Here is a 118,817-nt window from a genome sequence, read left to right as displayed (position 1 = left end):
GGTCATGGGCACCAACCTTGTGCCCCAGGAGGATTTAAAGCCCTGCCTGTGCCCAGGGAGGCAGCCCCCACGCTGCCCATCCACGCCATGAGGCTGCTGTCCCTGCTCCTGCTCCTGGGGCTCTGCTGCCTCTGGGCCCGGCTGCTCTCCCCAGGTGAGTGTGGGTGGGCACAGGGGGGCACAGGTGGATGTGGGACCCTGTGGAACAGTGCTGCAGGAGGATGTGCAGCCATGGGCACAGAGACCACTGTGACCATGGCTGAGAGTACAGCATCCCACCTGTGCTGTCTCCCCTATATCTTTGCATGCTGCAGAAATTATCACCAAGCCCCCCACAGCTCCCTGGGAGAGCTGTCTGGGGTCTCTGGAGCCCTCACCCCCAGGGTCCCACTGTGGGGCTGTCAGATGTGCTCAGTCATGCTACAGAGGGAGAGCCTGACATGGATTTCTGTCTTTCCCAGAATTCACTTAGCCCCCACCTGGATCTGGACCTGGACCAAGGACCCAGTCTGTGCACACCAGACAGCCAAACAACAGCTGGACAGCTGGACAGCCACGGAGGGCTCCATCAGCTGCTGGATGATCACCCAGCCTCCCAATCCCACCTCAGCACCCTCAGCTCTGTGCTTGCCATAGGGGTCTCTGTGCCCCCCACCCCCAGTAAACCCAGTCTGTGATGAACAATGTCTGGCTCCTGCTGCATCTGTCTCCTGGTGAGCCCCCAGCAGCTCCTGAGAGACCTTCAGTCCCTGTGGGAGGGATGGGGTCCCTGCTCAGGCTTTGGGAGGATGCTTGGGGAGCCTCAGGGAGCCACAGACCCCATGGGGAGGTTTGCTCTGCTCCAGAGATGCTCTGTGGGTCCTGGGTGGGAGAGTGCCTGGGGCTGTCTCTGGGGGTCTCCCACAGGGAAGAGAAGCATTTTGGTGTCTAGAGGGCCCTGCTGAGCCCACCCTGGGCAGGAGCAGCACCAGAGGGTCCCTGGGCAGGGCTGGGGCAGCCACAGTGACCTGGCCGTGCCAGGCACTGACCAAGGACAGCTTGTCACACCCAGCCAGTGGCCACTGTGTGGGGTTTATTAGGAAGGAAAAGGTTCAGCCCGAAACACCACTGGTGCCCAGGACCAGCCCTGGTAGAGTGAGGCAGAGGCCCCTGCACTCTGTGGGCTCTCCTCACCTCACATGTTCCTTGTAACCTTCTGGCATCAGTCAACACGTGTAATCACTGTCACCAGCACCATCACTGTAACCATCATCATCATCATCATCAGTGTTAAAGAAAGTTCTGACACCAGACTCTGAACTCTATCTGATATATTTATTGGCACAGATCAATCATGAAATCTGGTAGCTTGATCTGCAGCCTCAAAAGGAGGACCCCAAACAATGAAATCTCTGGGCAATTATACCCTTAGAGTGTAAACTCCCCATCCCTCACGTGACAGTCCAGATCAAGAGTCTTGTTGGGCTCTGGGGTCTTCTCATTCTTCATTGTTTCACTGTTTGTTACCCAGTGGCCTCCACGGGCTCATTTTCACACCCTCTGAGGTCAGTGTTGGTGGGGATTTCACTCAGATCTCTGGTCCATGTTACAATATGGTGGTTACAGTTCATACACCATGATCTATGAGCTGCCCACTCCAGCTATTCATTTTTAAGTAACATTTAAGCTACAGCTTCGTCTATTCTAGAATTAATGTTGAGATTGTCAGCCCTGGGTTTCACTACTCTCTCTCTTTTACCTACACAACACACCCACTATGGTTCAGATAAAGTTCAACTTGCACCTTACAGGTCCAACTCCTGATATCAAACAAGCACTCGGCTACTTTCAAATAATAGAAAATTTTCAGCAGTCATGACCACCACGGCCATCATTGCCATCATCTGCCTCCCTGTCAGATCCAGGATTCTTTCCCTCCTCAGGCTTCTCTGGCTTCTCCCCCAGCACAGATCTCTCCCACCAGCCCCCAGCTCCTCTCCAGTCTCCAGCTTTGCTACAGCCTTTAGTTTTTCCCTAGCCACAGTCTTCCCTCACATTCTGGGGATTCTTTCCCTTAATTTGGTTTCTTGCCAGGGGAATTACTATAAACAATCAGCAAATGTTTACACTCCAGTGGGAGTTTGTTAAAGGTATATTGTCCCTTCTCAAGGAAATGCCAATTTTTTTCTTCTCTAATAAGGGGGCTACAAAGGACACATATTTCATATCCAGTGCTGCCATCCAGGGGTGTGTGGCTGCAGAAATCCCACTCTGTGCTGCAGCAGGAGCTGGGTATTGTGGAACATTAGTGATTGTCGAATCAGGGAGTGCAGGAGCTGCACAGAGCACAAACTGCAGCCTCCTGAATTCAGGGTAGGGCTGGCATTTGAGCTGCTGGATGATACCCTTCAGGACAGCAGACACCAGGTTTGGCCTTTCAGAACACCAAAACCCAAATGTTTCACTATGATCTCTAAGAGCACAGCAAGTGGCTGACATGCACTTGTGCCAACACGTGCTCTTGCCCAGGGGCTGTGAATTACCCTGGGTGGTTTGGCTTTTGGCACTTGTTCTGCTTACTCCAGCAACTTTAACTCTTTGCTGACCAGGCTGAACACCCAACAACATTCTCTTAAAATTGAATCTCGTGCTCCCATGTCTGTTAAAAATTGCATAAATTTTTGTCCAATAGCATCAGAATGTCTGGACCATTATTGTGTCTGCCTTGATAGGATTTCAATTGCCAGATTTCAGTCTGGCCTGGCTTACAGCCATAGGGCTCTTGCAGATCAGTCATCTAAATCAAATCAAATGGGGCTGGTTTGGAGTATAATTTCCCACTCTATCCTAAGGTGCACTGGTTTCTTCTGTTTCTCTAATGAGTCTGGTTTCATATTCAGGGGGATTTGAAGGAAACAAAGAACAATCTTCTCCAGGTTCACTATGGTCAGGGCTACCCCAAATGTTTCCAATCTCATTCTTCATGGGATAAAAGTTAGTGTTCTAATCTATACAATATGAGAGGACGGGGAGTCCACATAAATATAACCTCAGTCTTTTCTTCTGACTTTTATTTTTTTCCTTTTCTTCCTGTAGCTTTTCTTCCTGTTTATGCAGCTTCTCAATTTTCAAAGACAATAATACAGCTTCTTTGCAACCTTCTATTTCTCTCTCAGATCTTATTTCTCTCTGCTATAGTTTTTCCTGTCCTAACAGGCAGCTTCTGTGCAAGTGTCCAATATCTTACAAAACACTCCTTTGCTCTTTTCATCTTTTATGCAGTCCCTGGCCACCTTTAGCTTTTCTTCCACAGCTTTCCAATCCTGCCAGTTTTCATTATGTGGAGCACAAATTTGAAAGAAAATAATTGAGCACATTGCTCTGCATCTTCCCTCAGCCTTGGCATGTCAGTAGCCCACAGCATTAAATCTCCTGTAATGCAGGGTCAATGGATATAAATTAAAACAATTGTTGGCTGCCCATTGATAACAGGACTCACATCATTTGTCCAGATTGGATTGGGGCAGTTGCAGGTGAAGCAGCAGTGAGCATAGAAAGCAAAGCAACAGGAACAGACAGTGGAAAATCCTTTTCAGTGGGCACACAGAGAGGAGCAGGGTCTGGGCTGGAATTTACCTCAGGATATCATGTACCAACCCCACTCCTGAGCTGCTGCTTTTCCCGAGCTCAATTATCCCATACACATCAATCTGCCCTATGTACCAGTCCTGTAATCTGTGCTGAAGGCAAATCAGAACAGTCTCTTTGAAACCCCCTGTGTGGGGCACACTTCTGCAGGTTTTGTCCCAGCATGTCAAGTAATATATGGCCATTCCTCCTGGCATGAAATCACTGTGAGTTTTAGGGATCATTTAGTAGTGCCAACTGTCTTCTCCCTATTCTGTAGTGCCTCAGCTAAGGGCATCCCCCTCTTTAAGCCAGGTACATAGCTCATCTTTCCCAAAACCCACAAAACTCAAACTTGTAGAAGGCAGGACTTGAACCTCCTTTAGAGATTTGACACTTCCTTACTCCAGAGCTCCTGGGTGAAACCATCCACTGCTGCAAATTTGGATATCTGGTGCTTGGAAGGAAATGGGCAAGTGAACAAGTGCCCCAATTGAGATGCCAAGCTGTTAAAGAAATTTTTGACACTATGCTCTCATATTCACTAGATACATTTATTGGCACAGATCAGGCATGAAATCTGGTAGCCTGAGCTGAACACTAGAAAAGAGGAACCCAAAAATCTCTGATCCCAGGGCAATTACATCCTTACAATCTAATATCTCCAGCCCCCATAATCAGAATCATTTTCATTGCTATTGGAGCGATCATATTCATTGTAATTGGAGTCACCATCTTCACTGCTATTGGAACTGTCACTGTAGATGTCATCATCACCATCTTCATTGCTACTGGAATTTTCATCACTGATGCCATCATCATCTTCTTCATTGCTATTGGAATTTTCATCATTGATGAGATCATCACCATCATCATTGCCATCATCACCAGCACCATGGCCATCATCACTGTCATCATCACTGTCATCATCCTTGCCATCAGAAAGGTCATTTTTAACACCATCATCACCATCTTCATTGCTTTTGGAATTGTCACTGTTGACACCATCAGCACCATCACCACTGTCATTGCCACCATTACCATTGTCACTGTCCTTGCCATGAAAAAGGTCATTTTTATCACCATCATCACCATCTTCTTTGCTATTGGAATTGTCACTGTTGACACCATGATCATGATCATCACCATTATCATCACTGTTGTTGCCAGCATGATCATGATCATTGCAATCACAAAGCTGATTTTTATTGCCATCATCACCAGTTTCACTGCTACTGGACTCACCAGTTTCATGGCTACTGGAGTCACCCATTTCACCTCTATTGGAGCTGTTTTTGCCATTGCCAGGCACCATGCTGAGCTCTCTCCCAGGCTCAAGGCTCAGGGTGCTTCCCAGCTGCCCTGGTGGTGGCCACCCAGCTGGAGCCACTCCATGGAACTCTGTAGGAGAACAGAGAGCAGCAGCATCAGCCCCAGCATGCTGCCCTTCCATCCATGCTCCCACCCAGCAGCCCAGTTAGCCACGATGCTGTGCTGTCTTCTCCTCTGCAGCTTTTCCTGGTGGGTTTCCAGGGCTCTGCCTCATCCCTGCTGCCCTCATGGTGAGGCAACTCCCCATGCTGGTGCCTCCCAGCTCATGGCAGTGTCATGGTGGGGCTAGTGCTCTCCTGGGCACCTCTGCCCTGGTGCCAGCAGCCACCCATGCCTGGGGAATCAGGGAGAGGTGGCACTGTGCCACTGTTCGCTGTGCCACAGCAGTGAGTGCCACATAGCCCGGGCTAATCGCACTCCACTCCCCCCGTGCCTTCCCTTGCCCTCCCAAGGCAGCAACCTGGCACCTGCCAGCACCTGCAAAACACCTGTGATTCTATGAAAATAAGGAAAAAACATTCTTAAATATTCCTCCCAGCCAGCCGTACTTGCCTGCAATGGGTGCTGCCTGCAGCTGTGCCCACAGGGTGAGGAGCCCCAGCAGGAGGATGCTCGGTGCCATGCTGATGAAGGCTGTGCCCAGGGCTCTGCCAACCTGCAATTTAAAGGGGCTCGCAGGCAGCCCGGGTGCAGGAATGGGAGGAGGCAGCCCACAGGTGACTTCAGGGACCTCCCACATCTCCCTCTAATTCTGTTTACCGAGGAGCCACTGCAGCTCCACCCTCAGCCAAGGCAGGAGCAGGATCCAGACTTGGCCGCACTCCAAGGACAGCACAAGGACTGACGGACAGAAGGGGAACCAAGAGTGCACAGAGGCAGATTCTTCACTGCTGCTCTCAACAGGAATCCCCATGGTGACCTTTAGCAACAGCAGTGACCCCAGCACCAGGCTCTGCCCCAGTGCAGGGCTGTGCTGCAGGCAGGAGCCTGTCCTGGCCCTGCCATCCCGGATGGAACAGGATCAGGGCAAGAGCACCTGGCAGCAGCACCAGGAGCTCTCTCCTTCCACATGCAAAATGCCCTCCATTCAAGGCTCCTGTTTCACATGTGGGGATTCTTTGCGGATTTTTGTAGGTCAAATATTCAAGGCTTCATTTGAGCACCTGTCTCTGAACTATCCCATTCCCAAGCAGATTACTCCAGTTCTTTCAGAGTTCCTACTGTTAGTTGCCAGGTTTAGGCACACAAATGAGCTCAAAGTCTCCTGAGCAAGTTAATGCTGTCCCACAGACCCATGGTTCTCCCCAGGACCCCCTTTATCACAGGACAGCCCACGCAGCTCAGCACACTGTGGGCAAAGTCAGAGCTCAGTGTGTGCTGAGTGTGTCTTTCCCCCAGACCAACCAGACCCCATCAACGTGGCCTCCATGCAGCTTTTGGGAACTCCTGAACATGAATTGCAGGATTTAGTGTCCATGCATGAGAGCCCTGTTAATTTACACACAAGCATTCGATAACCACATGAATTTGCAATGGGAGTGCACAGTTACTGCATGCACAAACACCAAATTAGGTACTGTCCAATGAATACCTGCTCCAATGAAACAGTGCTGCATTAAAATAGACCTCTCTGGAGGAAAAGGGGACTTCAAGCACAAGAGCTCACCCGAGCTGAGGAGAGCACAGGAACCTGTCTGCAAACTGCCAGCCACACTGCTGGCTTTCACCAGAGACCCACAGTCAGAGCAAATGAAAATTGGATGCGCTGCCACACTGCCTCCCCTTTCCTCTGCATGGGATCTCAGAGTAAAGACATATGTAATGTGTTTGAGACAGCAGATTAAGCTTAACAAAGATCCAATTCTGTGAGTGCTAACCTATTTAAAGCAAGTTATTCTCCAGTCACCCGGGAGTACGTGTTGGAATCTAATTTTCCAATTTTCTCCTTCTCTATTTAATGATTTCTTTCTGAATTACACACAAAGCAATGTGCAATGAATAGGGTAGGAGAACTTAAGGACTGGTCAGCCCAGGGCACATCAGCACCAAGCACAAATGGGTTGGAGTTTCTGGATAATAGACAAAGTTTAAATTTGCACCTGTGGGGTGAGTGAAATTAATTGGTTTGAGATTGACATTGTTACTAAAACTCTAAGCTGGCACTTGACAGGAGAGCTGCAAAAGCCAAGTCATGCTCAAAGAGCTTTCCACCAACATCATATCAAGACAATGCAGGGCCAGTGCAAGGGAAGGAGCACAGCTCTGCACAAACCTCCACCAATCTGTGTGGGAAGAGGGCTCATGGCAAGAAAAATGCTTTAAGTACAGGTTGATCCTTCTCCTCCTGCTGTGACTCAAGGTGGATGCAATTCCTCCCCGAACCACCCATGCCCATGGAGATGTGGTGCTCCACACCTGCAGCCGCCCGGCGGAACCCGCTGGCCCAGTGCTTATCACGGGTTCCTGTGGCTGCTAATCACCCCTGAGCTGGGCACCCCGGGGCAGGAACTGCTGGCCAGCCCGTGTCAGCAGCTCCAGCTCCCTTCCACGCACCTGCAAAACCATCTGGAACAACCTGAGGGATGGCAGGGCTCCTTCCGACTTCAGGAGTGCCGCGATGGAGAGCTCAGCGCTGCTGCTGTCTCTGTGCTTGCCTGGTGGTGCCTCCTTTTGGGAATAACACCTTAATTCTGGCACATTTCTGCTTTAGCAGACCATAATCCTGGATAACATTTAGGGAGCTAATGGGGGAGAATGTCTGACAAGCAAATTGCTATGATGAAATAAACACTTGAGGATACTGAGGGTTAGGGGACTTGTCCAAAGTCTCCCTGAGAATCAAGCATGAACATGGGTAACCTCAGCTGTGAATCTGGTGTTCATGTCTTGCAGACATGCACCTACCACAGAAATCCATGGAAAAATTACCATTAAAAACCAGGGCCTGGAGGAGACCCAAATAAGGCGCCACATCAGTTAGGTTTAGGTGATCCTTGACAGATGTTGTTCTGACACACTCTTGAAAAGATATCCCTGCAAAAACAGCGACTCTGTCATTGAGAATTTGTTCCAGGATTTAAGTCTTCTTCCAGGCTTCCATGTGAGCCCATGGTGGTCACTGTGGGGCCAACAGCTACAGCAGGAGAGTCACACTGAGGGGACACAGCCACAGGCTGCAGTGGCAGGTGCTGAGAAACACCAGCACAACATCCTCTGGAGGCGCCAACACAGCCCCCAGGCATTGGTCACAGAACCACAAAAGGGTTTAGGTTGGAAAAGACCTCTGAGATCATCGAATCCAACCTTTGACTGATCACCACCCTGTCAATTAGATCATGGCTCCAAGAGCCACGTGCACTCATCCCTTAAACACAAATGAAACAAGACTGAGCATCTGGCAAAGCTGGTGGGAAGGAGGTGCCACTTTCCCCTCAGCTGGGCTCAGGGCTGCCCCACTGGCAGAGAGGACAGGGACAGCCCTTGGAGATGGCTGCTGGAGAACACCCCTGCTCTGCACAGCGAGACCCACCCTGAGCTCTGGCAAATCCCCTGTGCTTGGTTTCTCTCACTGAATCATCTTGGAATGAGGAAGAACGTTACCAGCAAAATAGTAAAGGGTTTATCAATACAAAGTGTTATCCAGCTGATTCAACAGAAAAGCTTCTCTTTGACCACAACATGGGGTGAGATTATTTGGAAAACGACAAAAAAGTTGTTTTGACTATCCTGCACACATTATACAAGATGAGGAAATGCTTTGGGGTGTTTGCTCAGAGAAGCAATGAGAATCCAGAAAGAGGAATTACACCAGCAAACACACAGATCATGAAAGACTGGCGTTCACATTGCAGCTGCTCTCAGAGCCAGGGGCCGCGTGTGTCCAGCTCCACCCGCTGGGACAGCTCCTGCCCTGGGACAGGATGAGTTTAAGGGACTCGGGATGCCGTGCCTCGCCCTCCACTCTGCTCTGGGTGGGACAGGGTGAGTTTAAGGATTCGGGATGCGCTGCCTCTCTCTCCAGCACTGCTCTGGGTGGGACAGGGTGAGTTTCAGGATTCGGATGCCGTGTCACCCTCTGGCACCGCTCAGCCCCGGGGAGGGCGGCGGGGACACCCGGAGGCAGCGCCCAGCGCCCCGGCGGCACCTCCCGGGCGGGCACGCTGTGAGCCCGGGCTCCGAGAGCCCACACCGGGTGTCCCCCCGGCCCTGCCTCTCCCGCCCGGCCCCGGTCCGGCCCCGTAGCCCCGGTTAGCGTCACATCCGTCGGGGCCCGATGATGCAGGCGCGGGATCCCCGCGCATCCGGTGCCCGGCCCCGCAGCCGGCAGCGCGGCCATGGGCGCCGCCCGCGATGCGGAGCAGCAGCCGGGGCCGCCGGGCGAGGAGGGCCCGGGCGATGCCGAGGAGCAGCTGGTCAGCACGGTGAGGAGGGGGCCGGTCTGGGGGCCGGTTTGGGGGGCGGCGGGACCGCGGCTGACCCGCTGCGGTGTGTCCCGCAGAACCCCTGGAACATCATGATCAAGCACCGGCTGGTGCAGCGGCGCGGGCGGCGCTCCCAGATGACCACCAGGTACGGCGGGGCCGGGATGGGCACCGGGGCACGGGGGGATGCAGGGGAAGGGTGGAGCTGCGGGACCGGGATGGGCACCGGGCGCAGGGAGGATCGGGTCAGACCGGGCCGGGCAGGGGGTTCCGCGCCACCTCCTGAGCCCTCCACCCGCAGCTTCACGGACCCGAGCGTGTCCATGGACCTGCTGCGTGCTGTGCTGCAGCCCAGCATCAACGAGGAGATCCAGGGCATCTTCAAAAAGTACATGAAGGTGAGCGCTGGACAGGTGGGCAGCAGCCTGAAGGTGCTGGGGACAGCTCGGCTGGCACCGAGGCCATCGTGCCTGGCTGGGAGCCGAGCTGGCACTGCACAGGCTGTCACCCTCTCCCGCCTTTTCCTGCTCAGTTCTTCCAGACAGCCGCCATCAACGTGCGTGATAACGTTGGCGAGGAGGTGGACCCAGAGCAGCTCATCCAGGAGACCTGTAGGAGCTGCCTGGAGCAGGTGAGTGATGGTGAGGTGTTTCTTGAGTGCCCAGCCAAGCAAAGCAGCCTGGCTAGAATGTGTCCCTCTTAACAGCTTTGCTGTCACTGTGAGGGGACACCCACAGCCCTTGTATGACTGCTGTGTTGGGATTCATTCTCACTGGGAAGCAGGGAGCAGTCAGGGCTGGGCAGCTCATGCTGCTTCTTTTCACTGCTGCTGTAGGAACATGGCACACTGCTGGAGCCACACAAGCTGGCTCCCAGTACCTGTCAGAGGGTCCTGGCAGGGTAGGGCAGGACTTTTCCTTTCACGTCTTGCTTATCTGCCAGTTCTCCAGAATTTATCATGCTCAGATTGTGCTTTTGCATCTGGCTGTCTGTGGAAGCATGGCCTTGGTAGCACTCCAAAAGCAAAGCTGCTGCAGGGCTTTTAGGCAGATATGTAGAGGTGGGGATTGGTTATGGGGCCGTCTCTGATCCCAGAATCAATGGAACCTTCTTTGTCTTCCTGCAGGCCAAGCTGTTGTTCTCCGATGGCAAAAAGGTGGTTCCCAGGTTGCCCCATGAGCAGGCAGTGCCAAAGGTAATTGCTGTGACTGTACACAGAGGTTTGAATGACCTGTGAGAGAGGTTTAAATGACAGGAGAAGAGTTGGGATCACTTTGTTCTCTGGCTCTTCTTGGCCACCAGTGCAGTAGTGCAGAGGCAGAGTGGGGGATGTTTGGCTTGAAGGGAATACAGGGCAAGGAGAATCCCAGGTGTGGGTGCTGCTTGCTGCAGTTCAGGCTGCTCACAGAGGTGGGCTGGGGTCAGTGTTCACCTGGCCAGGATGGGAGAAGAGCCCTGCTCATCCCACTGCCCTTCCTCCTCAGCGTGCCCGACAGATGGATGAGGAGCTGAGCCGCCGAGGGAGCCCCATTCCAAAAAAGGTACAATGGTTTCCCCACAAGAGATTTTATTTTTGGGAAGCCTGGCCCTCATTCCTGGCCATTCCCACAGTGTGAGTGCAGGGAGGTGCACAGGAAGCTTTTTTGACGTGTTGGAGGTGCTCAGTCTGGTCCCAGGCAGTGTTTTTGCCTGTGACAAAAGAAGCAGCTTCCCTGGGAGAGGGAGGTTGCTGAGAGGGTTCACAGGCAGCACAGCTGGGTCTCACAAGGGTTTTTTCCATGCAGAGGAAGGGGCGGCCTCCAGGACAGAGCCTGTCAAATGACCGTGGAGTCTCAGGCATGGCAGCGTGAGTACAAACCCTGAGCCAGAGCCCCTGTTTGGGGAGGGCAGGGGGCATGAGGCTGCCTGTGGGGTGCACAGAAACCCCACAGACTTCTCTCCTGCGCAGGGGTGATGGGAGTTCTGGGTGTGTGCAAAAGCAGGGCTAGGTTGAGGTGTTCCCCTCAGGAGGCAAAGACCTTTAAAGGAGGGATTTTAAACAGGCCCAAAGGGGTGAAAAGGTCCAGATGGACCATCCAGAGTGAGTGGTGAGACACAGGAGATGGCAGGATCTGGGCAACCAGGAGAGGAGGATGTGCAGCAAAACTGAGGGTCCGAAGCTGGGCACTGTGGGGGAATGGAGGGTGTGAAAAACGGTGGATCTGGAAGGGCTTGGGCTCAGTCCCTGCTGCTGGTGGTGACTGAGCTGATCCCCCTGGGACTCATTCTCACTGTATTTTCCTTCCCCTCAGGTGGAAGCTTAAAGTCTCTGAGCCTGTGAAAAGGGATGGACCAAAGGTATTAGCTGTCCGACACTGCTGGGCTCCCTCTCTCCTCCCCTTTGCTCCCTCTGGCAGAGCCCTGCAGCTGCAGGAGCCCAGGACAGCGGGGCTGTGCTGTGCCCTGACGGGGTCCTGGGCAGGGCTGGAGCAAGAATAGGAAGCGAAGTGCCCGGAGGCCCTTGCTGGTCTCCCCAGGCACCATAGCCTGTATCCCTGCGGTGTGGTGCCGCTGGGGCAGCCCTGAGGAGACCGGGAGTAGCCAGGAGAATCCCACAAGTGTTTCCCACGAGGGAAACTGCTTAGATCAGCCCCGATGGAATGTAATGTCCCTCCCCTGCTGAAGGCTGGAGGTCATTGGCCAGCAGCTCCCTCCCTCCCAGCCTGGAGGCAGCTCCAAGGTTCCCTGTCAGAGAGCCGAGGCTTGTGGAGCATGGCCAGCAGCAGCTTCATTTCTAATGTTGCCCCTTTTCCAATTGCTCTGTAGTGGGATCCATCCCGACTGACTGAAACCACAACCTTTGTGCTGGGATCTCGAGCAAACAAGTAAGGAACGGCCCTGTCGATGGAGGGTGGCGTCCCCAGGCAGGAGCCCGTGACACTCCTCCCGTCACTTCGCTTCTCTGCCTCAGTAGGAAGGCCTTGGGGAGGAGAGGGGTGTCCCTGTGCCACCGCAGCTGCCCTGCCCACACCCCTAACACCCCTCGTGTTCCTATTGCAGGGCTCTCGGGATGGGAGGAACAAGAGGGCGACTCTACATCAAGCATCCCCACCTCTTTAAGGTCAGGTGCCACAGCCAGATGGTTTCCCATGGGAATTAGGAGCGTGTGCTTCAGCTCCCTTGTTTGCCTCCTCCCCCATGCCCTTGTTTGTTGTCTTAGAGCGCGTTCCCAAGGTTTGGCCCGCGCACAACACGAGCCAATGGTGTCCTGTGCCTGCCAGGGCGGTGGGATGGGCAGAGCCAGGGCTGAGGCTGGAGCAGGGCAGGAGGAGTGGGGGGCAGAGCAGAGTGGGGAGCACAACAGAGTGGGGGGCAGTGTCCTGCAGGAGGGAGAGCTTTCAGGGCAGGGTCTGTCACTCATTCTTAGCTCGGTCCTTGGTGCTTTATTGCAGTACGCAGCTGACCCGCAGGATAAGCACTGGCTGACAGAGCAGCAGCACATGAGAGCCATTGGGGGCAAGATGGTGAGTGCACCCCGGCGCAGGGCCCGCCACAGGGGTGGGGACACTGCGCTGCCAGGGTCTGTGCCCTGCCCACAGCACTGGGGCATGGCCAGGAGGCACAGCTGGCTCCTACGGGGACAGCGGTGGCTGGGGGCTCGCCCTGCCCTGGCTGCCCCTCGCAGCCACCCTGAGGTGTCCCCTGCCTTGTGTCACAGGCCTACCTCCTCATTGAAGAGGACATTCGGGATTTGGCCGCCAGTGAGGATTACAGGTGAGGAGCAAAGCAGAAACTCTGGGCCTGGGGCTGCATCCCAGGGGAGCCCCACCATAAGCCCCCTCACTGCTACCTTGCAGCAGTGTCCTGTGCTGGAGGGATTGGGTTATGGTTGGGGTTTGGTGCCCAAGAGGCCATGTTGGTGACAAAGGTGTGGACTTGGTGTTGGTTGGGGTCCATGGTAGATTTGGGTGCAGTGCTGAGATCCATGGTGGGTTTGGTGGGTCTGGGCTTGGTACTGATGTGTGCCAGGGCACGTGGTGGGTTTGGGATCATCAGTGGGTGCTGCAGTCCCTCCATCTCGCCCTCCTTCCTCCCCAGGGACTCTGTTGATCTGCGGCTGGAAGAGCTGAAGCCTTTCATCCCACCAGCCTGGATGACTGAGAAGATGCAGAAGCACATGGAGACGCTTCGCCGCGGGGGGGAGGTGCCGCCCCCCGAGGACCCCCCCGAACCCTGATGCCCCCCAATAAAGCCGCTTCGTTCCCACCTCGCCGTTTCCTGGCACCGGGCACCGGGCTCTGCCCGCCGAGGGGCCTGCGGGACGCGCGGTCCCGCCCCCGCGGGGCAGCGGCCAATCACAGCGCGGTGCGTCACCGGGCCGGCTGTCATTCAACAGCCGCTGGCCGTTATCGTGGGAGCTGCATCCTCGGCGGGCGGTGATTGGCCGGCTCGAACGGGGCTGCGCGCTGATTGGTGGAGGGGCGGCACGCGGAAATATTCAAACGGGGCGCGGGAGCGGGCGGGGCGTACCGGAGTGTTCGGAACCGGGGCTGCGATCGAGCCGCTCCTGCACTGACAAAGGGGTCCGGACCGAGCCGCTGCTGAATCGGAGAGCGTCTGCAGTGGGGGTTGGGATCGGGCCGCCGCCGCCGCGCAGGAGAGCCCCAAGCACCGCCGTTCGGTACGGGGCAGCCCCGCCAGGGGAGCCCTGACCGCCGCTCGGCACCGGCAGAGCCGCAGAGGGCCCGAGTCCTGCCCTGAGCGGGACTGCGGGAGGGAAGGAGCCAGCGGAACTCGGTGCGGCGCCGCCAGGGAGCGGGAGCCGCGTCCAGCCCGTGACCCGCCGGCAGCGGCGGCCGGTGCCGGTGTGCTGCTCCGTGCCCCGGGAGCCGCTATGGCCTCACAGAACGCCGACCCCGCCGCCGTGTCCAGCGCGGCCGCCCACAAAGCGGCTGAGACCGGGGCCACGGCGGCCCGCGGCGCGGTGGGCAAGAGGTGAGCGGGGCCGGGACCGGGGCTGAGGGCGGGGGCTGCCCCGGTGAGCCGGCCGGTAACGTGCGCTTTCCCCGCAGGCTGCAGCAAGAACTGATGGCGTTGATGGTGAGTGGGGCCCCGGGACTGAGTCGGGATTTGGGGATCCTGAGGCCAAGCCGGGGGCTGGGGGTCCCCAAAGGCACCTGGGGCTGACCCGGGGTGGGGTGGGGGATGTCCGGGGCCGCCCTAACGCGCTGCCCCCGCAGATGTCCGGTGACAAAGGCATTTCCGCCTTCCCCGAGTCCGACAACCTCTTCAAGTGGATCGGGACCATTGACGGCGCCGCCGGGACGGTGAGAAGCGCGATCCCGGTCTGGGGGGGCCTGACCGTGCCCCACTCTCCTCCCTTCGGCTGAGGGTGGTCCCAGCCCTCCACTGCCCCTGTTCCTCTTCCTCCCCACACCTCTGGGGCTACAGCCCCCCTGACTGCTGTCCCCTCGACTCCCACTCCCAGGCCTACGAGGAGCTGCGGTACAAGCTGTCGCTGGAGTTCCCCAGCGGGTACCCCTACACAGCACCCACCGTGCGGTTCCTGACCCCCTGCTTCCACCCCAACGTCGACACCCAGGGCAACATCTGCCTCGACATCCTCAAGGAGAAGTGGTCAGCGCTGTATGATGTCCGCACCATCCTGCTCTCCATACAGAGCCTGCTGGCAGGTGGGTCTCGTGGACAAGCTGCTATGGAGAGCTGAGGGAAGGGGTGGTGGTGGGACTGTCCAACCCAGATCAGGGCTCAGGGGTGTCCAGGTCACCTCCTACCAGCTGACCCAGCCACTGTTTGCAGAGCCAAACATCGAGAGCCCTCTGAACACACATGCAGCCGAGCTCTGGAAGAACCAAGTCGGTGAGTGCCTGAAGCAGAACCCTTCTGCCCCCTCCCCAGTGGGATGAGCAGCAGCACAGCCCCAGTGCCTGTCTGACCCCACAGCTGCCCTGGCCACTGCCTCAGGTGGTGTCATATTCCCCCTCTCTCCTCAGCCTACAAGAAGTATGTGCGGGAGACGTACAACAAGCAGACCAAGAGCCAGGAGACCTGACCATCACCACGGCCCCTCAGCCCACCCCTTCCCTCCCTCCCGGCCATCCCCGCCTTCTGTATCATAGGCTGTTTTTAAATTAATGTCGCAGTCCGAGCCACGGTTAATGTATAAATAAATGAATAAATGCAGGTTTATAACTTCTGCAGGGGATTCTGTGGCAGCTCTAGCATACTCTGAGTGCCTAGAGGACCCTCTGCAAGTGTGGGCAGGAAGGGTGGAAGGGATAGTGACCCCTGTAGGGTAACAGGAGTTTATCAGTATATATCCCATTTTGTCTACAGGGTGGGAGCAGCTCCCACCATCATCTGTAAGGGCAGGGGTTGAGATCTGTAGGGGTACCTCTGTCCCCTGCTCTGTGACAGGGGTGCCACCTCCCCTGCCCCCCAGGTCAGAGCACCCCACAGCAGTGCCCAGCACAGGCGCCTCCCCAGGCTGCTCTCTCTGCGGTGCCGCTTGTCTCTGCCGGCTGTGTGGTCTCTGTGGCTTCTACTGTCCACGGTGGAATGTTGGCTCCGCTCTCCATCTCTGCCAGCGTGGCCCTCACCTGCTCGATCTCCTCCTCCAAGCTCTGGGTGGTGGGGGGCTGTGTGGGACCCCCTCCTCTCCGGCTGGGCAACCCCCAGCCCCCCAGCCCAGTGCGCAGTGGGGCCACACCACCCCCTTGCACGGAGAAGAGCTGGCAGAGGTGCTGGGCTCTGTACAGGTCCTGCAGGAAGAGCTCCAGGGCGGAGAGGAAGAGCACCCAGAGCCGCTCCAGCTCCTGCCGCTCCCGAGGGCTGGCCGGGCCCTGCCGCAGCCCCGCCAGCAGCGTCCGCCGCAGCCCTGTGGGAGGGCGTGTGAGCCGGGGCCAAGCAGTGTGGGTGCAGAGGCTCCCGTGGCTGCTGCCCGGTGCAGCAGTGCCCTCCTTACCCATGCTGAGCTCACAGGCCTCTGCGCTCCTCCTGCGGCGCTCCTCTCGCAGCCGGGGGCCGTCCCCGCTCCCCCCGAGCTGCAGCACCAGCTGATGGTGTCCGGCCGTGGCCTTGCAGAGGGCAGCCTGGGCTGTGGCACACGTTCCCACTGCCCCCCGCCCGCGGCTCGCATCCCTTCTGCCTGGTGCCATCACACCCCGTGACAACGGGGCAGGGGCAGGATGGCCGCGGTGGCCGCTGGCTCTCCGGGGGCTCGGCTGCTCTATACCACCAGAGCGCTGTGCTGTGACGAGCTCTGAGCTGTGTTTTGGTTCGGTGGTCCCACCCACCCTGGCTGGGGACTGCACTCCGCCTCATCCCCCTGCTGTGCTCCACCCCTGCCGGTCCCCAGGGAGCTGTGGTTTCCAGCAGGCTGGCACAGCCCCTTCAAAGAGAGACACAGATACAAGTGTCACCTTTCCCCTGTAGGGAAGGGGCTCTCCTGCCCTACCACCTTATAGCCAGGTCCTCTGGGTGGGAGATGTGGGTCCCAGCGTGGGGCTCTCACAGGTCCCACAGCCCTGGCGCAGGACCCTCAGGGCCATCCTCCCTCAGCCTCTGGCGTGTGAACGAGCTGCTCTGCACGGAAACTCTGAGCTCAGCACTGGCGCCTGCCCAAGAGGCCGTGGGAACCACAACTCCGGGCTGCCCCTGTAGCACTGCCCTGTGGTGTGAGCCCGCCCACGTTCCCTCCCTGGGGAGCAGAGCAGGGACACACTGCCACAGCCCCCCTCCCCATGCACCCCCAGTGAAATCCTGCACCAGCAGCTCAAGCCTTTCCTCTTTAATTGAGGCTGGAATCAAAGCCACAGGTGACAGATCGGAGGAAAAGCTCAGCCGCCGGTGGTGAGATGTGACCAGGACCCTGGCACAGAGCGAGGTCCCAGCCAGTGCTGAGGGCCAGATGCTGTGGAGCTGCTGCTCCCTGGACAGCAGGGGAACAGGGCTGCGTGCAGCAGCTGGCCTGAGGAATGTCTGGTCCCTTACTGCACACCCTCCATCATCTTCAGGAACTCTGCAAGAGAACAGCAGCCTCAGCCCATGGCCCTGCCTGGGTGCACAACATGGGTGCTTGGCTGGGGCCATTGCTCACCATCAAAGTCGATGCGACCGTCATTGTTCTTGTCTGAATCCTTCATCATGTCCTCTATGTCCTCATCAGTGACAGGCTCCCCAGTGGCCCTCAGGATCTCACCCAGTTCCTCGATGTCAATGAACCCATCCGCATTCCTGCAGGAGGGAGAGGGAGGGATGGGACCTTGCTTGCTCCCACAGACAGGATGGGCCACTTCGCCCCCACACTCACCGGTCAAAGATGCGGAAGCAGTTGGCCAGCTCCTCCTCAGACTTGCCTTTGGCATCCTCTTTCATCTGGCGCACCATCATGACCAAGAACTCCTCGAAGTCGATGGTGCCGCTGCCTGTGGGGAGGAAGCCAAGCGTGGGTCAGGCTGCCTGCCCGGGGTCCAGCTCCCACCCCTGCCACCAGCCACCAAGGGCTGCTCACCGTCCTCGTCCACCTCCTCAATGATGGCATCCAACTCCTCTTTGGTGGGGTTCTGGCCCAGCATTCTCATCACTGTCCCCAGCTCCTTGGTGCTGATGTCTCCACCGCCATCAGCATCGAACATGTCGAAGGCGGCTTTGAACTCTGTGGAGAGACGGGTCAGGTCTCTGAGCAGTGGGGCAGAGCCAGGCCCTGCACCATGGCCATGTCTGGCCCCTGTCCCTGCTGTCCCCACACTCACCCGCAATCATCTCCTCGCTGAGGAAGGCACGGGCTTCTGCCTGCTGGTCCGTCTGCAAGGCAAGGGAGAGGGGTCACCCATATCTAACCAGAGACCACTCATACAGCATGGCCGAACAGTGCTTGGCTGTGGGAAGAGCCTCTGCCCTGCTGCAGGACAATCCTGCGCTGGCATAAGCCACAGGCACCCGCAATCCCTACAGTTCTGATGCCTTCCAGGCCATTCATGAATATGGAGGGCTACAGGGAGCCCCTGCCTGAGTCCCCCATTATCTGGGGGGCTCCATTGTGCTGGGGTCATGGTCCCTGTGCTCAGCCTTGGCATCCTGGGCATGCAGAGCTATTTTTGGGAACTCCTCAGCTCCCCTTGTAGGGATCGTTGGGGCTACAGCCGTGGCACCTGTCAGCCCCGATCGAGTTTCTCCTGGAGGCGCAGGCCGGCCATGGAGCCAGCAGCGAGGCCGTGTCGCATGACCCAGCACTCGGCTTTCAGCCACCCCCTGCTGCCCCTGCCTCTGTGCAGCCCTGAGCTCCCAACAGGGTTGAGATGGTGTCCCCAGGCACCTGCACCCCCTCAGCAGTACACACTCACCCTCAGATCTGTTCTGTGGGGATCCTGCACCACCCCAACGCCTCCCTGTCCTCACTGCCATGGTCAGCCCAGCACTGGGCACCATATCCCTGCTGCCCTCTGCTGCAGAGGCACAGCCCAGAGCCCCCTGGTGCCCCCTGCCCAGTCAGGTCTCTTTCTGGCACACGGCACACAGCACACAGGAACACTCACCATCTTGGGAATTGATGGAGCTTCCCACCCCCAGAGAATCACCAGCTCCTGCAGCAGGAACTCCCAGAAGCTTCGTGGTGCCGCTGGCACCCCAATTTGTAGTGTCTCCTCTGTGGGATGTGCCTTCAGCTACTGCCCCCTGGCCCCCCTCAGCCTATCAGCGCTCTGGCAGCACTCAGCCCCTCTCACTGGCAACTGGCGCCTTTACCTAATTTAGCCAAAGCTTTATTGGTCAAGGGCTGGGATTAACATGGGGATGAGGCTGGGATGGAAATTCAAGCCCTTCAGGAGGGAGATCAAAGCCGTGGCAGGAGCTCAGCTCTGCCCACCCCCAACACCCCCATCCAAGGCAACTCAGCAATGAGGGGGTTAAAAATAGCCCTGGAGCCATTAGCATCACCTGGGTAAGGGGGACGGGGTCCCCCCTGCTCAAGGGGCATGGACTATCACCCACTGGCCCCTGAAAATGCAGCCCTTCCTGGCTCAAGCTCCCAATACCAAGCTGGTTTTCCCCAACACAGCGTCCCCCCCCGTACCCCCATTTTCTGCTCCAGGGGGCCCAGGCAGAGCAGTGCTGCAGCCCCCCACCCCAGAAAAGGAAGGGGTCCCCTGTGGGGCCTGGGGCATGAAGTCCCTGGAGAGATTTGGAGCATGAGCCCCATGGTTTGGGGTCCCCAGTGCTGTTGGCACCTGTTCCGGAAATGGCTCCATTTTTTCGTGCTTCTGAGGAGTGGGAATTATGCCCGGTGCCTCCTCGAAGGCTCAGTCCTCACACTCGCAGCCCGTGCCAGCCACTGCTGCCAGGACCGGCTGGGGCCCGTGGCTCTGGGGACACACTGGCCTAGTGGCCCATACCCTGTGGTGCTCAGAGCCCCAGGGCTGCAGTGGGGACAGGGTGACAAATCTCTGTCCCATAAGGTCCCAGTGCCAGGGGTGCCCAGGGGTTTTCTGGCTCCTGCTTTTGCTGGGACTCCCATTCACCGGGTGGGAACTGGGAACAAGTCCAGCCCCTAGTGCATCCCACCCTGCCCAGGGAAGCTCAGGGGTCCCATCTGAGCTGAGTAGGGTGCAGGGTGCTGGAACAGGGCACACTGAGCAAGCAATGGACAGAGCGATGGCAGCAGCTGGGCTGGTTCCTCGATATTTATAGACATTCCCAAGGAAGCAGTGAGGAGTGAGCAGACAGACACTAAAAAAGGCTGGGCAAGTGCCGGAGGTGCTGGCTGGCCATGGGCCGCGTGGTGAGGCCGACTGAGGCCGGGGTGGCAGTGTGCCAAGGTGCCAAGGTAGCCCGGGGCACATCCCCGAGTCTGGGCTAGCAGGATACAGGGGTGTTGGGGAGTCTGGCTGTCAGAGCACGGCGGTGCCAGGGTATTGGGGTATCAAGACCCTGGGACACCACAGCGCCGAGCACCGATATGTGTGGCTCCTGTGGCCCCAGGGCAGATATCCGGGGCTCGGCCCGACCACGACATCCCGGACAGGGGACAGAGGGGCCGAGACCGAGAAGGGCGGGGTCGATTCCCAGGCAGGGGCTGCGGACAGAGCCAGGATGAGCCCTGAGCCTGATCCGAGAGTCCCGGGCGGTGCTGCAGGGACCGATCCCGATTTCGGCCGTGCCGGGCAGTGCCGGGAGAACCGATCTCGATGGCGCCGGACGGTGCCGCAAGCGCCGATCCCGATCCCGGCCGTGCCGGGCGGTGCCGGCTCCGCCGCCCCGATCCGGGTTCCCGGCGGAGGCGGAGCCGCGCAGGGAGGATCCCGGGACGAGCCGTGGCGGAGCGGCCATCGCTCGGCACCACCCGGCTCGGCTCGGCCCGGCCCGGGGCAGCGCGAACGGCCGGGGCGGGGGCAGCACCGGGAGCGCGTCCCGGGGCCGGGCTGTCCCCGCGGGGGGCCGTGCCGCGGTGGGCAGCCCCGGGCCCCGCCGTGTCGCGGTGCCGGCCCGGACCCCCCGGCAGCGATGGCCGCCCGCATCCTGCACCGGCTGCGGCACGCGCTGGCGGGCGAGGCCGGCCGCGAGGAGCCGGCGGGCGGCGGCGGCGAGGCCGAGGACTGCCCGGAGAGCTCGGAGCTGGAGGACGACACCGAGGGGCTGTCGACGCGCCTTAGCGGCACCCTGAGCTTCACCAGCCACGAGGACGAGGAGGAGGAGGAGGAGGAGGGGGACGGAGCTAGCGAGGAGCTGGAGGAGCCGCCGCAGGCGCCGGGGGCGGCAGCGGGCACGGAGGACGGAGGCAGGTGCTGGGGCGGCGAGCTGGGGGGACTGGGGTGACTCCAGGGACACTCGTGCGATGGTGGCGTCCGACAGCCCGACAGATGTCAGAGCCCTGTCCCCACGGCGGGCACTGACACCCCTCTCCCGGCACAGAGTGGATCTCTGTGGCGGAGCGTCCCGGCGGCAGCCTGCTGACCCGGCAGCTGCAGGAGCTGTGGCGGAGGTCGCGGGGCAGCCTGGCACCGCAGCGCCTGCTCTTCGAGGTCACCAGCGCCAGCGTGGTCAGCGAGCGCTCTTCCAAGTACGTGGTGAGTGAGCCCGGCGCGGCTGGGCGGGCACGGGTTGGGTGCGAGTCTTGCTCTCCCCGGGGCAGGGATGCTTATTTTTTTCCTCTTTCCCCGTGCTGCTTGGATGGTGCCGGCGGCTCAGATGAGCCTCAGGTAACTATGGCTGATGGGTGCTGTGGCTGCAGCAGCCCAAGCCACTCCCTTCTGTTCGGGCAAACTCCCCCAGCCCCTTTGAGGCCGCACACCCCGCTGTGCTTGTGCCGGGAGCAGCGTGCCCACAGCACTGCCTGACACCTGCCTCCCCCACAGCTCTACACCATCTACCTGATCCGCTCTGGCCAGTTTGACAAGGCCCCTGCCACCATTGCCCGGCGCTACTCGGACTTCGAGCAGCTGAACCGCCGCCTGCGCTGCCGCTTCAGCTGCGACATGGCCAGCATTGCCTTCCCCAGGAAGAGACTGCGCCGCAACTTCACCGCTGAGACCATTGCCAAGCGGAGCCGAGCCTTTGAACAGTTCCTGTCCCACCTGCACTCCATCGATGAGATCCGCCGCTCTCCTGAGTTCCTCGAGTTCTTCTTCCTGCCGGACCTGCAGGCCGCGCAGCGCCTGACGTGCACGGGCATGTACCGTGAGGCCCTGGCCACCTGGGCCAACGCCTACCGCCTGCAGGACCGCCTGGGGGTCTGCAGCTCCGGCCGCTTCCTGCTGACACTGGCGGGGCTGGCCGTGTGCCACCAGGAGCTGGACCAGCTCAGTGAGGCCCACGGCTGCTGCGAGCAGGCGCTGCAGCTGCTGGAGGCCCAGGGCAGCCACCCGCTCCTGGGACCCTTCCTGCAGGCCCACGTCCACCTGGCCTGGAAGGTGGGCAAGGACAAGCGGCGCTCGGAGGCCCGGCTGCAGGACCTGCGGGAAGCGGGGCTGGCCCTGCAGCAGCAGCCTTCCCTGAAGGAATGCCTGATCAAGGAACCTCTGGAATGAGCCACCTGTGCTCACATGGGTGGGAGGGGAAGCTCACACACCTGTGGCAGCTGGGAGCAGTGAGGGAAATGCCACGGGTGGCAATGGGGCAGGGAAGCAGCACTGCAGTACCACGGGCAGCACAGTCCATGCCTGGAGCTGCCTCCTGAATGCACTTTCTCTGTGGTTAGTCTGTTTTGCAGGGCTGGGGACTCACGGGGGTCCACTACCCACACTGGTGCTGCCCAAAGCTGCTCCTCCTCTGCAGGGGATCCTGGAGTGGCTGAGACTTTAGCTGGGACATACTGGCACCTTGCAAGGGAACGGGAAAGCTTCTGGCAGGGTCCAGGGCTCTTGCCGGGAACTTCCCATAAAACTTACACAATAGAAAGGACTTTTTTAAATAAAGTCTTGGCAGGAAGAAGAGCAAGGCGCCTGCTGTGTCTCTTTAGCCTTACTACCCCAGGGCATCATCAGTGGGAGGCCTCAAGCCTCCACATAGAGGTGGGAGCTGCCTCATCCCCTTCTTCCAGCTGGGCCCAAGCCCAGTCCTAGGGAGGAGCCCAAGGACAAGCAGAAGCAGCTACTGAGGAGCCAAAGCAGTGCAGAAGTGAGAAGAGGAAACAACGTGAGCCAAAGTAGCACCTTCCTCTCCTGTGACCCCGCCTAGCATGGGGGCAGAGCTGATCCACTGTGCTTCTGGCATTGCCCGCCCTCGTGCAAGCCCAGTCACAGGTCCAAGGGGACAAACTCCAGGGACAGAGTCCAGCTCTTCACCCAACGGCTTTATTTTAAGGTGGGTGAAAGATAGCTGATGGCAGCATGTGCTTACATGCTGTGCAGCTAGCAGCTGGTTGCAACGATGCTCTGTTGGTCACAGTCTGTTGCAGACACCTCTGGCACCAGGACTTCCTGCAGTGCTTGGTCCCACCTGGTCTCCTTCCTGTTCCTGTCCAGGTCCTGCCTTCATCTCAGGGTCCCTCCCTGGGCATGCTTCAGCCCCAGTCTGTAGGGTGTCCTCAGCTAGAGCTTGCTCTGGGTTGGTGTCTGTTCCACTCTGATGACACCTTCCTGTGCGCAGGTGACAGCCAGGACCCCATCCCTGCGCCACAGCCGTCCCTGCACCAAGCCCCGGCACCCACCTGCAGAGAGAGAGAGACTGTCAGACTGCAGCCCACTGCCCCAGGACAGGCAGGGCTGGCCTTGCCCATCAAGGTCTCCCAAAGACACACTAAGGACTTACCAGCCCAGGGGCTCTCACACTCGTACAGCATCCAGTGGTCAGCTCGGAAGGGCGCATGGAACCACATGGAATGGTCGAGGGACACCATGAACTTGACGCGGTACTGCCGGTGCGGGAGCAGGGCCGTGCCCAGGAAGGCGTAGTCAGAGATGTAGGCAGCCACACAGCAGTGCACCTTCATGTCAGTCTCTCCTGCAGAGCAACCAGCACTGCCTATTCCGTGGGGGCCCCTGGGACATGCCTGGTGTGCTCCACTCCCCTGGAGCCAGCTGCCAAGCACAGCTGGAATTCTTCCAGACTTGTTCCCTTTGCCATGCCATGCCCCAGCATCACCTCTGCAGCCACACCTGTATTACAGCCTTGAAGTGCCCAGGCTGGGGCACAGGCAGCCCCCTAATCACAGCCCTCCCAGGCAACTCTGTTGAAACAGTGCTCCCCCTTGGCTTGGGAGGCACCTGGACCCAGCAGGACCCACCTATGTAGCCTCGTGCTCGCACCCAGAAGAGCTGCTTTGGCTCCTGTGGCTCTGAGCTGAATATATCTGGTGGGTTCACGGGTTTAATGTCAATTGGCACATCTTGAGCTTGGATCTTGGTGAGACGCTTCCTGTATCCTTCAGCCACATTAGGATTCCTGCAGCCCAGCACAGAGAAGCAAGGTTAACACCGACAGGCAGGTTGGAACACATCCTACTGGCAGCAGCTCCAGCCCAGGGACCCAGGGGCACACAGAAAGACAAGAGGGGCACAGCTCCTGTTGTGTCCTGCTCCTCTGTTCCCCTCTCAGGCACATTTGAGAATTCCTCAGACAGTACTCTCCCACACCTCCCTATGCCCCAGGCACCAAGGGGCATCCCCGGTGTGTCCCTTCCACCCCACTCACTGCAGAAACTTCTGGATGAGCTCCTCCTGTGTCAGCAGCTCCTCGGGGGGCGGCACGGTCGGCATGGTGAACTGGTGCTGCACTGGGCTCCCCTGCGACAGCTGGAAGGAGGCCTGGCAGGTGAAGATGGGCTTTCCATGCTGGATGGCCTTTACAGAGCGAACAGAGAAACTCTTCCCTGTGCGGGTCCGCTCCACCTCGTACAGCACCGGCACCTTGGGGTCCCCTGGCACGGGAAAGGGACGGGAAAGGGACGTTCTGCGGCCGGGCCACGGCGCACCGCGCACCGACGGAACCCGCCTGCAGGGGCCGGGCCCGGCAGCGCCACTCACACCGTCCCTGTTTGCTGGCAGCGGGATGACGACGCTCCTCACTCCTGAGAACTTCCCCAGCGTCCCAACCCCTGCCGGGCCCCTCCCGAACCCCAGCACCCCGTCCCCGCCGCCGGTTCCCCGGTTCCCCGGGCGCACCTGTCCGCACGAAGTAGCAGTGCAGCGAGTGCACCTGCTCGTCGCGGCTCACGGCGTGGGCCGCCGCCACCAGCGCCTGCCCCACGATCTGCCCGCCGAAGAGGTGCTGCGTGGCGGGCACCCAGTGGTGCTGGCCCCTGCGGAGACAAGGCGGCCGCGGTGAGGGGGGCGGCGGAGGAGGAGGCGGCCCGGTCCCGCTGCCCCGGCGTCCACCCGCACCTGAAAAGGTCGACCTCCAGCCGCTCCAGGTTCAGCACGCTGGTGATCAGCACACTGCGCAGGTCCCCGGGCGGCGGCGGCGGCCCGGATCCCGGCCCCGCTCCAGCCCCGCCGGCGTCGCCTGGGGCCCCCATCACCTCCGTGAACCGGGACCGGCACCGCGACCCGACCAGCACGGCGGACCAGGAAGCACCGCCCATCCGGGGCGCGAGGGCCGCCATGTGATTGGACGGTAGAGCTGCCAGTCACCCTTGTCTTGTCAGGATGCTCTGAGCCGGTTGGTTCGCCTCCTGTCAATCGGGAGAAGCCGGCGCTGATTGGTCAGGATCAGGGTGCGGGCCGTGCCCCGCTGGTTTAACGGGGATGGCGCGGTGGGCTTGGGCGGCTGAGCGGAGCCCGTCCGGGCGTTACGCCGCGTCCACCGCTCGCCATGCGCCCGCTGCCTCACCTGCAAGGGCTGCCCCTACGGGCTGCGGAGCTGCGGCCCGGTGCGCAGCCACAACCGGCAGCACGGCACCGCTGTCCGCCAGGACGCCAGGTAAGGCCCGCCCGCCGCGTCCGGCTGGAGCTCGCAGGAGCCCCTGTGGCTGGGCCGTGCGCCCGCGGTCCCCCTGTGTAGCACCGCCAGGCCCCATGGCGCCGCCGCTTGGGCGCAGCCCAGCGCTGCCCCGGGCACCGCCCCTGTCCCGTACCTGGCTTTGATAACCGGGCTGATCCCGGTAGTGTGATGCCCCGGTACCGGGGTGCTGCCAGCTGTGCCACACACCTGCTGTGTTCGCTGTATAGCTCCTGCCTTTCCCAGCTCAAGGCCCCAAGCATCTCGGCATCTGCAGCATTCCCCAGCTGTCCTTACCTCACTGCAGTGGAAGGTGATATCAGGTTTCCCTCAGGGAGCGCTTCATTCCACGGCCTTCACTTCTCCAAGCAGATGTAGTGACATTGTTTCCTTTCCATCTTAGCTGGTGGATCTGCTTGTGTGCACAAAGGCTACAAGGTCACTCACTAGTTATGCAACTGCTCCCTTTGCCCTTTTAAAATATAACTTGACTTCTTAAAATACAATTTAACCTCGTTCCTTAAAGCTTTTGTTGTCACGTTCTAGCCTGCTCCTCCAGAGCTGCAGAACCGCGTGCTTTAGGGATAAAGACACAAACATGTGGGTATTAGCTTCCACAGCAATGTGATGAAGTAGTGCTTCTTCAAGCAGTTACTGAGAGGAGGACAAGGGAGGACAAGTCCTCCATCCCTTCCTTGTGGGGAGCAAGCAGTGAGGGTGGAAAGCAATGCGCTTGTTGCTGAAGAGAGACAACAGGGAGAGTGCAGTCTCTGAGCCTTTAGCTCCTGCACAGCGGTGCGGAGGGAGGACGGGGAGGCAGCCAGGCAGGAGCCGATGCCCGCACGCCGGCCCAGGGAGCGGCCACAGAGAGCGGCTTTCCCGGTGTTCCCGGTGCGATGCACGGCGGTCACAGCGAGCGGCGTTCCCGGTGCGATGCACGGCGGCCGCGGCGGGCGGCGCCCGAGCGCTCCGGTGCCGCCGCGGCGGGCGGAGCCCAGCGCCGGTGAGGCCGCACCGCGCCGCCACCGGAACGTGGCAGGGACCGGGACACGCCGCGGGCCCGCACGGACAGCCCCAGCCGCGCCTGCCCGGTGCAACTCCCGGGGCTCCCCCTCCGCAAGCGGCTGTGCCCGGAGCACCGAGTGGCCGGCCGTGATCGCCGCCGGGAAAGCCGTGGGTGCAGGCACTGAGAGCCACCGGCAGGAGCTTCTCGTCGTCCTGAGAGCCCTCATCACACCGGACTGGCTGCCTCAGCTCCACCTTCAGCGGCCGCTCGAGGATGGGATCTGGGCAGCTGGGGGGGAGCAGAGGCTTCTTCATGGAGCTGGAGGTTGTCATCCAGGGTTAAGTCAAATTTTCAGTGCTAGGCTCTCTCTGGAGAGCTGCATCACCACCTTGGCCTGGCATTAAGAAGAGTGTGTTTCTAAGGTCCCTCCTGATGCTGTGACGCTCTGGTCCCCATCCTGATCACTGTGCTGCTCAGGCAGTTCCCCAAAGTCTGCCTATTTCAGACTTGCCTCTTGCCTCTCTGGTGTGCCATGGTAACACATCCCAGAGCTCTGGCCAGGCTTCCCCCACTGTGGCAGCAACTCAGCAGAAGCAGCAGCCCATGTCAGCCTCTCTTGTGGCTGTTGAGAATCGTGTGATCATTCTCCAGAGTCCACCAACTCCCTGAAACCTCATGCTCTTCTCCAGAGTGAGCCGGCAAGCTCAGTCTGTGTTAGATCCCGTCTCCTGTGGCAAAACTGGAGGCCACAGAAACCTCAGAGGATGACAGTGAAGATTAGATTACCCAAAGGACTGAAGACAGCATCAGGCAGTATTTGAGTAGCATTTGCACAGAGGCTGCTGCCAGGCTGTGCCTAAGGCAGTCGTTTGGAAGTCCAGGCAGCTGATTTGCACCAGGTAGGACAGGCTCAGTGTACAGATCCAGGAGGATGCCCACCCCGTGGGGAATGCACTAGTGGCAAGTAGCTACACTTGCCACTTCAACCTGGCCTTCCAGCTGCCCTGCTGGCACATCTTGGCTGTGCTGAATTCAAACAAGAAGCTCTTGCAAAGGGAAATACTCAGTAGACCATGGGAGAGGAGATGTGATGCCCATCAGGCTGGGTGAGACAGTGCTGATAGCCTCTTGGAGGTCCTAAAGAGCTCCTGGAACAAGTCTTTGGATAAATCCCTCGTGGTTATCCTTCCTCACAGCAGAGATCAGCCACAGCAATAAGGACTTGGAGCACAGGACTCTGTGGGAGCTGGCTGACAGCTGGATCAGCTCCACTGAGGTGAAGTTCCAGCACTGAGTGGGAGCTGAGCTGGTCACTTCCACTGTGTCCTGTCTTGCACCTTCATTCCCCTCAGCCTGTCATTTCCTCGGCATGGAAGGGGCAGTTTGGGTCCTTGATCTGCTGCGTGAGCGACACTTCTTGCACGGGGCAGCAGAGGAACTGGACTGGGAGCTCCTGATCCTGCAGGAAGGGTCACAGTCACTGACCTGGCTAACAGCTGTGGCCAGGAGCCAGCTCTGGGTGGTGCAGTGTGGGAGGTGCTGCTATCCTAGAATCTGCTGAGTTGGAAGGGACCCATTGGGATTGTGTCCAACTCCCAGTCCTGTGCAGGACACCACAAAAATCCCACCATGTGCCTGAGAGCGTTGTCCAGACACTTCCTGAACTCAGACAGGCTTGAGGCCAAGACTACTGCCCTGGGGAGCCTGTTCCAGTGCTCAGCCACCCTTTAGATGAAAAACCTTTTTCTGATAATCTGCCTCACCTTTATACCGTTTCCTTGAGTTCTGTGCCTGGTCATGACAGTGAAGAGATCAGTGCCTGCCCCTCTGCTTCCTCTCACAAGAATGCTGAAGACCACAATGAGGTCTTCCCTCAGTTTCCTCTTCTCCAGGCTGAGCAGACCAAGCTACCTCAACTGTGTCTCAAAAGCTTCACCTCCAGTCCCATCACCATCCTCGTGGCATCTTTTGAATAATGTTCTCTAATAGTTTAATGTCTTTTTTATATTGCAGTGCCAAAACTGCCCCCAGGACTTGAGGTGAGGCTGCACCAGTGCAGAGCAGGGCAGGACAATCCTCTCCCTTGCTGGCAATGCTGTGTCTGATACCCAGGACAGGACTGACCCTCCTGGCTGCCAGGGCACTGCTGATCATATTCAGCTTGCCATGGACCAGGTCCCTTTCCACAGTGCTGGTCTCCAGCTTCTTTTCCCCCATGGGTATATACCACCAGGATTGCCCTGTACAAGGTGCAGTGTGTCACTTGCTCTTGTTAAACTTCATACTTTTGGTGATGACCCATCTCTCCAATTTGCTGAGGTCTCTCAGCAGGGCCTCTCTGCCCTCAATGGAATTGACAGCTCCTCCTAGTTTAGTGTTCTTAGCACTAAACATTAATATATTACTTCATATTCCTTCAAGTCCTGAGTCCAAGGCGTTAATGAAGATGTTGAAGAGAATTGGGCCAAGGGTGAAGCCCTATGGAACCCTTCTAGTGGCTGGACACCAGCCTGATGTCACCCCATTCTCTCTTTGTGCCCAGCCTGTGAGCCAGTTACTCACCCATTGTGCAACAGGATTATTCAGCTGCAAGCTGGACACTTTGTCCAAAAGAATACTGGGACAGACGGTGTCAAAAGCTTTGCTGAAGCCCAAAAACATTACAGCTACTGGCTTTCCTTGGTCAGTTAGGTGGGTTACCCTGTTGTAGAAGAAAATCATGTTCAACAAGCAGGACTTTGCCCTCATGAAGCCATGCTGGCTGTGACCAATGTTCTCCTACAGGTGTTTTTCAGTACCTGCTAGAATGATCTTTTCCATGATTTTACTGGGCACTGAAGTGAGACTGACAGGCCTGTAGTTTCCAGGGTTATCCTTGCTGCCCTCTGAAACTGGGACATCGTTCCCCAGCTTCCAGTCATGTGGGAACCTCTCCAGATTCTCAAAACCACTCCAAAATCATCGAGAGCCTTTGTGATGACATCAGCCAGTTCTTTGTGGTTTCTCAAATTAATCCCATAAGGGCCCATAGATTTGTAGGGATCTAGGTACAATAACACGTGACAAAACTATTTCATCCGTGGCCAGCACCCGCAGGTCCTTGCAGCATCCAGCTGTGAGGTGTTGTGCAACTGAGCCAATAAATCACCCTGGTGTTGTTTGGGAGCTGAGCCTGTCCCTGTGCCAGCTGCAGCCACCCCTCCCTGCCCAGGGAACAGAGCATGGGGAATCAGCAGGGCTTTGGGCAGTGCTCCTCAGCCGTCCTGTGGTGCCTCAGGTGGCAGGAGGTGGCAGCTCCTGAATCCCTGCAGTCCCACTGCGCTGCAGCCCCTTGCAGAGCAGGGGTGTTGTTTGTCTGGCTGCAGCAGCTGCTCTCAATTCCTCAAGAAACAGGAACCCGCCCTCGTGTGCAGGGGTCACTGCCGGGCAGATAACACTGCACGGAGGTGGGGAGCAAAGGCTTCGTGCAAGGGTGGGGGAGGGAAAACAGCCTGTGTGCAAACTCCCTCCTCTGTGGGAACTGCTCTGGAGTGGGTGAGCTCCTCAGCCCCATCCAGCCCCAGCAGCTCCCAGCCTGTTGTTGGGACATAGCAGGGAATGTCACAGACCTCGCTCCATTGCTGTGGTTTGGTCACTGTCCATGTTTTCACATCGAATTTAGCAATTTCTTCATTAACACTTTGGTGTTGATGGACTTGGCTGTGGTTGAGGGCTGGGGATTTCCTTTGAGCACGAGTTTTGTAACATGATCTGATACTATCGAGTCTCTGACTAAATATAGCATCGTGTTTCTTTAAAACATCTTTTTGTCAGCTCAGAGCTGCTTGTTTCCCCTTCCGTTGTGCTGTGGAAGAGGCCTGGAAGGCTTTGCCAGCCCCTTTGCTATCTTTCTGGAACCCCTCTGATTTTAGGAGACTTCTCCCCTCCAGGCTGTTCCTCTGCACAGCTGCCACCCTGCCTCCCCTCCAGCCTGCCACAGGCACTGCAGGATGCCATCCTCACCTGCCAGGGGCTGAAGGGTGTGGTGGAGGGCACAGAGCTGAGGGCATGGAGCTCCAAGTCAGGATTGCTGTGCCCCACACCAGGTCACTGTGACTGGCTCTGTGGCCACAGACACGTGCCCAAGCAAGGGCTGCTGCCAGCACTGCTATCTGGGTGCTCCAGCATCTGACTCGTCCCCCTCCAAGCTGAACACACAGGAAATAACTCATCATTCTCTGGGTAAACATCTTTCCCAAGAGTGAAACTGCCCAGGATGAGTGTCCGGCTGTAATTTACCTCCACGTGAGCGCTGTGCTGTGCTGTGCCCTCCCACGCTCCACCCGCTCTGATCCACCCTTGACAGTCCCACTATAATTCCAGGGACATGTCCTGAACCCCACAGGACTGTGGCCTGTGCTCCCTTCCTCACTGGTGGAGGAACTGCTCCCACAAGGGGAAAAGCACAGGGGATCCCAGCCCCCCAAGCCTCCTTTGACAGAGTCTTGTCTGGAAGCACTTTATTGCAGTTTCTGACCCACATCAATCCCCCTGCCCGTGCTCTGGGCGTGCCACACCATCAGTGTGGGGAAAATCCCAACCCCACTTTGCTCTGCTCTCATGTCAGCCCTTCAGCAGCACTTGAAGGGAGGGGCAAAGAGCCTGCCAGGCAGCCATCCCTGGGGGCTGTTGATGTGGGGGGGCAGCCCAGCAGCACCCTCAATACCTCACTCATGTTGGCAGGAGCTCTTGAGTAGCGGGGGCAAGTCCAGGCCATCGATGGCCAGGCGGTGCACAATGTGTTTCTGGATAACCAACCGGCACAGCGTCTGCAGGGAAGGAACTGCAAGAGAACAGAGAGTGTACCTGAGCTGGGCAAGTCAGCAGTGAGGCTGAGCACAGGGGGTGGAGGAGCTGGCAGAGCTTCTCAGAGGCATTGTGGTAAAAGGCAGTGGTGGGTGAGTTTGTTCTGTGGCATCCTCCTGCCCTGGGCTCAAACTGGCTGTGCGGGGGCTGGTGCCAGGCTGCTCCAGCAGGGCTGGAAGCTCAAGGGCCCCGGGCAGCAAAGCTCTTCCCGTTATTAGGAGGAAGGCTGAGAGACAGTTATGTGCCCAAGCTGTGTTTGACTGTAGCTGGTTTGCATTTCTTTCTCTGGTGGCTGTCAAGCAACTCCCCAGGGTCTCACACACCCATGCTGTGCTTCTTTTCCATCCCACTCCCTTGGTCTGCCTGCACTGGCCCCAGCAGCAAGCTGCTGAGTGAGTGCAGGCTGGGGCTGCACTGCCTGCAGAGACAGTGCCCACCATACCTTTGGGCCAGACTACCATGAGAACTGTCCCCTTGGGCACCTGCACAGAATCTGCCTGGTTCCTGCTCCTGTGATACGACTTCCCAGAGCCATGGGTGGCTCAGCAGCATGGGTACTGTCTGCTGCAGCCACTACTTTCCTCAGCTGTTACACCAGGGAGAATACCAGGTTCCAGCCTTGGGACAGACAAAGCTGCTCGTGACATCAGCATGTGAAGCAGTGGCTCCCAGTGCTGGGGGCAGGCAGTACTCTGACTCTAGCTCTTCTTCTGGCTCTGTCTCACCTGATCCATCTCCTCATTTTTCCAGCGTGGTGCTAATTAGCACTTATTAGCGTGGTCCCTCCCAGCAAACTAAGGGACACGGGCTAATGCCCAGGCTCCGATGGCATCACAGGGTGCCTGCCCAGGGAACATCATGTCTGGGGCACGCAGCAGGCGCGTGGGCGCCCTTTGCTGAGCCCTGGTGGGTGTAGGTGGATGTTTTGATGCCAGGGCAGGACCTTAGCTGGCTCTGGCTGCCACGTGCTGTAGGCAAGGCTGGGCACAGCAAGGCCTCACAGCTGTGGGACAGCCCCAAACACCCAACCCTGTCACTCTGCTTGGGAAGGGTGGCCAGGGGGGTCTCTCCCTTAGCCCCAGCACAGCGCTCACGGTAGAGCTTTCATCAGACACTGCCCAGCAGTGGTACTGTGGATCTCACCTGTGCTCCACAAGGACCAGAGGCTTTCCTGTGCCTTCTTACCTCCTGTGTCCCTCTGCCCAGTGGCACACGCCAACCTTCCCTCTGTTGGCGACTATGGCATGACCCCACCAGAGCTCCCCCGCTCCTGGCCCACGCAGCAGGGAGGGGCACAGGTACCTACAGCCATAATCCACGGGGATCACCCGGACGCTCTTGGTGGAGGCAAAGACGTCGATGACGGCGTAGAGCGGGCGTGAGGCGGGCAGGCCGCGGGCGCTCGGGCCCATGTCCTCGCCGTTGATGACGATGTGCATGTCGGCGGTGCCGTCGGGCTGCGGGGCGTACAGCACCCCGATGCGGCTGCGCCGGGCGGTGGCGGGCAGCACGTTCGTCTTGAACAGCTCATCCAGGATGTGGCTGTAGCGGCCGGGCCGGCTGCGCCCCACCAGCGTGTCCCGCGGGATCCGCACCCGCTCGATCAGCAGGAAGGGCTCCCAGGGCCGCCCCCGCGGCTGCGCCTGCTCCCCCTCCAGCACCACGCGGTTGTGGTTGCGGGTGATGGCAAACACCCAGGTGTCCCCCAGGCTGACCAGGTCCGGCAGCGAGTACTCAGGCACTACCTCCAGGCTCTGGGGGTCATGAGCTGTCAGTCCCACGCGCAAGTGCCCGCACCAGCCCAGCTCCTTCTCCTCAATCTCCACCAGGAAGATCTGCCCGGGTGCCAGAGGCTCCTGGCTGAAGCAGAGCCCGTTGGCGAAGCTTTCCACCCGCGTGGCTTGTGTGTGCGAGGCGTCCAGGCGGATGTTGGTGCCGTGGATGTGGTGGAAGCGTGCAACAAGCCGGCACCGGGCAGCCATTGCTGCCCGAGCTATTTTTAACTGTCCCTGTCACAGCTGCCGTGAGGTGCTGACAGCCCGGCTGGGAGGGACAACCGGAGGGCTCAAGGGGGGGTCCTGATGCCATGGGGGCGGTTCGGGGGGCCCTGTGGCTGCTGGGCACAACCGGGCCCAAACAAGAGCCACAGACATTCCACCCTGGACTGTCCAGCGCTGCCACCTGGGCCGGGGTGCCTGGCTATGCCCATGCTGTCCAGCAGCAGCTAGCAGTGCCCGGTGGTGCCCAGTGGTACCAGTGATACCCAGCAGCGGCCAGTGGTCATGTCATGGTGATGACTGGCAGTGCCTGGAGATGCCCGGCTTTACCCGGCGGCGCTGGGTGGCACCCAGCAGTGTCCGGTGGTACCCAGCTGTGGCCGGTGGTGCCCGGCACCCCGTTTGGGTATGGGGCCCCATCGGTGCCCCCTCCCCACTGTCCCGGTCCCGGTCTGGGGCCGCTCCCACGTGCGCGGGCGGGGGCGGGGCGGGGCCGGCCGCCCCCGGGGCGCTGATTGGTCACCGTGGGGCCCCGCCCCGCTCACGTGAGGGCCGCAGGTCATATGGGCGCGTGTCATGTGCCCGCCGTGACCGCCGCCTGCGAGCGCCGCGCCGGGAGCGGCCGCGGTCAGCGGGACCGGGGGGCGCCGGGACGGGACCGGGAGGACGGGGTGGAGGGACCGGGACCGGCGCCAGGGGAGCCGGCTGGGCCGGGACGGGGGTCAGCCCCAAGTTGGGGGGACCGGGCCGGGGCAGGCGGGCCGGGGCGCTCGCGGGGCGCTGCCGCGGCCGTTCCTGACCGACAGCAGCCTGAGCGTCCCTTCCGCCCACCGCAGATGGGGCCAGTGTTGCTGTCGTCGCTGCTGCTGCTGGGCTTGGGCTGGGCCGCCCCCCGGGACCATGAGGTGACCTACCTGCCCGGGCTGTCCAAGCAGCCGTCCTTCCGCCACTTCTCGGGCTACCTCTGCGCCGGGCCGGGCAAGTACCTGCACTACTGGTACGTGGAACTGCGCCTGGCGACGGGGGGGCATCCGCTGGCACCGGGCACTCACAGCTACATGTCCACAGGTTCGTGGAGGCCCAGAGTGATCCCCAGAACAGCCCCCTGGTGCTGTGGCTGAACGGCGGCCCTGGCTGCAGCTCCATGGAGGGCTTCCTCAAGGAGCATGGCCCCTTCCTGGTTAGTAGTCACTGCTATCCCGTGGCTCAAGGACTCAGGGGATGACCGGCTGCGTGGCACGAGCCATCCAGCTGTGTCCTGTCCTGCTTTGCCCATCAGTCACCACCTTCTTCCTCAGATCCAGCCTGATGGGGTCACACTGAAGTACAATGAGTACGCATGGAACAAGGTACAGGCATTGCTTTTCTTTGTGGCTTTGAGACGGGGTGGCCGTGAGCCAGTTCCTGCTCTCTCCATGGAGCCGATGACCGCTGCTCCCCTCCCACCCAACACACCCTCCTCTGGAGTGTGCTGTTGAGCAGCGCAGGAATGTGGCCATCCCAGTGCAGCCTGGGGCGGGTCACGCTCCTGTGGGTGCTGCCATGGGCGGGGCTAGCAGTCCTTGGCCCCACTGAGCCAGAGGGTCTCCCCTCATTGCTGGCTCCTCTGCTGTCCTTGCAGATTGCCAATATCCTCTATGTGGAGTCTCCTGCTGGTGTCGGCTTCTCATACTCTGATGACAAGAAGTACGCCACAAATGACACGGAGGCAAGTGACTGGGAGATCCCTGCTCCCCTGCCTGCCCACTCCTGGCTATGGGGTGCAGCCTCACCACCTGACCGTGCCACCTTCTCCCTGCAGGTTGCTCACAACAACTACCTGGCACTCAAGGATTTCTTCCGGCTCTTCCCCGAGTACTCCAAGAACGATCTCTTCCTCACGGGGGAGAGCTATGGAGGGGTCTACATTCCTACACTGGCAGAGTGGGTGATGCAGGACCCCAGCCTCAATCTGAAGGTGGGCAGCTTGGCTCTGCCCAGTCGGGGAGCAGAGGGCTTGGCACAGCCAGGGTGGGACCAGTTAGGATGCAGGGCACGCCTGTCCCTGCAGCCTTTCATCTCTTCCTGGGGTTCTGGCAGCAGCTGCTGGTGGACGTGTCTGTCCCTGCTGCCGGGGGAGTGTCCTCAGGCACCCCCAACCCTCCCTGTTCCCTCCGCAGAGTAAACAGTTCCACATCTGCTTCCTGCCTGTGGCTGCTGTGCTGTGACTGCCCCGTGGGGAGCTGGAACACAACAGGGTTGTTTTCTTCTTGCCTCGCAGGGAATCGCTGTGGGAAACGGCCTCTCATCTTATGAGATCAATGACAACTCCCTGGTTTACTTTGCCTATTACCACGGGCTGCTGGGGACCGAGTAAGAGCAGAGGGAGTGCTGGATGTGCCATCCCTGTGCAAGCAGGATGGCTGCACAGCTGAGGCTGGGGCTGTCTGGGGTGGTGGTGTTGAGACAAGGGCAGCACCTAGCCTGGCCAGCATCTGGGCTGTGGCTCCGTGTCCCAGGGCAGCTCCCATGGGGGGGTTTGTTTGTGGGGTAAAGAGGGCACAGGGCCAAGCTGTGTGCCTTGTGGCCACTGGGCAGAGAGCTGCAGGGCAGCTGTCATGTCAGTGTTGCCACCTGGTCCAAGTGGTCCTGGTCTCTGCCCACAGGCTGTGGAAAGACCTGCAGGCCTATTGCTGCTCCGAGGGGAAGTGCAATTTCCATGACAACTCCAACCTGAATTGCACACTCAAGGTGAGGGGAGCCAGAGCCCCTATACATGTGCCCAGCAGAACGTGCCTGGGTCCACAAGGGTCCTGCTGAGTCCCAAACCCTTTTTGTGATTGCTTGCAGATGGGGGAGATGATTCAGATTGTAGAGGAGTCTGGCCTCAATATCTACAACCTCTATGCCCCATGTGATGGAGGTGTCCCCGGGAGCATGAGGTGAGAGCTTTGGTTGCACTGGCACAGAGGGACGTGGTGGGCTGGGCAGGGGGCCCCTCTGGGATACATGGATGGTGCTGAGGACTCCCCGCAGGAGAGCCCTTAGCCCTTGTTCTCCAGGGTTTTCAGTCTGTGCTCATACTCTCTCTGGCTACAGATATGAGGGTGATTATCTCATCACACATGACCTGGGCAATTCCTTCATCCGGATGCCACTGAGGTTCTCCTGGCGGCAGGTGAGCCGAGGTGCCTGTGCTGCTGGACTGTGAGCAGCCTCTGTTCAGCCAGTTGTGCTGTTGTGGGCAGGAGGGGCAGAAAGCAGCTGCTCTATGGGGCAGGTGCTGCTGTGACAGTGACTCTCTTGACTCTCCCAGAACCTGTTCCGGATGCCAGTGGCCCGAAAGAAGGTCCGGATGGACCCGCCCTGCACCAACTCCACAGCCCCCAGCATGTATCTGAACTCCCCTGAGGTGCGGAAGGCTCTGCACATCTCCCCTGAGGCCCCAGAGTGGCAGGTGTGCAGGTGAGCAAGCTGTGGGCAGGGAGGGACTACTCTGAGAAGGAGCAGACATGCTGCCATTGCTTCCTCCACAGCTTCGAGGTGAACCGCAGCTACAAGCGCCTGTACATGCAGATGAATGAGGTGTACCTCAAGCTGCTGGGAGCCACGGTGTGTGCAAGGGAGCCCACAGACCCTGGAAGTCTCTCTGCCAGCTCAGCCTCCTACCTGGCTGGGGCTGCTGCCCTGCCAACAGCTCACTCTCTCTCTGCTACACAGAAATACCGGATCCTGGTGTACAATGGGGATGTTGACATGGCTTGCAACTTTCTCGGGGATGAGTGGTTTGTGGATTCCCTGTGCCAGAAGGTAAATGGGCAGGGCCCAGGCCAGGCCAGTCACTGGCTCCAGGCTATATGCTGTAGCTGGCTGTGGCAGGAGCGTGGGCAGGGCCAGCCGCAGGTACTGAAGGCACTGCTGCTACTCCCAGGTGCAGGTGGCTCGCCGGCCCTGGCTCTACACGGAAAACGGTGAGAACCAGATCGGTGGCTTTGTGAAGGAATTCACCAACATCGCTTTCCTCACTGTCAAGGTAGGGCTGAGGGCTCTGGGGGCCAGGGATGGGGCTGTGGGTGGCTGCAGTCAGGGTCGGGTGATGGCAGCAGCACCCCACCCACACTGCCAACCACTGTCCCTTTCCTGCAGGGAGCTGGCCACATGGTGCCCACAGACCGGCCGCTTGCTGCCTTCACCATGTTCTGCCGCTTCATTAAGAACCAGCCTTACTAAGAGCTGCAGAAGTAGCGCCCGGTGCTCCAGCTGCTCCCACCACCCCACCCGCCCTCACCACCGGCACCTTGCGCAGCCCGGCCTCGCTGCTGCTCGGCTACACCACGGACCTGTCATGCCTGCAGCCTTCTCCCCCGGCTGGACAGGGTGAGGGGCATGGGCTGGGGTACTCTGTCCTTGTGGGACAGGCGTTGTGCACCTGCTGCAGCCACACCTCCTCCCTTGTGGCTTCCTGTCTTGCCTCCTCCCTGTCTGCGGTGGCAGCTGCGTCCCTCCCAGGCAGGGAGCAATCCCCAGCACTTCCCCTTGGCCCCACATGCACATGGCCTGGGCAGGCTATGAGGAGCAGCAGCAGGGGGCAGCTGGGTCCTACTCACACCTCTACCTTGGCTCCCACCACCTCTGCTCCCACTGAAGGAGGCTTACCACCACTACCACAACAATCCCACTGCCAGGGCCCGCAGTGCTTCAGGAACTCGCAATAAACTCTGACCAAGGCGGTTCTGCTCCTCCTCACGCCTTTGTGCCAGCCCCTGCTTCGCTTTCCTCCACTCTCTGAGGAGCACCAGTGAGTGCCAATGCCCTTTGCCAGGGAGCCCTGGGCTCTGTGAGCTGTGCCCTTTCTGCAGGGGTCCCTGCATCCTGGAAATGAGTGACCTACCTAAGTGGCAGCAGCACAGTCACTCTGAGCCCTCTGGCACTGCGCTGAGCTGCATTTGCTCCCAAGGACCCAAGCTGGGCAGCAGCTGCCTCCTTTCCATCTCCCCACCATGTACCCCAGCATGGACATGTCCTCCAAGCAATGAGGCCATGTGGTTGGAGTCAGGTGGTTTATTAGTGTAATGAGCAGGGCTGCAGCAGGGATTCCCAGAGCACCCTCTCCACCTTGCTGCGCCCCACCAGGGCCTGGACGCCCTGACAATGTGCTGGTGGTACCAGGGAAGCTGCTTCCTACCTACAGTCTACGGGTCCAGCCCGGGATCTGCCCTTGGTCCAGGGAGGAGAGCTAGAGTGAGCTGGGATCCAGGCTGGGCTCTGCAGGCTGGGAGCTGGAGTCGGCAGCGGCAGTTGGCACCGGGCGGTATTTCTCAATCACCTCCCGCAGCCCCTTGGAGAAGTGGAGATCAGCTCCCACTGTGAGGAATCCCTGCAGAGGGAAGAAGGTCAGTGCAAGGCTGGAGGTGACAGTGCCCTTCCCAGCGGGACACAGAGGCACAGGCTGTGCCCATCCCACCACGTACCGCGTGATTGGTGACCACCTCCCTGGTGAAGTCCATGCCTTCGGGCAGTGGGATCTGCACCCCCTTCTTTGTCCTCTCTGCAGAGAGGGAGAGCTGGGATGAGGCTGAGCTCTGCTATGACCCTGCCTACACTCCCAGTTGTGTGGGAGCAGTGATGCCTACCGTTAATGATGGGCATGATGGTCAGCTGCAGCAGGGTCTTCAGAGGGGCCTGCAGTGAGAACAGCTGCGGGAGAAGAGCTGGGGTCAGTGTAGTGGCAGAGCTGCCAGCCAGGGCAGGGAGGGCTGTAAGGGGGGATCCTGAATGGACAGCCTCTTCCCCAGCCCACCCCAACTGTGGCTGGGTGGAGGGTTCCCAGGCCATCACCATTCTCTCACCGCAAGCGACTCCAGCGCCGACTGCTTGGAATAGATGCGAAACCTGCACAGAAGGAGGCAGCTGTGAGTAGGGTGTGGAGGGGACCCTCCCCACGCCCCCATGGCACCCCAGCCATACCGTCGTAGGTCCAGCTGCACACGCAGCGCCTTCCCTTGCAGAAACACCTTGGCACTCAGCTTGGTTTCCTGGGGAGGGAGAGGGCTGAGTCGTGGCAAGCAGAGGACAACCAGGCCAGCTCATGCCACAGGCCCAGTGTCCCTCTGCTTGGTGACACCAGTGCCTTACAATACAGGATGGGGGACACTGCTCCTGTATACAGTGGGGTGGCTGTACAAGGAGCCCCAGCCCCCTCTCACCATGGCCATGCTGGAGAGCTGGACAGGTGGGCGGTCCGGGGGCACCAGTGAGATGTTCAGGAAAGCAGAGACAGAAACTGAGGTCCCTGAGGGTTTGATGGTGCAGCGTGGGGGAGCAGAGACCTGCAGCACCAGCTGCAGCGGAGCATCCACAGAAGGGCTCTGGGGAAGGCAGGTGAGTTGGAGGCTAGACACAAGGCAGGCTCTGTCCTGGGGCTCTGCCATGCCTTCCATCCTGTCTGAGGGCTCCTTACCAGCATGAAGATAGTCCCAAAGAATGTAGCTCTCAGCAAAACCTCCAGGTCCTTGGGCACCTGTGGAGAGCACAAACCACTGCAAGCCACTTCTGCAGGTCCCAGCAAAGCTGCTCCCTGGCTGGCACCTCCTTTGCTCTGTAACACAGCTCACCCCTCTCTCCTGCCTGCACACAGTCTGAGTGTCTGGTGCTCCTTACCTTCTCCCCCTGGAGCTCTATGGTCAGTACTCCTGCCTGGAAGTACGAGTGCATGGCTGAATCGAAGAAGTACTCGGAGAAGGCAACATAAACCATGCGCTCAGTCTCCTTGATCACCGGCTCCACCGCGTGGTTCTCCAGCTCCTGGTCCTCTCTCACCCGGGGGAAGAACATGCCCTGGACCAAGAGCAGGAGAGGTTCCCACAGCCATGGGGCAGCCCTACCTGCTCCATGGAGCCCAACGTGCCTGCTGGCACAGGCTTTTCCACAAGGATGGGGAAGGACCAGCAAGGCAGGACCCAGCGTTCACCTTGAAGTCGAGCTCAAGGGTGTCAGTGGTGATGGAAGGATCCCGTAGGAGGGAGTAGTCAATCCCAATATGCTCATCCACGTAGTTTCTCACTGCCAGGGAAGATGTGCTGGTGAGACTTAGCCTGGAGCTGCCTGGCAGCTTGATGCCCAGCCCTGTCTGCCTGACAGTGAATGGGATCCAGCCCTTTCCCAGGGCAACACACACCAGGCACTGTGTCCAGCAAAGAGTTCAGCAGCACCAGGCTGGCATGCTCCAGGGATGGGCAGATCTGCAAGGCAAGGAGCCAGGCTGAGGGGAATTACTCCCAGAACTGGATGAGGAGCTGCAGAGGCAGGACAAGGCCCAGCAGACGGGTAGGATAGAACTCTGCCCTCTCCCACACACAAAGGGTCGAGCCCTAACATCCCACAGCCCCTCTCTGTGCTCAGCTGTACCTGCTGGCTGAGGAGGAAGCGCATCCCCGTGACAATGAAGGTGCTCAGGAACTCATAGACCTTCCTGGAAAACACAAGAGTGGTTCTGCACTGCCTGTTCTCCCTGTGGCTCTGTGCCCATTCCAGCACACAGCTGGGCTGAGGAAGCACTGAAGGTGTGGGAAGGGGGTCAGGGAGCCAGGCACACACAGAGGGGTCAGGTGTACCTGAGTGTGCCAGAGAAGCCAGCGTGCATTCTTGCTATGGAGGCGCTGCAGGTCATATTGGAGATCTTGAGGCGCCCAGCCTCATCCTTGGCCAGCTGCAGCACTGTGTAGATGTGGACACCATCCGCAGAGGCATTGATGGACCCAATGTCATAGCTAGAAGGCAGGAAAGCAGATGAGAGGAGCACACAGTTCCTGCCAGCTGCAGGACAGCAAGGCACCTGTGGCACCCAGCAAGCACAGCTATGGGGTGGGCTAGCACCCAGAGCAGGAGGAAGGGGACGCAGCTCACAAGAACCAGTAGAGCAGCTGCCTGCGGAAGCGTAGGCTAATGGAAGCATTGCTGATGTTGAAGACAAGGTGCTGCTGGGGCTGGAAGTTCAGGTCTGAAAAGGCCAGCTGCAGGTCTGTCACCTTGACCCTGCAGGGAGGGGACAGGAGTGGTTAGACAGACAGATGGACGTGGGAAGCCGTGGGCAGCAGGCAGCACTCACTGGCTGATGTTGTACTGGAACTGCCCCTCACTCCCATGCAGGTCCGACACGGTGATGTTCTGCAGCTCCTGCTCCACAAAGCGCAGCCCCTCCTGCTTCACTGCAGGGAAAACGAGGCTGGGCTGGGACGTGCAGGGACATGCCGGGCTGGCAGCATCCCCCCTGACAGCTCCCACTGCTCCCAGGCCACCCCATGGTGGAGCAGTGCAGGCAGAACCCCACACAAGCACAGACCCCAGGACGGTGCCCAATGTCCCTCTTTCCCAGACTGAGACATCCTGGCCGGCCCCTTACCCAGGTCCAGCCCCTTGGAAGTAATCCGGATCTTACAGCCAGGAGGGCTGTGTGAAGCTGTGACCAGCGAAGGCAGAAGGAGAAAAAGGAGGCAGCCGCCGGCAGCCATCTCGCACCTGGAGGCAGAGAGCAGGGTCAGCACGGACTGGCTGGGGACATACACAGGTGTCAGCACAGACAGGCCCAGGGGACACACTGGAAGGGAAGCAGCTGCTGTCCAACCTGCCCGGGGCAGGGGATAGTTCCAAGGAGCAGCCCACGGGTCCACTGTTCTCCCTGAAACCCCCCAGTGCTGCCCAGGTCGCCTTTGCCCGAAACCTCTGGCCCATACACGCCTCCCACCCCAGGGCGCTGTGCACAAGCCCCCGCACTGGCGCTGTGGAGCCCGAGGGTCCCACATCGGGGAACACCCACTCCAGCCCTTCCCCGCCCTGAGCACACCCCGCTCCCCAAACCGCAGGAACAGGAGCCAGCTCCGTGCGTGCTGCTGCAGCGGGGAGCCCCAGCAGCTCGCAGAGGAGCGAGCCCTCGCCCGTGAGGCCGTCCCACAACCCTCACAGCCCCCCCGAGATGTGCCGCCTGCCCCTAGGCTGGTTTGAGACGGAGCTGGAGCCCGTCCATCCCGCAGCAACAGGCAGAGCTCCGTGCGAGGCTGTGGGATGGGACGGGGCTCCCCCACAGCGTTTTCCTCCAATTCATGAAGGGAGAGGATGGGGGATCCCCTTCCCCGGGGCCCGGAGCCACCGTCCTGCCCAGCGGCTGGGGGCTCCCCCACACAATGCCGGCTCAGTTCGGATACTTACAGCGAGGCTTGTCCTCGGCTCCCGGCGTGGGGAAGCTGAATCACGCGAAGGCAGGAGGGAGGGAGAACACCACCAGCTCCAAGACTTTCTTTTGAGCTGGCTGAGGTTTCCCTGCCTTTATATAGCCCCCAACTGCCACTCCTTGTGGGCTCACAACTGGGAGGAGACAGCGGGACGGACGGACGGACGGGGAGGATGCAGGTCTGTGTCCCGCCGAGCCCGGCTGGCTGCCAGCACCGGCACAGACAGCGGCTCGCCTGGCCACCTCCAGGCTGGACACGAAGCTTTCCTTCCCCCCGAAAACACCGCTCCCCGCGTCCTGCACACGCAGCCACAGCCACGGATCTCTCCGGCACCCCCCGTGCAAACGGCAATGTCCGGGAGGGCCTGGGCTATTGGGGACTCCCAGTCTGTGTTATGAATCTTCTGCTAGTGCTCAGCTATCCCAGCTTCAGTGCAGACCCGGGGCCGGGGGTGCTGCTGGGGGCTGGTTCATGGCCGTCTGTAACATGAACCTGAGCAGAGAAGCTGCGGAGCCTCAGGAATGCCCGGACCCCAAGGCAGGCAGCACTGGCTCTGCAGGATGTGCCTCTGGATGGCCTTGCTCCGTGTGTTAGCGGCAGCTGGGCTGGCTCCGGGATCGCAGCACCGAGATGGGCACTGCCGGAGTGTCCCCATGGGTGCCCATGGAAAAGACGGGCAGCTCCTCAGCCCGGGGCTCCCTCCCGATAATTCTGCCTGGCTGAGCCATGCCGAGAGTCTGCCCCTGCCCTCACCACCCCCTCGGCCACTTGAGCTCCCTCGCTCCAAGGCTGGAGTTTCACTGTGCCTTCAGAGTCCCCTCTGCCCTCAGGGGTCGGTCTGAGCCGCCCTTTGTGCCCCGGGGGGTTATCGGTGCTCTGGGCAGCGGAGCTAGGCTGCTGGAAGCCCAAAACGGGAGCCTCAGTGCTTACACAGCACTTACCCCCCAGAACTGCAGCGCCAGCGTTAACTCATTAAACTGACCCCGCTGCTCCCGGAGCAGAGGGCAGGACTCCGGGAGATGGGAAACCCCTTGGAAAGCTGGGCAGCAGGGATATCCCAGGAGAAAAGGGCAGGAGAGGCCTCGCAGTTTCCCCATCCCGTCTTCACCGAGGGCCGTGGGCCAGCACCGGCCAGCGGCGGCCCAGGGAGCTGCAGCCGAGGCAGGACGGATGCTCTGCTAGGAGAATGTGGCAGAAGCTCCGCCAGCTGCGAGGGGTCCTGCGGCCCCCAAGGAGCCCCCAGTAACAGCCGTGTCCTCCTTCCACGTCCCGTGCCATCCTCCAGCATATGCTGTGGAGCAGTAGCCGCAGGACAAGGGAGCGACTGCCAGCGCCCGCCGGCTGTCACCGGGACCCGCGGGACGGGGAACGGCCACGGCAATAGTGTGGGGAGGGACGTGTCAGCGCTGCGCCCGAGGGACCGCCGGGACAGGCAGCGGCTGCCAGGGCCGGCCCGGGCTGAAGCGCAGCGGGAGCAACCGCTGTGCCCGGCGGGCGGCGGAAGCCCCGCGCCCCGGCCGCCACCCCGCCCCGGCGCCGCCGCTCTTCAAAGGCCCTTTGGTGGCAACCGCTGCGGCCGCGCCCTGTCAGTGCCGGGAACCGCCCGCGGCGGGCGGGAGGCGGGGCCGGCCCGCACGGAGCGGCTCCACGACAGCGCGGGCAGGACCGGGACCGCTCCGCACACACCGCGGGGCGGCGCCCGCCACAAAGATGGCGCCGGGTGGGCGGGGTGACCGCGCAGCCTTTGCGCATGCTCCATGTAATTCCCCCAAGCGCGGGCTCTGCTTCGCGCATGCGCTCCACACCCGCGGCCCCGGCGCAAGATGGCGGCGGCGGGGCGGGCGAGGCGGAGGTGGGGCGGCGGCGGTGGCGGACGCAGCGGTGCCCGGTGCCTGCAGCCCCTAGCCTCACGCCCAGGTAAGCGGCGCGACCGCGTGGCCGCGGCCCGCCGTGCAGGAGGAGGCGGCGGGGGCCGGCGGCGGCGCGCGGGCGGCGGAGGGGAGGCGGCGCAGGCCCGCGGCCGCCATCTTAGAGCGCTAGAGCGCGGCCGCTACTGCCGCCGCGCTCCCGCCGCCGCGCCCCCGCCGCGCCTGCGCGTCACGCGGCCCCTCCCCGCGGCGCCGTAACGGGCTCCTGTCTCCGCAGCCGCCCCCGCGGGCCAGGCGCGGGACGCCCCGCTATGAGGATGCGGCCCCGGCGCGCCAGCGGCGAGTACGGAGCGACGGCCACGCGTCCCGCCAGGCAGCCCGCCACCGTAAGTACCCGCCCGGCCGGCCGTCGCCCCGCTTAGGCCGCGCCCCCGGACCGCTCCCGGCCAGACTGCAGAGTTGTCGCCGTCGCCGCCTCCTCTCCGCACTCGCTGGGTGCCCGTGGCCGCTCGCCGGCCCCGGCCCGCCGCGCCGAGGAGCTCCGTGCCGTCTTCGCCGCCGGCAGGGCAGCCCCAGGAGGTTCCCGGCCGCTTCCCCGCGCAGACACGGTGCCCCGGTGCCCAGTGCCCGTGGTGCCCCGGGAGCGCTGCGCTGCTCAGCTCCGGGCCCGCCGGCCGGCGCTCGGAAAGGGGATGGGTGCCGATGGAGGAGGCGATGGCCTGGCTCCCAGCCTCCTGGAGCAGCCGTGGTTCTGGGATGGGGGAGAGCCGCGGGGTTGTCCCGGGGGCCTGTCGCTGATCTCCTTTGTCTGCATTTGCTGTTGTCTTGTACAAAATTCTACCTCGGTGAAATGGAAACAAATACCGGTCCTGTTTGCTGTACTTCTTTACTCTGTGTCTCCTTACCCCTCGCTGTGGTCTCTGGTTGTGCTGCTGCTCTAGGTTGTAAGCTCTCTGGGCAGGGACAGCGTTGTACCGTGTTTGTGAAGCACTGTATGCATTGCCATGGTGTATAAAAACATACCGTAATCACCATAAAATGCTTCCTCTGGATCCCTGTCACTGTCTAAGTCCCAGTGTAGTTACATAAAAGTAGAGTGGCTTCTGCCAGGATTCCTGTTAGTTTGGCTGTTTCCTTTTCCCAGACCTTAAGGGTACTTGGATTTAATACTTGTTAACACAGATCAAGTGATAAAACTTCTTGGCTACTTCCACCATTCCAGTTTATCCATAAATGGGAGGAGGCAGAGCCAGCCACCCTATTTGACAGCTCTTTTGAGCGATGCGTGGTGAAAAACACTGGCAGGTCGCTGGAGCTGGCATGTGCCATCCAAGCTGGCCAGGGCTCCGTGCCCAGTGCTGTCTGTGAATCCTGACAATCATGACTTTGGGAGCTCTGGTCCCCCCAGTACACACCAGTTCTTTCCAGGCTGTGCTCTGTGTAACGTGCAGGACACAGCAGCAGCTGCATGTGCAAGTGTAGCTTTAGTTTGAGGAGGAGGGACTAAACCTCCTTCAGAGCTTCCCTGTGCTCCTGCCTCACAGCTCTGCCATCTCCAGGGTCCCTGTACCCACGGGCTGACACGAGCCTGAGCTGCTGCCGCTGGCCCAGCTCACCTTGGCACGTTTGTGTAGTGTCTGTAAGGACACGGTGGGGTTGGAGTTCAGGAGGGAGTGTGAGATTGCACAACGCTCACTGCTGAGGCCATTAAAGTTCCCCCGTTGTGTCCTACACTCTGCCGCAGGCATGAGGCGTTACCTGCTTGCTCTGGGGCAGAGACCCAAACTCCAGGTATCACAGTGTCCCACACCTTCCTTTGTGTACCCTGCCTGGAAGGATGGAAACATCTTCCAAGGTGCTGAAGGAGTCGAGTTCCTCAGTGCTGATCTCAGCCAATGCTGTGGGCAGCTGAGCTACTGGCCACTCGCTCTTGACCACTGTTTGCTCCTGCCATTCTGTTCTGCTGAAATAGCCACTGGCCTTTATGCACAGGAAGGGCAGTGAAGACTTCAAATCCCAGTGACAACCCAAAAAAAAATCAGAGTTTTTATTGGAGAGCTCCTGTACGTGGCTCCTGCTGTCAGGAGTGTGCTGCTCAGGTGAGGAGCACACTATACACAGCACTGTGCTGCTGCTGCCCTGACTGCTGGTGTGTGCTGTGGGGTGTCTCCAAAGCCTGAATAGAGTTAAGTGTCTGAGGTAGCTGGGAATTATGTAAAATGCCTTGTTTCCCCCCAGTTCATTGCCAATGCATTTTGGGCTGCCAGAGAAGAGCAATCTGTGGCGCTGTTTCAGAAACTTCCCCAGGGAAGAGTGGTGACTAAGAGAGGAAAAGCCTGGCTGTTTCTCTCCAGCTGGCAACATTAAATTATGATTAAGAGGAGCTTTATTGTTCCAACAGACCTTCTTTTGCATAACTGTTGTTATGCAGATGAAAAAGCAGCAAGGGCCAAAACAGCTGGCTGAAGCCCTGCTTGTGGGACTAGGACTAGCACTAGGACGTGTCAGCCTGGGACATGCAGAGGGTAATAATCGGGAGCTCCTGACTCCCAGCCTGTGGTTTTCTGAACCACAGAAGTTGTTAGTGAACCTCCAGGGCTATTTTATATAGCAGATTTTTATTTTAATGAAAGCCTTATGTTGAAATGATGTGCAGTTATGTGTGTGTGAGTTGATTCAAACTGTCTCTGAGGATAATATCAGACCTGGCCAGTGGTATTGGTGTGGCAGAAGGTGGCACATAATCACAGAGGAGGTTATGTTATTTTTTACAATCTGATGCTTTGCTCTTTGGAGAGGTCTAGCTGAAAAGGGAATATTTTGAATGCTGGCCTAAAGAACACCCTGGCTAACCCCATTTAACACTGAGCATTCCTCATAGCTCGTTGTATCCAGGATAACAAGGTGTTTTTCAGGGCTGAGGTGCAGTTTGTGTGTACTGGTTCAATCCCTGTTTTATTATCAGAATGAACTTTTATTGCTACACCTGAGTATGCCAAGCAGATCTGGGACCTTTCCTGCTGTAACACTGGATATTACTCTGTTTTTTCCAGTGTGGTTGCTGAGAAATGGCCAATGAGAATCACAGAAGCCCTGCGGAGGAAGCGTCTCTCATGAGTCACTCACCTGGCACCTCCAACCAGAACCAGCCCAGCTCCCCCAAACCCATGCGCCTGGTACAGGACCTGCCAGGTACCCACTCTGCCTTCGGGAGTTCTGCAGGGCCCTGGCAGTTGGGAGAGGGGTGAAACAAGGCTGCCAAGGGAGGCCAGGAGTGATGTGTGTTTCAGAGAGTACTGTGACAGTGCTGGGCACTGCAGGGCAGGTCTGTTGTGCAGGATGCTCCTCTCCTGACTCTCACTGTCCTCTCAGATGAGCTGGTGCAGGCTGGCTGGGAGAAGTGCTGGAGCAAGCGGGAGAACCGCCCGTACTACTTCAACCGCTTCACCAACCAGTCTCTGTGGGAAATGCCTGTGCTGGGACAGCACGATGTCATAGTAAGTGCTCACTCATCTTGGGAGTGCTGTGCCAGGACTGGGGTCTTCAGATTACAGGTGTCTTGTGTGCCTTCAAAACTCCTTGCTCAGTCCATTGTCTGGCATGATTCTGGGGAAGTGTTTCTCTGTCAGGTGTTGCTGTTCCAGGAGTCATGCACCGCTCATCAACGTGGGGGATTTGTGATGAGTTTTTCTCATTAAAATATTTTTAAAAGGCATATAGACATCTAGAAGAGAATCTTTCAGCTTTGTGCAGGTGTGACTAGTGGTGTCCTTATTTCCATCCACGTGGGAGCTGGGAGCAGTGCAATGGGAGGCTGCAGTGGCAGTTGGTGAGCTTGACGTGTGCTGTTGTTGTTTGGACTCTCATAGTCAGACCCTCTGGGACTGAATGCGGCTCCCATGCCACTGGAAGGTGGAGTGGCAGATGCCTCTGTGGAGAGCAAGCAGAGGAAGAGGAGGTTCTCAGAAGAGGTTCCACCAAGTAGCAACAGTGTGAAGAAGCCCAAGGTGGGTTTGGTGCTCTGAAACAAACATGTGCAGCCTGAAACCAAGGGGAGCTGGTGAGCTCATGGGGGTCTCCCACGTGGTGTTCTGGTGTGGGACTGATTCACTGGGCTGCTTCTCCTTGACCTGTCTCTTTGGTGGAGTAATTCATCTTTCACACACACAGGCGGATGTCCCAGGGAACCCAGCTGCTCAGCCAGTCCCCAGCTCTCCCAGTATTCCAGGAACCTCTGTTTTGAAGGCATGGTGTGTTTCACCTGAAGACAAACAGCAGGCAGCTCTTCTACGACCAACTGAGTGAGTTGTGTCCATTTGTCTTCTGTTCCTTTCTCAGTAAAGTGTTTGAGACACACAGGTTGCAAGAAACCTGAGGGATAAATCACTGCCAGGAGTTTTGATAGTTTGGTTTCCTGACTGGTGAAACAGCCCAAGGAAGTATCTTTAAAAGTAATATTTGATAATTAGCCAGTGATCTGGTTATCCTGATGACATTTTCTTCTGCCACAGAGTATACTGGGACCTGGATATTCAGACAAATGCTGTGATTAAGCAGAGGGCACCATCAGAAGTGCTTTCTCCACACCCTGAGGTGGAGCTGCTCCGGTCCCAGCTCATTCTCAAGCTGAGGCAGCATTACCGTGAGCTCTGCCAGCAGCGAGAAGGTGAGTTGGGTTCCTTTGATTTCCTTCTCAGTTCTAATGTTGTGGTAATTTGACTTTTGTTTTATGCCTGTCTAGTCCCTGTGTTCTCTTTTTGTGATGGTTATACTCTGTGGCATTGTTGGTTAAGTGATTAGGCAGAACTTTGTGTGATGATCCTTATCAGAACTACTGGGCATTTCTGTATTGTATTGATTAGACCCTTCTTCTGTGCATCTGCAGGGATTGACCCCCCAAGGGAGTCATTTAACCGCTGGATGTTGGAGAGAAAAGTGGTTGATAAAGGGACAGATCCTCTTCTCCCGAGTGACTGCGAGCCAGTAGTGTCTCCTTCCATGTTCAGAGAGATCATGAATGACATTCCCATCAGGTACTGTTCACAGACAGAGCACTTTGTTGGGATGGTTCTGGGTCAGTCTGGTCTGGTGATTTACCTGCCGCGGTTCCGCTGTGGTGCTCCCTTTGTTTGGATGCTGGTGAAGGAAAGCTGGGGAACTGAACCTGTTTTCCATGCCTTTGTGAGACTCATGCATATGAATTTAACTTACCTCAGGTTATCCAGAATTAAGTTCCGAGAGGAAGCCAAGAGGCTGCTCTTCAAGTATGCTGAGGCTGCGAAACGACTGATTGAATCCAGGTGGGAGCTCTTCTCGCAGTGCTGTCACGTTCAGAAAAGACAAAAGAACTATAGGGACTTCTCATCCTGCCTTATCCAGCACTGGGCATAATGTTATTGAGAAAGAGCAAGGTTGGGAACATACAGAAGAAAAACAGTAGTGCTGGAGCCATCTTTTGATAATTACTGTTACTGTAAAATGTAATACTGGGGAGCTGAGTGTGTGTGGAGACAATGAAGTACTGGGTGTGGAATGTCTTTTGTCATCCCTGAGATAATATCAGGAGTGCTTGAGCACTCACTGCTGTTACAGAGCAACAAGCTTAGAGTGGCATTTTGCATACAAGGTGGAGTTTTTCTGACCAGTTCTGCCACAGCAGGCAAAACTGAGGAAGAGAGTTGGGGAGAGGCTTGTGGGGGAAAGGAAAAGCTTGTAAACAGGGTAGTTTTCTTGAAGTCACAAGCCCCTAGCAGTAATTGAAAATTAGAGGAAGTGTCAAAATGGACCAATGCCATGACAAATAAAGGCTTTTTGGGCCTCTCCTGTTGCAGAGAGGACAGCAGCCAGCTACACCAAATTTTGGAGAGATTATAGCAGTCTGCAATCATGCAAATGTCTGGAAGGCCTTTCCAGAGAATGGAGGGGAGGGACAGGGATGGACAAGTGACAGTATCCACATTCCCCAGTGATAGAAAACTTTGGTGGGGGGTGGAATACCTGGCTGTGCAGCTGTGAGTTAAATTTTGCCTCTGTTTTTGTAGGAGTGCTTCCCCAGACAGCAGGAAGGTGGTGAAGTGGAATGTGGAGGACACCTTCAGCTGGCTGCGACGGGACCATTCCGCCTCCAAGGAGGACTACATGGTCAGTGTACCACTGATGTGTGGCTGGGCACAGGGAGCTGGGGAGGGGACATGTGGGGACAGGTACAGGTCCTTCTGGAGACACTGAAGACCCCTGGAGAGCCAGTGGTGGCCATGTGAGAGACTCTGGTTCTCTGTTTCCACAGGACCGCCTGGAGCACTTACGCAAACAGTGTGGGCCCCACGTGTCTGCTGCAGCCAAGGACTCTGTGGAAGGCATTTGCAGTAAAATTTACTACATATCCCTGGAATACGTCAAGCGCATCCGAGAGAAGCATCTTGCCATACTCAAGGAGAACAATATCTCTGGTATGCAGCCAGCTTTGAGGAGCTGTAGAGCTGCAGCACTGCAGTAAAAGGCCCCATGGTCTTGTCCCTATTCAGAGAGTGTTACCTGTTGGGAGGGCAGCTCTGTCTCCAAATGTTAAAAAGTCTGTGTTTCAAAGTTAGAAACAGCCAGTCCAACATAGGCCTCAGCTTTCAGTCACAATGTGTGTGCAGTGACAGGCTGTCTTCCATCAGGTGCTGTGACCAGCTGTAACATCAGATACTACAAATATGTGATTTGCCAAGATGAAGTAGCTTGTTAGGAGCAGGTCACACTGAGCAGGGCATTCGTTCATTTCACTGGACCGTGCTTTTTTGCTTTGCTGCTTCATGAATTCCTGGGGACAGCTGACACCCCCTTAATAGTGCTGAGTGTTCTCCCTTTATTCTCATTTGCCACGTTTCTCGTGTTTTGAGCACCCCTCTGCCTCCCAGCTTGTCACTGTGCACCCTTTCTTGGCAGAGTTTGTGTTCCTTGATCTTTCCTCTGTTCTTTCTTTCGTTCACGTCTGTATATCTCTCTCTAGTCAGCTTTTTCTTCCTCCATGGGGTCTGCTCCTTTCATTGCCACTGTCTGTAGTCCTTTTCCCTTTTGGGTCCTGGCTCTCCTCAGGCTCCCTTCAGGTCCCAATGCCTGCCTCTTGGCATTGTTTTTGATGCTTATCTTCCAATCCCACTAAGTCAAGAGATTACTTCCAGCTGATTTATGAGCTCTTCCTGAAGCTGAGGCAATGGATAACCACAAGGTGCAGGGAGATTCCTTTGCCTTCTGCATTTGGCCGCCTGTGAACTTCTATTGTGCTCTGGATGAGTTTGGGGCAAACTGAAATAAGAAACAGTAGCTACAAAAAGAGGGTTTTGTTTGTTTGGAACATGCCTCAGGACTCTGGGGTGGCTGTGTGCTGTCTGCATTGAGGAATCAGCTTTGAACCTAGGTAGCTGCCTACAACATCTGTGAGGGACCACCATGGTGGTTTTTTGGGAGGACCACCCTATTCTTCAGCCCTTTTGGATTGCTGTGTCTTTTGAGTTGGACTGAAGATTGGTCCTGAATACCCTTGGCTTCTCACAGGCTGCCTTTCTATTCATTGTCCACAGCTGAGGTGGAAGCTCCTGAGGTCCAGGACAGGCTGGTGTACTGCTACCCCGTGAGACTGGCCATCCCCTCCCCACCACTGCCCAGCGTGGAGATGCACATGGAGAACAACGTGGCCTGTGTGCGCTACAAGGGGGAGATGGTCAAAGTGAGCCGCAACTACTTCAGCAAGCTGGTAAGGGCTGGGCACTGCTCTGCTGCCCCTGGGGCAGAGTCATCTCCTGGGCAGGGCTGGGCAGAGGCTGGCCAGTTGACCCTGCAGAGCTGTCACACACTGCCATGGCCATGAGGACAGCTACTCTCACCTTAGCTGGGGTCAGGCTCTGCTGGGAGTATTTCCCAGGTGTTGGGTGTGTGCTCTGAATAAATGTTGTGTTGCCAGAACATTGTACTCAAACCAAGGCAGCCCTTGCTGAGAGACACGTGCTGCTGTGGTAGTTCATTCATTTTGTGTTAGTGACAAGCTGGTGGCTCATGCAGTGACAGCAGATGTGCTGACAACTCCCTGCAGAGCCCACCTGCTCCTCAGCCTCCCTCTCCCTGTCACAATGTGCATGTATCACCATAGCTTGGCTGTTCCTGATGTCTTCAATGGCTGGGCTTTCTCTTCCAGTGGCTTCTTTATCGGTACAGCTGCATCGACGACTCAGGCTTTGAAAAGTTCCTGCCCAGGGTTTGGTGCCTTCTCCGTCGATATCAGGTACGATCTCACCACAGCTGTACATCAGATAGCCTTGGCAGCACTGGGAACTCGTCTTTGCTCTGGGAAGGGGTCACAACTTTGGGAGCCTGGAGCAACATGGGGTTTAAACTGGGTCTGTAGTCTCCTCATGCTATGCTGAGGTAGGACTGTATACTTGGGAGCAGTTGTGGTCTTGACACAAGACCTCAGTGTGGGTAAAGATCTTTGTGAAGGAAACCTGCAGTAGCTCTTGACTCTGAGGGCAGCTGAAGGGTCACTTGGTACAAGAGAAAACTGATGGTTTTGTGGGGTCAGAGTTGGATAAAATCTCTAAAGAGCATTCTTGGGTACATGCAGGGACCTACACAAATTTGAGAAAGGACGAGGGGGCCCTGCATACCTAGAGGAGTGGGTGCATGGACATGTGGCCCTGGGTCCATGGTCAGTGAAGGGAACAGCAGGAACAGTGAGTGCTGGCACGGCTCACCAGGGTTTGCTCTCTTCAGATGATGTTTGGTGTGGGGCTGTATGAAGGGACTGGTCTGCAAGGGGCACTTCCCGTGCACATCTTTGAAGCCCTCCACAAGCTCTTTGGAGTGAGTTTTGAATGCTTTGCCTCGCCCCTGAATTGCTATTTTAAACAGTACTGTTCAGCCTTCTTGGACACAGACGGGTATTTTGGATCCAGGGGGTGAGTATTGCGTTCCCTTGCTCTGCGTGGGTGTGGGTGCATGCCCGTGAGATGACTCAGGATGAGCTGATGGGGATCTTTGCTTCTTTCTCCAGCCCGTGCCTGGATTTCTTCCCTATAAGTGGTTCTTTTGAGGCAAATCCTCCATTCTGTGAGGAGCTGATGGATGCCATGGTCTCTCACTTTGAGGTATGTCTGCTCACAGTGAGGTTGTTTGGGAGGGAGCTGTGCTGTCCATCCTCTGCTCCCCACCACTCCTGCGCCCTGAGGGCACGGACAGAGGACAGTGTCAGCTGGGCACTGCTCTTAAATCAGAAGCATTTCCTTTCTGTAGGACTGATTAAACACGTCATTGCTCAGTCAGTGCTGAGATTGTTCCTTTTCTTGTTGCACTAGAAACTGCTGGAGAGCTCCAGCGAGCCGCTCTCCTTCATTGTCTTCATCCCTGAGTGGCGGGACCCCCCCACGCCAGCCCTGACGCGCATGGAGCAGAGCAAGTTCAAGCGACACCAGCTCATCCTGCCGGCCTTCGATCACGAGTACCGCAGCGGGTCCCAGCACGTCTGCAAAAAGTAGGCTTTGTTCTCAGATCCTTTGGGAACACAGCTCTGAAGCTGTGTGACAGAAATATCCTCTCCCAGGCTGAAATCAGTGGGAAGCAGGGAGCAGACAAGGACAAGCGCAGCGCATCATCACTTTGGGTGTTTAGGATGGGCAGATAGCATGGTGAATTCAACGTCTGTTTAATGACTGCTAAGTTTAGCTTGTGAGAGGTGTGTGCCTCGGGCACGAGTCCAGCTAGAACAGGTCACACCTGTGGCTCTGATCTGTGCTTCTGCCAGCCCTCAGGCCTGGTAGCTGCTTGTGCTGCAGCAGCTGGATGTCACTGGGAGAGCAGAGGCAAGGGCCAGTCAGTGGGGGTTTGGTCTCCAGTGGGGCAGGCTGGTCTCTGCTGCTGAGGCAACAAGTGTGAGCAGCAGCTTGTTTAAGCAACAGGTGCCAGAACACTGAATTTCTTACCTGCTTAGGACTGATGCCTCACTGTGCTGATTCCCCTCTGCAGGGACAGAAAGGTTCCAGCACATGCGTGTGCTGGTAGGCAGCAGTCGGACTCTGCACCATCAGTGTTTCTTCCCTCTGGAAGCTTAGGAGCCTCTACTGTACTCAGAACTGCCCAAGGCTGCACTGTGCCTCCCTTCTGGTCAGAATAATAAGAGAAAGGATGGGACAAATACTTGTCCTAGTGAAGGCACGAAGAGGAGGAGCAGGTGTTGAGGGTTTTGGGCGGGGCCAGGGGAGGTGCTGATGCCTGTGCTCTTCCCTTGCAGGGAGGAGATGTACTACAAGGCTGTGCACAACACAGCCGTCCTCTTCCTGCAGAACAGCGCCGGCTTTGCCAAGTGGGAGCCCACGCCGGAGCGGCTGCAGGAGCTCGTTGCAGCCTACAAGCATTCGGGCCGAACCCTCAGCTCCTCGTCTTCCTCCTCCTCGTCCTCATCCTCCTCCTCCTCCTCCACAGCGGACAAAGAGCGGGAGCTGGGCCGAGAGCAGAGCAGCAGCCGAGAGACTAATCCCAACTAAGGCAGAGGTGCGAGGCAGCAGGAGAGGTGCCGGTGGCCCCGGGGGAGGCTGGCTGGGGCAGCAGAGACTGCTGGCTGCGCAGCACGGCCCGGGACTCCTGCGCAGCAGCTCCACGGCACCCGCTCTCCTCTGCGAACTGCACGCCAGCCCCCAGGAGCCGGGAGCGTCCGGCGGCCGGTGGAAGAGGAGGCTCAGCCACGGCCCTCAGCAGGGCGAGGGAGCCCAGCGTGGCGCGGCAGGAGGAGCCGGCAGCTCCGCGACGCCGGAGCGCCGAGGGAAGGGACGGCCAGAGCTGGGACGCGCGCGTGGGCAGGCAGAAGGACGGTGGAACAGATGGAGGGACGGATGGCAAGCGCGAGTGCTGGGCGCTGAGCGCCGCGGCCGGAGGGGCCCCGGCAGGAGAGGGACGGGCAGAGCCCGGGGGCTCCTGCGGCCGGACTGGCCCCAGCACAGCTCCGTGTCCATAGTGTAAATAGTTCTGTCTGTGGCACCCACGCTCCTCGTGGGGCTGCTCCCATCGCATCTGTGTTTCTTTCTCATGTGTGAGTCCTGTGTTCGCTGACATTGTGTCCTGGAGAGGGGAGGAGCAGAGGAGAAGAGTTTATTTGGTGTGTAAAGATGTCTTTGCAGCTGTTTTTGTAGTCATTGTGGTTTTTATGCGGAGCCTCCGGGCTTTATTTAACCTCCTTGGGTTTTGTTTTGTAAGGATTAATTTAACACCGCTAACCATTTTATTACTTTTATCAAGAAGAGCAAAATCTATTTTTGATTTCTGTTTCCTAGTTCTTAGGAACATTAAAACCAGCATACAGCTCTGCTTGTGTCCATGACTTGCCTTCTTTGGTGTATGGGGTCTGTGCTCACCCCTGTCTGGTCTCTGCCTGGGTGGAAGGTAGAAAAATGTTGGGGTTTGGTTTTTCAGAACTGTCTGGCATTGCCCTTTTCCAGGCCTCCTGGTGAGGGAGGAGTTTTTTACTTATTACCAGTGTGAGCCCCTGAAGCAGCCTGACCACCCCACTGCTCCAGTGAGGTTTTGGTGCCTTCCTTCCCATTGGAGAAGTGCAGAGAAATGCACTCAGACTCCAAGTGCCTTTGGACTCACTGGGGCAGGTGCACAGCCAGCCTCTCCTGGTGGGTGCCACAACACTGCTGGTGCTGGACCAGTGTCAGTGCCACGGCAGTGACAGTGCCACCCTGAAGTGGGCAGGAATTGCCCAGCGCCTGATGCTGCCCACTCCCAGAGGCTTCAAAGCTCTCCAGAGATGCTTTTGATGGTGGCAAGATCATTGATGTCCTTCAAGTCAGGGCGGTTGGGAATGTCAGCTGTGAATGTGGCAGTTTGTAAAGGCTTTTTTTCCCCTTTAATCATTGTTTTTGACTCAAGACCACCTGTTCCTGAGGCACAGGTGAGTAGAGATGTGCTGCTGCTGGGAGTGTCCCCAACCCACCCCTTGGCCAGTCAGTGCACACTGAGCCCTTTGCCTGCTCCCTCAGGTGAGGGAAGTTACCTGGTTGAATACCCAGTGGCTGTGGTCTCGCAGGCATGTGTAGGTGACATCAGTGGCCAGAAGCCTGGTGGTGTGGGCTGCTTCTCGAGTCTCCTTTATCCTGACAGAGCAAGAGATGGTCGATGGAGCGCATCAGGTTGGCACTGGGGCCATTTCAAGGGCTGATAACCAGGACTAGGTCAATCTGTGAGGGGCTGTGGTGTGAGGGGCAGCTGTGGAAGGGTTGGGAGCAGTGGGTGGTACGGGCAGGACTGGGGGGAATGAAGCACACCAGGAGCTGAAGTCCCTGCATAAAAGCTCTGTCAGGCTGTACTAAACCTGGACGATTTAGACAAAAAGGTCCTCACTCCCATTGTCCCCGTGGTGGGCAGTGCTGCCACTCCTCTCAGGAAGGAAGGAGGGGATCCCTGAGTGCTTTTGCCCCCCAGGGCTCCTGGAAACGCCCTGTAAGGGCAGCAGCTGGGGGAGGATTTGACTGGGCTTGGGAAGCACAGCCTGCAGTGTAGGACCTGCAGGGGGCTTGGCTGTGCCCAGCCTGAACCTGTCGAGTGCCGTGTCCCCCGAGTGCCCCCGGCTCGATTCCCCGGGCATGCTGAACCCCAAGCGCCGCTACCGCAGGCCCCACGCCGGGAAGGAGCATCCCAGGGCTGACCGTGAGCGGGGACCCCCGGAGTACCGGGAGCCGCACCGATCCCGCACCAAACCCCGCACCGCCCCCTGCGCCTGCCCCTCAGCAGCCGGCGGGGCCCGGTTCTGCACGAGGGGGCTCCGCAGGGCCCCGGCACGGCCCGTCCGAGCTCCCCCTCCGTTCCCCGCTCCCCGTTACCGGGCCAACGCCGCGGCGCTGCCGGCGGCCCCTGCGCCGTGCTCGCCCCCGCAGCGCGGCGGGCAGCGCCCCGCGCCTCCCCCCATGGGGCTGCCGGGCCCGAGCCCGCCGCCGCCGAGCCCACCGGAGCCGCCGAGCCCGCCGGCGGCGGGGACCGAGCCGCCGCTGTGTCCCCGCCGGGAGCCGCAGGTACGGGAGAGGATGCGGTGCGGGCCGGGAGCGGGGGCGGGCAGTACGGACCGAGAGCGGCTCGCCCGGGGAGCGGGTGCGGGGTGCGGGGTCCCCGCCGCCGGCACAGCCGCTGTTCGGAGCCATCCCGGGCCCCCAGCGAACCCACACGCACCGTGAGGGCCAGAGATGTGTCCGGGGGCTGCCCTTCCGCTGGCGCCGGCCCCTGGGAGCGATTTTTTCCCCGCAAGGCAGGGGCGGGCGGGATGACGGCGAGTCCCAGCGCTGGTGGCACCGGGCGGGGGTTGCAGTCGGGGTCGGGGACGGGGCTGTCGTTCTGCTCTCGCTGCCCCGCTGTCCCACCGAGCCCCGGCTCTGACCGCACAATGGCCATGGCATGTGGCGGAGCTGGGACCCCACGCGTGGGAGGCAGCGGGCCCGGGGCCTGCCCTCAGCCCTGGCTGACAGCGGTGCCCCCTCCCTGCAGCTCGGACAGCCCCCCGCAGCCCCCCAGGAGCATGGCCCAGCCAGAGAGCAAGCTGGTGTCCCCGCCGGTGGCACCCTCGTCCCCCGAGCTGGAGTGCCACATCTGCTACAGCCGCTTCGACGCCCGAGCCCGCAGGCCCAAGCTGCTCCGCTGTGGCCATCGCCTCTGTGCCCGCTGCCTGCGCAGGATTGTTCCCGCGGGGGACGCTTCGACCCCCCAGCTCCGCTGCCCCTTCTGCCGCCAGCACAGCCCGGTGCCGGGCGGGGACGTGCAGCAGCTGCAGGATGATAGGGAGGCACTGGCACTGCTGACAGGCCGTGAACGGGCCAAGAAACGGGGGCCACCCCTATCTCCTGAGGTACTCCTTTGCCCCAGCGTGCTGGAGCCCACATCCAGCCCCGACTGCCTGGTTGTCACCATCCTGGAGGTGCCGGAGGACGTAACCCCACCAGAGAGCCTGGGCAGGCTGGAGGTGGTGCGGCTGTACCGCCCCACGAGCCTGGGTGCCCTGCCCTGCCACGGCCCTGGGCAGAAGTGGCACTCCTGGGGGTGGCAAGCCGTGCCCCGCTTCATTCTGGGCGTCCTCTGCCTCCTCTATTTCAGCTCCCTGCCCTTCGGCATCTACCTCCTGCTCATCGAGCACCACAGCCTGGGCATCATCCTGGTCAGTCTTGTGCCCTCCACCCTCCTTCTCTGCATTGTCTACAGCCTCTGCCAGTGCCTGTGCCTGGAGGTCTTTGGGTTCCCCCACTCCTGACCCTGCGCAGCCAACCCCTGTGCCTGAGCCAGGCAGGATTTGGGTTCCTTGGGGCATTGTCCCTTGAGGTACACATGTCCTCTGACCCACAGCATGCTGCGCCTGGACCATGGGGAGCAGCTCAGTGCCTGGTGCCTTCCCACGCAGAACAGCACTGTCCTTTCCATGTGGGTGCTCAGACTGGCTGGAGTGGCTGCAGGAGCTCATTGCAGCCTACAAGCATTTGGGCCAGACCTCAGGTCTTGTCCTCCTCCTGCACAGCGGACAAAGAGCAGGAGCCAGGACTGATCCCAGCTGAAGAAAAACCGCGGCTGGAGGGCCCCCAGCAGGAGAGGGACGGGCAGAGCCCGGGGGCTCCTGGCTGGTCCCAGCACGGCTCCGTGTCCATGGTGTAAATAGTTCTGTCTGTGGCACCCACGCTCCTCGTGGGGCTGCTCCCATCGCATCTGTGTCTCTTTCTCATGTGTGAATCTCGTGTTCGCTGACATTGTGTCCCAGAGGGGAGCAGTGGAGGAGTTTGGTGTGTAAAGATGTCTTTGCAGCTATTCTGTAGTCATTGTGGGTTTTTTTTTCTTTGCACAGCCTCCAGTCTCTATTTAACCTCCTTGGGTTTTGTTTTGTATGGATTAATTTAATACTGCTAACCATTTTATTACTTTTATTAAGAAGAATGAAGTCTATTTTTAATCTCTGCCTTGGACCTGCCCTGCTCTACAGGGGCTGCTCTCTGGAGTACTGGCAGGAAAGTTACCCTGCCATTTTTGCTGACACCCCAGCATCCCCACCAGCATCCCCACTGCACACAGGCAACACCAGGACACCCAGGACAGTCACATTTATTACTGTTTTTTGTCCCTCTCACCCACATCTCCCACTCTCCTTGTTGAGGCAACTGCTGCATCCCATGGCTGTCTCTCCTGTCATGCCCTTGGGGACAGGTCATGACTGTCTCAGCCCTATATCTGCTCCAGCACCACTGGCACTGCCGGGGGACACTCGCTGTTGCTGGGTGAAGATTCCAGCATCTCTGCCACACTCCAGATCTTGGGTTTCTGGGGCTGCTTGTCCTGCCCAGGGCCTGTCATCACCTCGGAGCTGCCCCCACACCCATCCTGCACAGGGCTGGAACTGGGAATGGGGACAGCACCCGATGGGACCCCCTCTCCCTCGCTGTCCTCGCCATCTGAGGCATTCTGTGTGGCCCAGCTCGCCTTTTTCTCCTTCTTGAGGCGCCGGCGGGCATTGGCGAACCAGGTGGAGACCTGGGTGAGGCTCATCCGGCTGACCACAGCCAGCATCACCTTCTCCCCCTTGCTGGGGTAGGGGTTCCTGGGGTGTCGTGCCAGCCAAGCCTTCAGTGCCCCGGTGCTCTCCCGCGTCGCCGCCGCCTTTGCCCGCCCCGGCTCTGTGGGCAGCCCCAGGGGCACCTCAAAGGGTGCTGAGACCTGGAGGGGCACAGGGGTGTCAGGGTAGGACAGGGGGGCCGGAGGAGAGGGGCTGTGGGATGTCAGGGCTCGGGTCTTTGTGTGTGGGAGAGGGCAGAGCTGTATCTGCTCGGATCCTGCTGTATCCCCCGTTTTCCTCTCCCATGTGCACCCAAAGTGCCAAGTGCAGGATGGCGTGTGTGTGAGGGGCAGGGGAATGCCGGGGAGGGGCAGGGTCCCCGGGACAGCAGGGCCTCAGCCGCGATTCCAATCACCCCACACAGTCCCATCCTGATCCCAGGAAAGCCCCGCATCCCATTCCTCCGCCGGAGCTGCAGCGCGGCACTTACCAGCGGTGTCATGAGGCTGAGAGGGGGTGGCAGGAGGCTGTACCCAGCCAAAACGGGACAGGGGCAGGAGTAGGGGTAGGGGCAGGGCAGTAGGGCTTGGGGTGGCCCCCGCAGGGTCCCCCAAGGCCCCCCGCAGCCCCCCAGCTCTTGTGCTGGGCTCCTCTCGCCCCGAGGTGCTGCCATACTGCAGGAGAGGAGCCGGGGAGCTGCTCCCGGGTCTTTTATAGCTGCTGGGGTCTGCAGTGACTGACAGCTGATTAGGGGGTATTAGCACCCACGAGAGCAGCAGGATCTGGGGCACCTGGTACCCCCCCTTTCCAGCTACTGTTGGGCAGGGACTTGCAGGGACCGTCCTTGCCTGCCTGCCACCAGCCAGAGCCCTGGTCCCTCCCAGGTCCCCAGCTCAGCACAGCCCACACAGCTCCCAGGGATGGGGTACGGTGGCACCCCAGGGCTGGCACATAGGGCCCACTGAGTGCCCCAAGGACACCCAGAGCCACAAACACACAGCCCAGTGTGTTTTACTGCAGTGCTGAGCTGTGTCCCACCCATGACCCCAGCCCTGACTTGGGGCTGTGGGTGGCAGAGTCCCCCGTGGTCTGGAAGGGTGGGTTGGAGGGCCAGGGGCTGGTGGAAGAATTATAGCCTGGTGGGAGGACAGCAACTCATGCTGCCCCATCCTGCTTGTCCTCTGGCTTGGCCAGGTCCTCACCCAAGCCCCAGCACTGCCATGCCTGCCACTGGATTCCCAGCAGCAGTGACAAAGGAGAAGGGTCCCACAGCCCTCCCCATGGACAGTGGGGACCCTTGCAAGGCACTGGGGGTTTCCTGTGGTTGGCAGTGGCAGGGTGGGCAGCTGTGTGAGGGGCCCTGAAAGCCCACGACCCCCTGAGCCACCTGCTCCTGCCACCATGCCTCCCCACTAAGGCTGGGATTATCCCACAGGTTGTATCCGTCATTAAATACCGACTAATAACGCTCTCAGGATATTAAATATGTAACAAACCCGCTTAGCACTGGCCAGGACAGGAAGGCGAAGGTCACCGGTGCTAATGAGCCCGGCCACATCCCTGCATCCCTGCAGGCCCTGGTGACAGCACAAGGTCCCAGGGTGAGGTGCCAGCACCCAGAGGTCCCATGCCCCTGCACTACCCCATAGCCAGAGCCTGAGCAGCGCTGGAGCTCCCAGCATACAGCAGCCAGAGCTCAGGTCCCATCCATCCCACAGTGGGCTGATGGTGTGCTCTGGGCAGCCACAGGTGTGGAAGCCTCAAGCCAGCCAGGACACTGGTGCTGCTGGCTGGGACCAGCCCTGGCCATGGCCCTGCAGTGGCCCCATAACCTTGTCCCCAAGGGACTCGTCCAGCCCTAATCAGCACCGTGGATCTGCTTGATTAGATAATGGGGCTGTAATCTAGGAAAGCGCCTGCAGATTGCGGCAGCACCCTGACCCTGCTCAGCACAGCTGGAGAGGGAGGGCCATGGCCTCCGGCACAGCAGGCACAGCAGGCGGACACAGCTGGAGCCGAGCGAGGCACAGCCCTGCAGGCACAGCCACAAACTGCGCACAGCAAGGCTGGTGTGAGGGCAGCGGGACAGAGCCACAGCTGGGACAGCCCCATCAGCCGCAGCCACCTCGGGGAGGTGTGGGGTCACCCACTGCTCACTGCCCTGGGGGTCCAACCGGAGGCAGGTAGGGATGGTCCCAAGGAAGAAGCAGTGGAGGCAGCCATGCTGTGGCAGTTTTGCGGCCCCGGTGCCACCACCCGACCCTGCATGAGGGCAGGGAGAGCCCAGCAAAGATCAGCCCACCCCGAGGGGCTCAGGCTTCACAGAGGCTCTCACCGGGGCAGGGTGGTTCCCGGTCTTTTTTCCCTCCGTGGATAATCAGTTTAATGCAGGAGCAGAGAACTAAATCTCTGCGATTAGCTGTTATAATCACATGTAAATAGGCCCAGACAAGCCGCTCAGGAGGGTGGTGTGTGGCTCGGGACAGAGTTACACGGGATTTAGGCTGTTTACCACTCGATTAATTTCATGACTCCAGCCCCCAGCCCACCGCTGTCCCAGCTGCCTGGCTCGCTGCTCAGGAGTCAAGGTCACTCGGGCAGGAGGCAGCTGATAGCCCGGGGTGTCTGCCAGCAGCAGCGGCCCAGCACAGTGCTGGGCTCCTGGCCCCGAGGGACTCAGCTCCAGGGCCGTGCTGAGGCGGGGTTGTCACATCCCTGTCCCCTGGACCCCCACAAGCAGGCACACACACGGCTCTCCATCCCTTTTTATTCATAAGCATAGTCAAAGCTTGAGAATGTCACAGCTGAACCCTACAACAACCACCAGCGGATTAACACAAGAGTCCATTCCCCTTCAGAAGAAAAATAAAGCATCTTCTGCCTCCTTCTCCTTGGGTTCCTTCCAGTCCAGAGCCCTGCTGCTGCCTGCCCGCAGGCTGGAGATACCACAGGAGGGCTGGCTACTGGCACACTAGGACCACTGGCCCCATGGCTGCGGGGAGCAGTGGCTGTGGCTGCACACACCTCATCTCTGACACTGCACCACACAGCTGAGCCCAGCCCTATGGCTTATCTAGGACCCCCATGCGCTGGGCAGATGCTGATCCATGGCTGCCCATGCAGACCGTTCAGGAAAAGGGGTTTCAGACCATCCAGTGCAACAGGCAAAGTGACTGTCCACACAAGGGCTGCTCAGCAGTCTCTGGGGGGAGGTGCAGGACCCCCACGGCACAGGGCCGAGTGGCAGCGTGTCCCTGGCTGTGTCTGTGCCACCACGGCTCAGGTGTGTCCCTTGCAGCCCCGGCACAATAAGGCAACTGCTGGCTGGGGTGGCTGCTGCCAGTGCAGGGTGCATGGAGCGCTGCTAGTCCGACAGCGTGATGACATCGTAGTGGATGGCTGGCTGCAGCTGCTGCATCTGCTCCGCTGCTGCCTCGGCCGTGAACACGCCCTGGGCCTGGGCCATGGCCGCATCCGCCACTGCTGCAGGGGACAGGGGTCAGTGCTGCCTCCCACCGAGGGCAGGGGGAGCCGCTCCCTACTCAGGGCTCCCGTCCATGTTCCTCACCTGTCCCTGGGAAGGGACAAAAGGCCACCCTGCCCATGTGGGGCTCCAGCAGGGAGCCCAGCTCTGCTTAACCCTGACAGGAAGGGACCTGCAAATATCTGCTCTTGGACACCATGGCTGGCAGCAAAACAGTGATTGAGCCTGATCTTCCCAGCCCTCCCACCAAGGACTGCTGCACAACTTGCTGCTAACCCCAACAACAGGACTGGCACCCCCAAACCTGGGAGGACAGACCTTCTGGCACAGGGCTGTGCAACTACCTGAGACAGCCGAGTGTGCTGCTGCTTCCAGCTGTGCCTGGGTGACGAGCTGCTGCTCCGGTGACACAGGCATGTACTGGATCTACAGGGGAAAACAGGGAATGCCTGAGGGGAGTGTTCCTCCTGGAGCTGCTTCAGCCATGGCTGCTGCACTCAGGAATCAGCCCATGAGCTCGCTCTATTTCACATATCCCTGTCCAACTGCAGGCTCAGACTCTCCAGCTCCTGCCACCACACCTGGTTCCTTACCTGTGACTCCGGGAGGAACTGGCCACCCTGCTCATACTGGATGTGAGTGATCTGACCATCCTGTACCTGGGGACAAACAGTGAGGCTGTCGTAGGGTGTGTGGGTGTCCAGGCTCCCAACAATGCTGTGACCCAGAGTAAGCAGGGAAGAGGGAGCAGGAGGGGGCCCAGCCTCACACATGACACCCCATGAGCCCCACCCACCATGTGATGGGAGCACACTGTCTGAAGCTCACCTGGATGTGATGTCCCTCTGGAACAACAACATACTCTTGGGGAAGCAAGTGCGGGACACCTTCCTGGGCAATAATGTACTGAACCTGCAAACATGGGAATTCAGACCCAGAAAAAACATCACCACTCCCCACCCCCCATCACAACAGCTGGATCTGGTCTGTCTCCTATGCCTCTTTCTACCACCCCAGTCCCTTCAGCTCTCCCTGTGGAACCCTGCTCTCCCCCACTGCTGCCAGCTCTTCCCACTAGATAGTCTCCCATCCTGGGCCATGTCCCCTCACCTGGTTGTCAGCAGTCACTAAGTGCTGTACTGTCTGTCCATCAGCAGTTGTGATCTCCTGGATGTAGGCTGCCTCCTCCTGCAGTGTCAGCAAATTCCCAGTGTGGTCAGGGGGGCTGGATCTGACCACAGCCCCCCAGGAGACCCCCACTGTGAGGAGCAGCCACACAGGACATGAGCTGAGGCCAAGGGAGCCAACTCACCTGGCTGGTGACGCTCTGCTCCTGTGCAACAAGGATGTGCTCCTGCCCCAGGGCCTGCTGCAGCCGCTCAGGAGCCAGCACGGCCTGGCCAGCCTGCAGAGCTGCTGCAACACAGAGAGAGACAGTGGGGACACTGCTGGGGACACTGCCAGGGCTACCAATGGCCTCGCTCCCCTGTGGCCAATGCCTGACACCTGCCCCAGTGAAAAGCACAAGGCAGAGGCACTCCTTGGGCTGTGCTCACACAAGGTCAGAGTTAAACAACCAGGGGCAGAACACACCCTCCATATCAGAAGCTCAACTCTGCTTCCAGTGTGAGCTGCTCCCACATATACTGATCTACCAGGACCTGTCTGGAGAGAACACAGGCCCCCCTCATTCTGCACAGTTGCTTGGCCCAGCCCCTTGGTCTCTGTCTCCATTAGCAATTCCAACTGCAGGAGGGTCCTCCTAGCCCTTCAGCCCCACCTGACCCACAAGCTGGGTGAATCCTGCATGGGGCTCCAGATGTAGGACACCCACAGGTCAGCCCTAGTCCCAGGGACATGTCTTACTGTGTAGGGTGGCCAGGGTGTCCTCGTTGCTGTTCAGGATGATGGTCTGCTGGGCAGCAGCTGGCCCTGGCCTTTTGGCCTCTGAGCTGTGCAAACGCTGTGTGTGGAACTTGAGGTGTCCATTACGGTTGAACCTATGGAGAGGCAGGGTGAGGCAGAGCATGCCACAGGCAGCACAGGATCCTGTGCTCTCAGCAGGACATGGGGCCCATAAGCACATGCTACAACATGGCTGTCCCCTCTCCCAGCATCTTCCCATCAGTGCTCAGGGACTGAACCCTCCTATGCAGAGGTTCCTTTGAGACAAAGTTGGGTCCATCTGCAGCAGGAACCATTCCCAATGGGCTGATGCTGGGGAAGGTTTGGGGCAGACAGCTCTGCCAAGATTCTATCTCCTCTTGAGCCTTGTAGAGCTCTATGGGATCCCTCAAAGCAGGATCAGCCCAGCTCCAGCACTCACCTCTGCCCACAGACCTGGCAGGCGAAGGGCTTCTCATTGGTGTGGGTCAGCATGTGCCTGCGCAGGTCCTTCTTGTTCTTGGAGGCAAAGCTGCAGTGGGGGCACTTGTGTGGCCGGAGGTTGGCATGCTGAACCATGTGGCTCTGGGGCAGAAGGACAAGTGCTGGGTCAGAAACCCCTGTTTCTCCAAACCCCTTGTTCCCAGGGCTGCTCTGCATCAGGAAACTTACCCGGACCTCTGGCCAGAGTGTGGCAGTGAAGGGACAGTCGGGACACTTGAAAGTGCTGGGCCCAATGTGGGCTCTCTTGTGACTCTCCATCTCCGCTCTCCCTGTGAACATGGCTGTGCAAATCTTGCATGAAAACTTTTTGGCCGTGGAAATCTTGCATGAGAGCTTCTTGGCTGTGGAAACCTTGCATGTGAGCTTCTTGGCCATGCCTTGGATTGCAGGCCACTTGATCTTTGGGGATGACACTTCGTGCCCCTCGGAGGCTGGGGACAAAGACGAGTCGTTCTGGGCCAGGCTGGTGACACACTGCACCACGGGCCACTTGATGCCGGCGGGCTCTGCCTCCTGGCCCTCCGCAGGTGAGGAGAAGGCAGCGTCCCCACTGAGGGGCTGTGAGAGAAAACACCAGTCACACCTGCTGCCACTGCTGCATGGGATGGGGAGAAGGCTCAGATCCTTACCTCCATGGCCTGGAACTGGCTCCCTGGGACACTGGATGACATGATGTAGTGATTGCTGTGGTCCTTCAGTGCCTCCTCTGTCATCACAGCCCCGCTCACCACAACTGTGTGGGAGGTCTCCACAGGACTCTCCTCCTCACTGCTGGAGAGCACCAGGTCAGGGATAGTCTGCCTCCTCCTCCTCCTCCTCACCACTAAAAGCCTCCCAACTGGAGGCCAGAAGTGCCTCCCCCTCCCCACTCCTCCTGTACAGCTGACCTGTACAGTGTGGCAGGAGCCTGGATCTCCTCGCTGATGGGTGCAATGATGCTGTACTCTGCTGCTCCACTGAAGGGGATGGTGATCTGCTGCAGCTCTGAGCCACTCAGGCTTGCTTCCCCATAAGCCTCCTGCACAAGTGTCTGCCCAGGCTCTGCCATGTGCAGCATCACCAACTTTTGCTGCTGCTCCTTAGAGTCCACCTTTGCCTCCTCCTCGTCCTGTGCCTGCAGCTCACAGGGGCCTGGTGTTTCTCCTGGATCATCTGGCTTCACCACTGCCACCTGTACAAAACAGCAGCTCAGCCAAAGGGGCAAGGCTCTGCCAGACACCCCTGCAGCAGAACAGGGATGGGAAGCCTTCTTGTGCCAGCCCCCAGCAGGCCTGGCTCCCCTTGACTCTGCCCACCTGCAGCGAGCTGGTGGCCAGCTCCCTCTGGGTGCTCATGTTCAGCAAGAGATCCAGGGCCGTCTGTGTGGCCAGCTCTGCTGATCCAGCCACATCTAGGGGGATCAGATAGGAAGGGTTAGGCAGGAGCTCACCTACCTCCTTCCTCATCCCACCCCCTTCCCGAGTGCTCACTTGCCTTGTTCATAGATGATGGTGGCCCCTTCCAGGGAACCTTGTGAGAGAACAGAGGGCTCTGCACCCGCAACAGCCTGGACCGTGTGGCAAGTGATGGGGCCGAGAGGTGCCTGTGTGAGAGAGAGTGCTGACAGCACAGTGGGCTCCAGCACCAGGAGCTGCTGGGACGAGGCCTGGCACTCACCGGTGGGCTGGCCTCTGGCTCAGCTGGTGCCTGCACTTGGCTGTGCTGCTGCTTCAGCTCCTCGATCTGCTGCAGGGTGAAGAAGGGGCGGCGGCGGCAGGGCGGCTCCTCAGGGTGCCTCTGTGCCCACTCCTCGAAGGAGTCGGCATGGCGGCACTGCACGTGCAGCCGCAGGTTCTTCTTGTGCTTGGTGGTGAAGTGGCAGAACTCACAAGCAAATGGCTTCCCTCCTGCAGGGCCCGGGAGGGGGAGTCAGGCAGGAAAGCCCCAGGGGATGGGAGGGAGAGCAGGCAGGCTCTGATTGTCTCTGGGAGATTGGGGGTGCAGGGCATCAGTCAAACAGGTTCTCTCACCTGTGTGCTTGACTGCCATGTGCGAGACCAGGAAGTCCTCCCGGAAAGTGGAATACTTGCAGACACTGCACTTGTAGGGCTTGTCATTCATATGTGACAGCTGGTGATTCAGCAGGACCTTCTTGTCCTCGCAGACATAGTCACAGAACTCACACTTGAACCTGCCAGGACAAAGTTACCTGTGGCACCTGCTAAGGGGAGCAGGACACAGGCTCTGCCCAGGCACACCGGGCTCCTACCTGCGGTTGGCAATGGCCTGGATGTGTGTCAGCAGGTGCATCTTGAAGGTGTAACGCTTCTTAAAGGACTTCCCGCACTGGTGAAACAAAGTGAGGCAGCACTCACTCCCTGCCCTTCCTCACCCACTGCCAGCCCCTCCCCAGGCTGTTCTCCCCATTCACCTTGTCACACATGTGTGGTTTCTCTGTACTGTGTGTCTTCATGTGCTGTGTAAGCCTCTTCTGCATGGGGTAGACACGGTTGCAGACAGGGCATGGGAAGGAGTTCAGCTTTGGTGGCTGGATGGAGAGCATAAAGATGGTATCATCCAGATGAGGTCACCAGTTTCTTTACCCTCTCCCCACTGGAGGACCTGGGTTGCCTTTCCTCAGAAGATCCAGAAGCAATGCCCTCAACGAGGCACTGAGATTTTGTGATGACCCAGATGTGCCTCTTCCCATATAACAGTGTCAACAGAGTATTCAAACTCACCGGATCAGCTCTCTTCTTCCTGAAAAAGTAAGAAAAGTCCCTTGTGTCAGCCACACCCCAAGCTTCCTTATACCCAAAACTCTCCATTTTGGAAAGGGTCAGGGGATGGGGCAGCCATGGCCACCCTCCCAGGACAGGAAGAACAGTGTCAGTACTGTTCAGTCCCCAGGACTGTGCTGCCCTCACCTGTCCCTGCTGTGCACTGTAGAGTGCCGAATGACATCCTTCTTGTACACGCTGGTGTAATTGCACTCCTCGCACTTGTAGGGCTTGCTGCCCACATGGTTGAACATGTGCTCCTGTAAGAGGCAGACCAGGGCCATGAGACCTGGGGCTGCCAGGCAGCCTGTGGGTTTGAGGCAGGGCAGATGAAGCTCACCTTGAGGGAGGACCAGCGCCGGGAGCGGTAGCTGCACTGAAGACACTTGAAGAGCTGCGGGTCATTGGCCTCGTGCGAGTTGACGTGGAAGCGCAGGTCATCGTGTGTGAGGAACCGCGAGCCGCAGATCCGACACAGGTAGGGCCGCATCAGGGGCTTGGGGGACTTGTAGTAGTACCTGCAGGAACAGGAGCAGGGCTCAGAGCTGCAGTGGCAAACGGGCTGGACCGGCCCTGGGCACAGGCCAGAGGGCCCAGCACACCCCTCACCTGCGCCCCATGTACTTGCGGTATTTCTTGCCCAGGAAACGGCGGGAGGGCCGCCCACGCCGCCGGGGGATGACGTCTGCATCCTCGGCACCGGTGTTGGAGGAAGGGTCCTTGTTCTCAGAGTCAGACTGGCTGATACCAGGCTCTGCCAGGCTCTCACTGGTCCCATTCTCCAGGCTGGAGGAACTGGCTGCTTCTGAGTTCTGCACCTCCCGGCTTGGTGTGCTCTGGGACGTCACCAAGGGCTCCACCTCCCCTCCTGCTGCACAGAACACAGCACAGCTCCATCACATTCTCACTGCAGCTCCAGGAGCACCACTCCCTGCTTCACCCCTGAACAGGGCTGCTGCCTCCCAGCTCCCTCACCTTCAGGCATGTCCTGGGACATATTCTCCAGACGAAGCAGCTTGCGGGGCCTCCCTGGGCGCCGACGCGGCCTCTCCTCGCTGGAGGTGGCGACAGTGCAGCTATACTTGGGCAGTCGCCCCCGGGGCTCGTCCTCAGCTGGGTTGTAGTCACTGTCCTCTGCAGGCAAGTGCCCCAAACATCAGAAAAGATGATGGGAAAAGACTAAGCTATGTAAGATGTGGGGAAGGTGAGTCCTACCTTCAGGATCATCAATAGCACCAGCATCCATAATATCATCATCTTCTTCTTCTGCGGCCTCCTCATCCTCAGTCCTTGGAACAGCTCCCACCTTTCGTGGTCGTCCCTTCTTCAAAGCCAGAGCTGAACCCACTGCCACAGAGAACAGGGTGAAACTTCTTTACCAGACTGTGCCAGAACAGGCCCTTGTGCTCCAGCTCCTCTCTTGTTTCTTCCCAGGAGAGAGCAGAGCCTGTCTGCAGTGAGATGGATTTCCCTGAGCCCTTGGCACACACCTGGCTGGAAGTGACGCTCTTTCATGTGGTTAATCAGTGTTTTCTTAGAGACACTCTTGTACTGACACATCTTGCACTTGAACTGCTGCACCACCACCACTTCCATCATCTCTTCCAGGGCCTCCAAGTCTGGCTGGTCCAGCTCCTCCCCACCATCTGCCTCCTGGGCTCGATTTGGCTGGGCAGGCAGCTCCAGCACTTCCAACTGCCCGGAGGGCTCTGAAGGGCCGGGCTGGTCAAGGCACGTGGAGGTAGGTCCATCACCAACAGCCTCTATTGCCAAGCTATTGGCTAGAGCAGAAGTGGCCATCTGGGACACCATGGGGGCACCTGAAACATCAAAACCCACTCAGCCAAGACCCTCACCTGCATCCAAGGCTGCACCCACACAGGGGGCATAGGGCTGAACACAAGCTCAGGAACAGGCTCCCAGCAGGACTGTGGTACAAGCACCGTGGCTGATACAGCTGGGACACCCACTCCAGGCCCTGCTCCAGTGGCACAAGGCTCAGAGGCACAGATGATCACCATGGACAGCCCAGGGAGCTCTCTCACCATCATCAGGGCCTTGCAGAATGAGGTACTGCGTGGTCTCTGCCCTTCCATCCTCTGCGCTGGTCACAGCGATGCAGCCTGGCAGGAGAGGAGAGCAGAGTGGTGACTGTGAGATCCAGGGGCTGGAGAGTCACTGGGGCTCCCTGGTGCTCTCCCAGCTCAGATAGAAGCCTGAAGGTGGGAGGAGGGTCTGGCTCTGGGCTCTGAGATGGAGCCTGCCCTGGGCTGAAGGAGCAGTTGGACAGAAGGAAAGCTGTCCATCAACATGAGCTCCTCACCAAACCCTTGAGTCACTACAGCAAAGCAAGAAGAGAAAATTCTGCTGACCAGTTGGACTCAATGATCTTAGAGGTTTTTTTTTCCAGCCTTAATAATTCCATGTCCATAGTTCCCCCACCTCCTGAGGTCTGGGGTAGTGGCTCCCTCCCCAGCCCACCCAGCCATCTCCACACGGGAGCACACACTCACTCTGGATGATGTCAGGCCCGATTGTGGACTCGATGATTTTGTCAATGGCAGAACCCAGGTCGGAGGAAGTGGATGCAGTGGAGTCTGACACAACTATGGCTCCATCGGTGATGACACTGGAGTGCACCAGGACCTGTGGGGACTCTGACACCATGATGGACTGGCTCACAGTGGACACACTGGAGACCAAGGTGGATTGGGCAATAGAGGATGAGTCTGGCAGGTAAATCCTTGGAATGGCATCTGTGCTGGAACTGCTCTCTGAGACCTCTTCCTGGCAGATAAAAAGAGTCCAGAAGAGCTCAGGTGAGAGACCTTTGCCAGCCCAAGCCCTTGGGGCTGCCAGCTTATGCAAATGACCCGGAGTATCACTGCAAGATTTCCAGGAAAGGCATCAGAGCAAATCCTTTGGTACTGACAAAAACATGGAGCTGCAGGGTTGCTCTTGCTACCAAGGGGAGTTCTGCTCCTCGGACTGACAAGCAGGTGCTGGACCAGAGGTATAACAGTGCCTGTCAAAGCTCAGTCTGTCAGCAATGTCTACAGAAACCCCCAGGAACCAGAACCGCGGCTGCCCTCCGTGCCACCCCATCCTTCCCACCGGCACCTACCAAGGAGACCCCGCTGCTGTCGGAGCTCTGCCCCACGCAGGAGTCAGCGGCCCGGGAGAGGAGCCCGTGCTCCGCGGCCGCATCGCTGCTGTCCGCCGACACGGCCACCGAGCTCCCGACGCCCAGCCCGCTCTCGGTGGGCTCCTCCCGCGCCGCCTGCGAGCTCGCGTCGCTGCTGCTCTCCACCGCATTCTCCTCCATGCCCGCCCTGCCGGGGCCCGCTACGCTCGACCTACGGGAGGGCCGCCGCCGTCAGGGCCGCCGTTCGGTTCCCGCCGTCCCCGTGCCCCGCGGGGGTCCGGGCTGGGCGGGCCCCGGAGCCGCCGCGGGCCCATTCCCGGCGCTCCGAGCTCCCTCACGGGGGTCCCGGCGCCACCTGGCGCTCCCGGTCCCGGCATGCCCCGCGGCCCCACCCGGCGTTTGGCCGCCATCTTGCCGCGGGGTCCCCCCCGCCGCCTCCGCGCGCGCGCACACGGCGGGGCGGCCCCGGTGCCGCCGGGGCGGGGGAGGCGCCGCCACGCCGGGGCGAGGGGGTCCCGCCGCCGCCGCCCGCCCGCCGACCCGCGCCCTCACCAGGTGCGCCGCGGCCCCGCCGCGCCCCCGCCGGAGCCGGCACCACGGCGGCCGCCATGCCCCCCGCCCTCTTGCCGCGCAGCGATATGGCGGCGCTGGCCCCCCACGCCGGAACTACTTACGGCCGGCCAGCCCCTGCCCCGCCTGCAGCCCACGCCGCGGCGGCGATGCACTCCGTTCCCCGGCCGCCGCCTCTGCTGCCTCCCGGGGCCACCCGCCTCCCGCGGGAGGAGAGAGGCCTCGGCGCCCCGCCGGGGACTACTTTCCCCGCGGAAGGGTCGGCGGTGGTGGGACCGTGCGTCATGGCGTCAGGAAGCGGCGCCCGGGCCCTGAGCGTCGGCGTCGCGCCGGGTTGCGCGGGTCACGTGATGGGAAGGCGGAAGCGGCGGCGGGACCGGGCCGGGAGCGGGCGCTCGGTGCGGGCACAGCGTTCTCTCCTCTCCCTCCGTTTCCCGCCCGGCCCGGCCCGACCCCATCCGACCCGACCCGGGAGCGCGTTCCCCCTGCCGAGGTCCTTACCTTGGCTGAGCCGTGCAGCCCCGGCGCTCCAGCTCCCGTTCCATAACCCGCGGCGGGCGCTGAGACCGGCGTGCCTTGTGGGCTGGGGCCGCCCATCCCCGGAGTGATCCAGGCCGAGCCGCGGGACCTCCGCCTCGCCCTTCCCTGCGAGGCCGTGCCGCGGTCAGCCCGGGCCCAGCCTCAGGCTGCTGGGCGCTTTCCCCCTCGGTCTCTGGCGGGGAACGGCACCTACTGTCCGTTTGTTCTTGGTGCCAGACCTGCCTTTTTCGACGGCAGCTCCGCATCTGAACAGCAGCCACCTTCCGATGGGCTCTGGCTCACCGAGTTCCGCCCTCCGGGATGGTTTTCCCCAGAGCAGATGGTGGCGGGCACCCGATTTGTCTGCGCTGGGGGTGCACAGTCTGGGGCGGCTCCCGGAGCGCTGCCGGCAGTGGGGCATTGCTGGCACCCCCTGACGCCCAGCATTCCCTGCAGGGATGCGCTTAGACCGTGCAGCTGTCCCTCCTCCCTCCAGATCCTCCCGCTGAGCTCAGCTGTGCATGGCCTGGGCTCGGCGTGTGCCCCGTGGTGATGGCTTTAGCAAAGCCTCAGGTGGCTCCCTGTTCCCACTGATATTTTCTCATGTCGCAGTGCTCTATTAAGGACGGCTCTATCCCGGTTTTTTCCTGGAGGAAAGGCAGCTCTATTGTGCCTGTGCTCTGTCGGGGCTGGGCCGGAGTGGGCTGACCCCGGCTCTGGGTCCCTGTGGAAGAAACACCCGGCCCGAGGGGGGTTAGGGCTCTGCATCCCAGCCGGTTCCGGGGCCGCTCAGACCAAGCTAGCCCGCAGTGCAGGTCGGGGTGGGCAGTGCCATCATGTCACTGGCCAGGACGGCCGGTCCCGAGCCGGTGCTGACACGGTGCCAGCGGCAGGAGGACAGACAGTGTCTCATCTGGCACAGTCTGTGAGCAGGACGGAGCCTGCCAGAAATCCGAGCCGATGGGTGCTGGGCTGGACCAGTACTCTGCAGCATTTGGCTGTGGTGCCTCTGTGCCTCTGCTCGGGGCGAGGCAGGCGGTGCCGGGATCCAGCCCCCACAGCCCGGGGCTCTGCGCGTCCCCTGTGTCCTGCCCCAGGAGACAGTTCCCGGAGGCACCGTGTGTCCGGCAGAGGCAGTAGAGGAGCCGCACCGCCAGCTGCTGCGTGTGCACCTTCCGGCTCTTTTTCAAGCTAATTAAATGCATCCTTGAAAGGTTTATGCCCTCATCCATCACGGGCAGACAGCAGCGGTGAGAGCCATCCCCGGGCTGGCTGTGCGAGCTCTGCTGCCGCAGCGCTCTGCCAGTGCCTCAGGGCTGAGTCCCCACATGCGCCCGGCTGCTGCCGTCACTGTCATGTCACAAACGCAGAAACACCGAGGGCTTGAGCTTTTTTTTTTTTTTTTTTTTTTTTTTTTTTTTTTTTTTTTTTTTGTCCCACTACTGCTTTTTAAAGCAGCCCTGTGTAGCTCAGTGGGGGAAGTGGAGTTGGGGAGGGTGGGAGGGAGGCGCTCCTGTGCCCGATGTCCCCTCTCCGTGGTTCTGTAGCTCACACCGGCGGAGCCCAGCACTGCCTGGGACCGGCTCTGGCCGGGTTAGGATTGCCCTTGTGCCCCCTCTTGGGAGACGCTCCGCGTTCATGTTGGGGAGGGGCAGCGGTGTCAGAGGAACCCCTGCAAAAGCTGCCTGCCAGGTAGAGGAAGCTGGATGGATTTGTGTCAGACCAGCAGGTTTCCTCTTTCTGCCTTCAGTCAGCTGCTGTGTGAGACAAATGAAGCATTTTCCCAACTGGTGATGGCCGCAGGGCAGAGCAGCCTGAGCTCCAGGGCCGCAGGGGCTCACACAAACCCTCCTGCTGCTGGCTCGGCTGATGGAAAGTTGTGCCAGGCTTCCCTGTCCCCCTGCAGAGGTGCCCCATGTCCTCTGTCTCGGTGAATTGTCCCAAGCAGAGGTCTGCTGGGATGGGTAACCTGCTATTTTTAAAAATGCTGCGTGCCCCCAAGCGGGGTGAGTGGGGGATTTCCAGGGCAGGCAGAGCACGGCTCCCGTCCCGGCTTCTGCAGGCACAGCTCCTTGCTGATAACTCTCTGCTGTTGTGCCTCCAAGCCTGAAATCACTTCAGAGCCAAAGAAAACACAAAGAAATCTCAGCAAGCGGCTTAAAGAGAATCCAAAAATGGCTGCAACACGTGTTGGATGTGTGTCCAAATACCTTGGCGGGGGGAGCAGCAGGTTAAAGGCCTTTTGGGATCGGGCTGAGGAGACAACGCAGCGCTTGTGCCTGGAGGACAAAGCTCAGGCTTGGGCGGAGTATGAGGCTGCTTTTATCAGGCTGCTTGATGGGCTGCTCTGACAGGCTGTCCCACTCCTGGGGAGGTTTCCCAGCTCTTCAGCCTGGATGCAGCGCTGGGAAGGAGCTCCCATCAGACAAGCTGCCATTGAGGCAGAGTGACCCTCAGTGGGGCTGTCCCTGCTGGTGCCCCTGGCCACGCCGGGCTGCCCCCTCCCCAGGACAGTTTGCTGAGCTCCCACAATGGCTCTTCCATGAGCTCACAGCCTCGGTCACTGTCCCAAAATAGGAGATGGTTGTGCTGAGCACGGTGCCCAAGGCAGAGCCTCAGCTTCCCCCCGCTGCAACCCGAACCCCGGACTTCCACTGCCGGTGATTTTGTCATCCGCGATGTTTGTTCCTCCTTGTTTTCTTTCTTCTTTTCAAAGAAAACATTGTTGCGATGTTTGTGTAGCTGCAGGGCACGAATCCACATCAAGGCTTGTATTTATATCCCACCTGGGAAGGGCAGTTGCATCAGCACATTTTGTAAAACGTTGAGCAAAGCAGCCCTTGCTGCAGGAAATGGTTTTTCTTCACACCAGATTGCCTCACGGCCCTGTGCCTTCCCAGCAATGCTGGCTCCTGGAGAAGGCTCCTGGGGCACTCCTGGGGATCACTCCATGCCAGGGTGGCCGTGAGAGCTGGCACAGCTTCCTGCTGGGCACTGCCTCGGCCCCTCTGCCCTGTGCCAGGGTGGTGCTCATGTGGCGAGCAGCCTCCCCCTGTGCTGTTGTGCTGGGATCCCCATTTCCCAGAGCACTGGTGTGAGTGGGAGTGCCACAGGATGATGCCTGTGTTCTGTGGCCACCAAAGCAGTGGCTGAACCCATGACCTCAGCCATAATGCCACCCTTGGGCTCAGGCAGGGCACTCCCAGTGGAGGAGCCCATGGAAGTTGATGGTGAGGCCACTCAGAACCTCACACAGCCCCCTTGGCAGGAGGCAGCTCACTGGCCCTGGAGGAGCTGTTGGTGGCTGTGCCTTGGGCATGGAGGGGCTCTCCTGGTGTGTCCTGGTGCCTCTTGTGCCCTGACCCCAAAACAGAGCAACAGTGGCACTGAGCCATGCATTCCTTCTCTGATGTATCTTGTCCCACACAGGTCAGTGCCATGGCTGCCATTCCTGTAAGTTTTTGGGGCTATCAGCAGCCTTTCCAGGATGTGCTTGGAGCTGCTGGATGCAAACAGCTGGCTCCCTCACGCCTGCCAGAACTGCTGCTGCTACTGCTGAGTGGTTTTTTTTCCCCTTCTGGAGGGATCCTGTGGCTTCCTTTCCAGACCCTGAGACCTTGGAGCCACAGTCCAAGGCCACCAGTTTCCACCCTCTCCCGTGCTGCTGATTCATCATTGCTGGTTAGTTAAAAAATGGTAATCAGCAAATTACTGAAATATAAGTAAAATAAACAAGGTGGGCAGAGAACTGTGTATGTAGCAGGGGCCCGAAGGCCTTGGGTGTGCAGTGTGCTGAGCTCTGTCTGTCCCCTGAACTCGTCCCCAGTACAGGGCCTGTGCCTGGATGAGCAGGGGGTCAGTACCTGGTGCTGCCATGGCACTGCTGACCCTGCCAGTCCTGCATGCCTGCCCAGGCTGGTCCTGCAAGGCTGCTCTGCTCAGTCCCCATCAAATGAAAGAGGGGTTGCTACACCCCAAGGCAGAGCAGGCAGACTGTGGGGCTGCTCCCCACCCTGTGGGGGCATGGCAGCTCCCACAGGTCTGCTGCCTCTTGCCTGGGTGCTCTGCAGCCTTTGTCCTCCCCAGGCAGCATGGCAGCTCTGTCCATCCTGGTGTTCCTTCAGCCCGGGGTGTGCCTTTCTCTGCTCACACGATGCCCGGTTTTGAAAGGTCTCAGGTCGTGTGGCCGGGGGCAGCTCCCGGCGGACAGCCAGGCTGTGTGCCATTCCTGGGCTGCCTGGGCTTTGTCCATATGCCTGTGTTGACAACTGAGCTGCTCTGAGTTAATTTGGCAGCAAGCTCTGGAACAGTTGTCAAATGTTTTACTGAAATCCGAACGTGTTGCATCTACCGCCCTTCCTTCTGCTTTGCGCAGTTTACAATTAAATACCACCAGTTTTGCCCATATTCCACCTTCCACAAACCCCCGCTCCTTATTCCCATTGCTGACAGCCATGGATTCCTGGCAGCACATTGTCCCCTTGCACACAGTCAGGTTCCTTGTCATTGTCACAATTGCTGCTCTTCCTGTTTTAGCAGGCAGCTGCCGTGCCCATGTCACTGCCAGGAGCAAAGCGCTGCCCACCCGTCCTGTGCCATGGTGCTGATGGCTCACGGCAGCAGCTGTGCCCTCTGGAGCTGGCAGCCACCCAGCTCTGTCCTGCTCTGCTCCCCTCCCACCTCCTGCCTCACTCCTGTGGTGCTCAGGAGATGCTTCCATGGAGCTGATCCAGCAGGTCACCTAAGAGGGGATGCTGAGGGGATGATGGCCATGAGGCTGCCCATTCCCCTTCCCAAATGCTCCCCAGGCGACCTGGACCCTGTGCCCCTCTCACCTGCCTGAATACCCCATGCTCTTGCTCCCAGCAGGTTGGAAAGTATGGGAGAAGAAAGGTTGGTCAAAGCAGGAGGCAGAAGCTGAGGCAGGAGGAGAGTTAAGGGATGGAGTTTACAACAAGGAAGTCCTGAAGCACAAAAGCCCTGCAATGTTTGGAGCAGACAGTGTGAGCTGTGCCAGCTGTCAGCCTCAGCACCTGGTGAAGGGAGGTCCTGGGTGGGACTCCTGGGTGGGACTCCCACTGCAGTGTTCCAGTGGGACCCCAACGGATACGGGGGGTTCCCAGGGTGGGCATGGAGGGGATGTCCCAGCCCAGCTCAGGGAGGTGACTGTGCCACCCACCTGGATACCGGGAGTCGGTGTGGCAGGCGGGGGATCCGTCATGTGTGCTTTGCAGCTGGGCTGGGTGGTGACACGGCAGCGCTGGTTTCAGTGCCTGCAGGGTGGAGTGTGAGCTGCCTGGTGATAGCAGCCACGTCATCCCCACCCAGACAAGGTGTGGGGACAGCAGCATCAGTGTGGGCACAGTGGGGCTGGGTGGCAGTGGGACTGAGGGGTAAGGGGCTGGGACAGCAGGCAAGCAGGGGGGAAGGGTTGGCAAGAAGGGGATGCTGAGAGGTGGGGAGTTCCCCAGGTGAGGCAAGGGACTGAGCAGGTGCCCCACAGAGCTTGGGGCAGGCAGGGAGGGGATGCAGGGCCAGGCACTGCTGGTGCTGGAGCGCTGTGGGTCTGTGGCAGGCAGGGTGGTTGCCGGGAAGGGTCCTGGGCCCAGCTGGAGACTGCAGTCCCAGCCCACGTGGGGCCCAGCGCCAGGACAGCAGATACGGGAAGTGTGTGCAGGAATGTTGTTTCTGTCTGGAGCCCTTGTGCAGGAGTGATGGAGCTCCAAGCTGTGACGCAGAGCTGCTCCCTCTGCCCTGTCCTGCTCCCATGCCAAGTGTCCCTGTGCCTGGTCACTGCATACCATGGACCAGGGCTGGTGTGTCAGTTCTGCTCCCTGGGCATGGGGTGGTGCAGAGCCCATGGCACATGTTCAGCTAGAGGCATGCAGTAATGCCTTGCCCGCTGTTCAGGGTGTCTGGCTGTGCTGTGGTGGCCATGGCACTGCAGCTTCTGCCAGGTCCCAGTGCTCCCTTCCCTCTGCACAGGTCGTGTTCCCACTGAGACCAGCACTTGCTCTCTGCAGTCCGGTGCTGTCTCACCCGCACAAGATATTGACTCTCTCTCACCCCATTTCCCCTTGCCACCACGCTCCTGCTTATACTGAGAGGGAACCTGCTGTTCCTGTCCTTTGCTCCTGTGTCCCCCTGTCCCCTGCCTGGGGTTTCTGGCTGTGAAGCAGTGACTCTGGCAACTGGGTGTTCCCTCATCCCTGGCTCCTCAGCTCCCCACCAGCTTTATTGCCCTGGTGCTTCCCATGTTTGTGGACCTCTCCTCTGGCTGTCTGGTGCCACACTCCCTCCCTGGCTGGTGCCCATCCTGCTCGCCTCTATGGGGGAATTGAACTGGGGGAGGTCTAGGGGATCCAGACAGGCACCAGCCTCCTTTGAGGTCCTGGAACAGTTTCCCACAGAGGGTCTGCATGAGGGTGGCCATGAGTAAGGCTGTGTGAAGGGGCTGTGGTGGCTGTTCCTTCCCCTTTTGGCAGCCACGGTGGTGACCGGCAACCTCGTGGCTCGGGCAGTGTCTGGGATGCAGGATGTGCCTGGGTTTTTCCATCTCACTGCTTTCAGTGGCTCTGGGAGTGAAAAAGGCCATGGGCTGTTGCACAGTCTCTGCCATCCACAGCCCTCTCCTGCTGTGGCACTGCCCCGTCACCACTGCCCTCCTCTCTTTCCCACCGGCTGCAGTGGCTGCCCCAAGCCTCCCTCCTCACATGCACTCTCTGAGGAACCTGTGCCTTGACCCAGATCCCACAGACGAGCTGATCGAGGCTGCCTGGCATGGGCCTCATGCCAGCAGTGCCGAGCCCATCCCACAGAATTCCCTGCCTGGCACAGAGGCTGCTGGCACTGCCAGACATGGGGGATTCCCTGCTGCCCTGGCCCTGCTCCCTGACAAGCCTCCAGAGAGTCACCAGAAATTCCCCCGGGATGGTTCCAGGAGGAAGCTGGTGAGCGGGGCCATGAGTCAGTGGGAGCGGCCAGGACGGGGGCAGAGCTGTGGCTGGCAACCCCCCTGGAGCTCCCACTGCCCAGCTCGGGGCTTGCTGGGACTGGGGCACAGTGTGTGGGGCATTGGCCCTCATCTCCTCCTGCCATCACTTGCTCCAAGGTCCCACTCCCCTCCCAGCCCCGTTTCTGCCAGCCTTACTCTGTGCTGCTGGGCTGTGGCTCTGCCCTCAGGGTGCCACAGGCAGCATGATGCCATGGTCTGCCCTGGCAGAGTGCCCAGGCTGTTGGAGCTGCAGCTTCTGCATGTGGTGGAAACGAAGGATGGGAATAGCATGGGGAAGTCCAAGGGATATGCCACAGTGCCAGGGAGACCAGAGCTGGATCTGAGTTTCTGACTATATCCCAGAGCTGGAGTTAGAAGTCTCCTTGTTGGGGATGCCCTGCAGGTTATTTAGCACCCATCTCCCACAACAGCTTTGTGCTGTGCGCTGAGGTCCTGGCAGGCTGGAGAGTGGAGGATGTGGAGCAGTGCCTGCTCCCCAAATGCCTCAGGAGCCACCAGCTCCAATGGGCTCTCAGGGCACCTTGGCAGAGGCTCTCCTCACCTTGGCTGCCAAACAGGCAGGGAGCACAGAGAGCCACTGCCTCCTGCCTGCTGGGCCATCACAGGGACAAGGGGGGCAGGCTGGACCCTGTGGGAAGGGGCTGTAGGGTGACCTGGCTGCAGGGTCCCTGGGCTGTGTCCCACCATGAGGGAATGCTTGGCTGGATGTGTTTGTTACACCAGGTGCAGGATGGCAGCTGCTTGTGAAGCAATTTCCTGTGCCAGGGAATGGGGGCTGCTCTTGCAGGGCTGTGGTGGGGGAGTGAGGCAACCCCCTGATTTCTCACCATTGCTTCCTTCCCAGCTTAGCCCGTGCTGCCGGTGAGCTTCCTGTGCCCAGCCAGCTGTGGATGCATCCCACCAGCACAGGGCATCTGGCAGGTGATGCTGCCCCAGGGATGAGCCCTCACTTGGGCATGGGGGCTCCTCTCCAAGGACACAAGGAGCAGAGCCCTGACCTCTCACTGTCCCCAGCTGTGCTGGGTGCCAGCATGACCTGCTCATCCTTTGGCTGGGCCAGGAGCTGCTGGTTTGGCTCAGCCAGAGCTGGGGGATACTGGGAGGGAGCAGCTGCTGAGCCCCAGTCTGGCACTGTTGGGAGCTGGGAGTACAGGCGCTAACAGCAATGGGGTGAACAGGAGGATCCTCCTGATGAACCCAGCTGAGCTTCATGGGGCTGAGCTTCCTGGGGCTCAGGGGGTTTGTGAGGGCTGGGGCAGGGGATCTGCTCTGGGACCTGTGTCTCAGCAGCCTCGCTGGGCTGCACCAGGGCTCCCTCCCCCCCGCTGACGCTGCGCCTTCTTCCCTGCCATCTGTTTTCTCCTCGCTCCTCATCCCTGTTTGCTTTCCCCTTCACTGCTCTCGTTCCCACAAGCGTCGGCACTTTGGGAGAAGCAGGAAAACACCATCCCATGGCAAGGTCTGTGCTGTGCTGTGCTGGGTGGGAACCTGAGTCAGCAGCACCCTACAGAGCAGGGCAGCAAGGAGAGGGCACCCCTAATGTCCCAGGGCCCCAGGTGGAGCATTCCTGTGCCCAGGCGTTGCCCCTGGTACCAGGAAGCTGTGCCATTCAGCTGCTGGCATTTGGGCTTGGGGTGAGGAGTCACGGGCATCTCCAATGCTGGAAACACTCTGACCCACTGGGGTGAGGAAGGATGTAGAGTCCCGGTGAGGGTGCAAGCTCCCAAATCCCAGGCAGGTGGGCTCCAGGTGCTGGGGCTCAGGTGGGGGTTCCACTGCCATCTGCCCCCATGCCCACCCACGTCCTTGCGGGTCTGGGTCCAGCATCATCAGCCCTTGGCCAGCCAAGCTCAGTGTCAGCCGGGGTGATCCTGAGCACAGTGTCAGCTACAGGATCCTGAGCACCTGGCTGGCCTCCAGTGATGCCCTGCTGTCCCCGCAGCTACCACGGTCCTGGGGCCAGCAGGGCAGTGGCTGTGCGGGGCAGCCCCAGGGTGGCCGTTCAGAGCTGTGCTGTGGCCCGGTGCAGCTGCCCAGCCGCCGTCGTTCCTGTCCTCGCGTGGCTGCGGAACGCGGCGTGTTTAGTAAACAAGGTGATGAAACAGTTAAGGCAGAGATGGAGTGTGCGTTTCGTCACCGTGGGAAGGGAGAAGGGAGCGTGAGTCGGCGCTGAGGGGTCTGAGGGTGACTCACTGCCCTCCCACCCCATAAATAGGAGCGGGTAGCCCGGCGGCACCCAGAGCAGACAGCGGGGACCAGCACCGCCACATCCCTCCTGTCACCGCCGAGCCATGGCACTGCTCCTGGCCCCGCTTGTCGCCGGGCTGCTGGCCGTCTCCTGCTGGGCAGCCCCTCTCCAGGGCAAGCCGCAGGCGGTTGTCACCTTCCCGGGGGACCTGATCAGCACCCTGCCGGATCTACAGCTGGCAGAGGTGAGGGCAGCACGGCCCCGTGGTGCCCTCCTGGCACCCAGGTCCCCAAGGGGGCACCCAGGCTAGCAGTGAGGGCTGCAGCCACGGCTTGAGAGCTGTCGTTCTCCTTGAGCTCAGGGAGGGACCCAGGCTGGGATGGGTGCCGGGGCTGCTGGAGCCCCCTCCTGCCTCGCTCACCCCTCTGGCTGCCTTCCCTCCACAGCGCTACCTGCAGAGGTTTGGCTACACCACCGAGGCAGAGGCCAAGATTGGTGGCAGGCAGGTGTCCCTGGGCAAGGCACTGCTCAAGATGCAGAAGCAGCTGGGCCTGGAGGAGACGGGAGAGCTGGATGCTGCCACGCTGGAGGCCATGCGAGCCCCTCGCTGCGGCGTCCCTGACATGGGAACCTTCCTTACCTTTGAGGGGGACCTCAAGTGGGACCACATGGACCTGACTTACCGGTGAGTCTGCTCTGGAGATGAACCCTTGTGTCCCCAGGGTGATGGTCCCAGGAGAATGGAAAGCCTGAGGGACTGGGAGGCTGGCAGCCTCTGCTCAGCCCTTCTCCAGGCTTGCTGCTGCCTGTACAGCTGGGTCCCAGTGCTGCCAGGGCCAAGCTGGGATGGCAGCAGCATCTGCTCCCCAATGCCCAGAGGAGCACCTGAGCCCTGGGTGAGGTCAAGGGTGGTGACTGCTATCATCTCTGGAGGTGGGGGTCTGCTCCTTCCCAGAACAGGGTCACTCCTGCATGAGGAGGGGAGCTCCTCATGGACCCTCTGCCTCCCTGCATGAGGAGGAGAACTCCTCATTGACCCTCTGCCTCCCTGCATGAGGAGGGGAGCTGGCAGCACTGACCCTCTGCCTCCCTGGCAGGGTGATGAACTACTCCCCCGACCTGGACCGTGCTGTGATCGATGACGCCTTCAGACGGGCGTTCCAAGTGTGGAGCGATGTGACCCCTCTCACCTTCACCCAGATATACAGCGGCGAGGCAGACATCATGATCATGTTTGGCAGCCAAGGTGATGTCCTTTGGGCAGGCAGGGAGTGAGGAGGGGCCTGGTGACGCATCCTGCCTGTGAGATCCTTGCCTCACGTCTCCTTGGGCTGTGCCCAGAGTCCCCCTGCCCCCAAATGTGCTGGGGATGTGAGGGCTCCTCTGGCAGGTCCAGCTGAGGGTGCTTTTCCCTGCAGAGCATGGGGACGGGTACCCCTTCGACGGCAAGGATGGGCTCCTGGCCCACGCCTTTCCCCCAGGCCAGGGTATCCAGGGCGATGCCCACTTTGATGACGATGAGTTCTGGACACTGGGAACTGGCTTAGGTAAGGGCAGGGTGTGGTGGGCTGGGGGGGTCTGATGGTGCCAACTGCAGCAGCAGCATTGAGCTGCCCCTCTCTGAGCAGTGGTGAAGACCCGCCACGGGAATGCCAATGGAGCCGAATGCCACTTCCCCTTCATCTTTGAGGGCCACTCCTACTCCCGGTGCACCACGGAGGGGCGCAAGGATGGGCTGCCCTGGTGCGCCACCACCCCCAACTACGACCGGGATAAGAAATACGGCTTCTGCCCCAGCGAGCGTGAGTAGTGGTGACCATAACCCCTGCCCAGCCCCACAGTGCCTGGGGCCCTCCTCACTCTCCCTCACCCCACAGTCCTCTACACCAATGGTGGCAACAGCGATGGAGCCCCCTGTGTCTTCCCCTTCGTCTTTGAGGGCACCTCCTACGATGCCTGCACCACAGACGGGCGCTCCGATGGCTACCGCTGGTGTGCCACCACCTCCAGCTTCGACCAGGACAAGAAATATGGCTTCTGCCCCAACCGAGGTGCCAGCAGGGAGGGGGGCACGCAGGGGAGGGGAGGCATGAGGGGTCTCAGCATTGTCCTGGGTGCTGGCCAGTGCAGCCAGGGGCCAGGGAGAGCCTCACTGACACTTTGCTGCAGACACGGCGGTGATCGGTGGCAACTCCCAGGGGGACCCGTGTGTCTTTCCCTTCACCTTCCTGGGGCAGTCCTACAGTGCCTGCACCAGCCAGGGCCGGCAGGATGGCAAGCTCTGGTGTGCCACCACCAGCAACTATGACACCGACAAGAAGTGGGGCTTCTGCCCTGACAGAGGTACTGCCTGTGCTCCCCTTTGTGCCTCCCAGACCCATGGCATATTGTCACACTCCTTGTGGGGACCACAGTCTCTGGATGGTGTGTCCTGCCCTGTTGTGGCCCACCAGGAACTTAGGCCAGCGCTTTCTCCCAGGTTACAGCATCTTTCTGGTGGCTGCCCATGAGTTTGGACACTCACTGGGTCTGGACCACTCCAGCGTGCGTGAGGCCCTGATGTACCCCATGTACAGTTACATCCAGGACTTCCAGCTGCACCCCGATGATGTCCAGGGCATCCAGTACCTCTATGGTGAGCAGCTGCACTGCAGCTGGGTGCATTGGGTGTCCTGCAGCACCAAGCTGGTCCCAGCCTCGTGCCCTCCCCTGTATTCACTCAGGTCGTGGCTCTGGCCCTAAACCCACTGCACCTGCACCTGCTCCAACTGAGGAGCCCCAGCCTCTGCCCACTGAGGAACCCCAGCCCCTGCCCACTGAGGAGCCCGAGCCCATGCCCACAGAGGCTGGCAGCACCTCCACCACTGAGGAAGAGGAGGAGACGACACCAGAGCCCACAGCTGGACCCATTCCTGTGGACCCCAACCGGGATGCCTGCATGGAGAGGAACTTTGATGCTATCACAGAGATCAATGGGGAGCTGCACTTCTTCAAGGATGGGTGAGTGGCAGCATCTGGCACCTCCTGCCCTGGTGAGGCGGCATGTGGGGGAACACAGAGATATGGGGGGGGACATAGGCTGTGGCAGACTGAGGTGATCAGGACAGCTCATTTTCCTCACCAGGAAATACTGGACCTACTCATCCTTCTGGAAATCGGGCATCCAGGGTGCCTTCTCTGTTGCTGATACCTGGCCTGGCCTCCCAGACACCATCGATGCTGTTTTCCAGGATTTGCTCACCAAGAGGGTCTTTTTCTTTGCTGGTGAGCTCTGCCCCCCCTACCCTCGCCCAGTCCCTCGGGCACGGGGAGGAGCCCGGTGAAGCCTGGGAGCTCCCAGGGCTGTCTGACACCCCCACTATCTCCCACTGCAGGTCGGCAGTTCTGGGTGTTTTCTGGGAAGAGCGCGCTGGGCCCCCGGGGGATCGAGAAGTTGGGTATAGGGAAGGAAGCCGGCCGCCTCTCGGGGGCCCTGCAGCGGGGCCGCGGCAAAGTGCTGCTCTTCAGCGGGGAGAGCTACTGGAGGTGAGTGGGGCCGGAGAGCAGCAGCGCTGGAGAGCAGCAGCGCTGGAGAGCAGCGGCGCCTGCCTGAGCCCTGGCCAGGGACTGGGAGGGGGTTCCCAGCAGCCCTGAGCGCGGCTCTGCTCTCCCACAGGCTGGATGTGAAGGTTCAGAGGGTGGACAAGGGCTACCCCCGTGCCACCGACGATGTCTTCACCGGTGTCCCCCTGGATGCACGCAATGTGTTCCTGTACCAAGGTGAGTGGGACCTGGCGGGTGGGTGCTGTGTGTTCAGGCCTGGGCTGCCTGAGCCTCTCAGGCATTGCTCTGGCTCCTGCTCGGGATGCTTGGGTGTGGGGAATGGCTCTGGGACAGGGCATGCCATCAGCCCCATGGGTCCTTGTGGTGGAGCTGGCAGGGTGCCAGCAAGGTGCAGGGTGTCATGTGCTTGTGCTGCTTGGGCAGCCACCAGGATGGATCTTTGTATGCCCAAACTCCTGCTGACCCTCCCTTCCCTCCATCCCCCTCCTTGCCCAGGCAAGTACCACTTCTGCCGGGGCAGCTTCTACTGGAGGATGACACCGCGCTACCAGGTGGACAGGGTGGGCTACGTCAAGTATGACATCCTGCAGTGTCCCCAGAACTGAAGGCCTGACCAGCCACCAGCTCTGCCAGCGCTGCTCCCTGCCCACTGCTTCCAACCTGCGGGCTCCTGTCTCACGGACTGACCCCTGGGAGCCTTGTGGCTGTGGGTAGCCCCAGATGAGATCACCGTCTTCCTGGAAGAAAGGGGCAGGGGGTCCTCACCTCCTGGGAGCTGCCCAGCCTGGAGAGCCCCAGCTGGGGAGAAGGACTCTTGCCACAGCTGGCATTGTGCCACTCCTGCCAGTGCCAGCTCCACTGCACAGAGGCGTTTGTCTGGTGCAAACCGCACATGGATTCGAGACAAATTTGTCTTTTTCCTGAGCCAGCAATGCCAGGTCAGGCTGAGCCCCACTGGGAGCTGGCGTCTGGGGTCACACCAGGGTGGGACACAGGGTTTTGCCTACTCCTGCCCACTGTCCACTCTGCCAACCACCCCCTCTGCCAATTGCCTGCCCATTTGTAATAAAGACAATTCTTTGGACACAGGCTCTAGTGCTCTATAAGCTGTTGGGACCGCGGTTTGGAGAACTCCCATGTGCTGGGAGCATCATCCTCCCCCAGCCCCGGGGGTGCCAGCACCAGTGAGCATGGGGGCTCTGTGGGGGGACTGTCCCCAAATCCCCCTTTGCTAAGGACTCTGGATCCTGCAAGGACACTGGGTCCAACGGGGAATGATGTTTCTCGATCCACCACCGGCCCTACGCCAGGGGCGGCACCCCTGCCCCGACTGGCCGGACCTCCCAAGCCTTGGCTCCGCATAATCCTCCACCCACCGCCCACCCTGCGCTCCACCTTTGCATCGAGATGAGGAGCGGGCGGTTGTCGCCGCTTGTGGCCGGCACTCAGCGTGTGACCGAAGTCCCCAGTGCAGCTGAGACCCCGCCGCGGGCTGGTCCCGTGGCTCCCCCCGGGCCCGATCTGTCCCTGCGTGGCCGCACAGCGCGGCGGCAGCGCCAGGGCCGGGATCGTGCCCGAGGGTGCCCGGGTCCGGGCAGGGTGGGGCAGCCGCAACTCCGGGGCTGTAATTAGCTGTAATTAGCGGCCGCGGCTCCGGACAGGGCGGAGGCAGAGCGCGGCCCCCTCCGGTCCCGTTGGGGCACGGTCCCAGCACCCCCAGTTCGGCGGCGGCGGCCGTGGGACCGACCGGGCGTGGCGGAGCGGTCCGGTCCCGTCGAGCCGAGCCGAGCCGAGCCGGACTGGGCCGAACGGGACCGAACCGAGCCGAGCGGAGCGGGGCCGAGCCGATCCGCTCGGACTGGAGCCAGCCCTGCGGCCGCGGGGGCGGCGCGGCGGGCGGTGCCGCGGGCACTAGGACCCCGGTCAGCGCCCGCCGGGGCCGCGCTCAGCCACCGCCGGGGCCGGAGCCACTTGTGGCGACGACGGGGCCATGAGCGGGCGGTTCACCGTCACCGGCGGCGGGGGTGAGCGCCGGGGGCGAGGGGGGCCCGGGGAGGCTCCGGAGCGGGACACGGTCCGCGATGAGGATCCGGGGGGCAGGACAGGCTCCACGGGGAGGGTCCGCGAGAAAGGTCCGCGGGGAGGGCCGGGCTGTCGGGACACCGTAAGGGTGCGGAGCTGCGGTCGGTCTGGCCCCTCGGAGCAGGGCAGACCCCCGGGGTAGGGATGGCTCGGAGCTGCGGGATCCGGAGATGGGAGGTGCAGAGCAGGGAGTGGGGCTCAGCCGCCCTCCCGGGCAGGACCCCTCGTCTCGGAGTCTTTCCCGCGGCCACCTCAGCTCCTCAGGGAGCTCCCCCTGTTCCGTCCCCATACCGGGGGCTGTTGGAGCGAGGTCCTGCTGATGCCGGACCGGCAGCGGGATGGAGCGGGGTTACAGCTGTGGGTCGGCTGTGGGTGCGGGTCACATACTGCTCCCCAGGGAGCCACGGTGGAGGGTACTTGCTGCCCAGCAGGGAGAGGGCAAGCTGTGGCCAGCCCTGAATTGCAGCAGTGCCCACCGGGCTGCCATGGGCACAGGCGCTGGAGCCGGCAGCCATCGCTCGTGGCGCCCAGGGGACGTGGCGGTGGGGCTTTGCTGTCACCGGAGCCGTATCGATCCCAGAAAACCGGCCGACAGCAGCACCGGAGCTGTGCTGCCGGAGCTGTGACCTTGCACCCTCGGCGAAGGGCGCGGGTGGGAGGCGCGAGCAGCCCTACGGACACCACGGCCCCCGGGCTGGGCTGTGCCTCTGGCAGCGGGCTCTGGCCTTTGGGGCCCTGTCTAGGATCACACTGTCGTGGGTGATGTAGGGCTGCGTCCAGTGGCGAGGGGATGCGGGGCCACTTGTCACTTTATGGCAGCTGGGCCAGCTGGGCCTGGCCTGTGGGCTGTGTTGGGGTGGAGCGGACCGTGATGAGCCAGGGCTGAATTCTGGGGCCCTCCAGGAACAGCTCCTCGGTTTGGCAGCCAGTCTGCTGGTGGGGGCCTGCAGGGAGCAGGCGTGGGCATGCTGAGAGGCCGTGGTGGCACCAAGGGACACATTCTTCTGGCTGAGCTGTGACCTTGCGCCCTCCCAGAGGACAGCCAGTGGCAGGTCCTGCTGGAGCTGCCCTGTTTTGGGGGGTGCTCACGGCTGTGGCAGGGTGGCTACTTAGGGCTTGCCAGCGTTCAGGGATTCCTCACATCCCGCATTTCTCCACAGTGCTGGGACCATGGATGCCGCCTCTCGGGGGGATGGATGGGAGGGGGGGTGCATGGGGTTGCAGGACCGGCAGGGGCTGTGGATGGCAGGAGCTCTGGACAGCAGTGATCCAGAAGAGACTCGGCCCTGGGCGAACGCTTGGTGTTACCTGACCCCATGTCAGTGTCACGCGTGGGGACAGAGTGACGGAGACCCCGGGGACCTCGGGGCGCTGCGGGAGCGAAGGCCGCAGCCGGCCGTGCTGCCGGGGCGGTGCGGGAACCCCCGGCCAGCTGCAGGGTCCCTGCTGCTCCGCGAGCCGGCGCCGTGCTCAGGGCGCCTTGTGGCTGCCGGGGCCGCCCTTTGGGAAGGCCCTGCCCCGGAGCGGCCCCAGGCGGGAGGTGCTGAGGAGGGATCTCAGCCCCGGGCACGGGCGGCGGCGGAACGGGACCGCCCGGTGCGGGCGGGGCAGGGTACGGACAGGGCGCCGCCGCGGGGCCTCGGGGCCGGGGGCAGGTCCCTGCAGGAGCACGGTGGATCCAGGGCTTGGCCCGGGAAATGGGATCCGTGCGGGCGGCGGCGGGGGCGGACGGGGCTGCGCGGGGTCGTGGCGGGGTCCTTGCGGGTCCGTGCGGGCGGCGGCGGGGGCGGACCGGGCTGCGCGGGGCCGCCAGGGGGCGATAACGGGACGGGACGGCTCCGGTGGGGGCGTGTCCCTCCCGGCCCCGCCCCCGCGGCCCCGCCCCGCCCCGGGGCTCGCCGGTGCCGCCGTCCCGCGGGGACCCGGTCCCGCCAGGAGCGCAGCGCGGCCCGGCCCCGCGGCACCGGGGATCGATGTGCTCCAACCGGGACCCACCGTGGGGCTGGGGCTCCCCCGCGGAGGGGCTGCACGGGGGGCGGCTGCCCCGGTGCCCAGTGCGCTGCCCGTGGGGCCCCCGCCCTGGCCCGAGAGGGCACCGGAGCATCCCCAGCGCGCAGCCCCTCCGTGTCCCGAGCGGTCGGGCTCGGCGGCAGTAGCCATGGCAACCAACCAGTTACGGAGCCTCTCGTTGCCATGGAAACCGGTCCCGGTGTCACCCGTGCCGTGGCTCTCGGTGCTGGGGGGGAACAGCGCCTCTCTCGGCCCCCCTGGGGGCTCTGGGCTCACGGGGCTGTGGGCCATGAGCCATGGACGAGGCTCTGTGGGGCAGCTGGGTGAGGCTGGCCCCAGGTGCGAGGTGAGGCCCTGAGGGGGCTTGGGGACAGCAGGGCCCCCCCAGCCCTGGCTGCACCCCTGCAGTGCCCCTGCCGAGGGGCCAGGACACAAGGGAGGGGATAGGGACGCTTGGGCACCGTGCACAGAGGGGTACATGTGAGGGACAGGGGCTGCTAAGGAGGCTCCCCCAGCCCTCCCATCCCCTCCTGCCCCCTCGCTGACACTCAGGCCAGGTTTGTGGCAGTCTGGGTGCCCTTGGGGTATCATTAGATGAGGCAGGGGTGTGCAGCAGTTGGAGGCTGATGATGTGGGGGGGTGGGACGCTGCAAGGGGCTGGAGCAGCCAAAGCCCCATCAGTACCTTCCCAAGGAGTCTCCATGCCACTGAACACACCACAGGTGCTTCAGTGGGGTGCCACAGTGGAGGTCTTTGCACAGGCTGTGGGGCTGAGTGAGGGGTGCCGTGTGGGGCACAGGGCACTTGAGTGCCTCATCAGCTGATCCTGCACCCAAACCCTTCTGGCAGCAGCTGGCAAGTGGCCGTGCAGCTGCTCCTCGGCCATCACTGGCCCTCTGGCTATGGCTCAGCAGTGGCTGCCTGCAATCCCCAGGGTACTGCAACTGGCACAGGGCTGCGTGGGGGCTCCTCAGCTGCAGGGCCTGGTGGGAGGAGGCTCTTCTGCTGCTGATCCCTGTGCCAGGCTGCCCGGCCGCCCACTGCCGTGGCCCTGCTGCTGGCAAGACATCTGGGCAAGGGCAGCTGGGGACGCTGCGCCAGCTGTGCTGGGCTCGTGTGACGCAGGAGCTCTCAGCCCTGCCCCATGGCCTGTGCCATCCCTGCCCCACGGGCTGTGCCAGCCCTGCCCCACAGCCTGTGCCATCCCTGCCCCACGGCCTGTGCCATCCCTGCCCCACGGCTTGTGCCAGCCCTGCCCCACGGCCTGTGCCAACCCTGCCCCATGGCCTATGCCAGCCCTGCCCCATGGCCTGTGCCAGCCCTGCCCCACTGCTGCCCTTCTGCTCTCAGCCCCAGCAGCTGCAGTGCCTCCCGTGGCTCCCCACCCAGCCCCACAGGACACCGCACCTCCCTCCATGTCCTGTCGTGCTGCTGCAGCTGGAGTCAAGTCCCAGCTGGTGCCAGCTCTGGGCTCTGCTTTTGCCCCGTGCTGGTGGCAGGGCCCTGGCCTGTCTGGATGGAGATGAACAAGAGCACTCCATCCTGCCAAGGTGCTGCAGGATGTGTTGCCCCTGGGCTCCTGGGGCTGTCAGGACAGTGTGGTGAGGGCACATTGTGATGCCAACCTGCTGCTACGATATTTGGCACACAGCCCTTCTGCCCTGCTGCACCTCCATCATCTTGGGGTCTCTCCTGCCCCAGGTCTTCTTTTCCCTGGGAGCTGCTTGTCCCCGTGCCTCAAGCCCTCAGTGTGGGGTGTCCCATGCTGTGGGATGTGTACGGGCAGACTGTTGGCAGTGCCCAGGGATCACAGCAGGCAGTGCAATGTGCTGACCAGCACCTCCAGAGCACAGCCGCCCTCCCTGCCCGTGTGGCACGCTGCCAGGCTGCCGCTCCCTGCCCTCAGGAGGTTTCCCAGTGACTCCAGCACGTGTCTCGCTCCTGGGAGGTTTGACCGCTGCTGGTAATAGGACAGGCAAGGGCTGTGTGGCCAGCAGCCAGGATTCCTGCCCTGGGAATGTCTGTGAGAATGGTTCCCCCTACCCAGGCTCTGTGCAGAGGGGTCTGGGGCATTCTCAGGAGTTTCTGCAGGGGTACAGGACCCTTTGCAGGGATGATTCTTGGCTTGGCCGCTCTCCATCATCATTCCTGGGCAGCCTCTTGCAGTTAAGTGGGGCACTGATGCTCTGCCTGGCCTGCTGCCAGCATCCTGCCTGCTACTCCGACTCAGGGGCCACTTGCAGTTGATCCCCCACTCCATGGCCAGGGAAAAGTGTCACTCTTCCTCTTTCCCCATGCCCTCATGCTGCCTGCAGCCCAACTGAAAGCAATGCAAGGGCATGGATGATGCCCAAACCGGGCCAGACCTCTCTCCTTTTGACACACTGCACCACATACCCCAGTCAGGGGCGTTTTGGCCAGGGTTAATGCCAGTGCTCTGCTGGGGGATCAAGCCCCCTCAGTCTCCTCTGTCTCAGAGACGCTCTCAGTTGCCCCCACAGGCTGGTGGGACCCTGCACTCAGGATAAGCCAATGCAGTCTTGATAGCGTAGCCCACTGTGCTGCCGTCAAATCCCAACCCCTGAAATGGAGCCATAATCCAGGGATTAGGGGATTAGTGGTCTTTCACGTGCTCCCTCCCCCGCATCTGTTTTAGTAGGAAAATCCCTCTTGTGCCGAGCCCACGCGCTGTGGCCTCCTGCAAAAAACCACCCTGTGCTGCTTGGCACTCACCATGGCCGGCTGGACCCTGGCCTGCTTCCCTTCTGGCCAGCCACAGCCCCTTTGGGGGGATTGGGGGTGCCCTCTGACCCCCCAGATCAGCATGGGACGGTGGTTTTGTCCACTGCATCCTGTCTGCAGCCCCTTTCTTCCAGTCCCAACCCTTGGGAGCGGACCAGCCCCTTTGCTCCAGCGCTGGCTGCTGCTCAGGGCTGAGGGGTGCAGGTGTGAGGGGTTGGTGCTGCTGCAGCTGGATGGGGCAGCCCCATGTAGTGACTGCCATGCAGAGTCCTGGGCAGGGGCTGCCCACCCTGAGCTGCCCACCCTGAACTGCCCATCCTCTCTGCGTCCCTCCTGTGCCACTCTCCATGGAGCTGGGGCTGTGCTGCTGCGGCTCCCCGGGGATGCCAGGTGCCAGGTCCTGGCAGGGAGGGATCAGTGCTGCCTGCAGGGCTGGGGTGAGGGGTCTGAGCCTCTCTCCTGGCCGCGAGGTCAGGCCGGGGAGCACCCGCGCTGCGGAGCAGCTGGCTCCACACCAGGAGAAAGTAAACAATTAATTACAGCCGTCAAGAAGTAACGGAGGCCAGCGGGCTGTCATGATCTCAGCCTGTGCTGGAGGAGATGCCGGGAGCTGCAGCCAGCTACGGTTGGGGGATCCTCCCGAATTAAGTGCATGAGAGAACAGGGGGCTTCAGGCAGCCTTGCAGGGTCCCTCTACAGCCCCAGCTCGAGAGTGGCCTGTGCCCTGGCCCTGTGGGTGACAGCTGCAAGAGATGGGGCCTCCATAGACGACACAGGGCCTTGGGATTCTGGCCCCATTGCAACCCTTCTGCAGGTCTGAGAAGGTTGCTACGGGTGTGATCTTGGCCCCCTGGTCACCAGGGGAGGTGACATCAAGCCTGCTCCCCTCTGCAGGCAGTGTTCCCTGCCCTGCAGGTCAGCTGGGCACAGCAGGGTCAATCACCTCTGCCGTCCCACCAGTGGGGTGGTCTGGACGTGTCCCCCTTCCCCAGGTGCCCTGGTTTGTCCTGCTACTGGGGTAGGGGTCTCCATCCTTGGCCGAGGCCCTGATGCCCATAGAGGGGTCCCCTGCATGCCGTGCTGCTCCCCAACCGGGAGCCGCCCCCACCCGGTAGCCGCCCGTGGCGGGGCAGGGGCTGCCGTGATCCCGGGCCTCGGCCGCCTCTCCTGTGCCCCTCTGTGCACCCCGAGTGTGTTCCAGGTCCCGAGGCTGCGCCAGGGTCCGGGCCGGGAGCTGCTGTGGGGTGCGGGGGTGGCGGCGGCTGGGGGGCCGGTGCCGGTGCGGAGTGCGGGGGCTGGGGGCGGGGTTCGGGGTCGGTGCGGTTGCGGGGCCGTCCCGTCCCGTCCCGCCCGCCCCAGCCGGGCCCGCAGCGCTGCCCTAGTTCCCCCCCACGCCTGGCGCAGCCGGGAGGCGGCCCCGCTCCGCTCGCTCCTCTCGGTGCCCCCCCGCGCCGCCGCGCCCCCCCCTCCCCGCCGCGGCGGGGGCAATGCCTCCCGCATACGTGATGAAGCGGGCGGCCGGGCTGGGCTCCGCCGGCAGCAGCCGTGAGCCGTGAGCCCGGGCGCCTCCGCACTGCAGCCCCCTCCCACCGGCGCGGGGGGCGGCGCGGGGACGCGGCTGCTGCGGAGCGAGAGCTCCAGCTCCGGCGGCAGCGAGCGGCCGCGGCACCGGCGCCATGCTGAACAACCTGACCGACTGCGAGGACGGCGACGGCGGCGCCAGCCAAGGTGAGGCACCGGCATCGGCACCGACGAGCGGGACAGCGGCACGGCCCGGGCCGGGGGCGGGCGCGGGGCAGGAGCGGCGCGGGGCCGGGGGCAGCGGGGGCTGAGGGTGCCGCGCCGCGGGGCGAGCGGGGGCACCGGCACCGACACCGGCCGCGACGGCGGCTCTCGGCCGGCGGCCCCGCGGGGCTGCGGCGGGCGGTGCGGGGATGCTCCCGCTCCCGGCGCCTCCGCGCAGCCACGGCCGCGCTCCCGCCGCTGCGGCAGCCCCGGGAAGCGGCGGTGCGGCCGAGCGGTGCGGGGCTCACCGAGGAGCCTCCTCCCGGGCGGGGGCTGCTTGCTGTGCTCCGAGCGACCCTGCGGGGCTGGCCCCGCCGCTTCCCGGACAGCCCCCGCCGGTCGCCGCACCGGTCCCGCTCCCGCCCGCCCGGGATCCCCGCAAGGGTCCCCCCACCTATCTGCCGGCCCCCCACCCCTGCCTCCCGCATCTCCGCTGCAGCCCCCCCAGCCCTCCCTGCTGCCGCCCCCCACCTCCGGCTGCCGCCCCCCCATCTCTCCATATCGCCTCTCTCACCCCCGCTGCCCTCCCCCCATTCCTCTCCTCTGCCGCCCCCCATCTCCGGCAGCCGCCTCCCCATCCCGGGCAGCCGCCCCCCGCTCCCTTCTCCGCTCCCGCCCCCCACTCCCTGCCCCCCTCCCGGGGCCGCTCCGCTGTCCGCGGTGCTGAAGTGGCCGCCCGGGCCCTGCTTCGCGCCCACAGGAGCCGTTCGTCTCGGGGCCGAGCCCAGCCGAGCCGGAGCGAGCCCAGCTGAGCCAAAGTGAGCCCTGTCGTGCCGAGCCGGTCCGGTGCAGTCCGTGGCGCGCCGCGCTGTGCCCCGTCCCGCTGCAGCCCTGGCGCAGGGCCGCTGTCCTCCGCCGGAGAGGGGCCGCTCGGCCCCGCGGCAGCCCCGCCACTGTTCCCGCTTTGGCCTCAGCCCCTCCCGGCACTACCGGGCTGTGTGAGGGTCCCCGTTCCTCACGGGGCCACGTCCAGCACCAGGCAGCACAGGCCTCGTTCTTGTGGGTGTTCCTGCCGGGTGCAAGGGTGGGCTGCAGCCAGGGGGATGCAGTGTGGGCACAGGAGGACTTGCACTGCCCCTCTGACCCTCCCAGACACCACCAAGTCTCCTCTCCAGGTCCCTTGGTGGGGTCTGCCACAGCCCCGGCCGACAGCGCATGGCTGGCTGTGGCAGTGGTTGTGGGGGTCCCGGCTGCCCACAGTGGGGCTCTGGGCACAGCCACAGACAGGCTCTGTGTATTCCTCTGCTCTGCCGACCCCAGTCTGTTTATTTGCTTGTTTGTTTGCGGCTCCGCTCAAGGTCAGGGCTGGCAGGAGACTTTTGGGGGCACCTTGCCGGGCTGGGGTTGTCGCACTGGCCCCCAGCCGTGCCCTTCGCTGGGCACTTGCCCTCCCCTTGCCTTCTGCAGCACCAGGATCTCTCCCACTCGCTGATTTCCAACACGGCAGTGCCAGCGGCGTGGCAGCAGGCGGTGCAGCCATGCTGGGGTCTGGCAGGAGGGCTGGACACGGTGCCACTACAGATGGACCGGGCAGACTGTCCCTGGAGCTGCGCCTGCCGAGATGCTGCCCTGTGGGACAGTGGGTGTAGGGCTGGAGGAATCGGGGGTCTGGGGGACTTGGGGGAGCAGGGATTGTCTGTAGGAAGGGGCTCAGCAGAGCTCCCCACACCTGTGACAATGGTGGTTGCAGGTGGGGGGGGGGGTTGTCCCCCCATGCCAAGGGTCAGCTGAACTCCCATCGTGAGCTCTGTCTGCAGGGACCATGGAAAACCCATCGGGTAGCAAAGCTGTTGAATGCCAGTGGGCCCCCTCCACATGTCCTGGCTGCTCCTGGGCCGGCTGTCCAGCAACTTGCCAAGCTCAGCACGACCACTGAAGCCCTGGGTGCCACTTAGGCCTTATGTGTCAGAAAGGTCAGCAGTGTCCCCACTCGGGTCGTGCTCTGGACAGCACACGTGAGCCGCATGACAGTGGCTGGAAGGGCTCCAGCCCCAGTAGCCCAGCAAGGGCTGGACCCTCTGGGGAGATGCTGGGAGTGGGGAGCAGGCAGGGCAGGGCTGCTGCCTGCAGTGTCCGGGCTGGCACCTTGCACTGCTCTGGTTGGGGTGTTGGGATGTCAGCCGCAGCCCCACTGCAGGGTGCCATGCTGACACCCAGCCCCGTGGCACTCGATGCCTGGGGAGCCTAGATCCAGCACCAGGAGCTTTGCTGGGACTTGTGTCCACGGCCATTTCCAAGGCAGGGCTTGGACTGTCGGAGAATCTGGGAAGCTGTTTAAATGCAGCCAGCCAAAACGCCTGTGCTGGAAATCCTGCGCTGCAGGGCCGGCTGATCAAAGGGAGGATAATCCTGGGTTTAGGAAGGAAGAGGATAGGTCTGAAGTAGCAGTTGGTCCAATTTGGGTCAGGCTGTGAAGGAATCCAGCCCAAAAGGCCACTGGGTGTGCTTGCTGGCTGGAGGGGGAAAACGCAGCCCTGGCATGGGGGGAGCATCCTACTCCACCATCCACCCCTGACCCCCACCCCTGCTCCCCTGACACGCTGCAGCTGGAGTGGCTCTGCTGTGACGCTGCCAGCACGAGCCAGCTCTGCTCTGATCATCAGTGGTCTGTGCCTCGGGGGGCTGCAAGGGCTGTGTGGCCTCTCCAAGGGTCCCCCTCCCCAGAGCAGCTGTCAGACACTCCTGTGCAGGGTAGAAGGAAGCCGGGTGGGCACAGAAGTGCCACTGCCATAGGAAGAGCTTGGCCATCCCCATCTGCCTTAGGCACCCCAGGCCAACAGCCCAGGGCCAGGCAGTGTGTGTCCAGCCAAGTCCCCTTGATAGCCGGAGGTGACAGAACAGCAGCGCGGCCTCCCTGGCCAGCAGCTCCTGCAAAACGGCAGCAGCTGGGGACATCAGCCAGGGCACGTGCTCGCCCATGTGCTCGCCGGCCTGCTGGGGTCACCCTGGGGTGCCCCTTGCTGCAGGCAGGGCCCCGGGAGCCCAGGTGTCCTGTGGCAGAAGTCAAGGTGTCCTGTGTACCTGCAGGGGAGCCCCAGGGCATCCCTAGAGCCGTGAGCAGCCATCGCGCTGCTGCTGCTGCCCCTGGGGCTGCGAGGATGGGGCGGGGGTGGCGCAGGGGATTCCGGAGCCGTCAGCAGCCCCGTGCAGGAGCGCAGACGGAGCCGCGGAGGGCTCTGAGGTCGGGGCTGCTCCTGCCACGGCCCCCCTCGCCCTCTGCACCGCCCGGCAGTGCCGCAGCCCCAGTGCCCGATGTCCCTGGCTCGGGCTCGCTGTGCTCTGGATGCTGCGGAGGGCACGGGCCGTGGTCGGGTGGCAGCGTTGGCAGCAGCTGTGGTTAATTAGCCCGTGGGGGGTGGCTGCTGGGGCTACCCCAGCCAGTGCTCAGTGCCCTGCGCCGTGTAAAGCGATTAGGGAGGATTTGGGATAAGGGACATGACGCTTCCCAACCCAATTTAGGGCTAAGTAAGAAGCCATTAGAAGATCAAATTGTGGTTGGTGCTGCTGCCTGAGCCCTGCCTTGGGGGGCTCCGAGGCTGCCGTGACGGTCCTTTGGCGCTGCTGCGTTTGCTCCGGGCTGCCCCGGGCAGACAGGTTGGTGGAAGCCCTGCTGAGAGCGGGGCTGCGCGGTGCTCACGGCGGGGCTGCGGGTTCCTGCCAGCGATCCCGCTGCCAGCCCTTCCAGCCGCCGCAGCAAATTAAAAGGCCGATTCGTGTTGAGTGATCCCTGGGGAGGGGGGCGGCTGAGCGCCGGGATCGAAGCCTGGCACGGCTCGGCTCGGCTCTGCTCTGCTCTCACTGTCTCTCCCGGCTCGGCTGCCGGCCTTGGGGCTGCCAGCCCGGTCCAGCGCTCCGGCCCTGCACTGCTCTGTCCTGGCTGCGGGGCAGGGGCAGCCCTGTGGGCGTTGCTGGCGCTGGCAGTGTCCCACGTGTCCCCAGGGCCGGGACCCGGCCGTGGCGGTGGCAGGTGAGGGACGGGGCATTGCTGCTGCCTGCCCTGGCTGCCCCCGACTTCAGACCACGGGTCTGAGGCAGCTACCGGGGAGAGGCTGCACCAGCCCCGCTGCGGCAAAATGGTCTCCGTCAGGAGCAGGAGCAGGAGCAGGAGCGGGAGCGCTTTGTCACCTGGGACCCTGCGCCCTGGTGCTTAACTCCTTCCAGCCTGTGGGGCTGCAGCGACGTGGGAGACTCAGTCTCCCCGAGCCCTGCTGCATCCTCATGCTCGCCAGCCCGGGGCCTCTCCCAGTGCTGCTCCTCGCAGCAGCATCACCCGGCGGGCGAGGGGCTCCTGTCCCGGGCAGCCCCGGCAGTCCGGCTGGTGCCAGCACGGCCCGCGGCCCCGGCGTGAGCAGCGCTGGGCAGAGCTGGGGGTGAGGGACTGCGAGCTGCGGGTGCTGTTGTGGTGCCAGGGTTGGAGCTCGGGCACCCCGGGGTGCTGCTGGCGCCTGTCGTGCGGCCGAGCAGGGCAGTCCCGGGGCTCGGGGTGCCCTGGGGCCGGGGGTCCGGCCGCTCCATCCCCCGGGCACCGGTGGGCCGGGGCGCGGGTGCCATGTGGGGCCAGCGTCCGGCTGCCTGCGCCGTTACATAAGAGCGGGAGCCGAGGCGGCCGTGGCTCGCCGTTGCCATGGAAACCTGCACGGTGATGTCGTCGGCTGGGTACCAGGCGGTGAGGCGAGGCCCCCGCGGGCTCCGCTCTCCCGGAGGGGTCCCAGAGCCTTGCCGCGTTTCCAGCACGTCTCCCTGCCAAGCTGCCCGCGTCCCCCGGTGCCACCCAGCCCCAAGGGGGAGGTGAGATCGAGCCACCCCTGCTCTTGCACCCTTCTGTCACCTCACTGGGGATGGCCACAGCATCAGCCTGGAGGGTTTCCTGTCAGCGTGGTGGATGTTTCACATCAGTGTGGTCCCCAGGGCTGGTGCAGGTGGGCAGGAGCTGTGGCGAGTGGGTGGTTGCCAGCCCACACCACTGCTGTTACCTAATGACAGCAGGGTTCAGTGGGGCTTTAGACCAAACACAGAGCAAGGAGCGCATGAGGTTTGTGATGAGACCCATTGTGGGAGATGCAGGGCAGGCACATGGTACTGGGGCAACCTGGGGTGCTGGGTGTGTGTCCAAGGGGACTCTGGAGAGGAGCTTGTGGGTCTGGGTGTCCCAGTGGCACTGCCATGGCCACTCCTGCACGGGAGGAGTCTGCAGGCTGTGCCTCAGTGTTTGGCTGCGCCTTCAGGGACATTGCTGCCCCGTGCTGGGGGAGCCCAGGGATGGTGGGAGTTGGGGCCAGCCCGCAGGTCCGTGTCACCTGTAGCATTTGAGGCTTCACCTCCTGGTCAGCCAGGAGCACCCTGTGTGCCAGGGAATTGCAGATGGTGAATCACTGCTGCACACGGGCTTCCAGGATCCCGAATATGAGTCAACTGGCAGGAGAATGGCGGTCTTCAGAGGACCAGGATGCTCCAAACGGTTGCAGGGTTTGTCTTGTGGCTGGCACCATGAGTGGGTGACTACACTGCTAGGGCACCATCCCTCTGCCCCAGGGCACTCATGGGCTCCATGCTGGAGGATGGTGGAAGGGGCAGTTCTCTCCCACGTCCCAAAGCGTGGAGCTGCTCTGTGACCCTGCCCATGTGGGCAACCTGCCCAGCAGTGCGGTGGCCACTGGCAGTGTGACTGCTCTGGCTGCAGGGCTGTGCTGCTGGGATGGGTGTGTGGCAGGGAGCCTCTCTCCCTGCACTGAGGGCTGGGACTGGCCTGGCTGCCCAGGTTTCCCCGTGCCATGGGTGCCTCCTCAGCTGCCCTGCCCAGGACTGTGTCCTTTGGCTCCTGGCCCCCATGTCCTGGTCCCTCTCTGCTCTGGATCTTCTCTTGGAGCTGTGCTGCTCCAGCAGCACCATGCTTACTGCTGCTCCATTTCCAGCTTGATTTATTTCTGCTGCTCTGCAGCTCAGCTGTTTTCATCGCTATTAAGCCAACTCCAGGTTTCTTCTGCACTAGGTCATTAATGCAGTGAGTGCCTGTGGTCCCTGTCCTGCTAGTTCTATGGGCCTGGCACTGCTGTGGGTGGCTCCACTGCCCCGGGCATCATCTGCCCTCAATGATGTAACCTCTCGCCCTGTGGTGCATGTCTGGGAGGAGGACCAGACACCTGGCCAGTGGCCCCAGTCCCAGGCGCTGCGCCGGGACCATCCCCTGTGCGGCGATGCTGAGCAGCCCCGCAGTCCCGGCCCCGAGGGCAGTCCCGGCCCCGAGGGCAGTCCCAGGGCGCTCACCCGCAGGTGCCGTGAGTTATTGCGGCCTTGCCGTGAGTTATTGCGGCCGTGCCTCCCGCCGGAGCTCCCCCGATGCACTCCGCTCGCCTCTCTGCGTGGATGCGCTCCGCCGGCTCCGCGTGTCGGCACGGCCGGGCGGGGCAGCGGAGCCTCCTGGGCATGGCAGCCCCTGTGTGTGCTGTGGGAGGTGATGCTGGGGGCTGCCATGCCCGCCTGGCACTGTCTGTGCTGGTCTGGGTGTGAGCGTGGTGCCCACAGCCCTGGCAGCTCTGCTGGCAGCCCCGGGCAGCTGTGGCCCCTCACAGCAGTGACCCTGTGGGGTGGATGTTCTGCAGCTGTGGGTGGGGCAGGGGCTGCCTGACTGACTCAGTGCTGTCTCTGCAGGCGATGGCAATCCCAAGGAGAGCAGCCCTTTCATTAACAGCACGGACCTGGAGAAGGGCAAGGAGTATGATGGCAAGAACATGGCCCTCTTCGAGGTAGGGCATGCAGGCAGTGGGGCAGGGGAGGGAGCTGAGCTAAGCAGCTGTCCCAAGCTGTCCCACAGCACCCAACCTGCACCCTGGGCACTGGGACATGCCAGAGGCCCAGGCCAGGGCTGCTGCACTGCCAAAGCCATTCCTGGAGAGGCAGGCAGTGGGGCAGCATCTGGTGAGGTCTCCTGGGGCTGGCTGGGGTTCCAGGGAACTGTCCTCACAACTCGGGATCTGCTCTCCACAGGAGGAGATGGACACCAGCCCTATGGTCTCATCCCTGCTGAGTGGACTGGCCAATTACACCAACCTGCCACAGGGCAGCCGGGAGCACGAGGAGGCTGAGAACAATGATGGAGGCAAGAAGAAGCCGGTGCAGGTGAGGACTTAGAGGGAAGGTAACTTTCCTCCCTCTCCAGCCCTTGCCTGTGTTGTGCCAGGCCCTAGACCTGGCACAGGAGAACAGGAGACCCATTGGCCTCAGCCAGGGGCAGTTTTACCCTGGGTTCCTGGTTGTTTTGTGGGAAGACTGGGATCTCTTGCTCCTCTGCCAGCCAGGCCCCTGAGCCCTGGTGACTGCTGTTCCCTCCACAGGCCCCACGGATGGGCACCTTCATGGGTGTCTACCTGCCCTGCCTTCAGAACATCTTTGGAGTCATCCTCTTCCTGCGCCTCACCTGGGTGGTGGGGATCGCTGGCATCATGGAGTCATTCTGCATGGTCTTCCTCTGCTGCTCCTGTGTGAGTTTTGGAGCCAGATAAGCCTTCACTAGCCTTGCCCATGGCCTGGGGTCACCAGTCTGGCTGGCTGGACCATGGAGGGGTGCACTGGCTGCCAGCCCACCATGCCCTGCCCCAGCTCTGCCCCTGCCCTAGCTCCTGCCCCACTTAGAGCAAGGAGAAGCCTTCAGCTTCCCAGAGGAATCAGCAGTGGAATGGTGCTTAAATGGTGACCCAGATCACAGCTGCCATGTAGGGGGATGTGCTGGGGGTCCCCTGATCTGGTACCAAGCAGAGAGCCACCTCACCAGGACAGTCACCCCAGGCTGGCCTTGCCCAGTGTCCTGAGCCACCCCAGCACTGCCAGCCCCTCCGAGGGCTCAGCTGTGTCAGCTGTGCTGCCAGCCAACATTCTGCGTGTCCATCCACACACACATCTATCCATTCATCCTCCCTGGGCATCCCTGCCCTGTGGCACATCTCAGCGTGGCCCCAAGAGGCCCCATGTCCTAGCATGGCCCCAGCTCTCCCTTCACTCCCCTGTCCCTCTGTTCCTGAACTCGCTGTTTCTTCCCGCAGACGATGCTGACGGCCATTTCCATGAGCGCTATCGCCACCAACGGTGTGGTGCCAGGTACAGCCGAGCCCCGCGGTGTGTGCGGGCAGCAGGGTGGGGTGGGATTCCTGCCGGGGCTTTTCCCACAGAGCATCCCCCGGGGCTGCCAGCCGCTCCCCAGCCTTCTGCCACCAGCCCGCGCGGGATCCCCGGGGCCCGGGGGAGCGCAGCGCTGGAGCCGCCACCCGTCCCCAAAGCCGCGAGGTGCAGATGGCAGCGAGAGCCGCCAGCCGCGGCTCCTCCCTCCGCCAGACTGGCGAGGCCGCGGGGAGCCGGGAGACACACGGCAGGAGGATGGGAGCAGGGCGTGCTGAGAGCCGGGGCTGGGAGATGGGATATGGGATGGGATATGGGATATGGGATGGGATATGGGATATGGGATGGGCTCTCCCACCGCCGGACACGGGCACGCTGCTGTGTGTGGGCTCTGCCCCGCAGGAGGCACCGTGGGCTGTGGCCGTGGGTGCCCTGGCTGCCTCCCCCAGCCCTGGCTGCCTCCCCCAGAACATGGCAGCCCTGCAGAGCCCTGGGGAGCCGTAAGCTGCGCCAGGCTGGGCACAGCGCTGACAGCCCAGCGCGGGGTGTAATTAAAGCTATTTATCATCCTGCTGCCGCAGCGGGACCATCGATCCCGGCAGCCCGGCTCTGAGGGCTCCTCTGGGAGGATGGAGCAGGGTATGGCCCAGGTCCCTGGGGCTCCAGCTCCTGTCTGGTGTCCAGGGAACACCTGTGCCACTGGCCATTGCACCTGCCTGCTGGGCTGCTGGGGAATGACTCTGCCTGTGCGGTCACTCCTGCTGCTCTGCATCTTGCTCAGTGCTGGAGCAGGGCCCGTGGCTATCCTGGCTCCAGTCTGCCCTCTGGGATACCTGGCAGGGCTGAGGGTGTCGCTGGGGTCTGGCTGGGACCCACTTTTGCTCTCTCTGACAGCGGGTGGCTCCTACTACATGATCTCACGCTCGCTGGGACCCGAGTTTGGTGGGGCCGTGGGGCTCTGCTTCTACCTGGGCACCACCTTTGCGGGTGCCATGTACATCCTGGGCACCATCGAAATCCTGCTGGTACGTACCTGCTCCTCGCCTTGTGCAGTGCCGTGGGCTCAGCTCCTGGCAGGGCAGGGGGGCCTGAAGGACCTTTCTTCTGGGGCCCCTCTGCAGGCTGTTAGCCAGGTGGTGATGCCATGACTCTTTCCCAGGCCTACATCTTCCCAGCCATGGCCATCTTCAAGGCAGAGGATGCCAGCGGGGAGGCAGCTGCAATGCTCAACAACATGCGTGTGTATGGCACCTGTGTGCTGACCTGCATGGCCACCGTGGTGTTTGTGGGTGTCAAGTATGTCAACAAATTCGCCCTGGTCTTCCTGGGCTGTGTCATCCTCTCCATCCTTGCCATCTATGCTGGAGTCATCAAATCTGCCTTTGACCCACCAAGCTTCCCGTGAGTACGGGGTCCTGCAGGGATGCAGCAGGGCTGGGGCATGCAGGTGCTGAGTGCCCTTGTGCCCCCAGGATCTGCCTCCTGGGCAACAGGACCCTCTCACGCCACGGCTTCGACCTCTGCACCAAGATGGTGATGGAGGGGAACGAGACAGTTGGCTCCAAGCTCTGGGAGCTTTTCTGCACCTCCCGTTTCCTCAATGCCACCTGTGATGAGTACTTCACCATGAACAACGTCACTGAGATCGAGGGCATCCCTGGTGCTGCCAGCGGCCTCATCCAAGGTGAGCATGTGCCAACAGAGGCATGGGAACGTGAGCATGGGCATGGAGGCATGGGAATGGCAGCATGGAGAAGCAAGGGAGCTGTGGAGGGGCAGTGGCTGTGCCTGCTGGGCAGCTCTGCCAACAGGGATGGTGGGTGGGCTGTGGGAGTCATGGCTCCTCAGCCATTCCAGGTGTTGTGGGGGCAAACAGGGCTGGGTCCAGGTGAGAGAGCATGTGGGAGATCCCTGCTGGGGGCTGCTCTGCTCCTGAGGCACAGGGAGCTGTGCTCATGCTGTGCTGGGCAGTGGGACCCTCCTGCACTGGATGACAGAGCAGGGCACTGCAGCCACCTGCCTGCAGTCTGTGTCAGTCAGTGGGGTGGCTCAGAATGAGGCCCGAAGGCTGGGGAGGAATAAATCTTCCTCTGCTTCCTCTTGACCTTTGGAAAGGCTGGTATTGATTTGAGGTTTTGAGAGAAGCAATCACCCCTTGGGGCCACTTAGCTCCTGTGGCTACAGCCCCACTGGGACAGTGACCAGGACCACAGAAAGACGCGTGAATTTGTTGGGAGGAGCCACTTATGACCTGTTTTTGTGGAGATGCTGGTGTATCTGCTAGGTGCTCACGCTCTGCAGTGGGTGGCAGAGGCTGATGCTCTGTGCCACATTCAGAAAGTATCTGCAGACCCTAATGCTGGAGTGGTTGTTGGGACTCAGGAAAGCAGCAGAGCCACAAGCAGGATCAGTCATTCCTGATGGCTGCAGGGCTGCCCCAGCCATCCTGCCCTGGTGTCTGCGTGGCCACGGGCGCGGGAGGTCAGACTTAGCTGAGCACGTGGTGCTCAGGGCTGCAGCTGTGATTGATGGTGATTAGTGCAGTCACAGGGTGTTTGGGAGCCTCCCGGTGATGTTGCACTCTGAGGTCCTTTGGGTCAGATAAGGAGTTCCTGGTTGCTGGGTGGAACCTGCTCCTGTTGGCAATGGTGTTGGGGAGGGGGTGCAGACCCCCACCCACCCAGCTGGTCTCTCTCAGGCACCAAACCCTCCTGCACTGGGGGCAGTGGGACAGAGCCAGGACCCCACTCTGGGGTGGCTGTTGACAAAGGCGACCCACCCAGCAGCATCATAAGATGGGTGGCACAGTTTGACCCTGGCTAAGGTGACTGGGGCTTGCTGTGCCCTAGGTGAGGGTGGGGAGAAACACAACATTTCAGGGAGGGTGAGACAGGCGAGGCCAATAGGAGCTGCCGGCCCCATCTGTCACCTGTGAGCAGCCATGAAGGGGGCTCAGGGCCGGGGGCTGAGACCTGGCTGCCCCTCTCTGCCCCCCCAGCAGTGACATGCCAAGGGCAGTTGCCTCTGCCTGCCCTGCCCGGTGCTGGCTGCTCTCCACTGCTCCAGTTTCTCCCCATGATCTGCGGCCAAAGCAGCACACGGAGGGAACTAAGCCTGTTACATCAGCCCCGCACTCATAATCCCATCAAAAACATTATCAAGTTACTTTGACACGATCCACTTCCCTTAAACCTGTGTTGATCAGCATTAATTATATTACCCTCTTAATTATTTGCTACTGCAATCCCATGTCAGCTGCTCCAGTATCTTGTGGGGACGCTGCCAACAGCAGTATGAACCTGCTCTGGTTGCCCACCTGTGCTGCCATCCTCACCCTCTGCATGCCCGTGTGCTGCTCAGCTGGCTGCTCAGTGGGGCCGGGGAAGGGCTGGGAGAACCACACACCCCCCAGTTCCATTTCTGTGGGGTGCGGATGCTGTGCTGGGTGTGGGGGCTTTCGGGCATCTGCACTGCCCAGCCTCCTCCCTCCTCACAGAGAACCTCTGGAGCTCATACCTGACCAAGGGCGTGATCGTGGAGAAGCGGGGGCTGCCCTCGGTGAGCTCCCCCGACACCCCGGTGGACATGGACCAGCCCTACGTCTTCAGCGACATGACGTCCTACTTCACCCTGCTGGTCGGCATCTACTTCCCCTCGGTGACAGGTGGGAGCCGCTCCGTGCCGTGGGCACAGCACGTGTGGCCGGGCGCGCTCCCGCACGTGTGCCACCCCCGCTCCCGGGGGTGCGTGCGGCGGTGACAGCGGCGGCGCGGGGGCGGCCGGTCGCCATCGCCTCCCCCGCAGCCGCCCGCGCTCCAGATCTGTCGGTGCCGCCCGGTGCGCGCTGACGTCCCGCCGCTCCGGTATTTTTAGCTCTCCGGGGGCAGAGGAGCCCCCCCGGCCCAGCCCCGCTGCGGAGCCGAGCGGGCGCAGCCTCCGGGGCTGCCCTGCAGCTCCGCGGGGAATGGACCGGCGGGTGCCCCCGGCTTGCCCCGGGCATGGCGAGAGCTGGAGGGTCGGGCGCTGCGGGGTCCCCGGCAGCCGCTCAGCCTCCGGTGCCGTCCCCCTGCTGCTGTTCACCCGTGCCGGTGTGTGCAGGATGCCGGTGCCCCGGTGCCGCGGCTCTGGGGTCCTGCCCCGGCACGGGTGATCCCCCGGGCTGAGCTGATCCCGCCCGTGCAGCCGTGTCCCTGCGCGACCTCCTGCCCTCCCCGAGCAACGTCGGGGCTGGACCCTGTCCCTGCCCCTGCGGCAGCCACCGTCCCTGCTTGAGCTAATTAAGGGCTAATGAGACAAGGCACTTGAGAGCTTTCGAGCCTAATCCTTGAGTGGCCTCAGGCTGCGGTTTGGGGTAGGGGGGGAAGTGTTGGAGGGGGGTGAGAGGAGCAGGCTGGGTACCCCAAGCCGCAGCAGCGCCTTCTCCCCCGTCCATCATGGCTGCTTCCCATCCTGGTGCACACCGAGCCGTGTCCTGCTGTGCCCAGGGCTCACACGGTGCCTGGCATGAGGGTATCTGGGACATGTATGGGCTGTAGCTCTGCTCCCCTGACCCCATCCCCTCTTTTCCCAGGCATCATGGCTGGCTCCAATCGCTCGGGAGACCTGCGGGATGCCCAGAAGTCCATCCCCACGGGCACCATCCTGGCCATTGCCACCACCTCTGCGGTCTGTATCCTTCAGGGCTGGCCTGAGCCTGGGCTGTGGGTGGGTGGGCTCTGCAGGGCAGATCAGCTCGGGTGCTTCGCTGGGCTGGGCAGGCAGGACTCTGCATCCTCCTGGCTCTCCTTGACTACCTGGCAGATATCAGCTCTGTTGTCCTCTTTGGAGCCTGCATCGAGGGGGTCGTTCTGCGTGACAAGTGAGTGTCCCAAGGCCATGGGGGGCATGGAGAGAGTATGGCAGCCCTCCAGAACAGGCTGGGGCAGGGGCAGCCCCAGGGCCCGGCAGAGGTGGGGGGAAGGTGCAACCATGACACACCGGGCAGGCATGGGGGCATTGAGGGGCTCGTGGGTGTAACCAGGCAGGGGGGGTGGAGCTTGTAACCAGCGCTGGGGGCTTGTATGCATCCCAACCATCCGTTTGCTGCATTCCTCCCCCTCCGGGGCTGCAGGCAGCCACTTGTTTGTCAACAGGCAGGGCTGCCTGTGCTCCTGCTTATCTGGGGCAGCCCTGCTCACCGCACGTGGCAGGTGACACTTCTGGGTCGCCAGCACCAACACAAACAGGATCCAACTGCATGCATCATCATTGCCCCCCCGGCACAGGGATGAGGAGTGCTGTCCCACACCTGCCCTTGTCCTTTGCCACGATAATGGGTGCAGGGATGAGGACAGACCCCTGGCAACCTCTGAGCCTGCTCCATTGCTCACCCTTTGAGTCAATTCCCAGTTGTGTCACATCCCCCCAGAGTGGTGCTGTTGTGGGGGGCTGGGTTGTGCCACTGTGGGGCTGGTGCTCGGTCATGGGCTGGAGCTGCAGGTGATGCTGATCCCCGCAGGTTTGGTGAGGCTGTCAATGGGAACCTGGTGGTTGGCACCCTGGCGTGGCCGTCCCCGTGGGTCATTGTCATTGGCTCCTTCTTCTCCACCTGCGGGGCGGGGTTGCAGAGTCTCACCGGAGCCCCCCGCCTCCTGCAAGCCATCTCCAGGGATGGGATCGTTCCCTTCCTCAGAGTAGGTGACCCCCGAGTCCGGTGCTTCCCCACCCTGAGCGCCCACTGTGGGACCCCACCCTGCCTCCCCCGGCGCCGTCGGTGCCGGAGCAGCCCCACATCCCTGCCCTCGTCCCGCCGGTACCGGCACCGTCACGGCAGTGGGCGGCCGTGGTGGCTCTGGCTGCGGTGTCGGTGGGAGGAGAGTGTCGGGAAAGGTCAGAATTCCCTCCCCCCCGCTGCCGTGCCGCTTCATATTTTATCTGCTCTCTGAAGACGCGTTCCCACAACCTCATCTCTCCAAATCCAACCCGACAGCTCCCCCCAGGGAAGAGCGGGCTAATTTTATCCTCCCTCCTTCTCCTTGCCAGCCCCAGCCCGAGCTCTCGCTCGCACCGCCCGCACCCTCTAATGCGTCCGGACACGCGCCCCCGGCCCCCTCCCCGCTCCGCCCGCAGCCGCAGGAGGGGCCGCTGTCCCCCGGCTGTGTGTCCGTCCCGAGCACGGGGTGCCCGGCTCTGTGCGGCCGTGGCCAGGCTGGGAGCTGGGGCTCGTCCCTGCTGGGGTACAGGGGCTGCTGTGCAGGGTGTGGGGAGAGCCACGGGATGTGCCGGGAACGGGACTGTTCTGCCAGCAGGAGCCAGCGCTGGGAATGCTTTCCTGGCAGATCCCAATGGGATATGTGCCAGCTCACGGCACCCAGTGTTCCCAGTCCCTGCTCCTGCCAGGGCTGGGTGTATGGGAAGGTCCAGTCCCATCGGGCTGCACTGAGTGCCCTTGCCCAGGGCTGCAGGGCACCGCAGAACCTGACACGCCCCTCTCGCCCCATTTCCAGGTCTTTGGCCATGGCAAAGCCAACGGGGAGCCGACATGGGCCCTGCTGCTCACAGCCTGCATCTGCGAGATCGGGATCCTGATCGCCTCCCTGGACGAGGTGGCTCCCATCCTCTCCATGTAGGCAGCGTGCTGTCGACCCGCCCCTTCACAACAGCGGGTGGCGTGTGTGGGTCTCTGCTCCGCGGGGGAGGGGGGAATGCACCTGCTGTCCTGGCCCCTGCCCTGGATGAGGGGGGCCCTGAAGGAACTCTGGGCTCACATCTTGGCCAGCATTGAGGCTTGGTTTGTCCATGGCACTGCTTCTGTATCTATCAGCAGGGCATGCTCCAGTATTGGCCACCCCGGGGCCGGGAGATGTGGAGACTTCAATCCCTCACACTGCACCCACTCAGCCCCCGCTCTCTCCTGCAGGTTCTTCCTCATGTGCTACATGTTTGTGAACCTGGCGTGTGCGGTGCAGACGCTGCTGCGGACGCCCAACTGGCGGCCCCGCTTCCGCTACTACCACTGGTGAGCCAGCGGGACGGGGCAGCACAGGGACACCCAGGACACCCTGCTGGGGGCCCCAGGGCAGGCTGACAGCTCTGTGCCCTCTGCAGGACCCTGTCCTTCCTGGGCATGAGCCTCTGCCTGGCGCTGATGTTCATCTGCTCCTGGTACTACGCACTGGTGGCCATGCTGATCGCTGGCCTCATCTACAAGTACATCGAGTACCGCGGGTAAGGGAGGCCATGGTGTGCAGCTCCTGTCCTGGCCAGCCCCCATGGCCATGTGGCCTCTCAGTGTGGCTGCTGGGCTCCCCAGGGTGCTCCAGGGTGCCAGCGTGGTGCTCTGTACCAGAGCCATGGGCATCCCTTATGTGCTGTGGTTCCTGCAGGGCGGAGAAGGAGTGGGGTGATGGGATCCGGGGCCTGTCCCTGAGTGCAGCCCGCTATGCCCTGCTGCGGCTGGAGGAAGGGCCCCCACACACCAAAAACTGGAGGTGAGGCTGGGCAGGGAGATGGGCACCTCAGGGTTCCGGGGCAGGGATGAGCTGGGTGTGGGCACTGACTGCAGGACCTTCTTTCCAGGCCGCAGCTGCTGGTCCTGGTCCGTGGGGATCAGGAGCAGAACGTGGTGCACCCGCAGCTCCTGTCCTTCACCTCGCAGCTCAAGGCTGGGAAGGGCCTCACTATCGTGGCCTCAGTGTTAGAAGGGACCTTCCTGGACAACCACCCGCAGGCACAGAGGGCAGAGGAGGTGAGAGCTGCCTGCACTGGGACAGGCTGTGCCAGCAGTAGGTCCCCAGGTGCCCAGGGTTGTTTCTGCTCCATGGCCAGGGCTGGTGGCCCCGGGATGGCCCAGAGAGCTTTCAGTGGCATCAGGCAGAGCCTGAGGACTCCATGCTTCACTGGTGCTCACAGTACCACAGGGACCTCTGGGCTCCTCTTCCCCTCCAAGACAGCAGAGATGCTGGCACCAGCCAAGCACTGGTCCCAGTCTTGGCCAGCTGCTGCAGGACTTGGCACAGCTGCTGGGCTGAGCAGACTCCTCAGCCTCAACCCTTGCCACAGACTCTGTGGCCCTGGTGCCAGGCAAGGTGGGAGATGAGCCTTTCCCTGCCAGAGTGAGAGCACTCCCCACCCCCCCCGCACCCGCGGGGCAGCACATTAATGAGATTAGGCCCTTGGAAGCAAACAGTTTCTCTCCCATGCAGACATGTTATAATTTCTCTGAGTAAATAACTCTAATTGCTGCTCTGCCACCTGTCAGAGCCCTGGCACAAGGACACCCTCCACTCTGCACGGTGCAGAGCTGTGTGCCAGCTCTGTGCTCCGCTGGGTATCACCCCTCTGGCCTGGAGCCACTGGCCTGCCATGGGGCACAGAGACCTGTGAGGATCTGCACCCCACAGCCTGCACCCTGCACCTCACAGCCCTGTACCCCATACTCTGCACCCCCATTCTTTACCCTGTACCCCACATCCTGCACCCTGTACCTCATCTGGCCTGGGCTGGGCCACTGCTGGGCCTGGAAGCTGCTGTGCCCATGGTCCATGCCATCCCTGAGGCCCTGGTATCTCTGACTTCCTTCTCCCTTGCAGTCCATCCGGCGCCTGATGGAGGCAGAGAAGGTGAAGGGCTTTTGTCAGGTGGTGATCTCCTCCAACCTGCGGGATGGCATGTCCCACCTCATCCAGTCCAGCGGGCTGGGGGGGCTGCAGCACAACACAGTGCTGGTGGGCTGGCCCCGCAGCTGGCGCCAGAAGGAGGACCACCAGACCTGGAGGAACTTCATTGGTAGGCACCGTGGAGGGTGGGCGCTGCTGGGCCTGGGGGGCTGCAGGCTGCCCTGGCTGACGTGGCCCTTCCCCTCCCAGAGCTGGTGCGAGAGACCACAGCTGGGCATCTGGCCTTGCTGGTGGCCAAGAATGTTGCCATGTTTCCGGGCAACCAGGAGCGGTTCTCGGAGGGCCACATCGACGTCTGGTGGATTGTCCACGATGGGGGGATGCTGATGCTGCTGCCCTTCCTCCTGCGGCAGCACAAGGTAGGCTGGGCCCTGCAGGGCTGGGCTGGGGCTGTCCCTGTCCCTGTGGAGCCGTGGCCAAGCCTCCCCCATCCCTTGCAGGTGTGGCGTAAGTGCAAGATGCGCATCTTCACGGTGGCACAGATGGATGACAACAGCATCCAGATGAAGAAGGACCTGACCACGTTCCTGTACCACCTGCGCATCACCGCAGAGGTGGAGGTGGTGGAGATGGTGAGTGCTGGGATGGGGCACGTGCTGCAGTCAGGGATGCTGTGCATGCGAGCCAGACAGAGCCTGGCGTGGGGCACACGGCACCCTGGGGGGACACAGCACCACGGGGACATGCTGGGCCATGCTGGGAGTAGGTAGTGCAGCTAACCCTGCCCCAAATTTCTTCTGTTCTCCCAACAGCATGAGAGTGACATCTCTGCTTACACCTATGAGAAGACTCTGGTGATGGAGCAGCGTTCCCAGATCCTCAAACAAATGCACCTCACCAAGAATGAGCGGGAGCGGGAGGTGAGGCTGCAGGACAGGCTGGGTGGGCTCTGACCCCTGTGGTGGCTCTGATGTGAACCTAGTGTGCTCATCCTGATGGGCTTCAGGCTAGGCTCTGCCCAGCCAAGCCCTCTTGTGCCCAACTCCCTTGGCTGATCCCTCCCACACAGATCCAGAGCATCACGGATGAGTCCCGTGGCTCCATCCGGCGCAAGAACCCGGCCAACACCCGCCTGCGCCTGAACGTCCCCGAGGAGCAGGCTGCTGACGGCGAGGAGAAGCCAGAGGAGGAGGTGAGGGGCTGTACCAAGACATGGCCAGGCAGGGAGCTAGCCCCAGGCCCCACGCCCTGCCCACCATTCCCCTCTTCCCTCTGCAGGTCCAACTAATCCACGACAAGAACGCCACCACCTTCTCCAGCAGCTCTCAGTCTCCTGGTGATGAGGTGGAGGCAGCCCCTGAGAAGGTGCATCTCACCTGGACCAAGGAGAAGTCCGTTGCTGAGAAGAACAAGAGCAAGAGCCCTGTCAGCCCTGAGGGCATCAAAGACTTCTTCAGCATGAAGCCGTACGGCCCCCCATGCTGCCACCTTGTCCCACCCATGCCCTGTGATCCTGGCTGTCCCTGCCTGCCCCAGCTGGGGGGTGCAGGCAGGGCCTCGGCAGCACCAGCTTGATCCTTGCCCTGAGGAGTGGTCAGGCAGCCTGGGTGCTCTGAGCGTGCCCTTGCAGAGGGGCTGGGGGCAGGTGGGGAGGGGTCCCTGTGTAGAACTGTGCTGGCAAGGAATGGGCTGCCCAGGCTGGGTGTGTTGTGGGGAGTGAGGGTGCCCACCTGGTGTTCACCACATTTCTCTCTCTCTCTTTCTCTCTCTCCCTTTCTCTCTCTCTCTCCGACTCCATCACGCTCCTGGCAGGGAGTGGGAGAACCTGTAAGTCTGGGTTTGGCTGGGCGCCGGGGCTGGGGTGGAGGGAGCTGGGTTGTGCTCGTGGGGCAGCACGATGGGAGCCATGGGGGTTGCCCCTGTGCAGGAGGGCGGCTCAGTGAGCCGTGACAGCTGCACTGCCAGACAGCTCACCCGGGCAGCTCTGGCTGCCAGCCCTGTGCACCGTGCACTGCCCGTGCCACACGCTCCTCAGCTGCCCTGCTATGCTGCCAGCAGCTCCCTGCAAGCCTGGGCTCGGGCACCCACGATGACACTCATGCTGCCTGCTCCTGCTTGCTCCCATACAGCCTGGCCCCAAGCAGCCGTGGTTGTCACTGCCCACGGGCCCTGCAGTTCATGGCCACCAGTGCAGGCTCAGAGTCACCAGCGCAGTGCCTGGCAAAGCTTGCTGCACCCTGAGTTTGTGCTGCACTGCCCGAGGGCAGGAGGCCAGCGTGCCCTGTGGCTCCCTGGGCCTGGTGTGGGCTGGAGGCTGACCCTGCCTGTCCCGTGCCCACACGTGCTGTCGCCCACAGGAACCAGTCCAACGTGAGGAGGATGCACACGGCTGTGAGGCTCAATGAGGTGATTGTGAAGAAGTCCCAGGATGCCAAGCTGGTCCTGCTGAACATGCCAGGCCCTCCCCGTAACCGGAAAGGGGATGAGAACTGTATCCTTCCTGGGGGCCACTCATCAGAACCCCTCTATGGCAGGGGAACCAGGGACCATGTCTTCCCCAAAACTGGTGGGTCTTTTAGGCGAGTGCCAAGAGGCACAGGTCAGTTCCTGAGCTTGGACCCCCCCCACACCTCCTGCTCCTGGCTGGGTCCAGCAGCTGTCATTGGCTCCAGCACGTGATGGGTGGTGGGAGCACATGACACTGCACCTATACCATGAGTGCAGTGGCACATGACAGGGGCTCGGGTAGAGGTCTGTGGGGCTCAGCCATCTGCTGGCTCAGTCACCATCCCCATGGCACCAGCACGGGTGGGCTTCCCTGGCCCCTTGGCTTGGGACTGACCCCGCCAGCTCCTGGCTCTGGTGTGGAGATGTCAGTGCTGCAGGCTCAGCTGCGGCTGGGCAGGGATGGCACAGGGCTGTCCCTACGTTCCCCAAGTGTGAAGTTTGTCCTCCTTGACGGCTATGCAGACATGGAGTTCCTGGAGGTGCTGACGGAGCATCTGGACAGAGTGCTCCTGGTGCGTGGTGGGGGCCGGGAGGTCATCACCATCTACTCCTGAAAGACGGCGCGAGAGAGGTTTGTCTGCACACGGAGAGCCCCGCCACCCCTTTGCACCGCGCTCCCGGAGGGGAGGAGGGAAGGCCGGATGGCAGCCAGTGCGCAGAACCTTCTCCTGGCTTTGGCCGTGCCCCTGATCTCTCCATTCGAACTGCAGCACCAGATCTTCCGGGAGCATCCAGCACCAGAGCAGCTGTTCCTCATTGCAACACCACAGCACTGCTGTCCTTGTTTATATATAAATATATACAGTGAACCGCGGACTGAGCACCAGAGCTCGGCGCTGCCGCCGCCGCCCGCCCGCCCTGGCAGGGCCAGCCCCGCCGCCAGCCCCAGCACTGCCGCTGCAACCCCTGCCGGGCCGGAGGGCGGCTGTGCCGAGACGGACCTTGGCCCCACCGTGCTGCTACTCCTGCACAGACTCGGCTGGACGCCCCCGTGCCCTGTGCCCCGTGCCCGCCGCCTGCCCCGCGCCTCCCTTGGGGCCCTGCGAGGAGAGAGAGGCCTGCAGCACCACGCTCCGCTCGCCGGGCGCTCCCGTCCCCACCTCCGGTACTGCTCCCCCGCTGCCCCTCACCGCCACGGGCCCGGACAGCCCCAGCTCGCCGCTGCCTCGGCGCCGATGTCTCTGGAAACCGCGGGCTGAGCTTGTGGAGATGCAGCACGATGGTTTGGAGGAGGCAGAGGGTGGGGGGCGGCTGTGCGGGCTCAGGTGCTGGAGCGCAGCAAGGCCGTGAGAGCACAGGAGCCCTGACCTAGGGTGGCTGGGGGTGCTCCCCGTTCCCCCTGCCTGACCCCAGGCTCTCTGTTCCCTGGGGCTTGCGCAGGAACCGCGGTGTGGAGCTGCGGTGTTGGGAGCCGCACAAGGGCCCTGCCGTGTGAGCGGGAGCTGGGCACCCCCGAAGCGCCAGTGCCTGCTCTGGCCTGGCACAGGGGTGTCCCGGACCCCCACCCTGCTCCCCCGCCGCACTAAACTGGGGGCTCTCAGGGCCCAGCACCTGCACATGTGTCTGGGTCCCCCCTGTGCCACTCCCTGCTGCTCCCCAGGGCTTTGCTGCTAACCCAGCCCTGGCCGCGGCCCCAGGCAGTCGCAGATGCTGCCGGGGGCTGTAGGACAGTCTGGATCTGTGTGTATTTTTAACATATGCAAAGGCTGTTTGCTGATATGACCAGCAAGACGTCACAGTGAGGGGGGGGGGGGGGGGCTGCAGGGGTCCCAACTGTCCCCCCGGCATCTTGACACTCCCTCACCCGGCTGGCCAGGGCAGCCCCGGCACGGCCCCAGCGGCAGAGCCCCCCGGGGCAGATCAAACACCTCTTATCTTTGGCAGCAGCTGCAGGGTCGCCCCCGCCGCCGTCCCCCCCCCCGCCCCCCTCCCCAGCATCTCTCACAGAAGAGAAACTGAGGCGCTTTTAACAAATGTGAACGGTTCCAGGAACCACGCAGGAAGCGGTGCGAGGGCAGCAGGGTGCCGCTGGCGCCCGCCCCAGCCCCATGTACATAGTGTACATAATACAGTACGTGTATTTTTAAAGTGATCATATTTATGTTAATAGAACCAGATGAAGTCTATATATAGAGATCTATATCTATTCTGAGAGATGCAGGGCTCTGCTAGCACCAGGCCGCAGGGACGGGGAGCTGAGCCGGGCTGCTCCTGCACAAACCAGGAGCCCATCCGTCGCACTGAGCGCTCCAGAGTGGTGGTGGAGGCTGCAGCCTTCCTCGGCCACCAGCAGCCCCTGGGAAAGGGCCAGGTCGCAGGTTTATTCTCTTCTCAATTTAGCTTCTTAAGAGTTTTCAGGGAAAAGAAGTCACAGACTTTTCTGAACTTGTTTCACAGCAGATTTGAGCTTCCACTCAAAGTGCAGCCTACTAAGAGTTGCCCTCTCCCGGCAGCGCTGGCGGCTTTGTGCCAGCCTGGGCCCTGGGGCAGCGCTTTGTCCCTGGCCAGAGCTGAGCCCCTGTGCTGAAGCACTCGCCCTCTCAGCCCCTCCAGATGCTCCCCAGCGCTGCTGTGCCCCGAGCAGGGGCAGGGGGAGCGGGTGCTGCTCCAGCATCCCCACGGGTGTCCATCCAGGCAGCAGCTGCCTCCTGCCTGGCACAGGCAGCCCTGACTGCTCCCAGCTCCCTGCCCACCCCACCCCCTGCCAGCCTTGGCTCCTGCCTCCCTGAGAACAGGAAACCCCCCTGCACCGGCCACTCCAGCCCCTGCTCCCTATAGAGCTCCTCTACTCCAGGTCCAGGCCAAAGCTATTTGGGGATGCTTGGATAGAAAGCAGTGGGTTTTTTGATGTTGGATTTTTTTTTGTTGTTGTAAGATACTACTTGGACACGCTCCTAGACCAAAACCAAGCCCCAGCTGCACATCTGTGCCTGCTCATACCTTGCTCCTACATTTCCATCACTCCCGAAGTGCCTCCCTTCTCTCCAGGAGCAGTCCCAGTCACAGCCAGACTTTCTGCCAGGGTAGCTTGGTGGCCTGTGTGGCTGCAGGTCTGTGCCACAGACGCTGCTGTGGAAGCTGCTCCCACAGGCATGGGGAGCTCAGCATTTACAAGGGGACTGTCAGGCTGGGCTGAGACCTGGCTTCAGCACAGGAGCTCAGGGCTGATGAGTGGTGCAGATGCACAGGGTAGCACTTTCTGGTCCTGCTGCTGCCTCAGCAGCCCAGGAGCTGTGAGAAGAGCAGTAGGGGTCTGCAAGTGAAAAGTTCCTTTAAGTTTTGGGAAGGGCAGCCCATGGGAACCAGCATTTGCCAGTGTCTAGCTGCTCTGCCCCTTGGAGCTGGCCCTATACCACCACACACAAGCTCACCGGCTGTTTCCAGCCTCCCAAAATTATTTGAGGCACTTCAGCAGCAGCGGGGGAGGCACAGCAGCCTGCCCACACAGCTCATGTGTTAGCACCATGTTGTTGGGCCTCGAGCACTTGCCAGCTGCTCTGCCTCTTCACAAGATGCCACTCACTCCCTGCAGTTGCCCTCTAATTGCAGTTTGGCTGCTGCCCCCTGTGCTGCTGGGCCTGAGGCAGCGAGCACGGTCCCCTCCTGCCCTGGCACATGGCAGAGGGCAGGGACAGGTTATGCACAGCCTCTGCTGAGCCTGCAGACAGCAGCCACCTCACAGCGCCAGGTGAGAGGCTCCTCCGTTGGCTGCAGGTACAGGGCAGCCAGGAATGATATTTGCAGAGCAGTGGTGAGAGCAGCCAGGGCACACTTCTGACAGGTTTGCTTCATCCCCCAGCATCACCAGTGGATCCCATTCCCCTCAGCATCACTTCACCCTGACGGCAAAGCCATGGTCCCGGCTCCCCCAGGGAGCAGGAAGGCCATTCCTTTCCATCACTACTGCTGAAAAAAGGCATTCTCCTTCCCCATCCTTCAGCAAGAGCAGGGGCACAGCTCTGGACAAAGTCAGGCTGCTCCCACACCCCTGCCATGCAGTTTGGCTGTGGCAAGACAAGGAGCTGGTTTCCACAGCGTGTCCCCTTGCTGTCGGCTGGAGAGGGCCAGTTTTAGCAGACAGCACTGCATGTTAGTTTACAAACCCAGCCCTGCACGTTTGGCCTCTGTGAGTGTTCAGTTTCCCCATGGAGCACCCTTCTGCCGCTCCACCGTGGTGAAGACAGTGTCCTCCTCTGGTACACATGCAAGTTCCTCCTTGGCACATGCGCAGACACGGTCCGGTTTTTGTTCCTGACAGGAAGGTCTTGACCCCCCAGTTTGTTTTACAGGCAGGCTGCTGCAGGAGCAGCACTGAGCAGCACAACCCACGGGAGGGTGGGCTGGAGCGCGGCCACACATGGCAGGGAGTGCTCGGCCAGCACTCAGCGCTGGTGGCAGTGCTCCAGTCCCTGCTGCAAGAGGGCCGAGCAGTCCTGGCCCCTGAGTGGCAGTGGGCAGCTCAGGTCACTGTGGAGGGCAGCTCAGGTTGCTGTGGCTACCACACAACACAGGCAGCAAGCCTCAGGGCAGCAGGGACAGGAGGCACAGGCAGCATCCAGCCTGGGCAGATGCTGGTCCGTGGCTGGACGAGAAGGACAAGAGACTGCACAAGGGCAAGAGTTGCACTAGAAGAGTCAAGACCCTCCTCTGTGTAGCAGGACTAAAAACTAGCAGAAAGACCGAAAGGTCTGAGATCTGCTGGTTACAACACTTTCTGTGCTACATGTGCAATATATTTGTTATGAATGTTATCACAAAGTCGGTTCATTCAATACTCTTTTAATCACTGTAGCTAGATGTTCTCTGTCCATTCAAGTGACTTTTATTCGAGTGCAATATTTCAATAGACATGTAGTGACCTAGAATGCTTTGTGTTTTAGAGAATCTGTGTGCAGAGCAATGCAATTAAGTTTAAAACCTTGTAAATAAAACAGGTTGCAAACCAAAAAAAAAAACCCCAATAGGCTTGCATTTAATTTCTGTGTGTGTTTCAGTGTTGTGCATTAGGCCGCCTCGGTGCAGACCCTGTGTTCTCTGTGCAGGTGTTCATGGAGGAGTGGCTCCTCAGCTGTTGAATGCTCCCTGTTACTGCTTTACTGCTTTACCTGTATTCATTTTTCTAGACTCCTGTCTGCACAAAATGCAATAAATGATTTTATTACACCCTTCACTAC

General features: G+C 61.1%; 14 protein-coding genes across 17 annotated transcripts; 8 read left to right on the top strand and 6 right to left on the bottom strand.

The window, feature by feature from the left end:
* The first annotated feature begins 9,253 nt into the window (after positions 1–9,253).
* DNTTIP1 (deoxynucleotidyltransferase terminal interacting protein 1) lies at positions 9,254–13,605 on the top strand. Its single transcript, XM_058814735.1, has 13 exons — positions 9,254–9,359; positions 9,437–9,507; positions 9,661–9,757; positions 9,892–9,990; positions 10,486–10,554; positions 10,844–10,900; positions 11,144–11,205; positions 11,651–11,696; positions 12,165–12,223; positions 12,399–12,459; positions 12,791–12,862; positions 13,057–13,112; positions 13,437–13,605. Exons 1-13 carry the CDS (start codon positions 9,273–9,275, stop codon positions 13,573–13,575), a joined length of 975 nt encoding a protein of 324 aa, XP_058670718.1. The 5' UTR covers positions 9,254–9,272; the 3' UTR covers positions 13,576–13,605.
* A 279-nt stretch (positions 13,606–13,884) lies between these two features.
* UBE2C (ubiquitin conjugating enzyme E2 C) lies at positions 13,885–15,544 on the top strand. The gene is made up of 6 exons (XM_058814818.1): positions 13,885–14,333; positions 14,411–14,438; positions 14,579–14,665; positions 14,827–15,031; positions 15,159–15,218; positions 15,353–15,544. The coding sequence occupies exons 1-6, from the start codon at positions 14,233–14,235 to the stop codon at positions 15,409–15,411; spliced, it is 540 nt and encodes a 179-aa protein (XP_058670801.1). The 5' UTR covers positions 13,885–14,232; the 3' UTR covers positions 15,412–15,544.
* LOC131564385 (regulator of G-protein signaling 9-binding protein-like) lies at positions 15,511–16,516 on the bottom strand. Its single transcript, XM_058814817.1, has 2 exons — positions 16,324–16,516; positions 15,511–16,236 (listed from the first exon to the last, which is right to left on the bottom strand). The coding sequence occupies exons 1-2, from the start codon at positions 16,514–16,516 to the stop codon at positions 15,803–15,805; spliced, it is 627 nt and encodes a 208-aa protein (XP_058670800.1). The 3' UTR covers positions 15,511–15,802.
* Positions 16,517–17,133: 617 nt separating this feature from the next.
* TNNC2 (troponin C2, fast skeletal type) lies at positions 17,134–19,084 on the bottom strand. Its single transcript, XM_058814823.1, has 6 exons — positions 18,896–19,084; positions 18,113–18,164; positions 17,872–18,015; positions 17,671–17,785; positions 17,458–17,594; positions 17,134–17,379 (listed from the first exon to the last, which is right to left on the bottom strand). The coding sequence occupies exons 1-6, from the start codon at positions 18,896–18,898 to the stop codon at positions 17,348–17,350; spliced, it is 483 nt and encodes a 160-aa protein (XP_058670806.1). The 5' UTR covers positions 18,899–19,084; the 3' UTR covers positions 17,134–17,347.
* Positions 19,085–20,858: 1,774 nt separating this feature from the next.
* SNX21 (sorting nexin family member 21) lies at positions 20,859–22,773 on the top strand. Its single transcript, XM_058814873.1, has 3 exons — positions 20,859–21,132; positions 21,267–21,421; positions 21,710–22,773. Exons 1-3 carry the CDS (start codon positions 20,859–20,861, stop codon positions 22,379–22,381), a joined length of 1,101 nt encoding a protein of 366 aa, XP_058670856.1. The 3' UTR covers positions 22,382–22,773.
* Positions 22,774–23,020: 247 nt separating this feature from the next.
* On the bottom strand, positions 23,021–25,395 carry ACOT8 (acyl-CoA thioesterase 8). Its single transcript, XM_058814865.1, has 6 exons — positions 25,175–25,395; positions 24,956–25,092; positions 24,486–24,711; positions 24,079–24,236; positions 23,604–23,795; positions 23,021–23,502 (listed from the first exon to the last, which is right to left on the bottom strand). The coding sequence occupies exons 1-6, from the start codon at positions 25,393–25,395 to the stop codon at positions 23,384–23,386; spliced, it is 1,053 nt and encodes a 350-aa protein (XP_058670848.1). The 3' UTR covers positions 23,021–23,383.
* A 152-nt stretch (positions 25,396–25,547) lies between these two features.
* On the top strand, positions 25,548–38,282 carry CTSA (cathepsin A). 2 transcript variants are annotated; one of them, XM_058814589.1, is made up of 15 exons: positions 25,548–25,712; positions 34,415–34,575; positions 34,647–34,758; positions 34,877–34,927; positions 35,200–35,286; positions 35,380–35,535; positions 35,839–35,930; positions 36,224–36,308; positions 36,408–36,499; positions 36,657–36,735; positions 36,874–37,022; positions 37,094–37,169; positions 37,278–37,367; positions 37,489–37,590; positions 37,704–38,282. In XM_058814589.1, the coding sequence occupies exons 1-15, from the start codon at positions 25,605–25,607 to the stop codon at positions 37,785–37,787; spliced, it is 1,524 nt and encodes a 507-aa protein (XP_058670572.1). In that variant the 5' UTR covers positions 25,548–25,604; the 3' UTR covers positions 37,788–38,282. The 2 variants fall into 2 exon arrangements, with proteins under 2 accessions (XP_058670572.1, XP_058670573.1); XM_058814590.1 differs by lacking the exon at positions 25,548–25,712 and adding an exon at positions 34,166–34,205.
* Positions 31,237–33,563, bottom strand: NEURL2 (neuralized E3 ubiquitin protein ligase 2). Its single transcript, XM_058814591.1, has 2 exons — positions 32,888–33,563; positions 31,237–31,558 (listed from the first exon to the last, which is right to left on the bottom strand). The coding sequence occupies exons 1-2, from the start codon at positions 33,561–33,563 to the stop codon at positions 31,443–31,445; spliced, it is 792 nt and encodes a 263-aa protein (XP_058670574.1). The 3' UTR covers positions 31,237–31,442.
* Positions 38,283–38,603: 321 nt separating the features above from the next.
* PLTP (phospholipid transfer protein) lies at positions 38,604–42,838 on the bottom strand. The gene is made up of 16 exons (XM_058814760.1): positions 42,762–42,838; positions 41,959–42,074; positions 41,665–41,764; positions 41,463–41,591; positions 41,171–41,326; positions 40,965–41,028; positions 40,735–40,798; positions 40,528–40,619; positions 40,218–40,394; positions 40,018–40,077; positions 39,764–39,925; positions 39,525–39,592; positions 39,407–39,449; positions 39,191–39,254; positions 39,029–39,105; positions 38,604–38,934 (listed from the first exon to the last, which is right to left on the bottom strand). Exons 2-16 carry the CDS (start codon positions 42,065–42,067, stop codon positions 38,794–38,796), a joined length of 1,506 nt encoding a protein of 501 aa, XP_058670743.1. The 5' UTR covers positions 42,068–42,074; positions 42,762–42,838; the 3' UTR covers positions 38,604–38,793.
* A 1,759-nt stretch (positions 42,839–44,597) lies between these two features.
* PCIF1 (phosphorylated CTD interacting factor 1) lies at positions 44,598–55,976 on the top strand. 2 transcript variants are annotated; one of them, XM_058814592.1, is made up of 17 exons: positions 44,598–44,701; positions 44,930–45,038; positions 47,706–47,844; positions 48,025–48,149; positions 48,522–48,659; positions 48,823–48,953; positions 49,164–49,318; positions 49,538–49,685; positions 49,869–49,952; positions 50,694–50,793; positions 50,939–51,101; positions 52,218–52,390; positions 52,829–52,915; positions 53,404–53,588; positions 53,684–53,777; positions 53,985–54,160; positions 54,917–55,976. In XM_058814592.1, the coding sequence occupies exons 3-17, from the start codon at positions 47,721–47,723 to the stop codon at positions 55,167–55,169; spliced, it is 2,136 nt and encodes a 711-aa protein (XP_058670575.1). In that variant the 5' UTR covers positions 44,598–44,701; positions 44,930–45,038; positions 47,706–47,720; the 3' UTR covers positions 55,170–55,976. The 2 variants fall into 2 exon arrangements, with proteins under 2 accessions (XP_058670575.1, XP_058670576.1); XM_058814593.1 differs by lacking the exons at positions 44,598–44,701; positions 44,930–45,038 and having other exon boundaries at positions 47,104–47,844.
* A 2,213-nt stretch (positions 55,977–58,189) lies between these two features.
* LOC131564505 (E3 ubiquitin-protein ligase RNF182-like) lies at positions 58,190–58,915 on the top strand. The gene has a single exon (XM_058814960.1). It carries the CDS (start codon positions 58,190–58,192, stop codon positions 58,913–58,915), a length of 726 nt encoding a protein of 241 aa, XP_058670943.1.
* A 4,053-nt stretch (positions 58,916–62,968) lies between these two features.
* On the bottom strand, positions 62,969–72,587 carry ZNF335 (zinc finger protein 335). Its single transcript, XM_058814578.1, has 28 exons — positions 72,528–72,587; positions 71,955–72,186; positions 71,344–71,617; positions 70,876–70,953; positions 70,321–70,650; positions 70,046–70,177; positions 69,806–69,964; positions 69,440–69,701; positions 69,171–69,348; positions 68,978–69,090; positions 68,792–68,810; positions 68,482–68,598; positions 68,320–68,396; positions 68,081–68,241; positions 67,728–67,957; positions 67,545–67,653; positions 67,367–67,461; positions 66,959–67,242; positions 66,701–66,839; positions 66,240–66,629; positions 66,010–66,152; positions 65,550–65,683; positions 64,996–65,099; positions 64,794–64,871; positions 64,512–64,595; positions 64,277–64,342; positions 64,028–64,109; positions 62,969–63,682 (listed from the first exon to the last, which is right to left on the bottom strand). Exons 2-28 carry the CDS (start codon positions 72,153–72,155, stop codon positions 63,564–63,566), a joined length of 4,158 nt encoding a protein of 1,385 aa, XP_058670561.1. The 5' UTR covers positions 72,156–72,186; positions 72,528–72,587; the 3' UTR covers positions 62,969–63,563.
* A 9,769-nt stretch (positions 72,588–82,356) lies between these two features.
* On the top strand, positions 82,357–86,858 carry MMP9 (matrix metallopeptidase 9). The gene is made up of 13 exons (XM_058814736.1): positions 82,357–82,511; positions 82,714–82,952; positions 83,365–83,513; positions 83,686–83,814; positions 83,896–84,069; positions 84,145–84,318; positions 84,437–84,610; positions 84,747–84,902; positions 84,991–85,267; positions 85,392–85,531; positions 85,642–85,792; positions 85,923–86,026; positions 86,306–86,858. The coding sequence occupies exons 1-13, from the start codon at positions 82,371–82,373 to the stop codon at positions 86,413–86,415; spliced, it is 2,118 nt and encodes a 705-aa protein (XP_058670719.1). The 5' UTR covers positions 82,357–82,370; the 3' UTR covers positions 86,416–86,858.
* An 833-nt stretch (positions 86,859–87,691) lies between these two features.
* On the top strand, positions 87,692–114,346 carry SLC12A5 (solute carrier family 12 member 5). 2 transcript variants are annotated; one of them, XM_058814452.1, is made up of 26 exons: positions 87,692–87,834; positions 101,078–101,172; positions 101,414–101,545; positions 101,761–101,907; positions 102,466–102,520; positions 103,433–103,563; positions 103,698–103,939; positions 104,011–104,222; positions 106,035–106,202; positions 107,109–107,207; positions 107,339–107,396; positions 108,036–108,210; positions 109,024–109,142; positions 109,437–109,535; positions 109,625–109,744; positions 109,903–110,007; positions 110,096–110,264; positions 111,109–111,304; positions 111,385–111,554; positions 111,636–111,767; positions 111,948–112,055; positions 112,205–112,327; positions 112,414–112,601; positions 112,948–112,962; positions 113,493–113,626; positions 114,106–114,346. In XM_058814452.1, exons 1-26 carry the CDS (start codon positions 87,801–87,803, stop codon positions 114,195–114,197), a joined length of 3,318 nt encoding a protein of 1,105 aa, XP_058670435.1. In that variant the 5' UTR covers positions 87,692–87,800; the 3' UTR covers positions 114,198–114,346. The 2 variants fall into 2 exon arrangements, with proteins under 2 accessions (XP_058670435.1, XP_058670434.1); XM_058814451.1 differs by lacking the exon at positions 87,692–87,834 and adding an exon at positions 94,318–94,372.
* Positions 114,347–118,817: the final 4,471 nt, after the last annotated feature.

Source organism: Ammospiza caudacuta, chromosome 15, assembly GCF_027887145.1.
Source record: "Ammospiza caudacuta isolate bAmmCau1 chromosome 15, bAmmCau1.pri, whole genome shotgun sequence".
NCBI lineage: Eukaryota > Metazoa > Chordata > Aves > Passeriformes > Passerellidae > Ammospiza > Ammospiza caudacuta.
The sequence above is the reverse complement of the archived record's forward strand: the minus strand, read 5'-3'. Positions and strand labels throughout refer to the sequence as shown.

What these genes read in the sequence shown, in the direction of transcription:
- PCIF1 (XM_058814592.1), top strand. Translation starts at nt 47,721, where the DNA reads ATGGCCAATGAGAATCACAGAAGCCCTGCGGAGGAAGCGTCTCTCATG. An exon ending in GCTCTTCTACGACCAACTGA is followed by an intron (nt 48,954 to 49,163) that starts GTGAGTTGTGTC and finishes CTTCTGCCACAG; the next exon opens with AGTATACTGGGACCTGGATA. An exon ending in CAAGGAGAACAATATCTCTG is followed by an intron (nt 51,102 to 52,217) that starts GTATGCAGCCAG and finishes CATTGTCCACAG; the next exon opens with CTGAGGTGGAAGCTCCTGAG.
- ZNF335 (XM_058814578.1), bottom strand. Translation starts at nt 72,155, where the DNA reads ATGGAGGAGAATGCGGTGGAGAGCAGCAGCGACGCGAGCTCGCAGGCG. An exon ending in GTCCCAGGACATGCCTGAAG is followed by an intron (nt 69,702 to 69,805) that starts GTGAGGGAGCTG and finishes TGTTCTGTGCAG; the next exon opens with CAGGAGGGGAGGTGGAGCCC. An exon ending in CACCCTGGCCACCCTACACA is followed by an intron (nt 65,100 to 65,549) that starts GTAAGACATGTC and finishes TCTGTGTTGCAG; the next exon opens with CAGCTCTGCAGGCTGGCCAG.
- TNNC2 (XM_058814823.1), bottom strand. An exon ending in CAGCGAGGAGATGATTGCGG is followed by an intron (nt 18,016 to 18,112) that starts GTGAGTGTGGGG and finishes GTCTCTCCACAG; the next exon opens with AGTTCAAAGCCGCCTTCGAC. An exon ending in TGAGGAGGTGGACGAGGACG is followed by an intron (nt 17,786 to 17,871) that starts GTGAGCAGCCCT and finishes TCCTCCCCACAG; the next exon opens with GCAGCGGCACCATCGACTTC.
- UBE2C (XM_058814818.1), top strand. Translation starts at nt 14,233, where the DNA reads ATGGCCTCACAGAACGCCGACCCCGCCGCCGTGTCCAGCGCGGCCGCC. An exon ending in CGCGGCGCGGTGGGCAAGAG is followed by an intron (nt 14,334 to 14,410) that starts GTGAGCGGGGCC and finishes CTTTCCCCGCAG; the next exon opens with GCTGCAGCAAGAACTGATGG. An exon ending in AAGAACTGATGGCGTTGATG is followed by an intron (nt 14,439 to 14,578) that starts GTGAGTGGGGCC and finishes CTGCCCCCGCAG; the next exon opens with ATGTCCGGTGACAAAGGCAT.
- NEURL2 (XM_058814591.1), bottom strand. Translation starts at nt 33,563, where the DNA reads ATGGCTGCCCGGTGCCGGCTTGTTGCACGCTTCCACCACATCCACGGC. An exon ending in GATCCCCGTGGATTATGGCT is followed by an intron (nt 31,559 to 32,887) that starts GTAGGTACCTGT and finishes GTTCTCTTGCAG; the next exon opens with TTCCTTCCCTGCAGACGCTG.
- SLC12A5 (XM_058814451.1), top strand. Translation starts at nt 94,321, where the DNA reads ATGCTGAACAACCTGACCGACTGCGAGGACGGCGACGGCGGCGCCAGC. An exon ending in CTACTTCCCCTCGGTGACAG is followed by an intron (nt 106,203 to 107,108) that starts GTGGGAGCCGCT and finishes CTCTTTTCCCAG; the next exon opens with GCATCATGGCTGGCTCCAAT. An exon ending in GACCTGGAGGAACTTCATTG is followed by an intron (nt 111,305 to 111,384) that starts GTAGGCACCGTG and finishes TTCCCCTCCCAG; the next exon opens with AGCTGGTGCGAGAGACCACA.
- CTSA (XM_058814589.1), top strand. Translation starts at nt 25,605, where the DNA reads ATGCGCCCGCTGCCTCACCTGCAAGGGCTGCCCCTACGGGCTGCGGAG. An exon ending in GGTGTCCCCGGGAGCATGAG is followed by an intron (nt 36,500 to 36,656) that starts GTGAGAGCTTTG and finishes CTCTGGCTACAG; the next exon opens with ATATGAGGGTGATTATCTCA. An exon ending in TCGCTTTCCTCACTGTCAAG is followed by an intron (nt 37,591 to 37,703) that starts GTAGGGCTGAGG and finishes CCTTTCCTGCAG; the next exon opens with GGAGCTGGCCACATGGTGCC.
- DNTTIP1 (XM_058814735.1), top strand. Translation starts at nt 9,273, where the DNA reads ATGGGCGCCGCCCGCGATGCGGAGCAGCAGCCGGGGCCGCCGGGCGAG. An exon ending in AGGAGCAGCTGGTCAGCACG is followed by an intron (nt 9,360 to 9,436) that starts GTGAGGAGGGGG and finishes TGTGTCCCGCAG; the next exon opens with AACCCCTGGAACATCATGAT. An exon ending in CGCTCCCAGATGACCACCAG is followed by an intron (nt 9,508 to 9,660) that starts GTACGGCGGGGC and finishes CTCCACCCGCAG; the next exon opens with CTTCACGGACCCGAGCGTGT.
- ACOT8 (XM_058814865.1), bottom strand. Translation starts at nt 25,395, where the DNA reads ATGGCGGCCCTCGCGCCCCGGATGGGCGGTGCTTCCTGGTCCGCCGTG. An exon ending in CTCATCCAGAAGTTTCTGCA is followed by an intron (nt 24,237 to 24,485) that starts GTGAGTGGGGTG and finishes GCTGGGCTGCAG; the next exon opens with GAATCCTAATGTGGCTGAAG. An exon ending in GTGTGAGAGCCCCTGGGCTG is followed by an intron (nt 23,503 to 23,603) that starts GTAAGTCCTTAG and finishes CTCTCTCTGCAG; the next exon opens with GTGGGTGCCGGGGCTTGGTG.
- SNX21 (XM_058814873.1), top strand. Translation starts at nt 20,859, where the DNA reads ATGGCCGCCCGCATCCTGCACCGGCTGCGGCACGCGCTGGCGGGCGAG. An exon ending in AGCGGGCACGGAGGACGGAG is followed by an intron (nt 21,133 to 21,266) that starts GCAGGTGCTGGG and finishes CTCCCGGCACAG; the next exon opens with AGTGGATCTCTGTGGCGGAG. An exon ending in AGCGCTCTTCCAAGTACGTG is followed by an intron (nt 21,422 to 21,709) that starts GTGAGTGAGCCC and finishes CCTCCCCCACAG; the next exon opens with CTCTACACCATCTACCTGAT.
- PLTP (XM_058814760.1), bottom strand. Translation starts at nt 42,067, where the DNA reads ATGGCTGCCGGCGGCTGCCTCCTTTTTCTCCTTCTGCCTTCGCTGGTC. An exon ending in CAGCTGCTCTACTGGTTCTT is followed by an intron (nt 41,327 to 41,462) that starts GTGAGCTGCGTC and finishes CCTGCCTTCTAG; the next exon opens with CTATGACATTGGGTCCATCA. An exon ending in CCCTTGAGCTCGACTTCAAG is followed by an intron (nt 40,395 to 40,527) that starts GTGAACGCTGGG and finishes CTCTTGGTCCAG; the next exon opens with GGCATGTTCTTCCCCCGGGT.
- LOC131564385 (XM_058814817.1), bottom strand. Translation starts at nt 16,516, where the DNA reads ATGGCACCAGGCAGAAGGGATGCGAGCCGCGGGCGGGGGGCAGTGGGA. An exon ending in GGCCTGTGAGCTCAGCATGG is followed by an intron (nt 16,237 to 16,323) that starts GTAAGGAGGGCA and finishes GCCCTCCCACAG; the next exon opens with GGCTGCGGCGGACGCTGCTG.
- MMP9 (XM_058814736.1), top strand. Translation starts at nt 82,371, where the DNA reads ATGGCACTGCTCCTGGCCCCGCTTGTCGCCGGGCTGCTGGCCGTCTCC. An exon ending in GACACTGGGAACTGGCTTAG is followed by an intron (nt 83,815 to 83,895) that starts GTAAGGGCAGGG and finishes CTCTCTGAGCAG; the next exon opens with TGGTGAAGACCCGCCACGGG. An exon ending in CGGCTTCTGCCCCAGCGAGC is followed by an intron (nt 84,070 to 84,144) that starts GTGAGTAGTGGT and finishes CTCACCCCACAG; the next exon opens with TCCTCTACACCAATGGTGGC.
- LOC131564505 (XM_058814960.1), top strand. Translation starts at nt 58,190, where the DNA reads ATGGCCCAGCCAGAGAGCAAGCTGGTGTCCCCGCCGGTGGCACCCTCG.